Below are 144,179 nucleotides of genomic sequence, written 5' to 3'. Positions count from 1 at the left end.
AGAGAAGGAAACAGTTCACTCTGATATGCATCACAAGTCTGTTCTAACTGACACCGGGGACGGAAACCCTTCCTGAGCCCATCGAGACTGGGGAGATTAATGCTTTGCCTTCAAGTTTTTCTTCAGATCTTTCTGCATCGTTGAGCAATCTTGATTCTACTTCACCACTTCCATCAGGAAGCGACGACACTCTGTTCTCAGATCACACTGTGCCTGGCGTCTTGAGGTACGATCTGCGTCCGGAGCGCCATTATAGCACAGCAGCGGCTGTGCCCACAAGGAATCATCATTGAGCCAGTCCCTCGTCACTCTTTTAGTTGAAACATAAATAAGAGGCAGGGACCAGTTTAAATTACCTTAAAACAAGCTAGGCCACGTGGTCAGGAGCCACCGACGGATGAACTAAAAGAGCCTTACGGAGAGGCTTCTAAACGGACTCTGAGAAACAATGTCCGTTCCTAAATCTACTCATATGAAACAAGCTATTGATCTTGTTGCTGACAAAGAATTTGTTCATCAAAGATCATGGTCCCTGAGGACCCATAGTTTTCTAATCACAGTACTAGCTTGTTTAGTGATTGTATTCTCGCTTGGGTTCTGGTATATGGAAGGGGTGCGTCCACTTGAGACTTTGTTACCAACTGAAATAATCTCCACTGTGTCTCCATCTTTTGTGCATCTGCACACTCTTCCTCCTCGAGACTCCCAACACAGACAGGGTTATCACAATAAAACTCTCCTACTGATCATGAATGCGACCCATGCGATTCTAAACAGAACAAATTGCTGGGTGTGTTAACATTTGCCACAACACGGGTAAAATGGATTGGGCTGGTATATCCATCCTCTTCCTTTAACTACTGCATGCTATGCCTCACTGAGGGCATTATTATTTGGCATTGGAACAATAGTATTTCTGGGAACTTCGATGGGACTAATCTGAATGAATTTGAAATGAAAAAGGAGTCCTAATGCCTTTGGGATGTTCTCTCTTTGCAAATAGAAGCAAACTCAATGTTGCTTCTATTTGGCCTTCTGATAGACTCTCTAGACCTTTCCAATTGTTGATTTCTTTCAAGATGGCTCCCATAGGCAACCGGGATGCCATACCTCCTTCCTATACTATTAATCATAGCCTCAACTCTGTTTCCTTCTTTATACCAAGGGATGGTTCTCAGCCAATCGGTACATTCGAGGGTTACCAATATCGCAAATCTAACCAGCAAGGACAGACCTTTGTATGTAGGAGACCCTGTTTACTTTGTGGCAATGAAGCTTATCCTTGGTTACCTAGAGATTAACAGGTTACTTGTTACTTGGGTATTGTGTTACCAGGGGTATATGTGGCTACCACTTCTGAAGTCTCTAGAGCTCATCCAAAGCAGGATAAAAATGGTGATACTCCTTCACAAGTCATGGTGTCAGGTCCTTGGTCCTCTTGACTGGCGCAGAGGCAGCACAAATGCCTACATCCCCGTCGGGTCTTGGCATCTGGGAATTTTCTACCGCAGGCCACCACAACCCTCCAGGGAAAGAGGGTTAGGGTCTATTGAGTGGATAGGTAGGGGTAGTTCAGGTAACCGGAAAGAGGTTCAGAGAGATGAATTGGATGGGTAGGGGTTCTTAGGGAAACATGTGCCTCGGCTCCTAATGACTCCGCCCTTGTACACTCACTCCGCAATCATTCTGTGTACCCTTCACAATTTGGGACCTTTGTGCTGGAGTCCCTAACCAGGAAACACTATGACAGTTTTGTGCTGTTTGCACTAGTAACCCACATTACATCATGCAGGCTAGCCCGGCAATTGCAGAGTTAACAGCTCCCTCCCCACATTGCATCATGTAGGCAAGTTCCCACAGTTGCAGAGTTAACAGATCCCCCACATTACTCCATGCAAGATTAGAACAATATGCACTCAGAAAGCAAAATACACTCAGCTTCATTTTTTGTGTGGGTCAAGGTCCCTCTGGCCTTTTCATGTTGGTGGGCCGATGTCAGAGTTATACTTGTGCGGTTGCTTCCACCACCGTTTACACAGCAGAACCCAAAAAGCAGTTAGGCATGCGTATCATGCAGGGGGAACATGCATTGTTCGAGCATGTCTCCCGGCGGCGTTCGCGGGTCTGGCCGGTGAGAAATTAGGGTTCCCCCAAGGTGCGTCTCCCTCAGTGCGGCCAGGAAATCAGGTGTTCAAGATTAGAATAGGGCTGCTACTTATCTGTAGTTTGTACGCGAGGCCTGGGGTTAGAACGTAGGCGGGCTAGTGCAAGCGTAGTTGTGCCTCCTGGAGCTCACAAAATGCACGTCTTCTCCCTCCGGTAGTCTGGATTACGAGTGGCACTCCCTGTGCGTGGCTCATGCATGCGCGGTCATGCGGGCGTGGCTTTCTCTTTTCCAGCAGGTTCGTGTATCACACAGCCTGCTGGGAAGTGTAGTCTCCGGGTGGTTCTCCATGCCTGGGGCGTGGTTCTGCAGAAGGGGTGGAGAACACACCTAGAAAAGCTGGTTGGCTGTCTCAAAACATTACCCATTCCCCAATAGCCCTTACAGGGACAATTACTTGCCCTACTGCCCCTTCCACTACCCCAACTACCCCAGCTCTGACACATGGGTGATGTAGCAAAATCCTTTGTGCCATTTTTGGGACAGATAATGAACTCTGAGGATATCAGGAGGCTAGAAAGAGTACTGGAGAGAACCATCAATAGAATAACCAATATTCTGTACACCATGACGTTAGAGCAAAGGGCCATTAGATTAGTGGCCCTCCAAAATAGGATGGTGTTAGACGTCATCCTAGCCAAGCATGGTGGGGTATGTAAATTGGTGGGATCTGCATGCTGTGTTTTTGTACCTGACTCCTCCCCTGCCATATTCAATGAAATACAAATTCTGCATACCTTGAGTACTGAAGTACATGTCCCCAAGGGAAACTGGAATCTTAGTGCTTGGTTCTGGGACTTGCTACATTCATGGGGTTGGAAGCTCTTTTCAGTCCTAATGATAGTTCTTGGTGTTCAATTGTTTTGTTGTTGTAGTGTACAATGTTTTCCTGCCATATGTTCGATGTTAGGAGGATGTTGTGCACAAACTATAGGTACATTAGGACCAAAGGTACATGCACCCAAGAAAACTGCTAACGCTTTTGTAATGAAGGATATTACTATCAAGGAACTTATGGCGATCGATATTTCTGAAGAATGTGATTCAATATGTACGAACATTGAGACGTGGGGTTTTGAGTAAAGCGAATGTTTCAGTAATGCTCTTGGCTTAGGCCAAAAGGAAGGTTTGTTAAACTGTATTCGTATAATAGCGCCTTGTTATGAGTATTGGCCTAAACCAATTCGCATTGCACGGAAAACCCTATCTGAAATGTTTCGATTTTTTGATCATCATCGCCTCAATTTTAAGAATCATCCGCCATTTTGATTTTAACTCTTGGTTGCGTCCTAAAATGGTGGACTGTGTTTTGAGCTGCAGCCGAGCCAAAAGACCTTTGATTTGTGTCAACATTTAGGTAGGACGACCGAGAGCAAACTGTTTGTTCTATGCAAAGAAACATTGTGCCTCGTATGAACTGTAATCCAAGCGTTGTCTGCGCTCACAAGCCTCATCCTCTTATAAACAACGAGACAACGCAGAACAAACTCAGATCGTGTGTTTTTGCTGAACTGCATTGTGATTCTTGAAACAAGTCTTGCCATGGTTCAGAGAACCAATGTCACCATTGTAACTTCATGGACATGCAAACTTGTTAAATCCGTTGAACCATATTGTAATATTTGTCATATGAACTGGGCACAAACCCGAGCATGTACATTATTAATTTAGAGAGGGGCTGGACAATGTTTTGCAAATTGTATAAAAACCTCTGTGTTAAGATGTCCAGCACTCTCACCCCTCATTGTGTCTGGTGGTACACACTGCGAGGTGTTGGAAGCCAGATAGCTATCTGTTTTGCTTTGAATACTGTACAGTAATAAAGATACTTGTATATTTTGACCCGTGATTGGCGTATTTCAATTTGTGGTAATAAGCCTTGATATTTCTTTGGTCTTTCATTCACGGTAGGAGGAGTGGGCAGGGAATACTTCACACTGAAAGGCAACAATGTTGGCATGAGTGTTCCAAATAACAGCACTGAAGGTTCCCTCAGCCCTGAAGAGCCACAAATGGCCAGTTTAATAGTAGGCACAAGTGGGTGACCCTAAAAACAGGAAAAGATTAGGATATTTTTCAGTATACAGGTTACATTCTAAGGAATTAGCCATGTGGCTTCTGCCCAAGAAACCATTTTTCTATATATGCCAGCAATGTCTTGAGGATTCCTGATTTATTGAGGAGATTAGGCCCTCTTCTGGGAATAATTTGGATACAAACCACCCATACTCCTTCTATCAGCTTTTGTATTTCCACTTGCTCATTTTTTGTCAGCCTTAGCATTGGATACTGTTATTGAACTGAAGATGTCAGTTGTATAGACTTGCCTCAGTGTTAACTCTGCATGAATTGACCCTGTTTAATGTGCATTAATCTTGAACTGTGATACACAGCTTGTGATGTTCTAAATGACATTTGGGAGCATTGAAACCGGTACTACTAATTCAGCAGAAAGTATTGTTTTTTATTATAGGACAAGAACAGGCTGTGTTATAGAAAAGATCATTCAAAATTATATTGTTTGTTTTTTCTTCTCTTGTTCTTTTATTCAGCACCATGATTTAATATGTCTTGCAGGTTTCTAATGTATCATTTATTGGTCCTCATCGCCAACTGAATGTTATTTTCATATTGTCATTTTAATTACTTTATCTTAATTGTATTGAAAAGTTGATTAATTTCAGCTAAATCAATACAAATACAAAAAATTAAAAAACACCAATTTTTCAACCACCTGTGCTGCAAATGCAGACATGGTTTAACTGTTGGCAGTAGCAAAAACCCCAGATAGTTTTGGAAAAATAGCTACTTTTGCTCACCAAACTGTACAGGAATAAACAGTCTTCAGGTCCCAAGTTGCAGGACAGTCCTCAGGCCCATGATGGGGACAATTGTTTTGAAAAATAAATTTATTTGCTACAAAACAGACTCTGGGGCAATGGAAATAGTAGTCTGTGGAGTATATACACGTGGAAACATTTAAAAGCAAGATACAGGTTTGAATTATGATATTTCACAACACAAATGAATTTGCTGCAAAGATTACTCCAATATGCATCCCCTTTGCCAAAAGCATTATAAATGGGGATTTGGACAGTAGGTACACTGCAAAATCCCTCAAAAGCCTGATTTAAACCCTGACGGGATTACAGCTGTGGACACAAACTTTAATTTGAACCAACACTGTCACAGCCCCAAATACTTTGTTTGTTTTACAAGGTTTCCTGTGGAAGACAGGGAAAAGTGGTTGGAGCAGATTCAGTCCAATGTTTATAAGGCAGAAGTGGGAGAACATGAGATTGCATTTACTGAGCTGGGTGAATCAAGACACAGTGTAAAAGATCAGGATATGAGAAATCTTTGTCTCCACAACCTCCTCCAACCTGCGAGTCTGAGAATTATGATATGATATGATAGGTTACTTATAACGCGCTTAATACCCAAAGGTTTCTAAACCCGGGGATCGAAACTGTGTTACCACGTGTCATCTTGCTTCCAAGGCGAGCACGTTGCCGCTAAGCTATCCACCTGAGACATGATGATGATTAAGATTAATATTATACCCCATTCGATTCCAGACTACTACACATGCTCCTGGAAACCTCTGTTCAGTGGGAAGAGGCGAAGAAGGGACCATTTCACAATGACACAAAGGGGAGAGAAGAGGAAACAAGGCTACTTCTGTGTTTCTGTACAATGCATTTGAAATACTGCATCAAAGGACTCAAAATGCAAATTCTCAGTGTGTGACATCCAGCATACCACCACCACTTTCAGCAGCATGACTGCCAGATGTTCTTTTTTAGGAAACATAACACCAGGAACATCCAGGAAAATCGGAAGTGTGGAATAATTTCATCCTGGATAAAAAAACAACTATGTGTCAAATGCTACCTATGTACAATATTGTTGTGACATTGGAAGCACAAGGACTATTAGGATAGCACATCTGTGTTTTGTGTTGTCCCATAATATGTGCCAACATGCATAGGAATTGAATGAAGGTACAACTCTCTTAGTACTGACCTCCATCAGTACATAATCACCATTCCCCTCTCCTCCATCTGATCATCCCAGAAAACATTGCTGCTGTGCCATCAGTGTTTCGGATGCCGAGTCCCACCTTTGCTTCCTGCACTGGTCCCTCTTTGCACCTAGTACATATGAGGCATGTGAGCATGTACACCAAAATGGCACCAGTCTCATGAGTGTTTTCAATACTTTTTTGTTGTTTATGTTTTATATGAGTTCTTTGCCTCATTATTTTGTAAGCAAGAAACAGTTATGTCAGCAAAATCATACAGTGATATGAAATACACAGTACATTTTACTTTTTATGCAAGGCTGTACCTGATTTATATGGCAAGGTTTTCTCTGCAGTAGGAAATTCACTATATTAGTCTGAGAGCTGGAAGATCCACTTTACCAAGGGCATTGACATGTGTTTACTCAGGGTGCCAAGAGGAGTCTGAATCCTAAAGTGTTGCCTCGGACATCAGGGTCAATTAGTTTGGCACCAGCCTCTGTATGCATGCAAGGTTTGATGAGAGAGTGCAAAATGGAAGTGATATATGGGAGAAGGTTGATGAGATGGCTTTATTGTGCTGGCAGCAAATCTAATATCCTTGCTGTCCTATGAATAGATAGAAACATTCATGTGTGTTGCTTTGGTTGAAATCATTGCTGGTTCCCTGAAAATCAGCTTATATTTCAGTTGATTCAAGAAATGCAATGAGTAATTGGAGGTGTGCTTTAAGTTTCCACAGCAGAATGATACTGCCATCTGTCAAACCTCCTCTTTTCATTTGTTGGTCTGGCTAAGTGAGCAATGGAATGCCATTGCCAATTATTGCAACAATGACAATGGAGCAATAAATGGGGTATTCTTTACACAAAGTCAGTGGGATCTTTCTTTAGTGCTACATCCTTTAGGAGTGGCTGCCACTTGTGTTTTCCGTCATCGTGCATAACTCAGTTATGTACTTTCACTGCACTGGTATATTTTAGAACTGAGCTGATCCAGCATGATAATGGGAGATTATTTGTCTGGGGAGTGTTGTGAATTAAGTGCAGTGTCCCTAACACGGGAAAAGGTTCAGGTGTTATAAAATATATTAGTAGGCCCTTATTGTTAGTATTTTACCGTTACACATGTTATTCGTAGTTAGATTTGACATAGGAAACAAGACATTTACATTTATGGTCCATACAGGAGCCACAAAGTCCTGTATAAGGGAAGGAAAGGTTCCCTTGGCAGGCAAAAGTTATGGACATGCAAGGATTCTCTGGGGAAATTATGACGGTTCCTTTTACTGAAAGTAGTAACCTACGAATTGGCTGCCCCCTTATTGAATTTCCAAAACACCACAGTAAACCTTTTAGGTAGAGGCCTCCTGAGTAAATTAAACATGACCATTTCATTCACTGAGAAAGGTGGCATTTGCGCAACACCAGGTATATACCATGCTAGGGTTGCCACGATAACATGGTCACTGTATAGCGACAGTGCCACAAGAGGTGTACCCCTATATCCAGATGTGTTTCTAGTTGGGGTGAGAGTTTTGCTAGGATGGGTGCCAGGAATAAAGGACAAACTGTTGAGAGTGCCAAAGGAGTTTTTGTTTAGGCGAGAAGTCCTCCAGGAACATGCCCCAGACGCCATCCTTATACTAGCAGTGATCACAAGAAAAGGATCCAGCAATTATGTTAAGTGTAGATAATTAAGGAGAGGAATGGCATACAGTTCTGTGCATTGACCCGACATTGCCACTAAGAGAGGTATTTAATGAACAATGGGTCAAAGCCACCAGGGGCATAGACACAATGATTTTTTAAATGTATATACCATGTCAGATAACAGTTCAACAGAGTGGGGCACCCCACAAAACACTAATTGCCAAGACAGTTCCCTCACACTTACAGGAGGACATGGCCAAGGTATCAGTACCTTCCCAACAGGACTCCTTGTCACGACAGATGGATGAGAGAATGCACACCAACATTGTAGCTGTATGGCAGCAAGGCATAATTAATCAGAATCCACATGCAACACGGCTATATATCCAGTGAAAAAAGCAAAAGGGACTAGCTGAAGGATGATACAGGATCTCTGCCGACTGAATAATATTGTAGAAACAGAATTCCATGTGGTACCCAATATTGCCATTATTCTTTACAATATGCCCAATGAGGCAACACATTTTATGGTCATTGATTTCAAAAATGCATTCTTCTCCATTCAATTAGATCCAAACTGTAAATATCTCACAGCATTTACTTACCGCAGGCAGAGATTCCAACACACAAGATTACCTCAATGGTACTCTGGGTCCCATGTATTTTCAACAGGGTGCTACAAATGGATTTAGGAAATGTCAAAGTACCGAGCATAATCCTTCAGTGTATAGATGATATGTTGGTATGAAGCTTCACAGTAGAGCAGTGTAGGAGCGATTTGTTGACACTTTTAATACAAATTGCAGAAAAAGGATATACAGTAGATAAGAATAAGATGCAATGTTGTCAGACGTAGGTGATTGTCAGGAGACAACCGTTGTCTACTTGGTCCTTATGGTAGCAATGAAAGGGACACAATATTTGTAATATACTTGCACTTTCAAGATGATGCTGCCAACAAACAATATGCACTGCAGTGGTCCAGTCCACAGGGAGAATAAGACTCTGATGACGGACTCCGGAAGGCAGTGAGAGATTATCAGGAGTAGGGAGACGGTAAGCAGATGCGTTGCTTCATTCTAGTAAGCCTTGATGTTTTTCTAATTTGATCTTTCTTTTCTTGTTCTCTGTTTTCTTCTCCTTTCCCTGAGTCCCAGTTGAAGCATAGGTGCCACATTTGTCCTACATCTCTTGAAACCCTTCGTCTCTGAAGCATATCTCTCTCTCCTGCCACCTTCAGCTTGATTCAAATTGTGCTTCTCTCAGCTTCTCAATGTACTAATTCCTGGAGCTCCTAGTCCTTTGTGTCCTTGACACGTATGTTCGTGAAATCCCTGTCCTTTTTTATTCCAATTCAATGTTCCTGGATTCTCTCTCTCTTACCTGAATCACCCAATCCTGACTTCTTGCCTTTTTGGAGCATCTTCCCAGACATCAACGCTAGTGCCACTCTGCATGTTCACTTAATCTCGGACCACTTACCAACATTCTCTGCTGCTACGTTTCCATCAGCAAGGGCTTTTTCATCCCTGCAGGGATTTTTCCCGGACAGCACTCAAGTCTCCTGTATCTTTCCAGGGTCTTGAATGCTGTTTTGGGCAGATCAGCAAATTTTACAAGCTGAAAGCCGAAGTACAGGTCAGTGCATGCTTACATCTGATAGCAAGTGACGGCCTATAACTGGACATGGAGCAAGTCTAGCAGCTCACGGCAGCCGTACAGGCTTTGACTTTGGAAGTTCAACAACAATTTACATTAGCTGGTGTTACAAGGATCAGCTAACACCGACCTACCTCCTGGACCTGTACTGGCAGGTAATTTGATGGGCACGCTAAAAAAGTTTAAGAGTTCATTTATGCGTGGGTGGTTCAATTTACATTAAAACAAACCTATTTTCCCACAGATCATGCAAAGCTCAGTTACATGATTTCTACCATGTCTGCTAGTGCCTTGGCTTGGGCCAGACCACCTATGCCTACTAATAACACTATTGTAGATTTTGTACAAGGATTCATGCACAGCATCCATGCCATGTTTGCTCACATGGAACTAGTGGTATCGGTTTAAGAAAACTTGCTGTAATTCAAAGGATCTATGGACACCTTCAGTGCAGTGACACAGGGTTGTCTTTTAGACTTCCCAACTCAGACTCCATTTTCTGGGACTGACTACTGTCTCCCAGAACATATAGAGTTGCCATTGACTTTATTAGTCTCTTTAAAATCCACAGACCCAGTGCAATCTATCTATCATAGAGTACTGCAAAGGGCAAATACTTATCCCGTTTTGTCTGTTTCTCTTGGAGCCTTGTTTCACCATCTTTTCATAAAGACTTGGCTGGTGGCAGTGGTAACTACCATATTTTTCCTATCGCGGTTATCTTAAATAACGTTGGTATTGTTTAAGGCTTTCTTGGTAGCCTCAAACGTAAACCTGCTGGACCATATTCATTTTAATATGGTTCCGGTTGGATTTATTCGCCATTTCTTTTTGAAAATGTCTTTCTTGTGTTTTACTCCACGCGCCACACCAGGTTTGGTTCCTTTGTTCACCATCTTTTCACGGGCTTCTCCGCAGAAGCCCTCCTTAGGCGCCTTAAAGTCTGTGTAGGCAGGATGGGAGGGAGGGGTTTTAGGACCCCTGCCATGGGTTCCCTTGGTAACCCAAGTCACACTCCTTTTTGATTGGCTAGTTGACTGTCCCGCCAGGACAGCAACCCTTCTGTGTGATTGACTGCCAGGCTGTCTGAATGGTGGAAAACTGCATAAAAAGCAGGTCTCTGTGATTGGAAAGGCAGAGTCGCCACTGGAACGAAAGAACTGATGGGGAGCTGACAGAAGAGGACCCCTACAACGACTGAACTGCCTGGTGAAACCCTGCTGCAGGTCCGAATCTTCAGACTCCAACGACAGAGAAGATCTACTAGGAATCTTCTTCCCCTGAGCTGGTGGGACCAACCAGTTCACCCAAACTGCAAGCCAGGACTCCCTCCTCTGGTCGAATTTGCTGTATAGAGCTACAGTGAACCGGATAGCCAGGACGTTCGGACCCTGCTTGGGTTTTAAGGAGCACACATTTTATTCATTGCTTTGCTCTGCTGCTGGTTTCTTCCCTGGGCAGTGCATGACCCTCCAGTCTTCCTACTTCATGTCAGTCCAACAGTCACTTCAGGAACCGTGAGCCCGCAGGACCTGCCAGGAACGTCTGCCTCAGCTACAGCTTCTTCTCCATTTAAAGGTACTATGCAAATCCGGTTGTTCATTTCGTCCAGCTGCGGTGAAGGTGTGTGAAACCTTTTGCCAATCCCAGGGCTTCTCCTTCTCTACTCTTTAAACTAACTTTTCTACCGACCAACTTCGTCTGGAACTCTTGGCAAAGACTTAACCGCAAACTACCCTGAACTGTGCGATTTTGAGCAAAAAACTTTTGTCCTATTGACTTTGGCCCTAAGCCTTTTTGATTTGATTCCATGACTGTAGTTCCTCTTTCTAGATTGCCCCGCTTACTTACTTGTTGTTGCTGCTCAATTTGTATGTAACTTTGTCTTTCTCTCCCTTTTTAAATTGCTGGAGTGCCATTTTGCTCACAATTCAATTTTTAGCTTAACTTGTCCAGAATATATTGGGAGTGGTGTGGTCTATTAAGAGTGTGATTTTTCAACTGCTTTACTTTAGTGAGATGTTATACAACTGATGTGTAAATAAATATATATTATTTTACTCAGAAACCTTGAGTCAGTGTTTGTTTGAATCATAGTAATTGATTTCCTTTGTGTAACTATTGATTCTGCTTACTTGCTCTTGAGATAAGTCTGGCTGCTAAGCCATCGCTACCACTTTACTGTGTAGTACATGCATGTACCAAAGGTGAATTTGTACTGTCACTTGTAGTCTTAATTGTGCGTGGTGGTCCCAAAAGGTACTGCATATAATTCTGCCTAACATGCCCACCCACCAACAAAACAAATGTACATGCAGACCAATATGGGGAAGAGTGAGATAGAGCATAAAATGGTATTAATAGATACAAAAAAGGTAGCAGGCGCCCCTCTCTCGAAAGAACAAGGCATGATAACCTGTTCAGTGGTTATTAACCACATTGAGAGTTCGCAGCCATTGCTTTTTGCTCACTGTACCTTCACAGATGGGAAATATCCATTTGCATATCAGTCTTTGTCCCACCCACAAGGGCAGTCTAGCACCGAAATGTTATGGCAATTCCTCTCTGAACAAGAGTACCATCAGCAACCCCATACACGTGTTTCAGCCTTGTTGGGCATCATCAGTGAGGTGAAGCTGAGCCTCTCTAAGCACAGTGAGCAGGGAGTCCACGTCTGGTTGCCCCCCCAGGTAACCTAGGGTGACCAACCCCAAGTTCCTTTCATAAATACAAAAAAAGGTAGCAGGCGCCCCTCTCTCGAAAGAACAAGGCATGATAACCTGTTCAGTGGTTATTAACCACATTGAGAGTTCGCAGCCATTGCTTTTTGCTGACTGTACCTTCACAGATGGGAAATATCCCTTTGCATATCAGTCTTTGTCCCACCCACAAGGGCAGTCCAGCACCGAAATGCTATGGCAATTCCTCTCTGAACAAGAGTACCATCAGCAACCCCATACACGTGTTTCAGCCTTGTTGGGCATCATCAGTGAGGTGAAGCTGAGCCTCTCTAAGCACAGTGAGCAGGGAGTCCACGTCTGGTTGCCCTCCAGGTAACCTAGGGTGACCAACCCCAAGTTCCTTTCATAAATACAAAAAAGGTAGCAGGCGCCCCTCTCTCGAAAGAACAAGGCATGATAACCTGTTCAGTGGTTATTAACCACATTGAGAGTTCGCAGCCATTGCTTTTTGCTGACTGTACCTTCACAGATGGGAAATATCCATTTGCATATCAGTCTTTGTCCCACCCACAAGGGCAGTCCAGCACCGAAATGCTATGGCAATTCCTCTCTGAACAAGAGTACCATCAGCAACCCCATACACGTGTTTCAGCCTTGTTGGGCATCATCAGTGAGGTGAAGCTGAGCCTCTCTAAGCACAGTGAGCAGGGAGTCCACGTCTGGTTGCCCCCCAGGTAACCTAGGGTGACCAACCCCAAGTTCCTTTCATTGGGCAGGACAAAGACTGATATGCAAATGGATATTTCCCATCTGTGAAAGGCACAGTGGATAAAAGCAGTGGCTGCAAACTCTCAAGTGGTTAATAACCACTGAACAGGTTATCATGTCTGTTCTTGCGAGAGAGGGGCGCCCGCTACCTTTGTTAAACTATTTTTTAAGGAACCTGGGATTGGTAACCCTAGGTCTCCTGGGGGCAACCAGACGTGGTCTTCCTCTCACTGTGCTTAGAGAGGCATCAGCTTCACCTCACTGATGATCCCCAACAAGGGTGAAACACGTGTATGGGGTTGCTGGTGGTACTCTCGTTCAGATTGGAATTGCCATTGTATTTCGGTGCTGGACTGCCCCTGGGCAGGACAAAGACTGATATGCAAATGGATATTTCCCATCTGTGAAAGGCACAGTGGGTAAAAGCAGTGGCTGCGAACTCTCAAGTGGTTAATAACCACTGAACAGGTTATCATGTCTGTTCTTGCGAGAGAGGGGCGCCCGCTACCTTTGTTAAACTATTTTTTAAGGAACCTGGGATTGGTAACCCTACGTCTCCTGGGGGCAACTAGACGTGGTCTCCCTCTCACTGTGCTTAGAGAGGCATCAGCTTCACCTCACTGATGATCCCCAACAAGGGTGAAACACGTGTATGGGGTTGCTGGTGGTACTCTCGTTCAGATTGGAATTGCCATTGTATTTCGGTGCTGGACTGCCCCTGGGCAGGACAAAGACTGATATGCAAATGGATATTTCCCATCTGTGAAAGGCACAGTGGGTAAAAGCAGTGGCTGCGAACTCTCAAGTGGTTAATAACCACTGAACAGGTTATCATGTCTGTTCTTGCGAGAGAAGGGCGCCCGCTACCTTTGTTAAACTATGGTATTAATAGAACACCAAGTTGGTCCCCCAGGGACACTGTCAAACCCTCCTCCTGACTCTGAGAATGTTCTTTTGCATTGGGTATATCTTGCAGGGGATAAGGGGTGTTGTTTTATGATGTGTACTCTTGAAGAATATGCCTGGCTGGGGGAAAGCTTAAGTCACGTGTGGCAAGTGTGGATGCCCAAGGACGATGTGATTAGAAAGAAGAAGCAGGGTTAGTTAATGATTTAACTAAAGGGGGGAGTGTTTGGATACAAGTGCAGTGTTCCAATCGTGGGAAAATGTTCAGGTTGGGCAAAATCTATTAGTAGAACTTTAGTGTTAGTATTTTACTATTTGTCACTGCAGGTGTACATGTATTATTCATTGTTAGCTGTGACATAATTACAAGCAACATGAAGCCTTACAGAAATAGCAACAATGTAATGATGTTGTGGATATTCAGGATAGATCCTAGGGTGATGTGTAGCTGTTTGCGTATTTATCAATATGTACTTCTGTAGTACTTTGAGGAGTATGCAAACAGGTAGTTGAAATAGGGTAAAAGCAAGACCGTGAGAGAGGTATTGTGCTGAACACAAGTGCTATGTGCCAAGTTAACAAGAGTCCCACCATATTGAATCTAGGGCCCAGTTGTAATCCGTGCCCTTTTTGGTGGTAGTACAAGCTGCCCTAATTTGAAGCTGAGGCACTGTCCAATTTTAATTAAAGGAAATCAATGTTCTCCCCGTGAATGTCCAGACATCCGGGGCCGCAGGAAGACACACTGTGCAAAAAGTGGCTAATTGTATCAAGCCGTGCAGCTCGCAGAAACTCAGTATGGAATGTTGGGTCCAGGCCTGAAGATTAGGGCTGCAGAGGCCAAATCTATGAGAATTAAGCAGGGTTTCCAGGGCACCAAGAGGTACAACTAGAATCCAGAGCAATACTGCCCCCCACAAAAAGTGGCCCACCAATTTGAATTGCAGGCGATGGCACAATATGGATAAATAAATAAGAGAAATGCAAGCCCGAGGAGTGGTGCCCCAATCATGTAATTCATGGGCACCTGGGTTCCCAGGGAGATAAGAGAGGAGACATGCTGGATGTGTACCATGTTCTGAGACAGGAGGAGCAAGAAGTGATGCAAACACATTTAACTACAAGGTCGAGAGAGCTATTTGTGCGTGCCACAGTGTCTGGTATAATGGGAAGACCGTTGTATTACTGAGCAGCAGTGACCTTGTCATTCACACTCCTCCCTGATTGGGTCTTGTTGGGAAATGCACATCATGAGATGGTCCACACTACCTTAACCAATAAGGAAAGTTTATTAGGGCAACAAAATACCCGAGAATAATGCACTGATCAAATTACAATGGTGTTCAATGATTACACATTTCGTCATTTCTGAGGGGTTGTCTTTAGATAAAGTGTGACCAATAGGGTAATGAACTATAGGGGATGTTTAAATGATCCATGTTCTTAGTTTCGTTTTCAGTTCCACAGAACCAACGGAAACTCCTGGCCATATTTGCATATAATAATCTTGTTGGTTATGTTTGTGGTGGAAGGAGAAAAGGTAAGGGGAAGTGTTTATAATGGAAAACAAATGGTTTTACAAAGGGAGCCTCAAAGGGGAGTACAGACTGGAGGAAATTCAAAAAACCTCAAGCAATAAGAAAACACAAGCAGGGTAATCAAATGCAACTTACAATGTTCTGAATGGAAAAATAAAATGGTCTTCTCTTCCCTCCTAATGTGAATTAGCACTTTATGTCCACCGAACAGCCAGGCACAAGAAATTAGATATGTCTCTTATATAACCTGTCTAGAGATTCTATTGCTCCAACTGGAATACAGAATATTTCAAAGACGATTTGTGATTCTGATTGTCCGGCCAACGTGCAGTTGGGCCACCAAATTTGCGCATAAGGTTGAACATCAATGCTGGGCAACTTGCAAGTCTACACAATGCTCTGTTATTAGTTTAAGCCTGTCACTTGCACGTAAAGTGTTTAGCACATTTTTCTCTATGCTAAATAAGAACCACATTCACAAAACAAGTACAAAAATCTTAATTCCCTTGATATGTGCTGCGGATTACTTTCATTACTATGCCTATTTAGGACTGTGCACTACCAATACTGATCCTGTTTGTTTCCCATGTTGTTAGATTCAACTCCATTCTGATTCCTTCCCAGCTATTTCTTTTCACTTTTTGGTGAGACTCCTTTGTAGTTATTTGTGATTCGCAGTGTTCAACAGTTCAGTGAACGTACAACATATTGCCCTTTCTTCCTATTTAGCCTTTTCATATTTCCTACGTTTGCTGATTTTTCATCCTTTTGTACCCCGTATCTCCTCCCTCCCTCGCTCCCTTCCCACCTCTTGTTCCCCCTCCCTAACTTCCAGCCTTTTTTTTCATAATACGCTATTGTGTGTGATTATTGTGATGTACACCATATGTACCACTTTTGTGGCAGAATTTTGATACAAATACGCTCATGTATCTTGGCAACTGTAAAAAAAGAAAAAAAAGAAAAATTATCGTTTAAACGATTCATCCCCGCTGTATCTGACGGCGTAATTAATATTTCCTCTGGACATTTCATTGAGATCGTGAAAAGGACAAATCTTATTCGTTTTAGAACATTGCTTTGAAGTTGGCTACTGCTGTGAAATCCATGCTTACTGGCACGGAAGAATTATTAGCGGTCTGTGTGAAATTGCATCTAAAAGTGCCCCATGGTCATTCATTTTAAATGTACTTTGAAAAAGACATCCTTGCAAATAACTCTCCCTCCTTCTGTGTAAAGTGCATTACAAAGACAGGCCTAAGAAAATCCAATCCACGATAATTGTATGACTGTCTGTTTTACCTTTTGGTCAGCATGTTGTTCTGCCAACACAAGCACATTTCTGACAGCATGTCTTCCTGCTTCTAATGGATCAAGCTATACAAGAAAGAAATAATTGGTATGGTGCCAGTATCATTCTGTGCACATTAATGCTGTTTTAAAAGGTGAACATTTCAATATATGGTCAGTAAAATTGGTCTTACAATATATGGCATCACGACCCAACCAAAGGTTTTTTAAGTGTCTGTTTATGAACTAGCGGGAATACTTTTCATAGTCTATAAAAATGTTTTTCTCCAGCGAAAAAGTCAAATCGTTCTGTTGCATACATGCAGAGGATTCCATCCAATCCTATTACAATTGAGGACTCTGGATGCAGGTTCTGTGGTCTGAAGGGCACTTTCGAATCCACCAGACATTTGCTCTCTTTCCTTAAAGAGCTAAGCGAAAAAAGGACTATATATCTGGGCAAAATTGTTCACACTCATCAGTGGGGCCAAGCGATGCATATCTGGCACAGATCCCTAAGTGGCAGTGTCACCTCTGACACTTTAGTCATTGCAGTTTTTTTTCAAATCTCTAGAACTCACTGAACTCAACTTCTTCTGATTTGACGGCTTCAGCTGTCAAGTAGTTTATAATTCGCTTTTCTTTTTTACCATTATGAATGAGAACGATTTTCTAGGATGTTATGCTAATCGAATACTCTAGTAGTATTCCTGACAGAAATGTAATTTGAGCGGGTGTTTTTGTAATGTCTTGACATTTTAATACCTTGGATTGTCCTGAGTTTTATGTTATGTGAATTCTCTTCATGACTTGAGTCTTTATGAATTTTTTATTGAATTTGTATCATTTTATGAGCCTGGTTTGTTATATTTACTTAAGTATTTCCTATGTGAATGTGTTTGTAAAGGTTTTTCTGAACCATATACAAAAAAAAAAGAAAATAAAATGTAGTCGTTTATAGAGCATAATGCCATGAATGGTGTCTGGTGATATTTTAAAATGATGAGGGCATGTTACATTAGACCATCCTTTGTGTATTTTATATATTGCATGATTAAACAAGCACTGGCAAAGCCAAAAGTTGTAGATGTTATTTAGACATGGAAAGGCATTTCCAGGAAGTGCCATAAAGGTACGATCTGGCCATAAGAAAGCAGCAGCTGCCCAATGGGGTTAGCACCTTGGTATATCATGACCATTCCTGGTAAGATTATCTAATGCCTATATGGGAGCCAAAACGATTGGTTTGTGCCAATATTGTTATTAACAGGAATTCAATTCATGGAACAGATGCAAGGACACCCATGTTGTTTATGTAGTCTCCAGCTACAACAGCAGTGTGTGCATCCGAGAACTTCCTGCAGCGCCTTGTGAGCACAAGGAGGCTGAGGTTGCCAGCCACGCTGATCACTTGGAACAGAAGCTCCATTCTAAGATGTCCACCACTGCTGGTCTCTCATCACCAAGTCTTGCCATCCCGATCAGCCCACAATGCTTTAGCATCCGAGGCCTGCTTCTTGTCCCTTTGATTGGACCAACAATGCTATAATCATTTTTCAGCAACAGCCAGCAGGCTGTGCCGGGTCCCTCATTCAAGGCTCTCATGTAAGGTCGTTGCCTGTCTGGGCACTTTGATCTCCAGCTACAACAGGAGTGTGTGCATCCAAGCCCCTCCTTCAGTATCTTGTGAGCAGGAGGAGGCCAATGCCGTCAGCTTGCCACTCTGATTACTTGGAGCAGAAGCTCAATTCTAAGATGGCCACGCTGCAGGTCTCTCATCACTGAGACTTGCCACCCTGATCAGCCTGCAATACGCATTAGCAACCCGAGCCTGCATCTGTGACTGCGTCCTGTCCCTTTGATTGGACCAATGATGCTATAATCATTTTTCAGCAACAGCCAGCAGGCTGTGCCGGCGTCCCTCATGCAAGGCTGTTTGCTGTCGGGGCATGAACGGCGTGTCGGCTGAAGTACTTTCTCCCAGATAGATTTTGCTCTCCCCTCTCGCAACGGTGTGCCCGGTTGCCCTACGAATAACACACAAACTGTGGGCTTCCGCTCACCTTCCCCTGCTTTCCCCCCTCTCCCATACTGACTATGTGCCACTCATCAGATCCCTCAAATCCATCAAACTCTCACTTGTACCGCAACGCAGGTAGGATGTTGCCCCCCGGAACACGTGATGTGCTAGTCTGTGACTTTAATCAAAATCCACTATTGCTTCTGACTACCGGAATAACATAAGCGTTGCAGCGTCCATTACTTGTGGCGTGGCAATCGCTACGTTTTTGCCTAACAACAAAAAACCGCTCCCAGCTGTACCCATATTCCACCATGGTGAATGTCTAATTGCATAACTCTTGCTCCATAGCCCCCATACTTGTGGCATGACACTTACCAAGCTTTGCTTTACTACCAAATGTCTGTATATAATTCGTTCCTAGCTGTACCCATATTCCACCACAGTGAATGTCTAATTGCATAACTCTTGCTCCGTAGCCCCCATCACTTGTGGTGTGGCACTTGCCAAGCTTTGCTTCAATGCCAAATGACTGAAAATCATTCCTAGCTGCACCCATATTCTACCACGGTGAATGTCTAATTCCATAATTCTTGCTCCGTCGTAGCCCCCCTTACTTGTGGCATGGCACTTGCCAAGCTTTGTTTTTACTGCCAAATGACTGAAAATCATTCCTAGCTGTACCCATATTCCACTACAGTGAATGTCTAATTGCATAACATTGCCTTGTAGCCCCCAGTAACACATGACGGGCCTTAGCCAAGTCATGCATTTCTCTGAATGAACTTTTGACTTACTGCACACTTTTCCAGCCCTCCGTATCATGTGGTGTGGCTCTGCCAAGTTGTACACATACCTACTATGTCTGTAACCAAATCCTTATTCATGCACTCTCTGTATATACTTCCTTGCACTTTCTGTAACTAGCGCCTAGATACCTCTGGGTTTGTGCGCTGACAAAAATACCAAATTAATAAATAAATCAAGTGCCTTAAGGGACACTTTGTTGAGACATTGTATTACTGCAGGAGCTGGTTTATAGTTGCAAATATGCCATTACCTTACATAAGAATGTTTTGAAAAAAATAATATAGGTGTCTGATTAAAAGCACAGCGCAATATCATAGAGATCCTGGGGGAAGGGTGTTTTAGATGTGGAGTAAAAGGTAGTGGTTAAGAATAGACATGGGCGGTCAATGGTTGGATACAATTCTAAACAGTACCCACAGCATGTGCGTCTCCTTCTCACATCCCCTCTCTCTTCTAGCTTCACTTCGTATGCCAATAGTTGAGGCTCATAGGCAGTACTTAAAGCACCACCTAATCGTCCAAACCTAAAAACATTTAGATAATAATACCCTAAGTTCTTTATCTCATAAATGTACTACTTTTTAAACTTGTGATAGAGGAGTTCTCAAATTTGAAGTGGCTATGTGTGAAAAGTCCATGCAGTCATGATGTTTCCCTTTGTGATTCCTGCCTTTCTACCACATCAGGAGAGTTACAAATTTGAGCTTGGATTGCAATGTTATCTGTGAGCTAAAATGTACTTAAGGATGTAAAAGATCTCTACATGGCCATCCTCACTGAGTCACTTGTGGTCCTCGGGAATAAATGATCATATCCGCAAACATGGTACGAAGCTGGACTAGAGAGGGTGGGACAACTACAGAAAGAAGATTCCTTTGTCACACTCCCGGAATTGACTGACGCCCTGGGGATAGGCACACTGTCCACCTTTCAATACATACAAATTAAAGGCATTTTTAACGAAACCAGCATGGAAAGACTAGCTGATGCGAGACCTTACCCCCTTTGAGAAGCTATTAGACTCTAGGACAGAGATGAAGGGCCTGATATCAGCGATGTACAAGGAATTAGTTGAAGCTGGGGATGGGACCACAGACCCACTGAGATGTAGACGGGATAGAGACCTGGGTGACCATATTAGCCCAGACATGTGGGGAAGGATGTGCAAGGCAGCGTCACAAACGTCCATATCAAGTCAATATAAATTACATGCTATTAAACTGCTAAATCGATGGCAATATGACCCCCTCAGGCTCTCTAAAATGTTCCATATGATGAACCCAAGATGCTGGCGAGAATGTGGGGAGGTCGCTGACTATTGACACATGTGGTGGGGCTTCTCCAGAGTATTTTGGGAGGAGGTCTTGGGTTGGATCAAAGAGATAGATGATATCCAAAGAACTCCTGACCCCATCTTATACTATTTGACCTGGAGAAAAGTGAGGACAAATGGAGTAGGATTAAAGGTTTGGCCCCTCAGCTTCTCCTAGCCGCTCGTGCCATACTTGTAACTAATTGGAAGTCCAGGATGGTCCCGAGCAAGAACAAATGGATCAATGTAGCATGAAAGATATGCATAATGGAGAAGATAACAGCATCTCTCCACAGGAGATATTCACAATGTGAGGCTCTATGGATGGACTTTGTGAATAAATACTTGTCAGGGAACTCAAAATGTCATGATGTTTGATGCATTGGGTTGAAATGTAAAGGAATTGATTGAAGGGGTTGTGAGCGAAAGAAAACAGAAAAAGACTCATCCAATAAGTAATTCCCTCATTAATAAATGGTGACCATGTAAAGACACGTAAAGATACATTCCTTGAGATGTCTGCTCGACCGACGGGAGTTCGGGGGAGGGAGAAGGGAAAGTCATGTTGAATCGTTGCAGCTCAAAGACGAATGTACGTATAAGATGAATGACGAAATAGTTTTGAAACTTTCTGACACTGTTCTGTAACCTTAAGTTTGTATTGTTTTCAAATATTGTGACTGGCAATGAACAAAACTTAATAAAGTTAAATTAAAAAAAAACATGTTGATTTGCCTCTGCGAACCAATGGTTAGGTTGATATCCTACTTACTCTTCCCATCCAGCCCCCCACTCCAGTCTAAAACAGGGCAAATTGAAAATATGCTGTAAATATTTCAGGATATGTTATGGGAAATGCTATGATATGCTATGATATGGCATGTGGTCACTCAAAAAGCAGTCACAGAGAAAGGGGTGTGTATACGTACACATACCAGGAATGGAGCACAAAAAACACAGAAAATGCATTTGCGTTAAGGTATGAAATAATCAAGGCCGTGGAAGTATTTATCTTTTGAAAGTTGCCACTGAGCAAACTTCCCAGTTAGCAAAGTAACAAATCCTGATTACAAATGAATAATTGTCCTTTGAAAATAACTATTGTGGCTTTTCATACCCATCATCGACAAAAGGTCTCGACCATTAATTGCCAAAGTTATTCATGTAACGAAGGTCATGCGTGAATATGACATTTTGATATTTCACTGTATGCAGCTTATTTATTGAGAAACAGAGTGATGGCCTCTTCACTTAATGAATGGCTAGATGAAAAGAACACATTCACTCAATAAAATGTAATGATGGTGTGCATTGGGCACAGCCGGTTTACAGCTGCTCATAAGCAATCACAAATCAGATCATGTGCGTGTACACAGAAGAAATGTTGGCATCAGTAAATTTTCAGGTGGCACGCCTTATATAATATGTTATGTTATGGTTTGTTGATTTATACTGCGCACCAAAAGCACCCATGGGTAGTCCCCAGGCGCTCACATGGCTCTGCAAGAAAGAGGATGGAGTTGTTAGTGAGGGAAGAATGATAGGCTAGGTTCAGAACCAGGAGAAACTGGCATTTCTGTGTGTTGTCTTGCAGATGGTAGGTTGGGTTCACTGTCTTTTTGTGTCCATACGGGTAAGTTCCAATTCCTCGGATGTTTTATGTGGGTGTTTGTTGCGTTGGGGTGCGTCTGTGTGTTTTATGTGTAGATTGGCAGGTGTTTATAGTCAAATGAAATCAGATTACTTTACAGCTCTCATACGGACGTATGTCAGAATTGAGTAGTCTGAGAAAGTCAGATAAAGCTGTTCGCTTTATCAATGCTGGTTTTTAACAGGACTCCAGAATAAGGAACAGATATAAATCAAGGGGTTGAATACACACTTGGTAAAGCCATCTTTATTACGCTAGTGGCAATAATTTGCAATGGCACTTAAGCCATTAACTCTCTGTAGACAGATTAGACATCAAACTGTCAGCCCATCAGTTTGATGTTAATGCTTGACAAGGATAGCTCAGGGAGATCCTTGGAGGAAGTTTTGTGTGCAGACAGGCAGATATTAAGCAGCAATGGACATAGGACTTAATAGGGCCAAGGGCAGTGAATTGGTGGGTAAATAACCAAACAACACCTGCACATTGTGTGTTCTTCCTCATACTATTGTCCTCCTAGCTGTAATTCAATGCAATAGTTTTGGCTTTTAGGTAGCGCTGAAGTGCCATCTAGTAGCCAAAAGTAGGAACTGCTATAGATTGCACTAACAAATCTGAATGAATATATCATGTTCTGATGTTTGCATCCACTGTTCTAACATTCAGCCACACTCCCAATAGGCCATGAGTTGGGTGGGTTCAAAAACACTTTTTTTCTGCTACTGAAATAATCCGAGCCGGTTTATATGTGTAAATCAAAGTGCTCCAAAGTTCTTTTAAGCCTCACAAAAGATAAAATGTAAAATACATTGATTTTTCTGCTCCTCCAAGAGTCAGACCTGTAGGGGTTTACAGTTTTTAGACTCTAAGCTTGGCTTCTAGGCTTTATCTACCCATGAGTCTATGGTTCTAAGGCAGTCTGGTGCTTTTGTGATACTCCTGTGCATTGTTTCCTAGACGCTTTCTGTGGTGCACTAGGTTTTTAGGCAGCCGAAGTCTTCCTGCTGGCATGGGCCCAAGATTGATGCTCAGTGAACATTCAGTGTGCCCTGGTAGGGTTAGGTAAAATGGAGTGTCCCTACTTTCACTTTTCTACCCGTGTGCCTCTTGCTATTCACCCAAGGGGTCTGCTCCTGCCCTGTCTAGTCCTACACTTTCCTACACCAACATTTATAATTTCCCCTGGTTTAATGTGGCTATACAGCAATCTTCTATCTATGTAGTGTGTTACCCCTTCTTAAACTTCTCTCTGTGGGTCTAGATTACCCCCCTCTCTAGGCTTTCAACCCTCCCTGATAGCTATAGATGTTGCCTGTTTTCCAAAGACCAACTCTCTTCCAACTTCCTGTTATCCCTAACCTTCACCTTAAAAGACTTCTCTGCTCTTCTGCTGCATTGGTTCTCCTACTGTATCTTCCCTGTTATTCTTTTCAGTAATCCCTTTGGTATATTTCTCTTCTTCTATTGTTCTCTGCCCCTTCCTTGTTAGTACTTCTCCCACCGCTCTTCTTTCTCTTCACAACAACTGGACACACTTCTAATGTCTTATCTTCCTTTGCCCCAGAGTATACCCTGACCTCTGTTCTCTTTTGTACTCGTTTGCACATGTTTCACTCAGCTAGTTTCTATCTATGTTCCTCCAATAATATCTATCTTAAAGCTCTCCCTTCTACCTTTTCTGCCAAAAATATCCAAGTTTATTTCTTTTCTAATATTGCCTCCTTTGTGTATTACTGTCTCCGCTTCTCCCCGAGGGTATTCTTCATCTCTCTTTTCCAGATGGCATGCTCTGTTGCTGCTTCACCTTACACTCTCCCTCTTTCCTTAAATCAAACTCCCTCTCCTGTTTCAACGCTGTTTCTTTTTTCCAAATTGGGTCTCTTTCTCTGTCTTTAAACCATCACCCTTCCTCATCCTTCAATGAACCTCTCTTTAAACAGTCCAATTCCATATTTTTCTTTACAACCTACTCTGTCGCTAATTCATTTCTCTCTTGCCCCTAACAAAAATATGTCTTTCCAACTTCACTTCAGGCTCTGTTTCAGTATCTTTCTTCCAAGGCAAACCTGCTACTTTCTTAATGGAACATTCCCCCTCCTTATCCTTCAATACATTCCTATAACTGTCCCTATGTTTCACCCACCTGCAATGCACCTGCACCTGGTCATTAGGATCCTGTCCTGTATTCTTTCCATATCAAACCTCATATCATTGTGTCTTCCAGCAACTCTAGTCTTCTTGATGACAGCTCTAACACAGACGAGACTGTCTATGCTGACCTCTCCTTGCATGTTGTCTGCCATTATTGGGTGCATAGGGGCGGAAGAGTTTGGTCTATTTCCTTATTCAGCCATATGCTCAGGGTTATGTAATCATAAGTGGCAAATGCAGCCGGCACGCGCACCAAATGGGAAATGCACACATCCAGGAACAGAGAGCATATTTTTAAGGGTGTTTTATAATATTACATTTGACTGGTTTGTACTGCATCTAAATACTAATTTTTATTTTATTTTAATTTTTATTTTTTATTAGTGTTAGCTTCAAAAGAAGCTTTTTACCATTTACAGTTCAAATTCAGCATACAAAAAGAAAAATGAGAAAAAAAATATGTAAACAATAATTCCATAACTCTGAAAACATTCCATAGCTATGAAAACATATAATACAATTATTTCAGTCAATTGCTGTAAAAAGGAAGAAGGAAAAGGGGAGAAAAATAAAAGGAAGGAGAAAAAAACGGGTAAAAAGGCGAAGAGGGAAGGACCAGTTCAGCCACAGTTGGCAGCTTCTTTCAGTCTTGTTATGCAGAAATAAACTTTCTTTCTCACTTTTCTCCATCAAGTTTTTTAAAACTGATTGATACCATCTCTAGCAGGGCAAAAGTTATAGATAACCTTGAGCCCTGTAGCAGCTGTAACCAAACGTCTTTCTTTGTTGAAGTTCGATTGTTTACAAAAAATCTCCTCAGTAGATTGCGACGAATGTCCATGATGCCCTGACAACTCATGATGAGATGGCAAAGTGTTTCCATTGGATGACCACAGAGTCGACATTTATAGTCTCTCGTACTTTTCTGTTTTCTTGCTTCAAGAATTTCTTTGGTCGGAAAGATGTTGAAGCGAAGTCTGAGAAATTGCTGTCGCAACTCGGCCGAAGGAAACTTACTCAGATACAGCGGAGTTAGGCCTTGCTTGTTCAAAGCAATGCAGTATTTGCCATAGAGTTTAGATGACTGCGCCAGCACTGAAGAATCGATCCAATCATGCTCATACAGCCGTTTCGTTACAAGATCTGGATTTTCAATAAGTAGTTTCACAGTAGAGTCTATTGAGTCCAACAGGCTCAAACATTTGATGCTCCATTCAACAAGTAAAGGCTCTCTTTCTGACTTCAGTGCTTGGCCCAACAGTCCAAAACCGCTATCTGGTGGAGGCAGTAACCATTTGCGATAGAAAGATAGAGTTTTCCAGCTGACATAAGTAATGAAAGAAATCAGTCCAAACTCTTTTCTTATTACAGCCACAGGTATACAGTTAGGGAGGTCAAGTACAGCTCTCCAAAATAGGCCCTCTAAGATTTGCCATATCTTCCAGCTCATCTGAAGAGATCACTCAGCCCCATAGGTCACAATGAGGACTACCTTCATGGTGTAAAAACGGAGCAAAGGTGTCAATGTAAATTTACAATATCTGCGTTTGATCAGTCTTGCCTGGGCTGTCAGCATCTTCAATTTGCGCCTTAGCGCTATTTCTCTTGGAGCTTCACTATAGCTTGCGTTGATTGGGATGCCTAAATAAAGCAATTCTTATGTCTCTCGGATCTGGTCACCATTTATGTATCAACCCTTAAACTTCATGATGTTGCGTCTTGTCTTCCCCAAGGTAAGCACCATTGATTTGGTGGCGTTTACTCTTAGATCATTGGAAGATAAAAAAGAGAGCTAGGGCATTCAATTGGCGCTGGAGCCCGATTGGAGTTTCATCTAGAAGAATTACATCATCTGCGTACAATAAACGATTCATTGGGGAGCACGCAATACAAGGGGGGAAGCATCTAATTTCCGTAAAGGCGTCACCTATGTCTGAGGTGTATAATTTAAAGATGGCTGGTGCTAGTCGACACCCTTGCTTGAGGCCCACTCCTGTTTTGATGGAGTTTGACAGATCTCCGTTTTGGTTCAGCTTGATTTGAATGCTTGTGTTGTTATGAAGGGCCTCCATAGCCTCACGTATATCAGTGGGGCACCCCCGGACTTTTAGCTTCTGCCAAAATTTCTCTCGATTTCCTGAATCAAAGGCTTGAGACAAGTCCACTGATGCGAGATATACGTTTTTACTGTTCTTTTTTACCGTTCTCAGTTTCAGGTAATTTATCAGAAAGAGGTTCAACGATGTTCTGATTCCCTTTTCAAACCCTGCTTGCCAGCCATCCCGATGTTTTGATACCTAGCTCCAGGCCGTAAGGTGATTCAAGATCAGGGCCGCAAAAAGTTTGCCGATAACATCCAAGAGGGCGATAGGTCTGAAATTAGAGGCCACAGACCTATCACCCTTCTTGAAGATCGGTACAATGATGGATTTCGTCCAGGTGGCCGGGATACAGCGTTTTATTTTCACCAGTAGAAAAAGTTGGTGTAAGAAAGTTGCCCATTCCTCAGGATATTGTTTTAGTGACAGATTTGTGAGGCCATCTGGACCCGCCGCTCTGGAATTATTGGATGATTTAATTAGGGCGAGGATATCTTCCCTTTCAGTTTTAAACTCCCAGTTTGAGCAAGAGTTTTCTACAGCCTTTGAGGCTTGCAGGGTAGGCTTTGAGAAGAGCTTGGAGAAATGGTCCATCCAGTCCTTCGCTGGAATAGGGAATGAGACTCTGTTGAGGTGCGTCTAGCATGTTAAAGATTTGCCACATTTCACTAGAGTTTTTAGATGCAACTAATTCCAGCAAATGTTCGGCATTCGATTGCAATAGAGATTGCCTATGCTGTCTTAACCAATTATTGTATGCAGTCCTCATTTTCTTGACGGCCACAAGTGATGCCGGGGAAGGATATTTCATCAGCGCTCTTTGCAACATTTTTAGCTTCCTTTTTCTTGTGGCAACCTCATGGTTGAAAGTATATTTGTGGCAAAAGCCCTTTGATCTTCCTGGGCCAGATTTTTCGCTAAAGATGGCCAAGGACAGCGTATAATATATGTCTTCCGGCCTGCCATTGTCTCTTAGATTTTTCCTCAGTAATCTTACTCTGTTTCTTCCAGGCTGTACTTCCAAGGCATCCCCATCTGGCGAAGACTTTGATGTCCTGCCCAGTTCAAGTGTTAATTTCAACATATTGTGGTCACTCTGTGGAGTTTCCATGATCGTCAAGGCCACTACTCTACATTGAAGGCTGTCGGAGACAAGAAAGTAGTCTAAGATGTGAGAAACGGGCCCTCTCATCCAGGTTGGATTTGGTGGGATGTCCCCCGATGTAATGCCATTTAGTAATGAGATATTTCTCAGCTGGAACTCCTTCCTAAATGACAGGCCTCGTTTTTCAGCTTCTTGTAGATTGCTCACATAGAGATTTATGAGAGCCCCACAATTATTGAAACAGTGAATATTTAGGTCCCCACATAAGATCACATTCAAGTTGGAGTAGTCAATCATTGCAGCGTCAACCTCCTCCAGTAACTGGTCCATGAAGTTTTTGGCTGTAAAGTTGTTGCAGTTCCAATACAAGTTACACAAAAGGATCTGCCTCATAGCCTCCTCTTCACCAATTTGGTATACCAGTAGGGTGATCTGAATAAATGGTGAAATGTTCTTTGACCAGGCCACCCGCAGGCCACAGCTTTCGTTGATGGCGGTCAATAGGCCTGCCATTGGTCTACCCTTCGTGCCTTTTATTGCTGGGTTCATAAGGACGACGAAGTCCTTGATGATAGGTTGAACATACAGCCACGTCTCCTGCAAACAAATGACCTCAAAATCTTCCAGTTGAATACTACCATCACCAAGTAGATGTTTAAAACCATGCGTGTTCCAACAACCCAAGTGGATGTAGGGCGGGGGATAATTGTAGCCGAGGCACTGGCATTATGATCTTGTGGCCAATGAGCTGGCCAGCCAGTCCCAGTTGTCCCCATCCCTATCACCCCTGGTCCCTCGTGGTACACCGGAAGTGTTCTTTGAGGCAGTATGGTTATTGATCGTTATTCTGAATTTGCCCTTATTTTTTTTACTCGATCCTTCATCACATCTAAATTGGTTTGTGTTCAAGGAGCAGTCGCTGTCCATGTTGTCTGTCTTCCCGCTCCCCGCATCAGGATTGTAGCTGTTAGGATGATGAGATTTAGTGGGCATCTGGTCATAGAATTTGGCCTCATCTCTTCTTCCTAGGTTCGAGGTTGATCTAGCGGTTAGGGAAAACCCCATGTTCTTCAGTGGTTCAGAGTTTTGCTATAGTAGAGTTTTCACATCCATGAAAGCGAGATGTATTATGACTTTATCATAATTTGATTTATCCGGAAACTCTACTAATGATAAATCCTTTGTGTTGAGTCCAGAGAGTGCATCAATACTGCGGAAGAGCCTCAAGATGTTAGCTCTATTTAGAACTAGATTGTCTTTAATACAAAGGATTCTGCGTAGTTCCATGCAGTAGGAATCTGAAGTAGTCGCCTTTCCAGGGCTGTTCTCACGTTGTCTGGTGTCCACGTTATAATTCTTTGTCAGCCCCTTTGGTTGCTTAGCTTTGGCCCTACTGTTTTGATCCTGCGTCATAAATCTCCTGCCCAACGGAAGCAGTGAATCCTCGCTGGAGGATCTATTTATGTGAACTCTGGATACAATTCTAGTTCTGGATTGAGGTTTTATAGTCAAGGGCTGGGGCATTTTGTTTTAAATCCTCGCAGTCAGAGTCACTAACAGACTGATCATCAATGCTTTCGAAGTTGATCGCCTCCAATAGGATGCTGGGTGAAGATGCCCAAGCATTGTTTGTTTTTAATGCCTTAAGGCGATCTTCCAAGGAGGCATCAATCTCAAGGACCTCGTCCCAATCAGCGGAATACACCGAAAGGTTAATTAGATCTTCCAAATCCTCTGAGTTTAGGATATTTTTAGGCTTATTTATGGAATTTGGGGCAAAAGAGGACTTTCTGATTTCATCTATGTCTTCATCCGATTCCATGCTCGTAAAAGAGTCTTAATTTTCTATCAATTGTTGGTGTATTTGTTTTTGATCTTGGATGATGGCCTGTTTAAGCGCCAAGTTTTATATTGCAACAGGTGGACGTGATTGTTTGCTTTTAGCAGGTTTATTTGCAAAGTTCACATGTTTAGTTTGTTTCTTGGACTGTATAGGTTTCTTTCCAGAATTGGAACCAATCTTAGTGGCAAAACTGGGTCCCATATCACAATTTGTGAAGATGTCATATGTTTTAGGAAAAAGTGAAGGCGCAGATGCAGGAAGCCCAGGTGCCATAGTAGATCCAAGTGGCAAGGGATTGGACGAGGTGGACCTAATCTCCTTTGGTTTTTTGGCGTTTCTCCCCACGGTGTTACTACAGTCATGGAATGTCTTAGGGGGAGACTGCTTCGAGGTCCCCGGGATCTGATTGTCTTCAACTCCCACAAACTTCCATTCCCCTGGATGGAGCATTGGGTCATCTGGGTATGACTCCTTGTATGATCCATTGATGGGTTGTATTGAGGGCTCTTGGTTACATCCAGAGAAGATGCAGCAGGGCCGCCAGTGTTGACCGTGCTGGTAGTCGATAAAATTGGTGTAACACCCAAGTTCATAGCATTTCCCCCAGAATTTGTCAGTGTAGTGTTTAGATCAACATCGAAGATGGGACCATTTTGGTTAGTGCTTGACAAGGATTGCCTTCTTTTTTCCTTGTCTCTAATTAGAGGTTCCAGGATAGTTTTCAAAAAGCTTGTAATGTGCTCCTCTTGCTTGTGTTTATTTTCGGGTAAAGCCAATATGATTCCTTCCACGAAGATCATTTTGGTGTGTAGCATTGCGATCAGGGTGGATTGGTCTTTTAGTTGGTCTGCGATGCTCTCGTACAATTTCATGAAGGGACTCATGGTGACAGAAAATGCTGCAATTATATTGGCATCTAAGAGTGCGCTCGATGAAGACTTTTCCTCCACCTGAGCCGCAATCATGTCCAATAATAAATCTTTTAATTTTTACTTAGGCGGAGAGTCTCAGCATTAGGCGGCAGGATGGATGGGGGTCTTGAAGTGGAATCGCTCTGTGAATAGCATAGGTTCCCAAAATTGGAGCCAAAGCTTAGGCCACTAGGTTTCCATGCCTGTCGCCTAGGAGCCCCTCTATTTGAGGTCTTATGGGGTTTGGGCTCCAAGGATTTGGGTGGACCGGTTGGTGTAGCCGTATCACAGGATATAGCAGCTATAGGTAGGTAGACCTCATCATCTATACTGACCACGGTCTCCTTATGAGGTTCAATTGCCCCTGTGGCGATGTCCTTGTCGGTCGTTGGACAATTTTCCTTAATCTCCTGTGGCTCTGTTGCAGTCGCCTCTAGGTCAGGTTCCACATAGACGCAGGAATCATTTAGCTGGTTTTGTAATGTTGCCGAATTAGCCCCATCACAGAGAGTGTTTTAAAGATCCATGGTATTTTTGGTATTTTTGGCAGACTCTGTTTTCCGCCCCACTGCAACTAGAGCCTCTACCGGATGATTTGTGGTAGGCTCTAAGTCAAAGCTAGCGACTAACCCTCCGCCCGTGGTTTTGTCTGAACTAAGTGGGCCTACAGCTGTCATTGCACAAATGATTTGGTCAGGCAATCAAAATTCGCAGCCACTCATGCTAGGCTGGGGGATAGCAATAGTGTGTCAGTTGTCAGCTGCAGCTATGTCAACTGAAGCTATAGGCTATGGAAAGAGCACTGTAAAAAGTGCAGGGATCTTTCCTAGCTTCTTTATCCTGTTCTTTTTTGACAATAGACAGTCAAAGGCGGGAACAAGAGTAACTTTTTTTTAGGGCGTAATGGAGTAGCCACAATGTGTGTGAACAAGTAGGTGGAGGTGGAGGTGGAGGGAGCACTCTATGTGACTAGGGGAGCTCAAGGACATATAGTCCACAGTCACTCCTCCTCGAACAACACTGTGAGGCAGGGGGAGCTCAAGGATGTATAATTTACAATCACTCTGTAATCACTCTACAATCACTCCTCCTCAGACATGTGTCTATGCTCTGTCCTTAACAATAGTGCAGTATAGTGTTAATGCTGATATTGGTGCGAGGAGCTTTTATAAAGCTGTAGTAAAATCAGCGCGAATACAGCATCTATGGCGGCATCTAGGGCTTCTTACCATGGTCCTCGTTTTGTTTGTCTCCGCAGCTGCCCACAGCCCACAGCTGCCCGCCCGCCTGCTCAATGCGGCTCTCTTCCACACCAGGTCCAGCTCTACTCCAGAGCTCCATTACTGGGAGGGGCGGGTGGGGGTGGGAGTGGGTAACCACAGCCGTGGTCGTGGTACTCCCAGGCTCCCAGGGATGGCAAAGTTGAAAAGTGCGGGACACAGACTTTGGGACTCGACACTCGAGTCTTGAGACTCTGTAGTTTTCGAGGAAAGGACCTGAAAACGTTCAGTGAATGCACGCAGAACTCAAGCCGCACCTCTCAGCTTGTCAACAACAGCAAACAGCAACAGAGTCGCCTCCAAGTTCCCTTATTCTAATATAAATACTACTAATATAAACTAAAAGGCTAACCCCTTCCCAGTAACCTGTAACATTTCATTAACAAATAAGTGCAAATTGGTCTGGATGAAATAAATTGAAAACAATTTTGGAAATGCTCTTCTGCAATGAAGTTTCAGTTAGAGCTATGTGGCTTCATTAAATGAGATGTATGAAACGTGCAGCATAGCAGTAGATTGTGGCAAGCTGCGAAATATGAAGCTATGCTGCTAAAGAACAAAACCAATGTTAAATCAGGAAGCCAAAGGAGGAGAAATGTATGTTATTGCTGTCCAACAGTATTACCACTTGGGGTCATCCATTTGATTTGGAAAACCTCAGAAATGACTTAATAAATTGTGTTGCTTAATGCCAACAATTGGGGGCTCAGTTATACCTGCACAGTCGGCAGCACCAGTATAGACTTTCTTGATTTAAGAATTACTGCGACTCCAAGTGGGTTCATGACTTGTAACTTCAGGAAAGAAACAGCGATTCATTCAATTTGATATGCTACTAGTTGCCATAGGAAATCATACCAACAGGGGAATTGAACAGGGCCAAAAGGAACTGTAGTCGTAACAGCGACTACACAGCTCAATGTGAAAATATTTGTAATAGGTTCTTGGCTATAGGTTACAGTCCAACAGTATTGAAACCAGCTCAAACTCAAGTGAATAAGATGGCGAGAGCTAAATTGTTGAAAACTAAACCTAATAAATCAGGATTTTAACTCTCAACCACTTATATGTATTGCACGTTGCAATGCATAGAGCCAGTGTATTCATAATATATTACAAAAGCATTGGCACATGTTACAATTAGACAAATACCTCATCAAGCATATGGAAATGGATGTTAGTATTACATATAGCAAGGCGCCAACACTGAGGGAATTATTGTGTCCCTCATTTATGAGAGACATTCCCAAAACAGCAAACTGGCTGTCCAAACTGGAGAAAGGCGGATTCAACAAATGTGGAGCTTGCTCAATGTGTCCATATGTATTTGAAGCCAGTGAGGTACAATTTGGCAACCTAGGTTCACATCGGATTAACACATTTATTTTTTTGTAATACTAAATATTTGATTTACTGTATTGCATGTGATTGTGGTATAACTACATTGGCAGTAAAATATGTGCCTTGAAGGTCCGGATACGGAAACACCTGAGCACCATCTCTAGCCAAAAGGCAAAATACCTGCTTGCAATTCATTGGCAGTGCTATCACCAACTAGATTATACTAAAGATGTGCGATTTGTAGGATTAATGCAGGTTACACTGCCAAGAGAAGGTAACGCTGTTTTGAAATTAAGGCAATTGGAATCACGGAGGTATCCAGTCATTGCATCGAATACAAAGCATTGAATGCCAAAAGCATCGAAAAAAATGCATCGAAAAAAAACATTGAATGCATTTTTTTCAAAGGTAAAGGTTTTATTTTAATTATAATGGGTTGTAAGGGGTAAAGAATGTGGGTTTGGGGGACCCCACAATTAAAAAAAAACAAAAAAAAAACAAGTGTTGCTTTGGCATTCGATGCAACCACTATAAACCAATCACGGATGATATGTAAGTACAGAACTGTACATCAAGGTCTAAACACAGGCAGGAATTTTCAGTATTTTTGCAATTATTAAATGTTATTGAATCATGGTTAGTCAAATGTAATTGTTACGGACCAATGCTGACCCACCATTGCAATTTAATCTACAATTAGTTGAGCTAAACAGCATAAGGTTATTTTTACTTTAATATGTGCATCTTAGCACTAATGAGTGCACAGGAATAGGAGGTCTAGTCTCTTTGTAACAATATTTAACATGGGTTTTGTGTCAACTAGCATATTGACTACATGTAGCATTATGTCATTATGTTCCCAACTTCCAGTGCTATGCGGATGGCACCCAGCTCATTTTCAGGCTACCCTCAGCCACCTCTTCTCCCTCACTCATCTCTCACTGTCTGTCTGCTATCCAGGAGTGGTGTGCCGCCAATGATCTCTGCCTTAATACGAGTAAGACTGAGATTCTCCTCATTGGCACACCCGCTCCCTCCTTTCCTGTCACTCTCTGGCCAGCCTCTCTTGGCCCCCTCCTACTCCCACCTGCAAGGCTAAAAACCTTGGGGTCATCTTCGACTCCACACTCTCCTTCTCTCCACACATCTCTGACGTCTCTAAGAAGTCACTCTACCAGCTGCACCTCCTCAGAGGTATTCTTCTTTTCCTCTCCTTCCCTCAGAAGCTCACTGTCTCCAGAGCTCTGGTTCTCTCTAGGTTGGACTATTGCAACAGCCTCTTTCCAAATCTGCCTGCTTCTACTCTCCGCCCTCTGCAACTCATCCAGAACAGGACTGAAAGACTTGTCCTTGGCCTCGAGCCCAGGGATCATATCTCTCCAGGACTGAAATCTCTGCACTGGCCCCCAGTGACTGCAAGGATTAAGTTCAAAACCCTCTGCATTGTCCACAAGGCCTTCTGGGGCCAGATGCCTCTATACCTTCAAATGTCTCTTCCTAAATATCTTCCTCCTCAAACTCTTCGCTCATCCACCTCCAACTCCCTCAGGGTGAGCTGCTTCTCCAAGCAAAGAGTTGGTGGTAGAGCTCTCTCTTTGGCAGGTGCCTCCCTCTGGAACAGCCTCCCTGCCTCCCTGAAACTTGAGGAGAACCATCTCCTGTTCCGGAAGCACCTTAAAACCTTCCTCTTTGCTTCTGATTTCTCTCCCCCTCTCCCCTGCTGAAGTTCCTGATTGAAACTGAGATTGGACTGGTTACCTGGCAACCCTTCTGATCTCGGGCCCTGGCCCCACCAGTTGCACACCTGCATTGCCTCCCGGAAACCACCGCTCTTGGTGACTGTTTCTGTTTCCCAACAGTCCCCCTACCAGCACTTATGTCTGCACTTACCTTGCCCTTGCCCCAGTTGTCCGTAGTTGTATTTCTCTATGTATACTTTTATCCCATGTACTGCACTGTCCCCTCCCGCTTCCCCATCGCTCTTTTCCCCTTCCCCTTTCCTATGCACTTGCATGATCTGAATGACACTGGGCCTAGTAAGATTGTTGTCTGTCTTCCCTCTGTTCCCCCTCCCTTGCTCCGTCACCCCTTGAAACAGTTGTGCATAGGTGCGTTATAAATGCCATATCATATCATATCAACAAATGTAGTATAATGTGGTCCTATTGGAAAGAGATTATTGTACAAACCATGTTTTATTGTCTATACGCCAAACTTGGCAATTATATATGTATATATATTCAGTGAAAAAACTTTGTTAAAGGGACGTTATGAATAAGTTGCGCTACTAAAAACCTATGAAATTCAGTGAAAAAACATTGTTAAAGGGACGTTATGGTTCAAAGTAAAACCGAAAAACCCCTGAAATTCGGCAGTTATGGTAAGATAAGCAACCATAACTCGCGCCACCGTGCAATGCTAACACTAACACCCTGGACATCAAAGGTGACATCACATGTGCATTTACTTTCCATGAAAACTCTGTACAAGGGATTCTTATAATGCTGACCAAAACCTGTCAAGGATCATTGGGATAAATATCATGAGCTAATTAGTGCATTAAGCAATGCATTGATAGAAATAGCATTCTATTATGAAGTTCTATGCAGTATACTAAGCTACTCATGCAGAAACATAGGCGTGTGTGCAGCATACATGATGAAGGTGCAATATTCATAATCTTGCCATGTTGAATAGTGAAATGATAACTGCTTTCTTATTAGAGTTTTGCGTGCTGTGAAACATGTAATAAGTAGATAATAAAACCCACTTAATACATAATTGCATTATTACAGACAAAACACAAAGAGACAACAACACATACAAATATGAGTATATACAGGGACAGTGAAGTAAACAAAAAAACAGAAGTAGTAGCAGAAAGAGTTCATAACCTAACTGATTGTCTTTATGCAGAGAAATAATTGCTCTGTTTGAAAGCTGCTACTTACCATATATATGTGTATCACATGATGTGACTGCACCCTAAGGAAAGGAGTGTGAGTACAATGTATACAAATATGAGCATATACAGGGAAGGTAGAGTAATAAAAATAAAACTATGAGAAAGTGCTGATAACCCTAATGATTATCTTCATGCACAGAAAGGATTGCTCTCTTTCAAGCCTGTGTCTTCCGCTATGTATATGTTTCATATGATGTGACTTGACTCTAAGTCTACAAATATAGTACCTTTTCAATTTTTACTTCCTGACTGTTACTAAATAAAACTATGTGGCCTAGATATGTCAGTAAAGGGAAATAAGGGAGAGCCAGACATGTGATGTCATCAGTGATGTCATCAATGACATTTGTGATGTCATCTTTGATGTCCTGGGTGTTAGTGTTAGCATTGCACGGTGGCGCGAGTTATGGTTGCTTATCTTACCATAACTGCCGAATTTCAGGGGGTTTTCGGTTTTACTTTGAACCATAACGTCCCTTTAACAAAGTTTTTTCACTGAATTTCATAGGTTTTTAGTAGAGCAACTTATCCATAACGTCCCTTTAACAAAGTTTTTTCACTGAATTTCATAGGTTTTTAGTACCACAACTTAACCATAACGTCCCTTTAACAAAGTTTTTTCACTGAATTTCATAGGTTTTTAGTAGCGCAACTTAACCATAACGTCCCTTTAACAAAGTTTTTTCATTGAATTTCATAGGTTTTTATTAATGCAACTTAACCATAACGTCCCTTTAACAAAGTTTTTTCATTGAATTTGCTAGGTTTTTATTAGTGCAACTTAACCATAACGTCCCTTTAACAACGTTTTTTTACTGAATTTTATAGGTTTTTAGTAACGCAACTTAACCTTCTCTTTCATAAATTATTAATATATGTTAAATAAAATTACATTTTTATATTATATTGTACTTAATTTCTGTTTTTATTTTTTAAAAAAACAATGTAGATGTCCGCAGACAGTGCGGGTGTTCTGAAATGTTCGTAAATAAACACTATACCTGTCCGTGGTGTTCGCTAGCAAGTTGAATCTGTTCTAAGAACACAATTGGTGTCCTGAAATGTTCGTAAATAAACAAAAATGGAGGTGTCCTAAAGAACACTTTACCTGTCCGTACTGTTCGCTAGCAAGTTGAATGTGTTCTAAGAACACAAGCAGTGTCCTGAAATGTTCGTTTGCCGTGTGACGCACTTTTAATTACTTCAGGACCCGAACAGTGTTCGTAGAACATCAACGCGCATGCGCAAACCAATGTCTGTTCTGGGGACGCTGTCCGTATTGTTCTGTGGCAAGTTGAATGTGTTCTAAGAACACTCAGGGTGTCCTGAAATGTTCGTAGGGGGTGTCCTGAGGACGCTGTCCGTATTGTTCGTTGTCGAGTTCAAAGTGTTCTAAGAACTCTCGCGGTGTCCTAAAATGTTCGCAAATAAAAAAATGGGGGTGTGTTCTAAGAACACACGCATTGTTCAGAAATGTTCGTTTGGTCATGCACCCAACACTCTATGCCCTGGCCACAACCACCGCAGCATATCACACTTATAGTTGCTTATAACTTTGGGTCAAAACATTTTTTATAAGGAACAAAGTTATAAGATATTATGGGTGTGATATGCTGCAATGGTTGTGGCCATGGCATAGAGTGTATAATATACTTACTGTTTGGTTTGGTATCTGGAGTACATGTATTTCTTGCTAATTTATGTGATAAAAGAAAATAGCATGTTAGTATTAGTATTTTGTAATGACTTATTACAATATATAATCAACATTTTTTTTTTTACCCTAATATTTAGTAGATTATAAACCAGAGTACTGTGCAATTTGCTCAGTTTCTGTGTTCATTGCTAAAATCATTGGGTCTGTGGGAGAAAAAAAAATCCATGTTGGATTAAAAAAAACCTTTTTCTGTTATGCTACAGTTTATTTGTATGTTTGTTTTCAGTGTTTAATAGTTGTTTCTGGCTAATGCTTTATATATTGGATTGTTCCCGTTTTTGAGAGCAGTAAGATATTAGGTATTTGTTTGGATATTGTACAATTGTGAAGCAGTTAGATACCAGTAGGCGTATTCTAACTGTTTATTTTTTTGATATAATGTTGTGATATTGATTTATCTGTTTCGATATTTCTAAATTTTGGGACAGTTAGATACCAATTGGCGTATTCTAACTGTCTATTTTTTGCTCGACTTGAGTGGTATTAATTTATCCGATTACTTGTTGTAGAATCTTTGGCCAGTTAGATAGCTTTTCGAATATTGTGCCAGTTTATATTTTTTTTACTACAAGTGTACTTGAGGTTTAAGTACAGTTTAGTTATCAAATTTTGGTTTTAAGAACATTAAATAAGCGTTTGTAAGATTTGCTGGTAATCTGCTTAAGAGTAATGGTACTATCATTACATTCAAACCATCCACAATTCTTTTTTATATATGCAGTGTAGTGCCCTGAGTTGGTTGTGGCTCCTGCGTGGTAGATTATACCTATTGGGCAAGCTCCTGGAGAAACTGGCCATCTCCCAGCTTAACCTCCATGCTGAATCTGTTGGCAGTCTTCATGACCATCAATCTGGCTTCAGAGCTGCCAGAAGCACGGAAACTGCTCTCCTGAACATCCGTGAGGACCTGCTTTTGAACCTCGACTCATACACTCCGTGTGTTCTCATTCTGCTCGATCTCTCTTCTGCCTTTGACACTGTCAACCATGCCATCCTGCTCAACCGTCTCCGTGATAACCTGGGTATCACTGGTCAGGCTCTGGCATGGCTGACCTCTTTCCTTTCCAATCGACCCTCCCAGGTCCAACTCGGGTCCTTCCTCTCTGACATCTTTTTCTCCACCTGTGGTGTCCCCCAGGGATCTAATCTCTCCCCCTGGCTGTTCAACCAGTATCTGGCACTCCTTGCCCACCGCATCGCCGCTCTCTGCCCCAACTTTCAGTGCTATGCGGACGATGCCCAGCTCATTTTCAGGCTACCCTCGGCCTCCTCCTCTCCCTCCCTCATCTCTGACTGTCTGTCTGCTATCCAGGAATGGTGTGCCGCCAATGACCTCTGCCTTAATGCCAGTAAGACTGAGATTCTGCTCATCGGCACACCCACTCCCAACTTCCCTGCAGCTCTCTGGCCGGCCTCTCTTGGCCCTCTTCCTGCTCCTACCTGCAAGGCAAAAAACCTCGGGGTTATCTTCGACTCCTCACTCTCCTTCTCTCCTCATATATCTGGCGTCTCTAAGAAGTCACACTACCAGCTGCACCTCCTCAGAGGTATTCTTCCCTTCCTCTCCTTCCCCCAGAAGCTCGCTGTCTCCCGAGCCCTGGTTCTCTCAGAACTGGACTACTGTAACAGCCTCTATCTTAATCTGCCTGCCTCCACACTCCGCCTTCTGCAACTCATCCAGAACAGAACTGCGAGACTTGTCCTTGGCCACAAGCCCAGGGACCGTATCTCTCCAGGACTGAAATCTCTACACTGGCTCCCAGTGGCTGTGAGGACAAAGTTCAAAACCCTCTGCATTGTCCACAAGGCCTTCTGGGGTCTGGGGCCTAAATACCTTCAACTCTCTCTTCCTAAATATCTTCCTTCCCGAGCCCTTCGCTCATCCGTCTCCAACTCCCTCAGGGTCAGCCGCTTCTCGAAGCAAAGAGCTGGGGGTAGATCTCTCTCCGCGGCAGGGGCCTCCCTCTGGAACAGCCTTCCTGCCCCCCTGAAACTTGAGGAGAACCATCTCCGGTTCCGGAAGCACCTCAAAACCTTCCTCTTTGCTTCTGCTTTCTCTCTCCCTCTCCCCTGCTAATTCTTCTCTGAAACTGCACTGAATCTGCAACTGGGCCACTCTCACCGACCTCGGTCCTGGGCCCAGCCACTCTCCACTTGCACTGCCTCCCTGGCAACCCCTGCACTGCGGGACTGTCTCTGTATCCCTACAGCCCCCCCTTCCCAGCACTTGTTCTGCACTTACCTTGCACTTGCCACCAGCTGGCCCTTTTATTTATTTATTCTACTTACCTTGTACTGCACTTTCCCCCTCCCCTTCCCCATGCACCTCTCCCCTACCCCTGCACTTGCGCGATCTGAATGACACCTGGCCTAGTAGGATCGTTGTCTGTCTTCCCCTTGTTCCCCCCTCCCTGCCTTGTCGCGCCTTGAAACACTTGTGTATAGGCGCGTTACAAATGCCTTATCATATCATTATCATATCATATTGTTGTGAAGGTTTTCCTACCAAGTGATATTTGACCATGTGTGAATCCAGTCAGCTTGCAGTTGTTTTTGGTACCATCTTCATTGTAACATAGAAGCATTAGTATTACGTATTTAATATGTTTTTGTATTAGTAATGTGGAGCGATTATCTGAATTGCAGGTAGAACATAATCTACCGTGGTTTGCATTTTGTACAAGTTGCTGAAATGGAACGGATTCACAATTAGGTATTGATGTATACACAAAGCGCTCATTGGGGATTTGTTCTTGTGTCACATTGTTGCAGAGAGTGCATGTATGTTTCCACATGTATGAAATCGGGAAGATTTCATTTATAGGTATGTTTTTGTTTTCCAGTACTAATAGTAAGTACATTAAAAATTCTTGTGGATCGTCCTGTGAGTGTATAGTGAATTTCACCATTCCAGCACAGTAGTCCAATTCTTGTCTTTTTCCATGAACAGTATACGAGGTGTCAGGATTGTTTTTTGCGTTTCTATGAAGTACTAACATTTGCATACACAATGGGTCTCTAAAGTGTAAGTAAATGTTGTCAACAATTGCTGGTATTTGAAATAGAATATTGATTGCTACATTTGCATAGCAACTTACACCTATTCCATTTATAAGTTTAAATGGACCAGGTAGTTCTGTATCTGAGTGATTTTCTTTTAGTTTGTCTTCCTTCTTTGACGAAGTACTTGGTTTACTTTCCCTAATTGGTTCTTTTTTGATTGTGGTACTTGATGAAATTTTAGTTTCTATGACTCTCTTTGGAGGATTTGCAGTGACATCCTGTTGCATTTCTGTTTGATTTACTTTTCTTTTAGAACATTTTCCTTTTTGTGGAACAGGATATGTTTCTAGATGGGGAGTGTATAGTGAACGAAGTCTATTGTATTCTAAAATGCAAGGAATATCAGCGTTTATTTTACTTGCATCAAAGTTAATTAGAAATAGACCGTCAATTGTATGTAGGCGTGATAGTGCTACATAGCTCATGCCTTCTTTAAAGACTGTGTTACCAATGTCTATCATTGCTTTGTCTAGGGTAAGACCTTGTGATTTATGAATGGTGACTGCGTATGCAAGAGTTAGAGAAAATTGTTCTCTGCGTACATACATGTCTTTGAAGAGAAGGAATCGAGATGCTGAGCGTCCCATTCTTTTTACTTCTGAAAGTTTGTCAAAGAGAATATTGACAAACTAACTTTTGTTGTCACGTGGGTATGTTTGAAAGCCAACAACTGTACCCAGTGCTCCATTAACTAGACCTTGGTTCACGTCAACTTTACGTTTAAGCATTACTCTGCAATTTAAGGATAATTTTAATATCTTTTCTAAGCCTGCTGTGTTTGAGATTGATTTTTCTAAACTATTTAGTCTTGTTGTGGCTTGGTTACACATAGGTAGTGTCATACCATGTACATCTAGTTTGTCTGTGGCGCTAATTTCCATTATTGATTGCATTTCTTTACTTAACATTACTTCATTGAATTTGAAACAGCTTGCAAGAGTTGGCATTAAGGCCATACAATTGACATTTTTGTGGGCTAATTGTTCCATAACATCTGTAGCAGATGCATTATCGCCATAAAGTGCATTCATTTGCCGTTTTTTTAATATTGCTTCTGCTTCTTTAGAGAGTATACCAACTCTGATACTTTTTAAAATGTTGGCATAAGTGAGATCTGCAGATTGCTGCATGTTTTCTGTTAATTCTCTGTATTGGAAATGTTGCCAAAGGTTGACATTTCCTATGCTGCCAACAGTTTTACGGCAGAGTTTGTGTCCTAATGTTTTAAAAATAGGCTCACGTTTTACTGGTGTCAATTGAAGAAGAAAACAATAATGTGTTTTACTGCAAAGAGCTCTTCATAGTTTGTTTTCAGTACTTCTTGTAATCTGAGGTGAATCAAAGCCAACATTAGGTTGGAGACCATGCTCACTTCATCTATTAGTAGCATTTTCATTTGTTTCAATACTCTGCGTAGTTCCATTGCAGCTTCTGCAGAAAGTTTGTAATAGTCTAATTTGTTCTGGTGTTCTACTGGTAATAGTAGTAATCGGTATAAAGTGACACCACCTATGTTGTAGGCAGCTAGACCTGTGGGGGCAGTGACAACAGCTGACAGTTTGTTGTTTGTCAATTGTTGAAGGAACTTACTGATGATTTTGATTAGGAATGTTTTGCCAGAACCAGCTTCACCACTGACGTACAGTAGTATAGGTTTATAATTATGGCAGGAACATTCTTTATTTTCATGTTGTACACCATGTGTAATTTGTTTTGTTACTTCTTTAAAAATGCTACATTGTTCGTTGTTTAGTTTTGATTGTAGTATAGTTAAGTCTTCTTTATCTTTATACTGACACATGGTATTTTCTACTTCTATCATAGCTCATTCTGCCTCATTTATTATTAGTGGTTCTCCCAGTGGTTCTTGGCTTCCTGTTACAGAAGGTTGACTACTGTCAGGAGTGTCTTTATCTAGTTGGGCCTGGACTTCTTCTTCGTGTTGCTGTTCATTGTGCAACATTGTTTTGTATTGTGTAAAATTTACATCAGTTATAGTGCTTTCATTTGCTTTGAAAGCATCTTCATATGGGTCATAGTTTTCTAGTATTTCTTCTTCTTTTCTCCATGGTTTAAAGAGTTGTAGCAGGGACATGTAATATAGTTCTTTATGTTGAGGAGTCTTTAATGACAATTTGATATGATTAATTAAATTTGGTTTGGTGAGTTTTACTAAGCTGCCTTCACAGTTTGTCACTTTGTATTTACGGTTTTGTTCATCAGGTTTTATATCATTTTTGTATGTGTAGTTTTGGGCTGGTGATATAGACTCATGGTTTCCAAAGTGGTACTCCTGTTTGGGTAGTATGTGTCCAATAAATTGTTTTTTAAAATGTCTTGGCTGTTTGGATCATGTTTGGCTATTGTTTCTATATCTTCGTATGATTTTAGAACTCTTTTTCTAGATTTAGCTGGACCAAGATTTAGCCATACTATATTTGCAGATTTACCATACAATGCAGTACTAGTTAATCGATCAGCTGCTTCATAGGATCCACATTCTCTATAGGACAGCATTTTTATGCCCAAGCTGTATAATTTCTGAGACACTGTTTTATCTGATGACAGGTCATTCCAGAGGTCTTGGAGTTCTGTTTTTTCTGCTTTGGTTAAATATGCTGTGACATATTATGCAACTGCAGTAGAATTGTCTGCAATGTACTGCAAATCTATGTTTGCATTCCATAAGTGGGCAATGATTGCATTATAATCATTGATATATTTTTCTTCTTCTTTTTTTTATGTAATATGTAGTTTTAGGTGACTTACCTTTAACACTATGTCTAACTGAAGAATGAGGTTGTTCACTTGACCTGTATTACTAACTGGTCTAGGGAAACCAAATCGGCATTTGGTGTAGTATTTCCCTTTGTTTTTGTTTTTGCGAGGACAATATTTGCCACATTTATGTCTTTGAAATTGTAAAATTTGTGTATGAAGATCACTATTTGTGGATTCTGATGGAATTTCACAAGTGACATATTTTTCAATAAACTGTAAAACAGTGGCATCACTGTCTTGACCAAATTTAGGAGCATCTTTAATCCATAAAAGCATGTGGATATGTGGTGCTCCTCTGGCTTGGTATTCTTTTCTCCAAAAGAAGTGTTGTACTTCTCCAAGAGGAGGAACATTTTTATTACAAATAAAATGTAGCATAGCAATGAAGCGATGGTGAAAATATCTTGAAACATTAACCGGATCCTGAGAACAAAGTTCTCCAGGTGTTAGTATATCTATGTTTGCTTTGTTTTTGTTTGATATGCGTAGGAAATCATGTAAATCTTCCCATGCATATTCTGCATAACTTAATGTAACAAACCAAGTGGGTGGGCCAAGGTTTCTGATCATACAACGTACATCTCCATGACGTCAAAACCAGTACTCTTTAGTACCACGCATGTTTGCTAATAGATTTGTAATATTTGATTCTAAAACCTCATCTGTTTGTTGAACTTTTTGTAATACTTGTGTAGCTGTCATATTTTGAAAGTGTGATCCTGATTTTAATATGTGTGCAACTCCGTAACATAAAGTTGCTGGTTCACTTTCAAAGAGTAGGTGGAATATGTATTCCACATTTTGTCTAAATCTGGGATCTTCAGAATACATCCGTAATGACCGGTATTCTGATGCTGATATTTGAATAGGTCTATCATCGTACCTTCCTCCTTTGCCAGTAGGAAAGAGTACAGGAAAAGCACGTGCTTCTATACTTTTTTCCCATATGCTGATTGGTGATCCTTTTGTTTGACGCATTTGGTACGTTTCCAGTGCATCTTCTATGGTGTCATTAGAGTGCAATGGATGAATTGTACAATGGCTAAAGTGTTTGATATTGTAGCACGATCTAGGAGCTCAAATTGACCAGCTTCTTGTGTCTCTTGAATTATTTCAGTTGTATCTGTTTTCTTCAATATTAATTTCTCTGTAATATTCATTATTCTCTTTAAGATATTGCAAGGCTTCTCTAACTTTATGTAAATCTACCAGCTGTTGCCAAATTTTTTTATCTTTTGTAGGTACTCCATTTACCAAGATAATTAAAGATTGTTGCATTGGACGTTGCACTCCTAGAGTGTGCACATTTTCTTTTAGATCTTGTGGTAAATACACTACTTTTCCACGAATACCATTCAGAGGGCGGTAATTTTGCAGTTTTTGGTTGAAGGCGTATTATTGCTTGAAATGCGTGCACTGTTTGAATTATGATGCTCTCATATAAATTAAGTTGTTGAAGGGGTTTTGGTAGTGGATATAATTCCAAATTATTTGTGATATCACGTGGAGGAGTTTGGTTGTTGTCAAGTTTTGTAGTGCAGTAACTGCAAAGTATTATGGGGTCAGTTATTTCGTATTTGTTTTCTGCTATAAGGTATAGAGCTAATTCAAACCATTTAGAATCTTCATTGTCTTCTATTTTGTATGATAGGTCTACAGTTTTTGTGTTACTTTTATAAAAAGTTCTGCGGCAACATACACACACATGATTTGGTACTTCAGCTGAAGTACTTTCAAATTTTAGTATTTCTTTTTTGTATGTGTGTAGTGAAAGGCTGCCATGTGTAGAATTGTTACTAATTTGGTTTACAACTAATTCATTCTGTAACTGGGTTTCACTTCCAAAATATTTTGTCTGGATATAGTCGATTTCTTCTAGTAGGTCTTTTGCTGTACCATGTAGAAGAATGTTATTTAAATTGGCTAGTGCTAAAGCAGGACTTTTAGCATAGTACAGTTTATAAACTAGATTTGTTATAGTTGCATGATGTGTTGATATCCTTTTGATATCATGGAAGGTTGTTTTGCAAGTAGGTCCTGTAATGCGGCCAATGAATGCCCTTGTAGTCCTGTGTACTTGCGTACTGGACAAGTATCCATATTTCAGACGTTCTGATTCAGTTGAATGGAGGGGTAATTCTAAGTTTTCAGGGCATATTTTTGTAACGAGTACTTCTTGTTCCATTATGGTATTATTAATTTTTTCATAACCTCGACCACTGCTATGTATGGCTATTGTATTTGTTTGGTTTTGTTTGTACGCTTCTTCATTAAAGTATGGTTCTGTGCTCGTAGTGTGATTCCATTGACCTGCACAGATACTTAAGAAGTTCTTTCTGTTGACATTTCGTTTATTGCGAAGTCTTTTTTGTAATTTAGTTATTAGTTTTGTTAGTGGTTTCATTTTGTTAAACACTAAAATAAATAACTTTGTTTTGAGAAGAAGTGGACTGTCTATCAACGCTTCTAAAATTACTTTCCTACGATAGGTTTGAAGTGTTGAACCTGGTTTCTCTCCAGTTTTTATAAGATTTTGAAGGACTTTGTGACGCAACATTTTGGCAAAAATACTTTTCTTGGTATGCTTACTTTGTACTATATCAAGATTTATAGAAGCAGTTTTATCTGTAGTGGTAGTTGATTTTTTGTTAATTGTTTTCTGGTTCGTTTTACATTTTGATAGAGGAGGCAAAGTTTTTGTACTTGAAACTTCTTGTGTTTCACTAAATGACTGTGTTAGCTTTTTTTGTTTGAACTTTTTTTTACAAATTCTGTTAGAGATGGATGCTTATGTTGGCCACTTCTATTTTCGTTTCCTCTACTTCTATGTTGCTTTCTACGTACTTGATTTTTGGTAGGCATTCTTTAGGGTCTGTTGAAAAAAATAAAGAAGGAATGGGTTGGGGTGTTCTGCAATGTATGTGTGCTGTGTGCATGAGTGTTTGAGTAAGATGATGTATGTAATGATGTCTGATTGTACATTGGGAACTACAACTAGTAGGGATGTGTATTCTTCAATTAATATGTTACTAAACTCAGGTTCAGATGACAGAATAAAATTAGCTAGTGGTGTGGAGAAGTACAAATAGTAAATCTAATGTATACAATTAAAACAGTTGTTTGTTCCATAAAATGAAAATTCTAGCGATTGAGTTGGGTAATTTGTGTGTCCAAAAGTACACATTTGTGCATCATTCTGACTGTAAATCGCGGTTTAAGACATGGGGATTTTTGGACAGAATGGTTCACAATCTCTATTTTTAGGCACAGAAATAGCATGAATTACCTTTACATTATGTTTCAGTAATAATACAAATATTATGGTGATATTCTACTTATTTTTTTTTTTTAAATGAACAGGGTAATTCTTAGTTCTTCTTTGTTCTTCAAATTCGTCTGTTTCTTTTCAGGAGAATGGTCTTCACTGCAATTGTAAAAGAAACAAATTAGTAATTTTGTTTGTATATAGCATTGTTTTTAATTTAGATATTATTTTTTTTAATTAAAATCCTCAGCGCCTTCCTCAAAACCATTAAAACTATCTTATTCACATAAGATGCGTCGCACCAGTTCAATACATATGATATGTTCTTAATGAACACATTGTATTGCAATGAGTAGCTGTAACAAACAAAATATCTTTAGTATGTCTTATGAAATTCATAATTTACCACTGAATACCACTATTTCTGTAACTAAGCTGTTCTAGGTAATAGTGCCTTAATGTCATGCTTAAATTAATGTAATCAAATAAATAAACAAATAAAAATATGTGATTGTATAAGTATTATTTTTTGAGATTTGAACATAGAGTGTGCATGCATGCAATTTGTTTGAATATATGTAGTTTATAAATCTCATTTCAAAAATGTTAGTTTACCATGATTTCATAGTGTGTATATAAAGAAAGTAAATAGTATACAGGTTTATAAGTGATAGTTGATTTTAGGAAACTGGAAAAAAATACAGTACATTCATTTTACAGATTACACAAGCTAAAAGTCAGTTTAAAAATGTGTTCATGTACTGTATAGAAAATATGCATACCTGTAGTTTGTGTTCATGCATATGGATATGCATGGAGCTGCAAGTAGAAATCTTGGAGACTTGTACAGTATTTCTTGTAGATGGTGCTTGGCAATGATATGACACTTGTACTCAGAGAGATTCACAGTACATTTGCAATGCTCATCTATGATGATGCAGTTAGATGTAGAGGTCTTTAATGTGATTGGTGCATGGTCATGTGATTTCTTAGCTACATCCAATGAGGGAATGGCACAGAGAGTGAAGTGGAAATGGTAGAAGGGCTGTTCATGTTACGATATGTCCGCGGACATGGCGGTAGTTCGGGGACATCGGGAGTTACATCTGGGGATTTTTGGGTTCAGAAGTCATGCAAATGAGAATGAGCACTGAAAGGGATTGGTCAAGAAAGTTTAGTGGGTGTGTTGTGCCAGGAGAGAGTTTCTCAGATACTGAGAGAACAACAGATAGCTATGGCTGTGTGTTTCAGAAAACAGATTGTTTGGATTTTGGGAGATTTGTGGATACATTGGTTGAAGGTGCATGCAGAAAGCTGTGCAGTAGCTATAGATCTTGGATTTCCACATGTGGAAGTACACTGGCATGGAATACGTGGAATGAAGTGGTTGGACTTGCTACCTCTCTGTGCTACTTTGGAAACAGAGCAACATCCAGACATAATTGTAATTCATTGTGGAGGGAACAGTTTAGGACATGTGTCTGGAATTTCTTTGCAATTTGCTATGAAAGAAGTACTTGGGAAAGTCATGGACATGTTTCCTAATTCTCAAGTAATATTTTCACGGATTGCGCAGAGACAAATGTGGCTTCGTTCTTCTTCATGTGGTCCACAAATGGAAAAAGCAAGGCGCAATGTTAATAAGGCTGTTTGTGCATTTCTAAGAGATTTTGGCATGTCCTCTTTTCACAATGAAAATATTATGTTTCGTACTACATACATTTTTCGCAGAGATGGAGTCCATCTTACTTATGCTGGCAATCAGATTTTTCTGAGAAATGTACAAAATGCATTGCGACCTTTTTTAGAAATACAGCATACATCTTGAAGTAGGTGTTAAGTATTTATAATTTTTGTCATACAAACACCTCCCAAAGGCTCTTTTCAGAGCCACCACTTCCTCCCAGAGAAAAATGCAATGGCTACAATAGGGCAGCACCCCAATTTTTTTTATGTTCGCGAACTGTCCACGGACTTTCAAGAAATATGAACGATCAGCGTGGGCGCGGTCACATGATCCCTTCGCGAACATGTCAGCGAAGGAAGCGCCTGTTCGCAGGACACCAAATGCACAGACATTGGTTTGCGCATGCGCATTGATGTTCTACGGACACTGTTCGGGTTCTGAAGTAATTAAAAGTGCGTCACACAGCGAACAAACATTTCAGAACAGCAATTGTGTTCTTAGAACAGATTCAACTTGCTAGCGAACAGTACGGACAGGTGGAGTGTTCTTTAGGACACCTCCATTTTCGTTTATTTACGAACATTTCAGGACACCAATTGTGTTCTTAGAACAGTTTTAACTTGCCACCGAACAATACGGACAGCGTCTTCAGGACACCCCGTGTGAACATTTCAGGACAACGCGAGAGTTCTTAGAACACTTTCAACTCGACAACGAACAATACGGACAGCGTCCTCAGGACACCCCCTAAGAACATTTCAGGACAACGCCTATGTTCTTAGAACACCCCCCCATTTTGTTTATTTGCGAACATTTGAGGACACCTCGAGTGTTCTTAGAACACATTCAACTTGCCACATACCAATACGGACAGCGTCTCCAGAACAGACATTGGGTTGCGCATGCGCGTTGATGTTCTACGGACACTGTTCGGGTCCCGAAATAATTAAATGTGCGTCACATGGCAAACAAACATTTCAGGACACTGCTTGTGTTCTTAGAACACATTCAACTTGCTAGCGAACAGTACGGACAGGTAGAGAGTTCTTTAGGACACCTCCATTTTTGTTTATTTATGAACATTTCAGGACAGCAATTGTGTTCTTAGAACAGTTTCAGCTTGCTTGCGAACAAAACGGACACATATTGAGTCCTCAGAACACCCCCCATTCACTTTATTTAGAACATTTCAGAACACCCGTGATGTCCGCAGACAAATCAAACACAAAAAGGCGTCTACCACATAAAAAGCACACCATTTAACCTTTCTCATACCCTCCCATCCTCCCCAAACACTTCTACACACCAACACACTCTACTAAATACACATTTTGAACAAACTTTCACCGCGCTGTCCGCGTACGTCCGCGAATCCAAGATGGCGGGCGCTACCGAAAATCTGATGCGCTTCACGCTTCACACCGTCCAATCAGCGAACACGCCGCATGTCCACGGACATGACGTAGGCCGCTCGGCCAATCAGGACACCGTCCGCGGAGCGAACAGGGAAGTCCATCCGCGGACCAAACACAGATATCACTAATTTTTTTTACCTACTTTTTGGTCATTTAAAAAAAAATACTGGACGTATTTTCACCAAATTTGCAAAAGCACGCTTTCGGGACCAAGCCGCTGCTCCTGGTCCGAATTTGGTGAAAATCCGTCCAGCGGTTTGGGCTGTAGGCGCGAGCAAAAATGTTTTCCCATTCATTCTATGGGAAAAAACAAAAGTTTTGGTACCCCCCCTATAACTTTTCCCCCCTGTACGAATCCTCACCAAACTTTGCAAAGTTTGGTGAGGATTCGTCCAGGGGGAGCGAAGTTATGAGCCGCCCAAAAAGTGCTCTTCCTATGGAAACACCAACTTATCCATAACTACATGGCCACTAACGTGGCCATGTAATATATATTTTTCATTATAATGTCATACTTGTTGTTTTGATTAACATCAGAGCCAAGCAGGTTTGCAGGTCAGTAGGGAACAGCATTCAGCCAACATGCCTTAAGATGGCTGATGCAGTTGCAGAAGATGGAATTCTGCCTAAACACAATGCTTCACTTCATAAAACATGGTTATAAATATTGACCTTTTCAATAATTAGCAGTAACACTATAGCCACATCAGTCTGCTTGTTGCAGGTAGGTTAGTACCTGGCCGTCATATTATTTTAGGAGGCAGACGAAAATGTAATTTAAATATCAGATTGTGTAAGTAACATGTTACAACTTAATGGATAATACCATTAAGGTCGACCCAAAGTAGAAATTGGCGAATCATTGTTGGTAATGATGCAACCCCTCTGAACCACCTTTGCCAATCAGGCTGGAGAAGAATAGCAAGTTAATGTCAAATAACTATGTCTGAAGATGGCGGTTCTGTTTTTAATACAAGACACTTCTGGCTAAACAGAGCATTTGGAAAAGTAACATGCATCCACGCCGCCCAGTTCATGAAGGAATGGTCACGTCAACAGGCATGAGAAGGCAGGAAAGCTGACGTCGCACAACAGAGTGTACAACTCAGTTGCTACCTTTATATATATCTATATCACATGTTACCTGTTGTTCAATTATTCATACATTTTTGTCAGATACCACATACTGCTATGTCAGCTACGTGGGATTAATCACATAGGCTTCTGACTCATGTGGGCTTGGGCATGCTAGTCAGCATGACAAATGGAGACTAACCGCAGCATATATCATTCCTTCATAGTCCCCCTTGTTGACCCAACTGGGTTAGTTAATTGTGACAAAGTACAGTTGTAGAAAAGCACACCATAATGCGGATGGGATGGTACTTGGGTGATTGGGGGTTGATTGCCAATTGGTGTCACTGTCACATTTTGAATTAAGAAGTGGGCACAGTGGCGGTTTCAGATGATGCCAGATAACCAGATAAGAAGGTGACACAGGCACAATTGGTGCTGCATGCGGTTAAGACCAGTTGGTTCTTTTCAGTTTTTTTTTATTATTAAACATTCAGTTTTACACAAAAACCTTTGTTTTTCCAACCAATATCCATGGAAAAAAACAGACTGCTCATTCGTAAAAAGTGGATACAATTAGAAGAGGGTCTGGGAGAAAAAAGCATGATTAAAATGCAATCAAAACAGAAAAAGGGAAAATCATCCAGTGAAACGAGGAAGGTGGAACCACCTCCCAGATTGGCCCTATGGATTAGGATGAGGGATTTAGGCCTAAGGGATCACCTCCGCATCGACCCTTTTAGGTTTCTTCGTTCTCCTGCATTCAAAGCCTCCTCCTCTCACTCCACTCCCGTTTAGGGTCTATTCTAGCTCAGACTCCAGTTTCCACACTTCAAGACGGCGTCCATTGGTGGCTATTTGTTGCAGGCTCAATTTATTGATAGGTTCAGCTCCTCAGAGGGGTCCTTAGAATTGATCGTAAATACCCTCTCTACCACCAGGCACCTGGTTACTGCCGGACTAGCACCTCCATAAAGTCTCTCCCACCAGGCATTGGCATTTGTGCCTGCAACGTTCTTCATCTTCTCATATAGAAGTAAAGTTCTCTCCGTTCTTAATGCAGTACAAAAGAGGACTATGTGCTGCAGTGATCCCTCCCGAAAGTTGCATAGTCGGCAGTTTTTTACTTTTACCTTACCTCCATACCGACATAATGTAGATCCTGTGTGTAATACAAGTAAACAAATTCTTAGGAAGAGGTCTCGAGATCTTGGATTGAGGTATTTTCTTGGGCACTCTGGAGTGAAGTTAGGAAGATTGGTCAAGGTTCTTGATAAAGTGTGAATCCTGGAGGCCAATCTCCTAGCTTCTGTTTGGGCCCAATCTGCCGGCAACAATGCGCTTTAATCCAAGAGGGGATTCTGGCACAGTGTTTCCATAGAGAGACCAAATTGTGCCAGAATTTCTAGTTATTTGTATCTCCATTGGTTCAGGACCCAGTCATTCATACCTTCCTGTTTCATCTTGATGATATGGTATTGAGGAGGGCAGTACAAGGAGTTAAGTTTACCGAAGACGGTGAGAGTTTTCCAAACAATTCTTGCATATAAAGATGAAAGGCCCAGTTCATGCGTTATTATTGCCATAGGGATCGCATTTGGGAGTCTTAAGATGCGCTTCTGAAATGTGCTCTCCAGCTTCTTTTAGGTTTCCTAGGGTAACCCCAAGCCTGCTTATCCTGCGTAAGACAGCGCTGGAACTACCTTCTGGTTGTAAAAATGGATGACCGTCAAGAGAGAAAATGTGCCATATTTTCTCCCAATGACTAGTCCTTGTGCTGTCAATTGCTTCGTTTTCAAAACCAGATTGGAGATCTAGGCCGTCTCGCCCTCACTAGTACTGATCACGATTCCTAGATATTTTATTGCGTGCCGTGGGTCTAATTTGGTTGTTTCTCAGCCTCCATCACGGGTGTCTTCTACTCCTTCCTCCTGGTTTTTGGATCAGCAGAATCTTTGTTTTATCTGTGTTAATAGTTTGGTTGTTTATGTCAATGTAATCCTGCCGGGCATATAATTTTATTTGAAGACCTATGGGCATTCTGCCCAAGAGGACCAGGTCATCCGCATACAGGAGTCAAACGGCCGAGGTACCATTGATCTTCGGTGGGCAATATCTAGGAGGATCCAGAATGTATTTCATATCGTTAATGAATAGATTGTAGAGGATAGAGGACAGAGGACAACTCTGCTTGCGTCCCCTGGTGGTGAGGATTTCCTTTGTAAGGTTCCCCTCTTTATCCAGCCTGATCTGTAGCGATGTTCCGGTGTAGAGATCTGTGATGGCAACTACAAGGTCTTTAGGACAGCCCCTTTCAGTCACTTTCGACCTGAGAAGGTCTCTATCAATAGAGTTGAAAGCAGCCTCCATATCTACATATGCTACATAGAGACTTTATTTTTCTTTTACGGTCTTGGCCTTCAGTGGTCAAAGAGGTGACAATCCACTCCTTCAAACACTTCAACAGGACTCCTGCAAAGAATTTACCTAGAACATCCAGGGGAGCGATGGGCCTATAATTCTTGGGGTTAAGTCTATCCCCCTTTTTAAATATAGAAACCACTATCGCTCTTTTCCACGAGGATGGTATTCTTCCTTGTTGAGAAATTCTTTCGAATAGGGTCATGCCAAAGTCGGTCTATAAATCAGGTGCTTCTTTCAGCATGGCATTTGTCATGCCGTCTGTGCCAGGAGCACGAGAGGTGCTGGCTTTTGAGATGATGCTTCTAATTTCAGTTCTGTCAAACTTGATGTGCCACAAGACAGGATCTTTCAATGGACCGGGGGGCTCGGGTTCTTCTTTTGGCCAAATAGGCTTTCAAAGGGAGCAACCCATCCCAACTCATGTATTGGATGGAGTTGCAATGAGCCATTTTTTTATTCCTTGCCAGTAAGTAATGACCACAATCCTTTGCGTTGTTGATCATTATCACGTGCAACATACTTTTAGCGTCTTTTTGAAAAAGGATGGCTCTGTGTGACATGGCTCAGTTTTGAGATTGTTGCTTTAGTTTCTTTCTCTCCTAACATCTTATTGGTCCTGGAAGGCAACGTTTTAAGCTCTTGAGGTCTCGGTTTGGCTGACTTTTTTTGTTGCTGTGGGGCTGTCAAAAACATGTTTATTCTTGAAGGATGTTTTACCCCTTTATTAGAGCCTTCCTTAAAAATAGCCGGGCAGGATTCATAGTCAACCCCCTCTGCCCTGGTCTCTTGCCACCCCTTCAAGTTCTTTGCCAGAGTGGTAACTGACTTTGCGTTAATTTGCAACCTATGGCTGCCAGACTCCAATGATACGCTGTGGTTCCAGGTTGACCAATTTTTTTTTCCACACTCACAAGAGGTCTTAAGCAAGTTAGGATCATTGGATTATGATCACTTTGGTCAGAATGGAAGATCTTCAGAGATATTATTCTTGGAAAGGTACAGCCAGATACAAATAAATTGCCAAATGTCAGACTGGGGGGTGGGGGGCAGAGTGCCAGTGTATGGCACCTTCTAAGTCTCCCTTTACTTGGCCTTTTAGCATGTGCAGGTCCCTGATCTGGGATTCCTCCAACCATTGCAGTCCTCTTGACGCTTTCAGCGTTTGGCCGGATTCCCAACCCTCCGGCTTCTTTTCAAGACACTGAGAGGCAATCAATGTTCAGGTCCCCACAGAGAACTATCCATGGGTCTGTAAATTGGGATTTTATCTTGTAGATCCATTTCATTATTACTGCAATGAAGGACTTTGAGTCCTTATCAATCGGGTTCCAATACAAGTTGAAAAGAACCAATATTACTTCATTGGGGTGGTAGATTGCACTAGTTTTATTAGAAGGATTTTGATCAGCGGATTTTGGTGTATAAATCTTAATACCCTTCCCATAGAATTATTTTTCACCAAAGTTATCAACCCTGAACTTGGTCTCCCTTTCAGGCCCTTAGTTGCACAGTTCAGGTATCCTGTGTATCCATCCAGTAATGGAGTCTTTCTCATCCATGATTCATGCAAACAAAATATATCGACCATACACAGTCTAGGATCTATAGCTTTCATCAAATTGGCGTAACCCCTGGTGGCCCATGATCCGATCTGAAAGGGTTCTGCTGCAAATCCCTTCTCGTTCTAGTCACAAGGGGGTTCAGCTAATGCTCTCGCTAGACAGTGTGTGGGAGTGAGAGGACAGTAGGCCCCCATCCCGCCTTTCCTTAGTACAAACTTGGACCACGTGCCTCCAATGGTGGGTAGTGCCCCCGTTGCCCTTATGTGATGCCACTTGCGTAGATGGGACCGTTGCGCAGGACACGGGGCATCCATTTTGTGCCCCCTTGACTTCATCTTGGTAACTAGGCCTCACTGCGATAATACGAAAAAGCTTCTCTCCCTTTTGCAGCACCACGTACACAGCGCACATGGTCCCCACCTTTTCTCTCACTGAGTCTGGAAAACTCCACAGCCCCATTCTCACGCTGAGGCCGGAGGTAATTGCAACAAAGAACAAATGTAACATCTCACTCTTCCTCTGAGATAACTGCCCTGCGTGTTTACCAGCTTGAGCCCAGCACTAAGGCTCATCTGTCTCCACAAATCTGTCCATGCCCCCTCACCCTAGATATTGGAAAATTGCTGCCAAAGTAACCTTGTGTCCCCGCAAGGTATTCTCTTGATGTGCCAGATATGTGATCCCGCCATGATGACCACCTAGTGGGCCCTCAACTAACATTTAGACCTCTGTAACAGTATATTGTCTTTCACACTAACAAACGCCAACGTGCTTGGATTCTTTACGAGTCCAGACCCTCGTTTCAATCAATGTTATCATGATGGTCAAAACCCTTAACCTGATGCCCTGTACAAGCCACAGTTATTAATGATGTAAATGCATAAATGAAGTTTATAGGTTTACAATGATTTGTTCAAAAGAGTTGCAATGATCATTATTTAGTGCATGCTTCACAAAGATGTATTATATTAGCTTAGTCCGTAGCCACCCGGCTTCACGGCAACGTGACCTTCACCCCTCTTGGACACTGACAACTGGACCATGTGATATTCACCTCCCGCTAGAGGAGCAACCAATCCGGATGAAACGATGCCGCCACGGCTATATAGTGCTATAATGACTGCCCAATCCTGAGCTGACTTAATACCCTATGTTAATTGCTTCAACTATGATGATTTTTCTCTTTATAATATGATGTAAGTGTGATATTTGTCAGAGCGCTCTCGGGCAGCAGAGTTCTTTGGATGCCATTTAGATAAAGATATTTTTGAACTTTGCAACTGGTTCTCTTAGCCTTATTCCCCGTCAGAGGTTGTCTCATTTATTATTTTTTACACGTCTAAAGACGGGAGGGCTCTTACACCAGCTCCATAATTCCCTATTTGGTATCTTTGTGATCAGGTTGTCTCTTCTGGGTGGGGGTTCCTGCGATCTCATTTTCGTTGTTCCTTTAATAGTGCTCCGCAGGGCCTTCAGACCTTGGAGGGTAGAGGGGATGTCTCTAGTAGGTTTTGGCGATTGGTCATTGTCTGCTGACAAGTGTCTCTTAGGGTCCCGGTGGCTTAGTTTGTGAGCCTTCAGGTCATGTTCTCTTTCATGACATGCCAAGAAGTCAATCTCTTTCATATCGAAGCCAAATGCCCTCAGTTTGTTGTTTTCTTTCAGCATAAGAGCTAGCCGGGCAGGGGAGGCCATGTTCAAGAGGACTCTATCGTTCTCTTCTTCACACAATAAGGCAACTATCTTAATGTCTTCTGATGAACTCACCCTTAGTTGTGGCATGTTGTGTGGGAGACTCATAATGTTGGCTCGATTTAATATGAGCCCATCGTTGGCCTTCAGAACTCTCTCCAAAAAAATCTTGTAAGGGGCCTTGGCTCCCCATTGCAGTGTTGAGTAATGGGAGCCCTCCAAGCTCTTTGGGGGGCTCCCTCACCTCTGATTTTAGGTGATGATCTCGGGTTCCGTGAATGGGGTAAAACCACCCTCTTCAAATCTGCGATAATTTTCTCCATCACCCGGGAATGGCTCTCAAATGGGACACTCTTCCTGTTTGTTTTTTCTCTCTTTTCTTCAAAGGTTTCAAATGATTTGGTTTCCTTTAGGGAAGCCGCTCCTCTTTCGTCCGGTGATCCCCCTCCTAATATCGAGGATGACGCTAGTTCAGGTTCCAGCTCTTCATGGTTGTGGTCCTCGTAAGTGGACAGCTGCATTAGACTGTCATCCTCAAGTTCTGAAACCAGACACTCCCCATCAGCCGAACTGCCAATACTTACTGCACCTCGGATTCCCTTAGGGGAGGGCAATTCCATAGGGATTGCCTTGTGTTGTGCAGGAATAGTCTGTGAGGTCAGAGAGGCAACTGCCACTGTTCTTAAGTTTCTGATGACATTTTTGGAGCCTCCTCCACATTGCCCCCTAACGTTTTTAGATTTCTTTATTAGTGCTTTACCTCTTTTTTCATTGAACTTCATTGAGGGTTTTGATTGCTTGCAGCTATTCTTTGCAAAGATCGGAAAAGGCTCAGAGTTCAGGGGTTTGTTCACTGGCCCATCAGCAAGGATAACATATTTAGTCCAGTTACTACACTCCTGGTGTTTTTTCCAGGTTACCTGGGAACTAGTAGGAGGCATTCAGGATTCCACTTGAATCTGGGCAGGTGCTGAATCTCGGTCTAAGTTCAGTCCGCTGCAAGATGGCAGTGGGATGTTTTCCCCTTGTTCTGTCAGCTTCTGCACCTCTGGACCCTTCTCCACAGGGCCGGTCTGGAGGCCTATGGAATTTTGTGGTGAGGGTGAGGTTAGATCTACCTCAGCTCTTGCGGTATGGCTTTTACTGCTACTCGATTCTTCTTGGCTCTTCATTAGGGTAATAGTGTCTCTAAAGCATGCCAGGAAGGACCTTTTATCTTCTCTGGCATCTTCAATCAAATCTATGAGTGTTTTCAAGATAGCTCCCCCTGACTCCGTTTCTCTGGATCTTTTTTCCCATGATGCTTCGATGTAAGATTCGATGAATACTAGCTGTGAGTGCATCAGTGCCAGTAGAATTGATTGGTCCTTGTAATTCAAGTTTTCATAGATTTTTAAGAAGGGAGACAAGGTGATGGAAACAATAGAACCTATTGAAGCCTGCAATTGAGCACCCTGATCCTCCCATTTTTGTTGGTTGTCCTGTTGTTCCAGGTCCCAGGGGGCCTGCACTCTTTGCGACACTGGAGGCCTGACAGGGCCCCTAGTCCACTGAATAGGTAATTCCCTTTCGGGATGGTCAGTCTCTGAGTCCTTTGATTCCTCACTTGAAGTTGATTGACATAGCTCTAGCTCCTTAGGGACACCTTGTGGTCTTTAGTCTTTGTTCTTGCTATGGGCCTCATCCATCTGTTTCTGAGGTGATTGCACTTTGTGCGTGTCTTGGTCAATAGCCACACTGATTATTATTTTTTTAAGTGGGCTCTGGGACCCACGGGACCATCATCTTCCGTTTCCATCAAACACCTTTTGTCGCCCCTGGCCAGATTATTCTTATTCATCTGAGATGTTCGCCCTAGGGTTTATTTAGCCGGACAAGGCACCTCTGACGGGTGCGCTCTCCCAGTTCAAACACTGCTGTCTGGGTCCATCTAGACTGAAATCCTTGGCTGGGCTACAACAGAATTAAGTTGGAATGTCGACAAGGCCCCCTGGTCTTCTGGGCCTGTAGCAACCAAAACATCAGCATCAATTCGAAGAGTGGCCCCAGCGGGACCAGTATACCTTGGTTCACAGGAGGTTTGGTGGAGATCTCATGTCCTTAATTTTCCTCTGTCAATATAGGCAGTATAGCATTCCCCAAGGATTCTTCTCTAGTTGCACTAATTGCATTTTGTGGAAAGTCTTTCTGTGGAGATATGCACTGCACTGAGCAACTGTGCAGGTCTAAATCTGATACATTACGCCAATTATCCCCTTTTAGGGGAACAACCACCTTGCTGTTCGGCAATGGCGCCGGAGCCTTCACTTTAAAGTGCTGCTTGAATGATTTACTATCTGAAAGTGACTTGTTTCTAGATGTAGGTGGCACAACACCCTCTTTCTTGCCAGTGGGTAGACCTAACGTACTCTCTTAGGTGACTGGAAACCAAAATGTTCTTCAGATGTCGGTGATCTTGCAGTAGGGCCATCTGCAAGAACTTCAAAGTAGCCGGCACAACCCTAACCTTCTCTATTGACTCCCACCAGTATGTCCCCACCCAAGCTGTTTTCCTCATCTGGGTTAGCTGCAGTCAAAATTTGAAGATTGGCCACACCCGAGCCAGAGACCTCAGGTGGGCCAATGCAGCAGAGAGGTGAGGCTACTCGGGATTCCAGTAGAGGTCCTCCGTTCTAAAGTTTTGTCTGATGACGGTGGTAGCTGGTTGTGAGGAGCTGGGGGGGACAGGACAGGCAGTTGAGAGAGGTTTCCCTACCCCCCCACGTTCTCTGGGTCCAATTTCAGAGCCTCTGTGCCATGGTCCAAGACGGTGGTGGTTGGGGGGATGGCAGGGGTCTCCCTAGTGGGTTCAAAGGAGGAGCTTTCGCAGCTCACAGTGAGCCCACACAGCTGACCGCCCCCCCACCCCCTTTACCTCTGTGTAGTTGTAACCTAGCCTGGCTACGGGTCCTCAGGAGGGCTCCTAGATTCACATTTGGAGGGTGCGCCATATCCATCGCTGCACGTAAGAAAGCTTAACTGAGGGCCCACTCCTTCACAGTAACAATCATAGTAGAAAGACTGAATGAGCAGTGTGAGACCTGTGTAGCCGGATCAAACACGCAGAAGACAGACAGCAGACCAGCAGTGCTTCCTAGCAGGCCAACATTCAGCCAACTTAACACTTCTGTTGTTATTCAAGTATCAGTTTGATGGGTATTTATACCGATGTTGACTATGCTGCGTTATTATAGGATAAACAACCTTGATAATAAGCTTATCCATTGCTATATTGCATTACATCTCTGTTTTCATTACAATGTTCCTTACATGCAACTGGATGGGACTCATTGGTATCCTTTTCAGAAATGTATTGGTATTATATAGTTTACTTGTTGCAATTGACGGTTAATTGATTTGGTTACAGGTTATTCTACCCTTTTGCCCCTGTGGATTTGTGCATGGGCTTATGTATTGAATGGCCATATGTAAATGCTGCAACCTAAATGGATGTTTTCCAAAATATGTATATATGTGGATTATGGTTGTTTTCAAAAGGTTGTATATGTTATTTTACTAACAGCCTAGAGGAAGACCCATTGTTGAAACACATGTCGGCTGTTTGAAGCTCATTAAAGTACAAGAATTGCAATCAAAATATAAATCAGCACAGTTTTGGTTATGTGTAAAATGATTTGTTTTGTCTAACACCTTCGCATTCTAGCCGCATCTTCCTTTACTTCTCCTACCTTCACACAGTCACTGTAATCACGACTATCATCATCACTCATCTAGACTATACCAACTCCATATACCTTGGCACCCTGCTTGCCAACTCCCAGAACTCCAAAGTGTCAAAAACACTGCAGCTAAGCTCCTCCTAGCCCTTGGCCCCAGAAAGCACATCATGCTGCCTGTTGGGTGACAGTCCACTTTCTAAGCTATCTACATCAACCACTGTGCTCTGCACAATTTATTTATTTATTTATTTGTATGTTTAAAGCGCACATCAGCCCGAGGGCATCGTGGCACTGTTACAGACATCAATACTGGTTACAAGGGAATGCAGAGTGAATACATTAAAACGTTACATTACAGATTCATCTTAAGGTTACACATGTTGGAATTTTTACAGAACATTAGAGTTACGCAGTGCCTGGACAGTGGTAAGTAAAGCGGGAATATTCGAAAGGCCAAGTGAAGAGGTGTGAAGGTTAAATGAATAGTGTGGTTTTGAGAGATTTTCGAAAGGTGAGCAGAGAGGGTTCTGCTCTAAGTGTTCACTAGAGCATTCCAAAGTTTGGGTGCTTTGTAGGGGAATCCAATGCTGCCGGCATTGGCTCTCTTTATGTAAGGTACACAGAGTTGGTTTGCAAGGTGGCTTGTAGTGGGGCGGGCAGAGGTGTTTTTGGAAATGGTTTCTGATAAGTAGGATGGGGCGGCAAGGTTGATGCATAGAGCATGTTATTTTGTATTGTTTGAAGCCTGTTGATGTTTTTAGTGGAGGTGCTTGCCAGGAGAGTGTGGCAGTAGTCGAGTCTGGCTCCTATTGTAGCCCTGGCAATGGATAGGCAGTTTTGAGTGGTTAGGAATGATTTTATGGTGGTTATAAGTTTGGTGGTATGAGCAGAGGCGGAGGAGATGTCACTAAACTGTTTTGTCATAGATAGTGTGGAATCTAAGTAGACTCCAAGGGTCTTTACCGATGTTGAGACTGGTATGTTAGTCTTTTCTATGGTGAAGTCAGTGTATTTGATGTCGAGTTTGGATAGAGTTTCCTTGGGGCCCAGGATGATGATCTCCGTTTTATCCCCCAGAGACCGTTGGTTGCCATCCAGGTTTGGATGGTGGCGTAAAGGCAGGTCCAGAATAACTGCAACACAAGCTCACCCCGTACATACCCAACAGAAACCTGGCATCAGACAGTCTATTCCTCCTTGTCACCCCACCCTTCAAATGGATCAGATTAGTGGGGTAATCCTTTTTTATCTAGGCTTCCACAATATGGAACATGATTCCCCTCAGCGTTGTGGCTTAGAGGATCACCTTGCCTTTCGGAAGACCCTCAAGACCTGGCTCTTCCTCCCAGCATCCTGACAAACCCATTCATTCCACCTCTCATGCTAAATTAACCCATGTCTGTTAGCATGGGGCAGCATTTAGACCCTCAAATAAAACACTGAGCAAAGGAGAGAAAGGACTCCAGAAAAAAGCATGACAGGAACAAACAAATCAAGAAACCTTCCAGGAAACTCAGGTACGTATCACACTCCATATTTATAGAAGACAGCCATAGGCATGGTCACTACCTGAACTCATCTACAGTCACACGCTACTTGAAGACACATTCACAACACCGTTGCCATTAGAATGCAGCTAACTCTAGGTATGGTCTAACTGAACACATAATCAGTCTCCCGGAATCGCATACTCTCCCAATAACCTCACAGCACCAACCCAAAATCCAGCTGAATATGGGTTGCTAGCAGGGACTTGGCCACCCCTCCCTACCTTCATATTGGCTAAAATATACACATGCATTCTATTCTCCTCTGACAAATCTCCCATTCCTTGCTCTTCAGTTCCCACAGGGCATTCACCTGCTGCGTTTTTTATGCCATATCAGTGGGAATGGGCACTATACAAATGCCATATTAGATTACATTACAATATGCAATGTATACAAAATGCAAAATTCAGTAATAACAATTCAATAATCATAGTACAATAAATATATGTATTTATTTATTTGCAGTGCAAGGAATACATTGCAATACAACTAGAAATAAGTTAAAATGAGGGGTAAGCTTCGAAGGCCAAGAGCATAGACATAATTCAGGAAAAGAAAAGGTGGGGGTCTTGAGATGTGTTTGAACAGGAAGACAGAGTGATAAGAGAACATTTCAAAGGGGTGAGAATTCCAGATTTTAGGGGCACAAATCTGAAACAAGCAGAAGCGAGAACCCTGGCAAGGTGGATGGGGAACAGAAAGAAGAAATTGAGAAGAAGACTGAAAAGATTCTGAGAGAGTTGTTAAAGAGAACTCAAGGAACAGAGTTAAGCAGGGGCAAGTGCATGAGTACATTTAAAAAAAAAGACAAAGAAAATGTAATTTGCAGCAATGTTGTACTGGTAGCCATTTGAGGCGGGCAAGATAAGGTCAAACATGAACAGAAGGAGGACAACCAAACAGAATCCTGACCACTGATAGCAAGACAGAACATAGAGTAAAGTAGATGTAGTTATGTATTCCAACATAGAGTGATGAACAGTAATAAAGGTGGGATAGGCCCAACGACTGAAGAAGAATTTTAGTGAAAGAGAAAGAGAGCAAGTGGTGAATCTTCTTGATGTTAAACAGATGAAAGTAGCAGGATTGGGCTAAAGATTAGATATGTGTTTGAAAGGAGGAAGTGTGGTCTAAAATGACCGTCAAGTTCCATGCAAGAGTGGACAATGTAATTTGCAAATGAGGATAATAGATAGATAAAGGAAGGAGAATCTTGGGGGAGACAGAAAAAAAAGTATTTCTGTTTTCTTTGAGTTAAGGCACAGAAAATGCGAAGAAGTCTGGGCAGGAATGGCAGATAGAAAAGAGGGAAGCCGATGAATAGAAAAAGAAAAGAATCTGTGTGCCATTGCCATAAAGATGTGCTTGAAACCCAAAAATCTTGATTGGAGCCAAAGAAGTGTAAAGGGAGAATAAGAAGACCAAGGATAGACCCTTGTGGGACACCATGAGAAAGAGGAACAGAACAAGAAGAAGAAACCTTCGAAGAAACAGGAGCAATTAGAAAGGCAAAAGGTAAATAAGTTAAACAGAGTGTCAGAGAGACCAAGAGAAGAAAAAGTTGTATGGAGAGTGGGTAGTCAACAGTATCGAAGGTTGCACTAACATAAATAAGAATCAGTAAAGAGGAAAGTTTGAGATGGAGTGCATGGCAAATAGAATCAAATGCACACTAGAGACTGGTTTCCATGGACAATCCAGAGTGAAAACCAGATTGTTGAGGGGAGCCAGATTATTTAGGTTAAGATCGGAAGAACCTTGTCAGGGCACTAGGCATTCCATAACTTTTGAAAGGTACATGAGAAGTGAAATAGGGTGAAACATAGAAGGAATTGGAAGAGTGAAGAGAAGGAATTTTGAGAAGCAGTAGGATGGTTGCATTTTTAAAAGAGAAAGATTGAAGAAGCGAGACCAGGGTTGACAAATTTAACCAGAGAAGTTGGGAGGAGATCTGGAGTAGCAGCCTTAGGATCAATCTGTAGGATCATGGATATAACATCATCTTCAGAAATAGGTGAGAAGAAGGAGAGACATGAAGTAGCCGAAGAGAGGGGGATGCAACACAAAGAGTGAGAGTAGGCAGGTAATAGCAGAATATAAAGAGGTGAGATGGTGTTCTGCATTGGAAGAAGAGCAGGGACTGCAATTAGCAAGCTGTGCCAGGATAGAGGTAGAAAAGGAATCAGAGTCCAAGTTTCATAGATCACGGCGTAGAACGGTTACTGTTGAGGGTGGGCAAGGCAGGGGTGTGTGGTCAAAAAGATAAAATGATGTGCGAACCAGGACATTATCGACAGGAGAGATGGGGTGAGAGGAAATAGACTCAATAAGGTCAAGATCAGAAGATATAAAGATTAAATCAGGACACCACCTTTTGCATGTGTAGGAGTGGTAGGCAATAACGTAAGAGTATACAGAGATATAAGAATAGCAAAGGGTAATCAGATAAGTCTGACTGAAGAAGATGAATGTTAAAATCTCCAGCTATGACATGTGAAGAATCAGATCGGAAAATAGAAAATAACAGTGTCAAGTTCATCATAAAAGGATGCAACAGGGCCGGGTGTTTGTTAAATAGTAAAGCTAGAAAGAGAAACAGGTGAAGAAAAGGATATAAATGCAATTCAAAGGAATAGAAGGAAGGATGAGGAAGGGGAGAGGGGACAGGGATCCAGAGGTGATGGACCAGTGTTGCTCGGTGAACATGAAGAACAGCAAGAGGTTAAAGTGGGTGCAGTGGCAATGTTATGGGGATGAACCCAAGTCTCTGCGATACAAAGAAAATCAAATTTAAAAGAAAGGACGAGATCAAGAAGAAGATCAGTTTTAGAGGCAATATAACAGACATTCCATAAGCTTGTAGGATATAATGACCCACTCAATGCATTGCCCCACATCACTGAGCTGCATGTGCGCAAGAAACAGAAACCTGGCTGCGCTGGCTCCTGTGCGCACCAGGACCTCAACACTGCGTTTTGGCAGCAACAGAAAAATGGCTGCACCATCTTGCCTCACACACTTCAGGCAAAATGGAACAAGGGGACACTCTGAAAAAGTGTGCTAGTGTGTTCTGAGAGTATCTCTGGAATCAGCACTGCATTGCTGCAAAAGCCAAAAATTCCCCTTCAAGATGAAACATGTTCACCCTTTCAAAATGCTGCTTTGGTGCCAATTCCACCTGTCATTCTGATACCACTGTGAGTAAAAAGGCCCAGTCAAACCAACTGTCAGAGAAATCAAAAGCAACTTCATTTTTCCCTCGCACGGGAACACGCGTTTTTTTCTTGACAAAATGTATCCAGGCGCAGCAGTTCAAAGAGACTTTTTATTCTCTGAGCCAGGTCAAGGATAAATGTATCTATACTTTAGATAAGAGCCCTGCTGCAAGGAAAATGACTACAGCTGCCAATGCAGTGGCAATCTGAGGAGCTGCAAACCAAATTAACCCTTTAAGTGCCAAGGACGAGGTATCTCGTCCTTGACAGTGCACACGGTGCATAGGGGGGGTCCCACCTCTTGGATCCCTCCCTGGGGTCAGATTCCCCTTCCTAGGAGCAGATATCAACCCCCAGGGAGGGTTGCATGAGGTGGGGCCCTCCATTTGGGGTGGGGGGCGGCTGAGGGCCACCCCCCATTGCAGTACATCATTCGCTGCCAATTTAGGGTGCACCTCAGCCCCCCCCTAAAAAGCAGCCTATGAATTTGTATTATTTGTTTTGTTTACCCAACTTCGCTTGGTGCAGATGGCCACATTAGTGTGGCAATCTGCCCCCAGGGTGCCCAAACCCTACTGCCCCATCTATTGGGGGTCCTGCCCCACCTTTTGTGGTGGCCCTCTCCCCCCCACCCCAAATGGAGGTGGGGTGTACCTCACGCAGCTGTTTGTAGGAGGCCCAGGGAGGCCTGCATGAGGTGTCCCTGCCACCCATTTGGGGTCGGGGGGGAGAGGGCCACCACAAAAGGTGGGGCAGGACCCCCAATAGATGCGGCAGTAGGGTTTGGGAACCCTGGGGGCAGATTGCCACACTAATGTGGCTATCTGCACCAAGCGAAGTTTGGTAAAGAAAAAAAATAATACAAATTCATAGTCTGCTTTTTAGGGGGGGCTAAGGGGCACCCTAAATTGGCAGCGAATGATGTACTGCAACGGGGGGTGGCCCTCAGCCCTCCCCGACCCCAAATGTAGGGCCCCACCTCATGCAACCCTCCCTGGCGGAAGATAGGGGGGCCCCACCTCTTGCATCCCTCCCTGGGGTCAGATGCCCCTTCCTAGGAGCAGATATCAGCCCCCAGGGAGGGTTGCATGAGGTGGGGCCCTCCATTTGGGGTGGGGGGGTTTGAGGGCCACCCCCCGTTGCGGTACATCATTCGCTGCCAATTTAGGGTGGCCCTCAGCCCCCCTAAAAAGCAGCCTATGAATTTGTATTTTGTTTTTCGTTTACCCAATTTTGCTTGGTGCAGATGGCCACATTAGTGTGGCTATCTGCCCCCAGGGTGCCCAAACTTTACTGCCCCATCTATTGGGGGTCCTGCCCCACCTTTTGGGATGGCCCTCTCCCCCCTCACACCAAATGGAGGTGGGGTGTACCTCACGCAGCCGTTAGGAGGAGGCCCAGGGAGGCCTGCATGAGGTGTGTCCCCCAGCCATTGGGGGTGGGGGGGTACCCCAAAAGGTGGGGCAGGACCCCCAATAGATGGGGAAGTAGGGTTTGGGCACCCTGGGGCAGATAGCCACACTAATGTGGCCATCTACACCAAGCGAAGTTGGGTAAACAAAAAAAAATATACAAAATCACAGGCTGCTTTTTAGGGGGGGCTGAGGGCCACCCTAAATTGGCAGCGAATGATGTACCGCAAAGGGGGGGTGGCCCTCAACCCCCCCACCCCAAATGGAGGGCCCCACCTCATGCAACCCTCCCTGGGGGCAGATATCTGCTCCTAGGAAGGGGCATCTGACCCCAGGGAGGGATGCATGAGGTGGGGCCCCCCCTATCTGCCCCCAGGGAGGGTTGCATGAGGTGGGGCCCTCCATTTGGGGTGGGGGGGGTTGAGGGCCACCCCCCGTTGTGGTACATCATTTGCTGCCAATTTAGGGTGGCCCTCAGCCCCCCCTAAAAAGCAGCCTATGAATTTGTATTTTGTTTTTTGTTTACCCAACTTTGCTTGGTGCAGATGGCCACATTAGTGTGGCTATCTGCCCCCAGGGTGCCCAAAACCTACTGCCCCATCTATTGGGGGTCCTGCCCCACCTTTTGGGGTGGCCCTCTCCCCCTCACACCAAATGGAGGTGGGGTGTACCTCACGCAGCCGTTAGGAGGAGGCCCAGGGAGGCCTGCATGAGGTGTCTCCCCCAGCCATTGGGGGTGGAGGGGGAACCCCAAAAGGTGGGGCAGGACCCCCAATAGATGGGGCAGTAGGGTTTGGGCACCCTGGGGGCAGATAGCCACACTAATGTGGCCATCTGCACCAAGCAAAGTTGGGTAAACAAAAAAAATAATACAAATTCATAGGCTGCTTTTTAGGGGGGGCTGAGGGGCACCCTAAATTGGCAGCGAATGATCTACTGCAACGGGGGGTGGCCCTCAGCCCCCCCACCCCAAATGGAGGGCCCCACCTCATGCAACCCTTCCTGGCGGCAGATAGGGGGGGCCCCACCTCTTGGATCCCTCCCTGGGGTCAGATGCCCCTTCCGAGGAGCAGATATCAGCCCCCAGGGAGGGTTGCATGAGGTGGGGCCCTCCATTTGGGGTGGGGGGTGGCTGAAGGCCACCCCCCGTTGCAGTACGTCATTCGCTGCCAATTTAGGGTGCCCCTCAGCCCCCCCTAAAAAGCAGCCTATGAATTTGTAATTATTTTTTTTTGTTTACCCAACTTCGCTTGGTGCAGATGGCCACATTAGTGTGGCAATCTGCCCCCAGGGTGCCCAAACCCTACTGCCCCATCTATTGGGGGTCCTGCCCCACCATTTGTTGTGGCCCTCTCCCCCCCACCCCAAATGGAGGTGGGGTGTACCTCACGCAGCCGTTTGTAGGAGGCCCAGGGAGGCCTGCATGAGGTGTCCCTGCCACCCATTTGGAGTGGGAGGGGAGAGGGCCACCACAAAAGGTGGGGCAGGACCCCAATAGATGGGGCAGTAGGGTTTGGGCACCCTGGGGGCAGATTGTCACACTAATGTGGCTATCTGCACCAAGCGAAGTTGGGTAAACAAAAAAAATAATACAAATTCATAGGCTGCTTTTTAGGGGGGGCTGAGGGGCACCCTAAATTGGCAGCGAATGATGTACTGCAAACGGGGGGTGGCCCTCAGCCCTACCCGACCCCAAATGGAGGGCCCCACCTCATGCAACCCTCCCTGGCGGAAGATAGGGGGGGCCCACCTCTTGCATCCCTCCCTGGGGTCAGATGCCCCTTCCTAGGAGCAGATATCAGCCCCCAGGGAGGGTTGCATGAGGTTGGGCCCTCCATTTGGGGTGGGGGGGGTTGAGGGCCACCCCCCGTTGCGGTACATCATTTGCTGCCAATTTAGGGTGGCCCTCAGCCTCCCCTAAAAAGCAGCCTATGAATTTGTATTTTGTTTTTTGGTTACCCAACTTTGCTTGGTGCAGATGGCCACATTAGTGTGGCTATCTGCCCCCAGGGTGCCCAAACCCTACTGCCCCATCTTTTGGGGGTCCTGCCCCACCTTTTGGGGTGGCCCTCTCCCCCCTCACACCAAATGGAGGTGGGGTGTACCTCACGCAGCCGTTAGGAGGAGGCCCAGGGAGGCCTGCATGAGGTGTGTCCCCCAGCCATTGGGGGTGGGGGGGGCACCCCAAAAGGTGGGGCAGGACCCCCAATAGATGGTGCAGTAGGGTTTGGGCACCCTGGGGGCAGATAGCCACACTAATGTAGCCATCTGCACCAAGCGAAGTTGGGTAAACAAAAAAAATAATACAAATTCATAGGCTGCTGTTTAGGGGGGGCTGAGGGGCACCCTAAATTGGCAGCGAATGATCTACTGCAACGGGGTTGGCCCTCAGCCCCCCCCATCCCCAATGGAGGCCCCACCTCATGCAACCCTTCCTGGCGGCAGATAGGGGGGGCCCCACCTCTTGGATCCCTCCCTGGGGTCAGATGCCCCTTCCTAGGAGCAGATATCAGCCCCCAGGGAGGGTTGCATGAGGTCGGGCCCTCCATTTGGGGTGGGGGGCAGTTCAGGGCCACCCCCCGTTGCAGTACATCATTCGCTGCCAATTTAAGGTGCCCCTCAGACCCCCCTAAAAAGCAGCCTATGAATTTGTTCTATTTTTTTTGTTTACCCAACTTTGCTTGGTGCAGATGGCCACATTAGTGTGGCAATCTGCCCCCAGGGTGCCCAAACCCTACTGCCCCATCTATTGGGGGTTCTGCCCCACCTTTTGTGGTGGCCCTCCCCCCCCCACCCCAAATGGAGGTAGGGTGTACCTCACGCAGCCGTTAGGAGGAGGCCCAGGGAGGCCTGCATGAGGTGTGTCCCCCAGCCATTGGGGGTGGGGGGCACCCCAAAAGGTGGGGCAGGACCCCCAATAGATGGGGCAGTAAGGTTTGGGCACCCCAGCGCCAGATTGGCACACCAATGTGCCCCTCTGCACCAAGGGGAGTTGGGTTACCAAAGGAAACAAATGAAAATGGTGGAACGCTTTTTAGGGGGGGGCGGTGGGGCACCCCAAAGGGTCAGGGAATTTTCTAATGGGATGGGGCGTTGACCCCCTCCCCCCCCACCCGCAATGGAGTGGGTGCCAAGTCATGCAGCCCTCCCTGGGACCAGATATCTGCTCCTAGGAACGGACGCCTGAGCCCAGGGAGGAGTGCAGGACAGCCCCCCTCCTTATCTGCCCACGGGGAAGGCTACATTTTGCTGGTGTGACCGTAGGTAACACATGTTCTTTGTTTTGTTTACAGCTTTTTCTACCCGAGCAGCTGCAACGTTATGTGAGTACTGTTTTTTATTATTCTATGGTTAGGGCCCACTGTCAGAGGGGTGGGTGAGACTGGGGCTGGATTGTTGGTGGTGTGGGTGGGAATGGCCCGTCTGGGCAGATCACCTCCAACTGTCCTGGAGTTGCGGCTGGGCTGCATTACAGCTTTTCCCTTCGGGGAGGTATTGGCACACTGCCGAGACTCCTTGGCGGGGAGAAGCTGTAACGCAGGGCAGCCAGGGCTCCAGCAAAGTCGGCGGTAATATCCCTGGCCTTGGGCAGCCTTCTCCCATGTGGGTCTTTGCTGGTGGTTCTGGGTATTACATTCTAGGCCGATTTGCGTAAGTCAGACCTCTGTGGATTCCCACGGGTGTCCTCTTTTGGGAAATGCATGGGGTTCCCTGTTTTCCTTGCTGGCTTCGACACCCTAGGCCCAAATCTGTAGGTTGCCCACATGAACAAAATGGGCAGTGGCGAATGGCTTGGGGTTCCCAGTGGGTTAACCTTTTCCTTTTGTGCCCCCGGTAGGTGCACCCACACATGTGAGGTACCGTTTTCATTGAGACACATGTGGGGACGCGGGAAGGTAAGCCACGTGTTGTTGGCGGTGTGTTTCGGTGGGTGGCCAGACGAAATGTCTGAGAATTGTCTTCATTTCCGGCTAATTTCAGAGACATTTCCCTGTGTCCACTCACCGAAACACATCGCCAACAGCAGATGTCATACCTTCTCGTGTTCCCACAGGTGTCCCGACGAAAAAGGTACCTCGCATGTGTGGGTGCACCTACCGGGGCGCAAAAGGAAAAGGGTAACCCGCTGGTAACCCCAAGCCTTTCGCCACTGCCCATTTTGTTCATGTGGGCAACCTACAGATTTGGGCCTAGGGTGTCGAAGCCAGCAAGGAAAACAGGGAACCCCATGCATTTCCCAAAAGAGGACACCCGTGGGAATGCACAGAGGTCTGACTTGCGCGAAGCGGCCCAGAATTTATTACCCAGAACCCCAGACAAAGTGAACATTGTGTTTTTTCCCCACCAAATATCACACTTTGTCGGGGATTGTGGCTAATAAAAACTGGGCAATTTGCGCAAGGCAGACCTCTGTGGATTCCCACGGGTGTCCTCTTTTGGGAAATGCATGGGGTTCCCCGTTTCCCTTGCTGGCTTCGACACCCTAGGCCCAAATCTGTAGGTTGCCCACATGAACAAAATGGGCAGTGGCGAATGGCTTGGGGTTCCCAGTGGGTTACCCTTTTCCTTTTGCGCCCCCAGTAGGTGCACCCACACATGTGAGGTACCGTTTTCATCGGGACACGTGTGGGGACGTGGGACGGTAGGCCATGTGTTGTTGGCGGTGTGTTTCGATGGGTGGCCAGAGCGAAATGTCTGAGAATAGTCTTCATTTCCGGCCAATTTCAGAGACATTTCCCTGTGTCCACTCACCGAAACACGTCGCCAACAGCAGATGTCATACCTTCTCGTGTTCCCACTGGTGTCCCGACGAAAAAGGTACCTCGCATGTGTGGGTGCACCTACCGGGGCGCAAAAGGAAAAGGGTAACCCGCTGGTAACCCCAAGCCTTTCGCCACTGCCCATTTTGTTCATGTGGGCAACCTACAGATTTGGGCCTAGGGTGTCAAAGACAGCAAGGAAAACAGGGAACCCGATGCATTTCCCAAAAGAGGACACCCGTGGGAATGCACAGAGGTCTGACTTGCGCGAAGCGGACCTGAATTTATTAACATGAACCACAGACAAAGTGAACATTGTGTTTTTTCCCCACCAAATATCACACTCTGTCGGGGATTGTGGCTAATAAAAACTGGGGCAATTTGCGCAAGGCAGACCTCTGTGGATTCCCACGGGTGTCCTCTTTTGGGAAATGCATGGGGTTCCCCGTTTCCCTTGCTGGCTTCGGCACCCTAGGCCCAAATCTGTAGGTTGCCCACATGAACAAAATGGGCAGGGGCGAATGGCTTGGGGTTCCCAGTCGGTTACCCTTTTCCTTTTGCGCCCCCGGTAGGTGCACCCACACATGTGAGGTACCGTTTTCATCGGGACACATGTGGGGATGTGGGAAGGTAGGCCACGTGTTGTTGGCGGTGTGTTTCGGTGGGTGACCAGAGCGAAATGTCTGAGAATTGTCTTCATTTCCAGCCAATTTCAGAGACATTTCCCTGTGTCCACTCACCGAAACACGTCGCCAACAGCAGATGTCATACCTTCTCGTGTTCCCACAGGTGTCCCGACGAAAAAGGTACCTCACATGTGTGGGTGCACCTACCGGGGGCGCAAAAGGAAAAGGGTAACCCGCTGGTAACCCCAAGCCTTTCGCCACTGCCCATTTTGTTCATGTGGGCAACCTACAGATTTGGGCCTAGGGTGTCGAAGCCAGCAAGGAAAACAGGGAACCCCATGCATTTCCCAAAAGAGGACAACCGTGGGAATCGGCAGAGGTATGATTTGCGCACATCGCTCCAGAATTTATTACCCAGACACCCCAGCAAAGTCCGAAATGTGGGGAATAAAACGCATTTTCTGCACATTTCGCTCGACGCACCCATCGAAACACGCCCCCAACAACACATGGCCTACCGTCCCGCGTTCCCACAGGTGTCCCGATGAAAATGGTACCTCACATGCGTGGGTGCACCTACCTGGCTAGCAAGGGGCAAGCCAAAAACGCAAGCAACCCCCAGTCTGTTTGCAGAGGGGAAACTCAGCCATTCTGCCGACCGGCACAACATACAGATATGGGCCTCGGGTGTCCAAGCCACCAGGGAAAACAGGGAACCCCATGCATTTCCGAAAAGAGGACACCCGTGGGAATCCGCAGAGGTATGATTTGCGCACATCGCCCCAGAATTTATTACCCAGACACCCCCGCAAAGTCCGAAATGTGGGGGGAAAAACACATTTTCCGCACATTTAGCTTGGCGCACCCATCGAAACACGCCCCCAATAACACATGGCCTACCGTCCCACGTTCCCACAGGTGTCCCGATGAAAACGGTACCTCACATGCGTGGGTGCACCTATCTGGCTGGCAAGGGGCAAGCCGAAAACGCAAGCAACCCCCAGTCTGTTTGCAGAGGGGAATCTCAGCCATTCTGCCGACCGGCACAACATACAGATATGGGCCTCGGGTGTCCAAGCCACCAAGGAAAACAGGGAGCCCCATGCATTTCCGAAAAGAGGACACCCGTGGGAATCTGCAGAGGTATGATTTGCGCACATCGTCCCAGAATTTATTACCCAGACACCCCCGCAAAGTCCGGGGCGCATTTCGGACTTTGCAGGGGTGTTTGGGTAATAAAATCTGGGGCGATGTGCGCAAATCATACCTCTGCAGATTCCCACGGGTGTCCTCTTTTCGGAAATGAATGGGGTTCCCTGTTTTCCTCGGTGGCTTGGACACCCGAAGCCCATATCTGTACGTTGTGCCGGTCGGCAGAATGTCTGAGATTTCGCTCTGAAAACAGACTTTGGTTACTTGTGTTTGGGCTTTCCCCTTGGCGGCCAGGTACGTGCACCCACACATGTGAGGTACCGTTTTCATCGGGACACCTGTGGGAACGCGTGACGGTAGGCCATGTGTTGTTGGGGGCGTGTTTCGATGGGTGCGTCGAGCAAAATGTGCGGAAAAAGCATTTTTTTCCCCACATTTCGGACTTTGCGGGGCTGTCTGGGTAATAAAATCTGGGGCGATGTGCGCAAATCATACCTCTGCGGATTCCCACGGGTGTCCTCTTTTCGGAAATGCATGGGGTTCCCTGTTTTCCTCGGTGGCTTGGACACCCGAAGCCCATATCTGTTAGTTGTGCCGGTCGGCAGAATGTCTGAGATTTCGCTCTGAAAATAGACTTGGGGTTACTTGTGTTTTAGGCTTTCCCCTTGGCAGCCAGGTAGGTGCACCCACACATGTGAGGTACCGTTTTCATTGGGCCACCTGTGGGAACGCGTGACGGTAGGCCATGTGTTGTTGGGGGCGTGTTTTGATGGGTGCGTCGAGTGAAATGTGTGGAAAAAGCATTTTTTTCCCCACATTTCGGACTTTGCAGGGCTGTCTGGGTAATAAATTCTGGGGCGATGTGCGCAAATCATACCTCTGCAGATTCCCACGGGTGTCCTCTTTTCGGAAATGCATGGGGTTCCCTGTTTTCCTCGGTGGCTTGGACACCCGAGGCCCATATCTGTACGTTGTGCCGGTCGTCAGAATGTCTGAGATTTCCCTCTGAAAACAGACTTGGGGTTACTTGTGTTTTAGGCTTTCCCCTTGGCGGCCAGGTAGGTGCACCCACACATGTGAGGTACCGTTTTCATCGCGACACCTGTGGGAACGTGTGACGGTAGGCCATGTGTTGTTGGGGGCGTGTTTCGATGGGTGCGTCGAGCGAAATGTGCGGAAAAAGCGTTTTTTTCCCCATATTTCGGACTTTGCGGGGCTGTCTGGGTAATAAAATCTGGGGCAATGTGCACAAATCATACCTCTGCGGATTCCCACGGGTGTCCTCTTTTTGGAAATGCATGGGGTTCCCTGTTTTCCTCGGTGGCTTGGACACCCGAGGCCCATATCTGTACGTTGTGCCAGTCGGCAGAATGTCTGAGATTTCCCTCTGAAAACAGACTTGGGGTTACTTGTGTTTTAGGCTTTCCCCTTGGCGGCCAGGTAGGTGCACCCACACATGTGAGGTACCGTTTTCATCGGGGCACCTGCGGGAACGTGTGACAATAGGCCATGTGTTGTTGGGGGCGTGTTTCGATGGGTGCGTCGAGCGAAATGTGCGGAAAAAGCGTTTTTTTCCCCACATTTCGGACTTTGCAGGGCTGTCTGGGTAATAAATTCTGGGGCGATGTGCGCAAATCATACCTCCGTGGATTCCCACGGGTGTCCTCTTTTCGGAAATGCATGGGGTTCCCCGTTTTCATTGGTGGCTTGGACACCCGAGGCCCATATCTGTACGTTGTGCCGGTCGGCAGAATGTCTGAGATTTCGCTCTGAAAACAGACTTGGGGTTACTTGTGTTTTAGGCTTTTCCCTTGGCGGCCAGGTAGGTGCACCCACACATGTGGGGTACCGTTTTCATCGGGACACCTGTGGGAACATGGGACGGTAGGCCATGTGTTGTTGGGGGCGTGTTTCGATGGGTGCGTCGAGCGAAATGTGCGGAAAAAGCGTTTTTTTCCCCACATTTCGGACTTTGCAGGGCTGTCTGGGTAATAAATTCTGGGGCGATGTGCGCAAATCATACCTCTGTGGATTCCCACGGGTGTCCTCTTTTCGGAAATGCATGGGTTTCCCCGTTTTCCTCGGTGGCTTGGACACCCGAGGCCTAGATCTGTAAGTTGTGCCGGTCGGCAGAATGTCTGAGATTTCGCTCTGAAAACAGACTTGGGGTTACTTGTGTTTTAGGCTTTCCCCTTGGCGGCCAGGTAGGTGTACCCACACATGTGAGGTACCGTTTTCATCTGGACACCTGTGGAAACGCCTGACGGTAGGCCATCGTTGTTGGGGGCATGTTTAGATGGGTGCGTCGAGCGAAATGTGCGTAAAAAGCGTTTTTTTTCCCAACATTTCGGACTTTGCAGGGCTGCCTGGGTAATACATTCTGGGGCGATGTGCCCAAATCATACCTCTGCGTATTCCCACGGGTGTCCTCTTTTCAGAAATGCATGGGGTTCCCTGTTTTCCTTGGTGGCTTGGACACCCGAGGCCCATATCTGTACGTTGTGCTGGTCGGCAGAATGTCTGAGATTTCACTCTGAAAACAGACTTGGGGGTACTTGTGTTTTAGGCTTTCCCCTTGGAGGCCAGGTAGGTGCACCCACACATGTGAGGTACCGTTTTCATCGGGAAACCTGTGGGAACGTGTGACAGTAGGCCATGTGTTGTTGGGGGCGTGTTTCGATGGGTGCGTCGAGCGAAATGTGCGGAAAAAGCGTATTTTTCCCCACATTTCGGACTTTGCGGGGCTGTCTGGGTAATAAAATCTGGGGCGATGTGCGCAAATCATACCTCTGCGGATTCCCACGGGTGTCCTCTTTTCGGAAATGCATGGGGTTCCCTGTTTTCCTCGGTGGCTTGGACACCCGAGGCCCATATCTGTACGTTGTGCCGGTCGGCAGAATGTCTGAGATTTCGCTCTGAAAACAGACTTGGGGTTACTTGTGTTTTAGGCTTTCCCCTTGGCGGCCAGGTAGGTGCACCCACACATGTGAGGTACCGTTTTCATCAGGACACCTGTGGGAACGCGTGACGGTAGGCCATGTGTTGTTGGGGGCGTGTTTCGATGGGTGCGTCGAGCAAAATGTGCGTAAAAAGCATTTTTTTCCTGACATTTCGGACTTTGCAGGGCTGCCTGGGTAAAAAATTCTGGGGCGATGTGCGCAAATCATACCTCTGCGTATTTCCACGGGTATCCTCTTTTCGGAAATGCATGGGGTTCCCTGTTTTACTCGGTGGCTTGGACACCCGAGGCCCATATCTGTACGTTGTGCCGGTCGGCAGAATGTCTGAGATTTCCCTCTGAAAACAGACTTGGGGGTACTTGTGTTTTAGGCTTTCCCCTTGGAGGCCAGGTAGGTGCACCCACACATGTGAGGTACCGTTTTCATCGGGAAACCTGTGGGAACGTGTGACGGTAGGCCATGTGTTTTTGGGGGCGTGTTTCGATGGGTGTGTCGAGCGAAATGTGCGGAAAAAGCGTTTTTTTCCCCACATTTCGGACTTTGCGGGGCTGTCTGGGTAATAAAATCTGGGGCGATGTGCGCAAATCATACTTCTGCGGATTCCCACGGGTGTCCTCTTTTCGGAAATGCATGGGGTTCCCTGTTTTCCTCGGTGGCTTGGACACCCGAGGCCCATATCTGTACGTTGTGCCGGTCGGCAGAATGTCTGAGATTTCGCTCTGAAAACAGACTTGGGGTTACTTGTGTTTTAGGCTTTCCCCTTGGCGGCCAGGTAGGTGCACCCACACATGTGAGGTACCGTTTTCATCAGGACACCTGTGGGAACGCGTGACGGTAGGCCATGTGTTGTTGGGGGCGTGTTTCGATGGGTTCGTCGAGCGAAATGTGCGTAAAAATCATTTTTTTCCTGACATTTCGGACTTTGCAGGGCTGTCTGGGTAAAAAATTCTGGGGCGATGTGCGCAAATCCTACCTCTGCGTATTCCCACGGGTATCCTCTTTTCGGAAATGCATGGGGTTCCCTGTTTTCCTCGGTGGCTTGGACACCCGAGGCCCATATCTGTACGTTGTGCCGGTCGGCAGAATGTCTGAGATTTCCCTCTGAAAACAGACTTGGGGTTACTTGTGTTTTAGGCTTTCCCCTTGGCGGCCAGGTAGGTGCACCCACACATGTGAGGTAATGTTTTCATCGGGACACGTGTGGGAACGCGTGACGGTAGGCCATGTGTTGTTGGGGGCGTGTTTCGATGAGTGCGTCAAGCGAAATGTGCGGAAAAAGTTTGTTTCCTCAGATTTCGGATTTGCGGGGCTGTCTGGGTAATAAAATCTGGAGCGATGTGCGCAAATCATACCTCTGCGGATTCCCTCGGGTGTCCTCTTTTCGGAAATGCATGGGTTCCCTGTTTTCCTTGGTGGCTTGGACACCCGAGGCCCATATCTGTACGTTGTGCCGGTCGGCAGAATGTCTGAGATTTCGCTCTGAAAACAGACTTGGGGTTACTTGTGTTTTAGGCTTTCCCCTTGGCGGCCAGGTAGGTGCACCCACACATGTGAGGTACCGTTTTCATTGGAACACCTGTGGGAAGGCGTGACAGTAGGCCATGTGTTGTTGGGGGCGTTTTTCGATGGGTGCGTCGAGCGAAATGTGCGGAAAAAGCGTTTGTTTCCCCAGATTTCGGACTTTGCGGGGCTGTCTGGGTAATACAATCTGGGGCGATGTGCGCAAATCATACCTCTGCGGATTCCCACGGGTGTCCTCTTTTCAGAAATGCATGGGGTTCCCTGTTTTCCTCGGTGGCTTGGAAACCCGAGACCCATATCTGTACGTTGTGCCGGTCGGCAGAATGTCTGAGATTTCGCTCTGAAAACAGACTTGGGGTTACTTGTGTTTTAGGCTTTCCCCTTGGCGGCCAGGTAGGTGCACCCACACATGTGAGGTACCGTTTTCATCGGAACACCTGTGGGAACGCGTGACGGTAGGCCATGTGTTTTTGGGGGCGTGTTTCGATGGGTGTGTCGAGCGAAATGTGCGGAAAAAGCGTTTTTTTCCCCACATTTCGGACTTTGCGGGGCTGTCTGGGTAATAAAATCTGGGGCGATGTGCGCAAATCATACCTCTGCGGATTCCCACGGGTGTCCTCTTTTCGGAAATGCATGGGGTTCCCTGTTTTCCTCGGTGGCTTGGACACCCGAGGCCCATATCTGTACTTTGTGCCGGTCGGCAGAATGTCTGAGATTTCGCTCTGAAAACAGACTTGGGGTTACTTGTGTTTTAGGCTTTACCCTTGGCGGCCAGGTAGGTGCACCCACACATGTGAGGTACCGTTTTCATCAGGACACCTGTGGGAACGCGTGACGGTAGGCCATGTGTTGTTGGGGGCGTGTTTCGATGGGTTCGTCGAGCGAAATGTGCGTAAAAATCATTTTTTTCCTGACATTTCGGACTTTGCAGGGCTGCCTGGGTAAAAAATTCTGGGGCGATGTGCGCAAATCCTACCTCTGCGGATTCCCACGGGTGTCCTCTTTTCGGAAATGCATGGGGTTCCCTGTTTTCCTTGGTGGCTTGGACACCCGAGGCCCATATCTGTACGTTGTGCCGGTCGGCAGAATGTCTGAGATTTCGCTCTGAAAACAGACTTGGGGTTACTTGTGTTTTAGGCTTTCCCCTTGGCGGCCAGGTAGGTGCACCCACACATGTGAGGTACCGTTTTCATTGGGACACCTGTGGGAACGCGTGACAGTAGGCCATGTGTTGTTGGGGGCGTTTTTCGATGGGTGCGTCGAGCGAAATGTGCGGAAAAAGCGTTTGTTTCCCCAGATTTCGGACTTTGCGGGGCTGTCTGGGTAATACAATCTGGGGCGATGTGCGCAAATCATACCTCTGCGGATTCCCACGGGTGTCCTCTTTTCAGAAATGCATGGGGTTCCCTGTTTTCCTCGGTGGCTTGGAAACCCGAGACCCATATCTGTACGTTGTGCCGGTCGGCAGAATGTCTGAGATTTCGCTCTGAAAACAGACTTGGGGTTACTTGTGTTTTAGGCTTTCCCCTTGGCGGCCAGGTAGGTGCACCCACACATGTGAGGTACCGTTTTCATCGGAACACCTGTGGGAACGCGTGACGGTAGGCCATGTGTTGTTGGGGGCGTTTTTCGATGGGTGCGTCGAGCGAAATGTGCGGCAAAAGCATTTTTTTCCCCACATTTCGGACTTTGCAGGGCTGTCTGGGTAATAAATTCTGGGGCGATGTGCGCAAATCATACCTCTGCGGATTCCCACGGGTGTCCTCTTTTCAGAAATGCATGGGGTTCCCTGTTTTCCTCGGTGGCTTGGACACCCGAGGCCCATATCTGTACGTTGTGCCGGTCGGCAGAATGTCTGAGATTTCCCTCTGAAAACAGACTTGGGGTTACTTGTGTTTTAGGCTTTCCCCTTGGCGGCCAGGTAGGTGCACCCACACATGTGAGGTACCATTTTCATTGGGACACCTGTGGGAACGTGTGGCGGTAGGCCATGTGTTGTTGGGGGCGTGTTTGGATGGGTGCGTCGAGCAAAATGCGCGGAAAAAGCGTTTTTTCCCCCACATTTCGGACTTTGCAGGGCTGTCTGGGTAATAAAATCTGGGGTGATGTGCGCAAATCATACCTCTGCGGATTCCCACGGGTGTCCTCTTTTCGGAAATGCATGGGGTTCCCTGTTTTCCTCGGTGGCTTGGACACCCGAGGCCCATATCTGTACGTTGTGCCGGTCGGCAGAATGTCTGAGATTTCGCTCTGAAAACAGACTTGGGGTTACTTGTGTTTTAGGCTTTCCCCTTGACGGCCAGGTAGGTGCACCCACACATGTGAGGTACTGTTTTCATCGGAACACCAGTGGGAACGCAAGACGGTAGGCCATGTGTTGTTGGGGGCGTGTTTCGATGGGTGCGTCGAGCGAAATGTGTGGAAAAAGCATTTTTTTCCCCACATTTCGGACTTTGCAGGGCTGTCTGGGTAATAAATTCTGGGGCGATGTGCGCAAATGATACCTCTGCAGATTCCCACGGGTGTCCTCTTTTCGGAAATGCATGGGGTTCCCTGTTTTCCTCGGTGGCTTGGACACCCGAGGCCCATATCTGTACATTGTGCCGGTCGGCAGAATGTCTGAGATTTCCCTCTGAAAACAGACTTGGGGTTACTTGTGTTTTAGGCTTTCCCCTTGGCGGCCAGGTAGGTGCACCCACACATGTGAAGTACCGTTTTCATTGGGACACCTGTGGGAACGCGTGACGGTAGGCCATGTGTTGTTGGGGGCGTGTTTCGATGGCTGCGTCGAGCGAAATGTGCGGAAAAAGCATTTTTTTCCTCACATTTCGGACTTTGCGGACTGTCAGGGTAATAAAATCTGGGGCGATGTGCACAAATCATACCTCTGCGGATTCCCACGGGTGTCCTCTTTTCGGAAATGCATGGGGTTCCCTGTTTTCCTCGGTGGCTTGGACACCCGAGGCCCATATCTGTACGTTGTGCCGGTCGGCAGAATGTCTGAGATTTCCCTCTGAAAACAGACTTGGGGTTACTTGTGTTTTAGGCTTTCCCCTTGGCGGCCAGGTAGGTTCACCCACACATGTGAGGTAATGTTTTCATCGGGACACCTGTGGGAACGCGTGACGGTAGGCCATGTGTTGTTGGGGGCGTGTTTCGATGGGTGCGTCAAGCGAAATGTGCGGAAAAAGTTTGTTTCCTCAGATTTCAGACTTTGCGGGGCTGTCTGGGGAATAAAATCTGGAGCGATGTGCGCAAATCATACCTCTGCGGATTCCCTCGGGTGTCCTCTTTTCGGAAATGCATGTGGTTCCCTGTTTTCCTTGGTGGCTTGGACACCCGAGGCCCATATCTGTACGTTGTGCCGGTCGGCAGAATGTCTGAGATTTCGCTCTGAAAACAGACTTGGGGTTACTTGTGTTTTAGGCTTTCCCCTTGGCGGCCAGGTAGGTGCACCCACACATGTGAGGTACCGTTTTCATTGGGACACCTGTGGGAACGCGTGACAGTAGGCCATGTGTTGTTGGGGGCGTTTTTCGATGATTGCGTCGAGCGAAATGTGCGGAAAAAGCGTTTGTTTCCCCAGATTTCGGACTTTGCGGGGCTGTCTGGGTAATAAAATCTGGGGCGATGTGCGCAAATCATACCTCTGCGGATTCCCACGGGTGTCCTCTTTTCGGAAATGCATGGGGTTCCCTGTTTTCCTCGGTGGCTTGGAAACCCGAGACCCATATCTGTACGTTGTGCCGGTCGGCAGAATGTCTGAGATTTCCCTCTGAAAACAGACTTGGGGTTACTTGTGTTTTAGACTTTCCCCTTGGCGGCCAGGTAGGTGCACCCACACATGTGAGGTACCGTTTTCATCGGGACACCTGTGGGAACGCGTGACGGTAGGACATGTGTTGTTGGGGGCGTTTTTCGATGGGTGCGTCGGGCGAAATGTTCGGAAAAAGCGTTTTTTTCCCCACATTTCGGACTTTGCGGGGCTGTCTGGGTAATAAAATCTAGGGCGATGTGCGCAAATCATACCTCTGCGGATTCCCACAGGTGTCCTCTTTTCGGAAATGCATGGGGTTCCCTGTTTTCCTCGGTGGCTTGGACACCCGAGGCCCATATCTGTACGTTGTTCCAGTCGGCAGAATGTCTGAGATTTCGCTCTGAAAACCGACTTGGGGTTACTTGTGTTTTAGGCTTTCCCCTTGACGGCCAGGTAGGTGCACCCACACATGCGAGGTACCGTTTTTATCGGGACACCAGTGGGAATGCGTGACAGTAGGCCATGTGTTGTTGGGGGCGTGTTTCGATGGGTGCATCGAGCGAAATGTGTGGAAAAAGCATTTTTTCCCCAAATTTCGGAATTTGCACGGCTGTCTGGGTAATACATTCTGGGGCGATGTGCACAAATCATACCTCTGCAGATTCCCACGGGTGTCCTCTTTTCGGAAATGCATGGGGTTCCCTGTTTTCCTCGGTGGCTTGGACACCCGAGGCCCATATCTATACATTGTGCCGGTCGGCAGAATGTCTGAGATTTCCCTCTGAAAACAGACTTGGGGTTACTTGTGTTTTAGGCTTTCCCCTTGGCGGCCAGGTAGGTGCACCCACACATGTGAGGTACCGTTTTCATTGGGACACCTGTGGGAATGCGTGACGGTAGGCCATGTGTTCTTGGGGGCGTGTTTCGATGGGTGCGTCGAGCAAAATGTGCGGAAAAAGTGTTTTTTTCCCCACATTTCGGACTTTGCAGGGCTGTCTGGGTAATAAAATCAGGGCGATGTGCGCAAATCATACCTCTGCGGATTCCCACGGGTGTCCTCTTTTCGGAAATGCATGGGGTTCCCTGTTTTTCTCAGTGGCTTGGACACCCGACGCCCATATCTGTACGTTGTGCCGGTCTGCAGAATGTCTGAGATTTCGCTCTGAAAACAGACTTGGGGTTACTTGTGTTTTAGGCTTTCCCCTTGGCGGCCAGGTAGGTGCACCCACACATGTGAGGTACCGTTTTCATCGGGACACCTGTGGGAACGTGTGACGGTAGGCCATGTGTTGTTGGGGGCGTGTTTCGATGGGTGCGTCGAGCGAAATGTGCGGAAAAAGTATTTTTTTCCCCACATTTCGGACTTTGCGGGGCTGTCTGGGTAAAAAATTCTGGGGCGATGTGCGCAAATCATACCTCTGCGGATTCCCACGTGTGTCCTCTTTTCGGAAATGCATGGGGTTCCCTGTTTTCCTCAGTGGCTTGGACACCCGAGGCCCATGTCTGTACGTTGTGCCGGTCGGCAGAATGTCTGAGATTTTGACATGAAAACAGACTTGGGGTTACTTGTGTTTTAGGCTTTCCCCTTGGCGGCCAGGTAGGTGCACCCACACATGTGAGGTACCGCTTTCATCGGGACACCTGTGGGAACGCGTGACGGTATGCCATGTGTTGTTGGGGGCGTGTTTTGATGGGTGCTTCGAGCAAAATGTGCAGAAAAAGTGTTTTTTTCCCGACATTTCGGACTTTGCGGGGCTGTCTGGGTAAAAAATTCTGGGGCGATGTGCGCAAATCATACCTCTGCGGATTCCCACGTGTGTCCTCTTTTCGGAAATGCATGGGGTTCCCTGTTTTCCTCGGTGGCTTGGACACCCGAGGCCCATGTCTGTACGTTGTGCCGGTCGGCAGAATGTCTTAGATTTCGTCATGAAAACAGACTTGGGGTTACTTGTGTTTTAGGCTTTCCCCTTGGCGGCCAGGTAGGTGCACCCACACATGTGAGGTACCGTTTTCATCGGGACACCTGTGGGAATGCGTGACGGTAGGCCATGTGTTGTTGGTGGCGTGTTTCGATGGGTGCGTCGAGCAAAATGTGCGGAAAAAGCGTTTTTTTCCCCACATTTCGGACTTTGCAGGGCTGTCTGGGTAATAAATTCTGGGGCGATGTGCGCAAATCATACCTCTGCGGATTCCCACGGGTGTCCTCTTTTCGGAAATGCATGGGGTTCCCTGTTTTCCTCGGTGGCTTGGACACCCGAGGCCCATATCTGTACGTTGTGCCGGTCAGCAGAATGTCTGAGATTTCCCTCTGAAAACAGACATGGGGTTACTTGTGTTTTAGGCTTTCCCCTTGGCGGCCAGGTAGGTGCACCCACACATGTGAGGTACCGTTTTCATCGGAACACCTGTGGGAACGCGTGACGGTAGGCCATGTGTTGTTGCGGGCGTTTTTCGATGGGTGCGTCGAGCGAAATGTGCGGAAAAAGCATTTTTTTCCCCACATTTCGGACTTTGCAGGGCTGTCTGGGTAATAAATTCTGGGGCGATGTGCGCAAATCATACCTCTGCGGATTCCCACGGGTGTCCTCTTTTCAGAAATGCATGGGGTTCCCTGTTTTCCTCAGTGGCTTGGACACCCGAGGCCCATATCTGTACGTTGTGCTGGTCGGCAGAATGTCTGAGATTTCGCTCTGAAAACAGACTTGGGGTTACTTGTGTTTTAGGCTTTCCCCTTGGTGGCCAGGTAGGTGCACCCACACATGTGAGGTACCGTTTTCATCGGGACACCTGTGGGAACACGTGACGGTAGGCCATGTGTTGTTGGGTGCGTGTTCCGATGGGTGCGTCGAGTGAAATGTGCGGAAAAAGCGTTTGTTTCCCCAGATTTCGGACTTTGCGGGGCTAACTGGGTAATAAAATCTGGGGCGATGTGCGCAAATCATACCTCTGCGGATTCCCACGGGTGTCCTCTTTTTGGAAATGCATGGGGTTCCCTGTTTTCCTCGGTGGCTTGGAAACCCGAGACCCATATCTGTACGTTGTGCCGGTCGGCAGAATGTCTGAGATTTCGCTCTGAAAACAGACTTGGGGTTACTTGTGTTTTAGGCTTTCCCCTTGGCGGCCAGGTAGGTGCACCCACACATGTGAGGTATCGTTTTCATCGGGACACCTGTGGGAACGCGTGACGGTAGGCCATGTGTTGTTGGGGGTGTGTTTCGATGGGTGCGTCTAGCGAAATGTGCGGAAAAAGCATTTTTTTCCGTTTTTTCAGTTGGTTTGTGGCATCTGCCGGCAGCATCAGGGGAGGAAGAAGCAGGGAAGGACGAGCGCTGGAGCCGCAGATGGCAGGGTCCTCAGGGTGACCACTCCACTCCTGCAGCCAGGTAGGCTTTGCCAACACTAAGGTGTCAGCGCCAGCTGAGATGAGTTGTCCTGAAGGGCAGTCATGTGATTCCTCAAGTGACCACACCAGATGGTGTGTGGCATCGGCAGATGGCCTCAGCGGAGGACAAGCAGTGGAGCCGCAGATGGCAACTACCTCAGGACAAGTAACAAAAGGGAAAACGCTGAGCACCACTATATTTATGGTTCAATTTAAATTGTAGTCAATGGGCACTGGCAAGCTATGTAGTCCAATTTAATAGGAGTAGACTGTAAAGTGTCCAGAGACACCTTGACCAAAAACTGTTGCACGAAAAAAACTGAGTGGAGAATACAGTTAGACAGTTGCTCACTTACTCTACCCCAAGAGGTTATCTGTTATGCTCTATAAGAATATAATCATTGAAAAAATCTTCTTTGCTCTGTTGGGGCTGATATTGTCCTTCAAAATAAGCAACACGTTGTTGATAGTAAGCAATCAAATTTGTTTTTTAACCTTAGTAGAAGAGGAGGCTCAAACAGGCCTCTGCGTATTTCAGGCACATGTGCCAATGCATTTTGGAGCCTATGGCTCCTTCATCAGGGCTGAGCTTTATTTGTAAATCGTGTAACATAACAATAATATATGTCATTCCATAGAAACAAATCAAGGCAGTGGGCCTCATTACAAGTTTGGAGGTAGCCATGCAAAAATCTGGCATCCGCAAATGGGCAATTACCGTGTCATGCCAAGTTTGGCGGACCCGGTAATTGCCCATTCGCGGGTGCCGGTAATTGTTATTGTTATTGTTATTTTGCATTTATATAGCGCCTTATATACCATTGGTATGGTCTGAAGGCGCTGGTAGGTTGAACGCCCTTGGGAACCGAGGTTCGGGTCAGTGGAGCGATTCGAGAGAGTCAAAGGTGCGTGTGCGCACCAGGTATGTGTGCAGCTGGTGCGGAATTTCTGTGGTAGCTGCTTCCTAGCAATAGGTGTGGTGGTTGAGGAATCAGGGGTATGTGTTCGGTCTGGCAGGAGTTATCCAGTCCGGGTGAGGCAGCGTTAGGCCTGACGAGAACGCCTGGCTGGGGGTGAGAAACCAGCAATGTTTACTTAGAGTGATGGGGAGTGAGCGGCGGATGTTGATATGAGAACAGTTATACCGAATGGTGTCATAGTATCTCTGTGTTCTACTTGAGTGGTGGTGTAAGGAGAGAGTAAGCGTGGGGTGTGAAGTGAAGTATGCTCTTACCACAGTTCCCTGTGTTCCACATCAAAGTCTGCACATCACGCAATTCAGAGGGGTCCGGCCCGTGCGATGTGTTTTGTTTCTCATCTGCTCTTATGCACTTTTCATCAGCTCTGCGAATTCATCCGTATAGCATACTCTTCCATCTAGCATAGTCATGCGCTCTGGTCCATTCATTCATTTGTTTCGTGTGTTCACCCGCTCCCCAGGCTCATCTGTTACGCCCTCATTCGTTTCAGAGGCTCATCTGCCAATCATTCGTCAGTTCTGCATTCATCAGGTCCATTCACTCTTCGTACAATGTACTTATCTGTTTTGAGTACACTCGTTCTCTCGCTCTTATTCTCGTTCGTTCCACGCATACCCGTTCTCTCGCCCTACTCAGCTGCTTACCACACTCGGTCACTTGACATGGGCTGAATGGGAATGGGGAGCTTGGATGCACTAGCACCGCTCATAATGGTGCCGTTGCATCCACAAGTTGCGCTGGTGGGTGCCGCACTGCCCGCCAGGTCCGACCTGGCGGGCAGAGCGAAACCAGCAAGCACAACTCGTAGTATGGCGGTACGGTAGCAACGGCGCCGGTAGCACTACCGGTGACGTTGTTGCCTTACCGCCATACTTATAATGAGGCCCAATGTGTGTTACCAACAAATGCAATCAAAGATATATAAGATAATGTCAACATCATGTACATACCCCCATTTCAATTGAAAGTGATATCAAGTTTAAGGAAACAAAAACAAAACATTCTATCACTGATGTCATTGCGTGCAACAAAAAGATATATAAATTAATGTAATGTAAATTAATGTAAAATAAAGGTCCATATGCTTAAAGTCTGGAGGGGTACCTTAATATCTGGTCACTGAATGAATTCTACTGTAACGGTAGAATGATCCTGTTCCCACTATCTGTAACAAATGATAGGATATGTGAACATCAATGTCCAAAATATGGAAATAAAGTAGGAATCAGCATAGTTCCTGTAGCGAACAAACACTGCTTACCCGTGTAATCAATGCAAGCAATTCAACTCACACACGCGGCTGCGTGCATCGTCTCTCTTCACAGTCTTAAACCAAAACACAGAAGATTGTGCTCTGAAACAATAATTACATGAATGTGTGGACTCTAAGAGCTGAAAAATATCTCATAGCCTTGCCAAAGACTAGTGGAATTCACATCTGTGGCTCACCACGCTTCTGTGTGTGTGTGAGAATTCGAAAAGCTGGAACGCCAGCGTGGGCGTGTTCATGTAAAGTTAAGTAGGGTTGCCATTGGAGTTGGACACACCTACGGATGTTTCTCTGCTCCAGTCGCCTTGCGTCCCATCCTCTCCATGGTAAGAAAGGTTGGGATGTACAGAGCACCTGGCGCCTGTGACAAATATGAGTGTAAAGTCTGGAAAGTGAAGACAACTACTATTCATGTTCCAATGTAGGGAAACCCCTTTCTGTAAAACAGCATGCTGTGTACTGAAGCGAAAGTCTTTCTACAGTGTTCCTGTGCTGCCTCGTAATGTGCTATACCCGCTCCTTTCTGCAGAGAATGGTAGTTTTTTGAGAAAAATATAAGTAGCATGGAAACGTGTTGCATCCATACATGAAAACACGTTGCTAATGTTGCAATATATGTCTGTAACTGCCGAATGGGGCTAGTCCCCCAATTGTGCTCGAAGTGCAACATTGCTAAATTTGAAGACAAAAATACTTTTGCAAGCATTGTTTTAATAATTTTTGCATTTTTTGGTAGGGAAGTTTTATTTTTATTTTTTTATTTTATTTAATGTGTCATACAGTACAAATTGGACTTTTAACATAAAAACAACATTGACAATTGAACACAAAACAACAGAATCAATTAGACAAAAACTAAAAACACATCCTACACATTATACTCATCATTCTAAAACCAATCCATTAAGAGACCACTGCACAAGCCTTTAAAAACTCCAATATACGTATAGATAAAGACAATTAATTACAATTTATGATCCTCCACCACAGATATTGCTCTATGGGAATAAAGTTCAAAGAAAGAATTTGTGTCTGTAGAGTCCACAGGCTAGAGCACTGTACACACAAGTGCTTTAAAGTCTCTATTTGCTTATGACAATAGCGACAAAGTCTCTGTTTCTGGGGACATTATTTAGGTGACCCAGAATTTCTTGTGTTGGCACCAAATTTAGTCTAAGGGCCTCATTACACGGACGGCGGTAAGGGTTAACGGTCACCGTTAATGGTACCGGTGACCGTTAACCCTTACCGCCTTACTACGAGGTCCCTTTGCGGGCAGGAGTATTTAACGCCTGCTTTCTGCAGGCATTAAAAACCAACCCGCAAAGGGACCAGGGAGCTAATTACGGTACCGCAATTTGCGGTGCCGTAATTAGCACCTTCCCCATTCCCATTATGCCCTATGGGGCAAAAATGGGAATGGGGAAGGGCAATGGGGGAAGGGGGAATTACCGCCCCACCAACCTTGGAATAGGGCGGTAATTCCCCTTTCCACCAAGGCGGTGACAGTATTTTACCGGCATGGACCAAGGTGCTAGTAGCACCTTGGTCCACCGCCGTCCGTGTAATGAAGCCCTAAGTCTTAGGGTTTGCAGCCTAAAATGTCTTCATGGATATTTTTTCAAATAAGATGAAACAGTATTAAAACCTTTGATTGTATACACAAGATGGTCACCAAAACATTGGTATAGCAACAAAGATTTACGTAGATTAGCCCACACATGTCTAAAAAGTTGTATCTTTGTAGCTTTAGGTGTGATACCCAATTCTTCCTTGGATGCTCCTATTAATTGTAATGTTTTTAAACAACCTGCAGACCAATCTACTAATACCTGGCATGAGCCTTTGCTCCACATAACGTTTAAACCTACGTAAATTGAGGCGGGCGGAGGAGCAAAGATACCTGCAAACATCTGCAACTTAGCCCAGTCAATCACAGTATCAATAGGCAACTGCCCCAATTCAAACAGTATCCCCACTAATGGGACCGACTGGGGTAAACGCAATAGCCCTCTCCAAAGTAGATCTTCCAGTTTGGACCATTCCACTCGTAGCTTCCGTGCTTGTGCCCCATATATAAGTTTCGGGACCATTTGTTGTTTATAAAGCTTTAAGGCTGGCAGAATCGAAAACCTTCCAAATTTCTCATCAAAGAGGCGCAACTTAACAAGTGCTCCCAAAAAGTTAGCCTTCAGGTCCACCAACAGGTCAGAGCCACACAAGCTGTCATAGACAGGTATCCCTAAGTATGTACATTTATTAACCACCTCAAGACTGCCAGTTTTTAGTTTCCAGGGTATCATTTAAAAACATTTTTCCTCCTTTTAGTACCGAAATCTTTGATTTCACTGTATTTAACGACAATGCCAGACTATCCAAGAACCCTTCAACTTCAGTCAAAGCTCTTTGGAGACCAATGGCGGCTAGATCACAGATCACAATATCATCCGCATACAATAGATGTTGAATGACCAGCTCTCCCAACCTTGGCAGATGTGTTCTTGCTTTCCCCAAGTGGATCAATATACCCCATATATAAAAAGAGAATAGGAATGGGGCCAGCACACAACCTTGACGTAAGCCCCTTTGGTCTTAATCCATTGTGTGTACCCTCCATACGCATCAAGCTTCACCCTAATTCTAGTGCCTGTATGCTCTGCCTCTAATATACCCAACAACGGAAGTGGACAGCCTTGGTCATGCTTCTTTCTCCAGAGCAAGGCCCTATTTACATGGTCAAAGGCCTTGCTCATGTCCAGAAAAGCCAGGAACATTGGTCTGGCTTGGGTTTGCGCTTGATGGGCAAGCAAATCTAACACAAAACTATTTAGGGCTGTCCCCATACCTTGTCGGAAACCCATCTGGTAAATATCCACGGAATTAGACTAATATGCCCATTTAAGGAGCTCTTTCAGCAACATTTTTGTAAACATTTTATTTGAGGCATCCAAAAGTGATATCGGCCTATAGAACTGCGGACATGACCTATCGCCTCCTTTAAAGATCAATATTATGGTAGCAGCAGACCAAGTTTCTGGGAAGACATTTTTATCAAGAATACTTGAGAACAAATCTGACAACAATTTAGACCAATAATTAGGATTTTCTTTAAATGTTACATTTGAAAGGCTGTCAGGGTCTGGAGCATTAGATTGCTTGCTCCTTTTAATCAACATATTAATGTCCTCAAGATCCCACTTAAGTGTCCCCTTCCACCCGGCCTGCGACCATACAGGAGAACTACTTTCCCCCAACTTCATGTATAGTTCCGTAAAATGTTTAACCTAGGTTTCCTCCAGGATCGAATGGGACTGCAAGAAAGGCTCAATGCCTTGCGGCTTAATTAATTGCCAGAATCTGCGTGAATTGTTACCTAACATACAGGCCAACATCCTTTCTGCGTCATCAATATAGAGCAACCATTTCCTCCCCTTTAACCAATTTCTATAGGCTTGTCTTATCCTGCCAACCCCATATTTACACCCCACTGCAAGGGACTTTTTTAGCCCCTTAATCTCTTTATGCATTTGTTTCTTACAGGACTGAATCTCTAAATCAAAAACATGGGTCCCACCTATTTTGTGTACCCCTTATTGAAAAGTCCATTCGTAGTTTGGCTACCCAAAACCTCCTGTATTGATGCGGAGAAGCCTTCAGGGAAGCATAAGTACTCCAACCTCTCTAGTGACATGTTAGTGATCACCTCTTCAAAGGCCTTTGCAAGTTTTGGAGCCCATCTCACCTCACAGTTTCTTGGGTTAATTTCTTCTACCATATGCATATCACTCTCTTCCTTTTATGAAGGAAGAGTAGTCCTATACACCAATAGTGCATGACCACTCAGGTCCAGTGGATTTATTACCGTTGAGCCTCCCCTTAGTGCCAGCATGATCACTCAGGTCCAGTGGATTTATTACCAGTGAGCCTCCCCTTAGTGCCAATTCAACGGAGACAAAGGGTTTCATTACAATTTTGGAGGTAGCCATGCCTGTAATACAGGCAGGCTACCTCCAAACTTTTGAAAAAATCTGGCACCCGTGAATGGGCAATTACCGGGTCATGCCAAGTTTGGCGGACCCGGTAATTAATTGCCCATTTGCGGGTGCCGGTAATAAGGAACGCCCCATCCCCATTCGGCCCCATAGGGCTCAATGGGAATGGGGAGGGTGGTAGCACTGGTACCATTAATAATGGTACTGGTACTACCATCCTGTTCTGCTCTCGGGTGCCGGTACGGCCACCAGGTCAGACCTGGTGGCTGCAAGGGCAACCTCAAGCAGAACTCATAATGTGGCAGTATGGTAACAACGGTGCTGGTAGTACTACCAGCCCCGCTGTTGCCTTACCGACACATTCGTAATGAGGCCGAAAGACATAATCTAGAGTTGTTCTCCAAGGTCCTGTCATCCATGAAAAATTGGGAGGGATGTCACCTTGCACATTCCCATTCACAATTGACAAGTCCCAGGCTTTCAGTGTGCTTGGATAACTCTTTTGCCCCTAAGGTGAGACCCCTTGGCCGTACCACTTTTTATTTGGTGCCAAGTTGGTGCCAAGTACCAATTATCATCCAGGCATTCCGCGTTAAAGTCGCCTAGGACTATAACTGACGCACCATATTCTGGAAGTTCCCCCAGTAGCGTAAACGAGAGTGCCGTCAGGGCCTCCTCTAATTGTTCTTTGTCTGGACTAAAATAAACATTTACCAAAATGCACCTAGTATATAGACCATCTGCCGCCTCCTGCCAAGTCAACAGTGCCACCAACATATCAGCTCTGTCGACTTCAATTTTTTGAATGGACACCCCATGGGATCGCTTAATAGCAGTCAAAAGTCTGCCAAACAGCCTTCCTTAATGCCTCATAAGGCCTTAGTGTAAATAACTTAAAATCCCTCAATAATAGGGGTATCATGGAGCAGTGTTTCTTGTAAGTACACTATATCAAATGACACAAAAAGATCTTTGTTGTTTAAAATATTTCTAAAATTTTGTGAGTTACAAGAGGCAATTGTCCAATTGGAACATCATGTATAGTGTGCTTGGTTACCATCTTGTGTCCACATGTTACTTCCCCTTTGGGATCAGGCTCCAGTAAACCCTGTGTAGGACAAATCCTGTGTGCAAGCATTATCAAACCCAGTGGTCATCAGAACTCCATACCAGAGAGTATGATATGTGTGCTCTGAGGTGCTTTTTATTTTGATCTTTTTCAACCTGAATTGGTGGTAACGATACTTACATATACATTACCATGCACAATATTCGCCGTAATTCCATAATTGCCGGAAAATTAAGTGGTCTACTATATCCGACTTCACTGAGCATGCACAATTGTAATCTATCTAACTTCCCTATATGCATGCATTATGCTATTTCACATTCTGTCATTCTGCATACTGGAAAAATTCAATGAGTTAAGAATAGAGCATATATGTATTAAGTCACATTTCCTCAACTGATTGCCTACACCTGCATACACAATACTTTTAAATCCTGCTTGTATACTCAAAAGCACCACTCAGTCACTCCAATTAGTCATACTTGAGTCAAGAGATGTATCCCTAGTTACCAGTAAAGATTTATATGTAACACTGAAAGTTTATTTCTTCATTCATGCCGTGGCGGGTGAGTGTCCCGAGGCGATCAATCCAAAATGTTTCTCTCCTGTCTAATTTGAGGTCACTGTCTTCATGTGGATTGTTGATGCTAACCACCTCCAGAATCTGAAACCTTATTTGGGACACGGGGTGACTGGAGTAGAGAGGCACACCCGTAGGTGTGTCCAACTCCAGGCATCTCCATAGGCGCCATGGCAACACTACTTAACTTTACATTAACGTGCCAGCGCGGATGTTCCAGCATTTCAAATTCTCACACACAGAAGCAAGGTGAGCCACAGATGCCAATTTCACTATTCTTTGGCAAGGCTATGAGATCTCTTTGAGCGCTTACATTCGAGTCTACAAATTCATATTATTATTGTTTCAGAGCACAATCTTCTGTATTCTGGTTTAAGACTGTGAAGAGAGAAGATGCACGCAGCTTCGTGTCTGAGTTGAATTGCTTGCATAGATTACACAGGTACGCAGCGTTTGTTTGCTACAGGAACTACGCTGATTCCTACTTTATTTCCATATTTTGGACACTGATGCTAACATATTCTATCATTTGTTACAGATAGTGGGAACAGGATGATTCTACCGTTACAGTAGAATTTACTCAGTGACCATTTTGTATTTATTAATTTTTATATAGCGCTTTACATACAACAATAAGAATACATTAGAAGCAATAAGTACAAATCATGAGTCAAATAACCAAAAACAATATGCAGAACAATTTGCTGAGATCATTAGATTAAAAACCAGGGAAGGGGAAAAGCAGGGGAGGAAGTAGTAAAGAGCTGTAAGGAGGGGAAATGAAGAAGGTGGGATTTTAAGGAGCAGCAGAAAGAGGAGTATGGGGAGATGGAGCGGATAGGGAGAGGTAAAGAGTTGCAAAGTTGAGAGGCAAGGAGGTGGAAGGATCAGAAGTGGGAAGGGGCACAAGGTGTGGGTGGGACAGTGAGTAGGAAGTGGTGAGCAGAACTGAGGGGGCGAGAGGGAGAGTAAAAAGAGAGGAGAGAGGAGAAGTAGGGAGGTGCAAGATCATGAAGAGATTTAAAGACTAGACAGAGGAAGTTGAATTTGAGTTGAGAGTGAAAGGAAAGCCAACCAAGAGAGGAAAGCCAAGAGAGATGGAGTCATGAGAAGAGAGGGAGCAGAGAGTGCGGATTGCAAGATTTCAAGATGAGAGGCAGGGAGTCAGGGAGTCCAAAGAGTAGGGCTGAACAGTAGAAGAGACGAGAAAAGAAAAGGGAAGAAATTAAGAGTTTGGTGGCGTGGAAGGTGAGGGAGGATTGGATTTTCCGAACCTTGTGGAGATGGTAGAGACAAGCACGGGAAGTAAGAGAGATATGGTGAGTAAAGGAAAGGTTGGAGTCAAAGTGTAGGCCGAGGTTGCGGGCAGAGGCAGAGATGGGGAGATGAGCAGGGGGAAAGAGTATCCAAGGAGGGGGGTATGTGGGAGAAGAGTGTAGTTGGGAAGGAATAAGACTTCAGTTCTGTCAGTGTTTAGGGTGAGAAAGTGAGAGGACATCCAGTTTTTGATAGCAATGAGACAGGAAGAGAGTTTGAGGGGAATGTCAGAAGTGAAGGAAGAGAAGGAGAGGAACAGCTGGGTGTCATCGGCATAGAAGTGGTGAGAGTTACCAAAGGAAGAGATGATTGGGGCTAGAAAGGAGGTGTAAAGTAAGAAGAGGAAAGGGCCAAGCACGGAGCATTGGGGAACATCAAAGTCGAGGGAGTGGGTTGAGGAGGAACGGCCACCCCAAGAGACGGCAAAGGAGCGGTTGGAAAAGTAGGAGGAAAACCAGTTGAGGACTGTGCCTTTGAGACCAAAGGAGGAAAGTGTGTCGAGGAGTAAGGGGCGATCAACCGTGTCAAAGGCTGCAGAGAGGTCAAGGAGAATGAGAACATAAGAGTGTTTGGAGTAGCGAGTAATGAGGAGGGAGTTGAGAACAGAGGTGAGGGCAGTTTCACCGGAGTGTGTGGGGCAAAATCCAGATTGAGTAGGGGGAGGAGAGGGAGGTTGGAGACAAATGCTGAGAGTTGGGAGTAGACTAGGCATTCCAGGAGCTTAGAGAGGAATGGTAAGAGAGAGATGGGACAAAAGTTGGAAGCCAGGAGGGGGTCAGCTTAGGGTTTTTTTCAAAATGGGGATGATAGAATGTTTGAAGGCTGATGGAAAGGTAGCGGTAGTGAGTCAGATGTTGAAGAAAGAGGTGAGGTAATGTATGAGGAGAGGGTAGATTTTGGGAATCAGAGGGGTGGGTAGTGGCTCAGAGGGGGTAGCAGTAGGGTGAGTTTTGGACAGGAGGAGGGAAATATCAGAGTGAGTGATAGGTCGAGATATTAAGGTACCCCTCCAGACTTTCACCATATGGACCTTTATTTGGCATTCATTTATATTTTATTTGTTGCACGCAATGACATCAGCGATAGAATGTTTTGATTTTGTTTTCTTCTCTTTCCTTTAACTTGATATCACTTTGAAATGAAAATGGGGTATGTACATGATGTTGATATTATCTTATATCTCTTTGATTGGATTTGTTGCTAACACATATTGCCTTGAATTTTTTCTATGGAATGACATATATTATTGTGATGGTACTCTATTTACTTAACACTTTAAGTATTTACAAATAAAGCTCAGCCCTGACGAAGGAGCTATAGGCTCCAAAATGCATTGGCATATGAGCCTGATATTTGCAGAGGCCTGTTTGCACCTCCTCTTCTACTAAGATTAAAACACAAATTTGTTTGTTTACTATCAACGACTCATTGCTTATTTTGAAGGACAATATCAGTCTCATCAGAGCAAAGAAAATTATTTAAATGATTATACTCTTGTAGAGCATAACAGTAACCCCTCTTGGGGTAGAGTAAGTGAGCGACTGTCTAACTGAGTTTTATCCACTCAGTTTTTTTCATGCAACTTCCTCAAGACAACCAGTCCCCTCCACTCCAGCAGCCAAGTAGGCTTTGTCATCCTCCATATTACGACAATCTTTTTAAAAATGTTTTAATTGTGCCCATTTTTTTTTTTATAAATGCTTTTCACATACCTATGCCCAACTCTCCAACAATACAAACAATTAAAATGTACACATATACTCAATTACATCACAACCAATAACGTAGGAAACTGTGTCTGCGACTAACTCATGGCCAGTTTCCCTCATGTTAACATTTCAAAAATGTTGACAATTTCCCTCCAAAACAGGGTAAAAAAATGATGGAACCATGGTTATTCCCTCACATAAACCCCATCCCACATCAGGTCCATAGGCTGACTCCTAACCAATTCTGAAGAGTGTAGAGCACCTGCCCATAACTCTGTAAGAGACACACAATTGCACAGAAGATGCCTCAGAGATTCCAATCCACCCACCCTACACAATCAGCATTCCTCGCCTGCTCTTGGTACCTGCACTGCTCTAACAGTGTTAAATGTCATTTTCAAGAAATCCCACACCAGGTAATTACCCACAAATTGTTGAATATGAGTAGGTATACTGTTCCTTTCCCGAATGTAGCCTACAAACTCTGCAGCGTGAATTTTTGTGCTCAGGTTAACGAGGGACTGGTATTCAATGGCATCACGCAAAATGGCTTTCATGGGTTTATTAAAACTCTGGAGAGAGACCCCCAGTGCATTCTCCAGAGCTAAATTTATCAATGTCTTTGCTATGACACTTAATTTAACCAAGTTGCTTGATGTAATCAAAGTAGCTCTAGATTTGTACACCCCAAAAATTATGCTTCGTAGAGAGCCTTCTGGGGCATTGACTAACTTACAATATGTAGTTAAACCGCCAAGATATATTTTACATTAAATGGGCATGATATCATACTCCTATAATATCATTTCAATTACAAACGTGGGGGGAGACATAATATATGCTTCAACAAAGATCTTTCAAATTTACCCATCTCCGCAAGATTTAGTAGGGCCCATGTTCCTGTACCATAAAGTAAGAGAGAGGCTTGTTTGGCTTGATACATTTGAACCAATGAACCGCATGTAAACCCCCCTCCCCTCTGGGCAAAGGATAAATGCCCCCTAAAGTGGCATTTGACCTCAGTCTGACTTGATCCAAGTGTATATCACCACTTAATTTACTATCCATGTGTATGCCCAAATACTTGTATGATGAGACCACTTCTAGCTTAGCCCCTTCTATGACCCAATTCAAATTTAGTTGTCTCTGTCCCAGGGTTGAAAACCATTATTTTTAATTTAGAGGTATTTATGACAAGTGCATTAGCATCAATATATGCTTTCACTTTTTACAGTGAGGCTTGCGACCCTCCAGGTGTGAGGTTCAGGATGGCGAGGTCACCCGCATAGCCTAGCCACTCCACTGTATCGGAAATGAGCTCAATTTAGGAGGAATGGCGGTAAGAGCTTCAAGTGCTGCACCCTAATTGGAAAGATAAAGTTTGAAGAGTTTGGGGGTAATATACACCCTTGTTTAAGACCTTTATAATTTGAAATCCAAGCCGTAGCCCCCATGCCGATCAAGTTTTATCTTAATCCTAGTCTGTGTGTATAACAGCATAATCATCCTTAATAGACCCAAAGGGATATTCAGATTGCCCAATTTCCCCCACAACCTATTCTGATCCACGGTGTCAAACGCAGCGCATAGATCAATATAGGCCACATAAACCGGAACATTCCTGATCAACCCTGCTTGCTTGATCACAGTGGACAGGGAAATAATGTATGATGGTACTAGATAATTTATGAAACCCTGTCTGATTATGGGGGATAACATTGGAAATTTTAGCCCAGTCTTCAAGTTCTTTAAGCAACACCATGGCGACATTTTTTGCAGAAACGTCCAGCATGGCAAGTAAACAATGATTTTATTGATAGTCGTGCTTGCCCTGTTTCAGGACAGGAACAATTACACTGTCCTGCCACTATGCTGGAATCTTCTGCAAGGTCTCAATAGTGCCAAAGAGCTTATGTAAAGCCTGTGACAAGACTGACAGATCCGACTTCATAATTGTACTACAGATCCTGTCAAGACCTGTAGAGGACTTACTGGTACTGATTATCCCAAAAATATAATCGGGCCAAGGGCATAAACCCAGTTATCCAAAAACTTCAGCCAACCAGGAGGATCTTTGTCCATGCCTCGAAGCTCCTGTTGTATATATTTATCCCAGCCGGAAGCTGAAATACCATTTATGTCCCTGGAAATCGAGTTTCTGCTATTGACAATCCTCCAAGATTCTATGATGTTATTAGACAGGGAAGCCTGTACTATAGCACGTCAGCAAAGGCAGTCAGAAATGTTTCTATGGTTCTTCAACCATTTGCAGTACTTGGTTTAACAGACTTTACCTCCAGACTTTGTGCTACCGACTGTAGTTCTAACTTGGCAATGGCCTTAGTAACCCCCTCATCATCCTCTTTCTGTTCCTGATTTCCCTATCGTATGGATGCCTATGAGAGTTCCTAGGTCCAAAGCTCACCCTACAAATGGAGGGTATAGTAATCAGGGAGCACTTTTGAATTTTGGTGGTCTGGTGTTTTTCAAACTGAGCAGTGACCAACTGTGCATTCCCTGAGCTAAGAAGCCCCATCACAATAAAGGAGCCCAAAGTGTCCTGTGCAACCCCCAGAGCTTTAACCAAATTCCGGTAATTCCAAGTTATGCAGTTTAGACTTACATTAGCATTTAAAAGTCCAGATGATTTCTGGATAGAGGCCAAGGTGTGCACCTTCAAATGCACCATTAAAGTAAAATGGTCACTCTCAGGAGACTGATAAACACACATGTCCACCACAATGGTAGGTGAGTTGGCTATGAACATGTAATCTAATATGCTGCTCACACCATTTCCGACCCGTGTGAAATTAGCTGGGTTGTCAGAGAGGCGAGTGCCATTATTCATGGAAAAACCATACCAAGACAACAAGCAAGCCCAGCTCATCCCCCATTGTTCCGCCTTGGTGGAGCCTCTGCTCCATGCTGGATCCCCAGAGTCAGGCAGTTCATCCTCAGTACCGCTAAATTGCATGGGGATCTTTGCATTAAAATCCCCACACAATAGAACCGGACTGCCATACTTTAGGTCCCCTAATATGTTATCCATCTCACTGAGGAGAGCGGACACACTCACTTCATAGGGGGGAAAATAGATTTTTATGAGTAAAAACTCACAGAGTGTGTGCTATCGACTTGATGGGCGAGAGACACATTATCCATTAAAATATTGGCAGAAGATGAGGGCACTTCCACAAGCCCCTAAGGGGCTCCTAAACCCCATTGCAAGGCCACACTTGGGACATGCTCTAGGGCCCTGAAAAGCTTCATGCATTATAAAACTCCAGCCGTCCACCACAAGGGAGTCTGTTAACCAGGTATCATGGAGTATGATGACACTAGCAGAAAGGGTAAAGAGGACCCCCAGTTAGGAGTGGAAAGCCCCCTTTGTTTCCACCAAGGTTGCAAGCCAAGCCCAATGTGAATCTTCCCCCTGAGACCCTTGATCATCTGTGTCTACCGGATGTCTGCAGATCATTTGGACCAGGGATAAAATGGAGCTGAGGGGTTCACCATGCTGTACCCTACTGAGAGACACTCTTTTGGCACTCTTGACGCCTCCATCAATAAACAGATATGTATGCCTGTGGGAATCCAGCACTTCAATAATTGAACATTCATGCCAAATCTTATAAATTGCTGCACAATGTTCCAAAATGTAGAAAAGAGTGTCTTCAGTAAATAAATGCACAAGGGAGGTGGCAAAGTCGGAATTCTCGCACATATCCAACACACATATCCAACATCCTAATATCACTGCTGTTAATATATCACCTGAGTCATCGCATTCTTCATGGATCAAGTAACTACACCACAATCCACTGCTTGTTTGGGGGAGAAGAGGACTTTGAGATTATAAACTGGGTCCTCAACCATCCCCTTAGGACCTCCAGAAATATGGGAGAACTATGGCCGGCTGCCCTTATTGGAATTCTTTTGAAATGTAACCTATTGGGCACTTCTGGGCCTTACATAGCCCGTTTGACTTGCTATGAGCAGGTGGTCCACTGGGAACTGTATCCCCATCTCTCTCAACCTCCCAAACAATTTCCGTCACACATCTTGACAAGTGCAGGGCCTTACTTGAACCTGTCGACTTCCTTAATACAGTTTGCCCACACTCCAGTGTGCCAATTATAGGAGGACTAGGCCCCACACTCCAGAAAATGTCTTCCTTTGCCATTCTGTTTCTTTTCCTTTTTTTGTCAGCCAAGTTCACGTACATAATGGCCTGTCTCACTGTTCTCGTTCTTTTCCGTTGATACCAAGATGTGTAATCAAGTGCAATATCTGCTGTAGCATATGATCTTATAGCACCAGCTTTGTGCAATCCAGCCTCCAAGATATCAGGTTGAAGTGAGACAAGGATTGTCTTTACTGTATTACTAATGGTGTCCATCCCTCTCGCCAGGGGATACAAGGCTTTCAATAACTAATTTAATGGATGCGCTAACTTATCAAAGTTGCAGCACAGAGCTTCAAGCTTAACAGCAGTGTAAAGTTACCAGAATCGAAACATGTAGCCTCCGAAGAACTGCTATCCACAAGACCTTGTTTACTATAATCTTAAAACATTCCATTTAAAATTGAAAGGAAAAGTACCCCAAGACCCAGACAAATAAATAATCTAAAAAGTTAAATAAGCACTGCAACTATTTGCAATGGAAAACACGTTTTTTTATACATGCAAAATGGTCTCAGATGGTTCTGTAGAACCAAACTGACATAGAGATCCCTGATTTTTCAAAGGGGTGCATCTTTTATAGGATGATAAGCCATAATTAACAATACTAATATAATAGTGGGTTACAGCATAATCCCTCCACCCTCATTGGCTACCACCTTTATAGCATGCTAATGTTCCCCTATAGTCCCTGGACCGACTGGCCACATCTAATCTAAACCCACTCCCTAATACTCTGTGTTTACTATATTGTCACTATTAATTTCAGGACCAGATTGGGAGTTTTACCCTATTGACACATTAATACATTGCAACCGTCACGTGATGTGCAACCCTGTGGCTCAGACACGATCAAAGTAAACTGTCAAGGCAAACTCTGCATTAATGGACAATTGGCCTTCTCATTAAACCAGACACTGCGGAATACACAAGTTCTTCCCAAACCTTATACTTAATGTATTAGCACCACATCTGCTCCTCCTATACCAAATCACAGAATGTTCCAGACACAGCTCTCCTCTTATCCCCTTTGGACCCCCAATGACCAGCAATCACCTCTTTGGGGCACCACTCTTGAGTCTGAATTTTCGAAGATTAATTTGCTGTTGGTTGTGTGTCCACATGTAATTCCAATAGAATGACCATCTTGGGGATGTCAGTAGCACTCTAAATATTCACCTTGCCCACTGGTATCACAAAACCTTATGCCCTCCTTCTGTGAATTGTGGGATGTATTGACCCACTCTGCTATACTATGCTGCCTCACTCTATCTATGGTGCGAGAAACAGTTAAATGCCGGTAAAACGCTTGTGGGCGCCAAAACCTTCAAAACCGTGTTTTTCAACACACAAAAAGATGGCTGCATAACCTGCCACCCTAGTGCATGTGTGGTGGAACAAAGCACATGCTGCAGAAAAAGTGCCAGTGGGCTCCATGACAAGTAAACAAGGAGAACAGAGGGAGAAACAGCGCTTTGCAAATGAAACTCCAAAAAGTTGCCTCTAAATTACATATAATTTGCTGCTGAAACTTCAAAATGCATGTACATAACACTTTCCAACAGTCAAAATCTTGCTTGGTGCTAAATTTATTTTAATCTAATGAAGCACTGTGAATTTCCAAAGTCCTGAAATGTTAAGAGCAAAACATTTTCTCAGCAAAACTGGATTGCCTGTGAATGACAGCCCGTGTCAAAAATCAGTGTGCAGCCACACTGGGCTACCTGTGAGTGACAGCCCCTGTCAAATGGGCTCTCCTGATTAAACTGTAAAGTTGTCTAAAACTAAAGATCTGCCGGATTAGCAAATATAAAAGGACTGTTGCTGAAAGGAACACGGATCTCAGTTGTTTTGATCCCACAGGTTTAAATCTAAGAAAGTAATTTATCTATGTCATCTGATGCAACACGTTTGTTTTAGGCTGGCTGGTCCTGCAACAGGTTGAAAAACAGGTTTCCACCCAAGGGGAGGGCATTCCTCTCAGCAGATGCTCACTGACACATGATCATTGTGGGGTAGGCCAGACTTGTGTCTGTAGCCAAGGACTGAACAATGGCAGATTCTCCAGGCCAGGAAATGACATGTGAAAAGATCGTAACCTAGGCTTGCAGAAGGAAATCCCAAAGGTGGGGCTGCTCCTTGCCTCCAGAGACAGACAAAAAGTGGACCATTTGCTGACAAGAGACTTATAACTCACTATCAGAAGTGGTGAAAAATATGAAACGGGTAAATTTGTTACTCTAATTTTTGGCCCTACATTTCAAAACGTGGTGGAACGTTGGAACATATTCTGAACAGGAATGGCAGTATATGTGGTTTTATGGGAACTGTATTTATGCTAGAATTGTTAAACTTTGCACACACATTCCTATGGTAAACACGCATATTTGGGGAAATTTGGAGAAAGTTTGGAAATTGTTTTCAGGGCGAAATGGATAAAATGCTGCAGAAAGGCAAAACAAGGTCTCACAGCTGTGGGATTTTGATGAACGGATACTCCATAAAATATGTAATCCTTGTATGTGATTTTCGTAAAATTTACAAATGTATAATTATGTATTTAGGACAAAATTCGATTTTGATACTAGTGGCTAGGGGAGGTTTCTAAGGATTGTAAAAACCAAACCAGAAACTTGACATCATCTGTCTTTGATCCAATCACTCGGATGCAAGGCGGAGATGAGGCTTTGATCCAATCCCAGTTCACAGGGGCAAGTTTAGTTAAGCCGGCCCATACACCCATTTTTTGTGATGTCATTTGAAAGGATAAATAGAGACATCTGACAACGCATAGGACTCTCTCTTCTGATTTCAGCGAAGCACTTTGTTCCAGCATTCAACATACAGCCTTTAACATCCTTCCAGATCCAGATGCCAATGACCAGGCCAAGAAGTAGCTGAACCATTTTCAGCTAAGCCTCATCCTTAACTAAACCTTACAACCCAGTGAAGCACTGTGGTGTAGGGAAGCATCCTGAAACTATCTGGCTTTCTACCATAACGTGTGCCTGATGAACTTGCTATCCCGCTGATCTGAAATATCCAGAAACAAGAAGGACAGATCACATGAAGTTCCAGTGACCGGCCTAGCTGATTCTAGCTGATGTGCGATCCTTCCTTGATAGACCTGATCCATTGACCAGAATCTTGACGGGCCAAAAATCTTAAAACCCAGTGGATTGTGAGTATTAACAGGATGCTAGAGAACTATTGTATACCTTGCCTTATCCTGTTCCACACTAATCTCTGAACTATCCTTACTTCCATAACCAGTAACAGTGTCAAAATCTTTAGTGCTATCCTACCCTGTCAGTTTGCTAAAGCGTCATTTTCATAGTCATATTTATTTGTGTAACTCTCATCCTCAAATCCCACTTCGAGTGTTTGTACTGGTTCTGCCGGGGAAGGCGCTGGGGATCTGTTCCTAAAGTCATGTATCAGTTTTAGAGCTTATTTCGTCCCAACCTGGTTGTCTAGTCTGCATGCTCTAGTCTTGAGTAAAAGCATAATCCATATTTTCTGGTTTTAAACTGAAGTTCTTGTCCAAATTCATGTCTATATTTTCAAAAAACACCTCTCAGTAAAATCCATATAATAATAATAATAATTCTTTAATGTGATATAGTATGAAAATAAATTAAAACTTTACACATATATCAAAAATCAAAAAGTTATACATATAAAATCATACATAAAAATAAAAACTCATAAGATCATCAAGCATTAGTCACTAAAATAGCATCTAATACAAAATACACAATCTAAGTTCGAAGAAACTAACTTCCTTCTTTACTGATATTTACAACTGCTTTCACAAGTTAGCAAATGAACCTACGCCACTTTATGCTAATTAATAATGGGGTGAGCTAAAATTCCCAATCCAAGTTCTATCTGTTGCCAGACGTTATAGAGGGCTATGAATAGGTGCATATTGGATGTATTAGTACAATACAGCCAAAATGAAAATTTAGATATAGTACAAGGATCATGCACGAATTCAGCCAAAAACTTAACAATAATCTTCTTAAGTGCAGTGCATTGAGTTAGAACGTGTCTGGCTGTTTCAGGGCACAAGGGAGATTTACACATGCGGCAGGTTCGCTCTGCAGTAGGAATGTTTTCCCTAGCTCCTGTGATCGACAAGGTAGGTAGTTGACCTAGTCGGAACAGAATAATGAATCGGCGGAGTCTTCTGGTGGGACAGAGAAAAAGGTAGTCCTGCGGTTTCATGAACTTGAATATTCTATAGTTCACAAAACGATAAAATTTAAGAGTATCCAGATGGGCGAAGTTCTCCAGCCAATCCCATAGGTCCACCTTTTTCCCTAGGGAATTTAACATTTCCTTGGTCACCGTAGACCCTTTGTGCATCCAACCAATTTATTTGAGGAATTTTCCCATGTCTTTATACAGAGATGAGGAAGTAAGTTTTTTACTAAATTCCTGATGTAAGACTGCTAAGAGGGGATTGGCCGATCCACTTGTCATTTTCAGATAGAGCCCAGTTCTTCTTTTCAATTCCATGGCCTTCAATGATGGCAGGCCCAATTCTAATCTTATCAGGGCCATCGGCACCCCCGGGGGAAGCCCCAAAATGCGTCGCCAGAACTTTCCCTCTAGCACTTGGAGCCAAGCCAGGTTCACCGTCAGCAGAGATTCTAGTCCATAGATGACCATTGGTGCAAAGACTTGCATGTAGAGGTGACGTGTTCCCCACAGAGTGAAACCCCCTTGTTTGCTAGTGAAAGATGCAATAAGTGAGATCACTTGGAGGGCCCTGGTGGTACGGCCCTGTTTACATAGTGCATAATCACCTAGGGGCTCTATTTCCACTCCTAGGTAGTGATAGGACGGAACATACATAATTATGTGTTTGAGTACTGTTAGATTCACACGGGTCACCCTTTTCCTGGTGAATCGCAGGACATTAGTTTTCTCTAGGTTAATGGTCAGGCCATTGGTCTTTGCATATTCCCAGAGGGCATGGGCAGAACGCCTGAGGCCACCGATGGTGTTATCGAGGACTACTAGGTCGTCTGCATACGCCAGGACCGCACATAACATATCCCCTATTTTTGGTGGACAGTTGTTAACCTCCGCTAGAGTCGCCGGGATGTCGTGTACATACAGGTTATAGATGAGAGGCGCTGTAACGCAGCCCTGCTTTACCCCTCTATTTTGTAGTACATTTTGAGTCGATTGGCCCTCCTGATTAAGACGAAGGCGCACTGAGGTATCACAGTGCAAAAGTCTGAGGTAATACAGCAAACCAGGGGGGCACCCCAATGCTTCAAGCTTGTTCCAAAGCCTTGCTCTTGGGATCGAGTCAAATGCGGCCTTAAAGTCAATAAATAGTGCATATAGAGGGGGCTGATCCCTACTAAGTGCCCTCGTACGCAGTACGTCCATTACAAGGAGATTATGCGTTGTTGAGAAATCCCGCCTAAAACCGCACTGGAATGTACTGAGTATTTGCTTATCATTCACCCATTTTTGCATTTCACTTAGCAGAAGTGAGGCAAAGAGTTTCCCAGTGACATCCAACATGGATAGGAGTCTGTAATTATTTGGATCTATGCGATTGCCTTTTTTAAACACCGGGATCAAAATAGCAGTTTGCCAAGTTCGAGGAATTTCCCCCGATGCAAAGACCTTATTGAACAGTATGGAAAGTAACTCTGCCCAGAAGGGCGGGTTGCTTTTTATCACCACATTAGCTAGCCCATTGGGGCCTGGGGCTCTCGACGACTTAAGGATAACAATTTTATTGAGAATAGCCCCCGGGGAAACATCAAAAGGTTGTAAAATAGGGGGCTTCCCCATGGGACAGCTTGTAGATCCATCCTCTTCCATATTGCGATTTAGGAGGAATAGTTCCCAGATTTTCTCATTGATAGGATTGACAATAGTGCCTTTGCCCTTGGTTCTATTCTCATTTAAGAGTACCCAAATGCTACGCGAGTTTTTAGAGCAGATAGTTTTGACAAGTCGCTGGTAACAATTGTTCTTCTCAGTTCTCCTGATACTCTTCACCTCTGCTCTATAACGACTTTTAATCGTTCTTAATTTCTCAAGATATAAAGCTCCTGTGAAATTCTGGCATTTTAGGCTGCGTATCCCTTTTCTAAGTCCTCTCTTGGCATCCCGGATTTGCCCGTTATATCGAGGAGGGGCGGTTCCTTCTTTTATGAGATATCCCTTTTTGATAGCTGCATGGTGACCTGAGAATCCCAGTATCCACTCTTCTATTTCATTAGCAGTCATAGCCAGAAAATCATTCCCGCCCTCTTCTGTGTCCAGTTTAAGAGCTTCTGCGGCAGCTCTAACATTCTTCTCCGACCAAACTATTCTAGTTCCTGGGCAATTAGTTGAAATATTTCCAATATTCAACTTCGGAATGTCAGGAATTAAGGTCAGGAGTGAGCATATTACTGCCGCATGGTCACTCCAACTGTTAGGCTTAACCCACAGGTCCTCCACTCTAGTTCGCATCAGGGGGGACATGAATATATAGTCCAATGTGCTCCGAGACGATCCGTTGGACCAGGTATGCTTCCCCGGCCTATCACCCAGGGTGCGGCCGTTGATCATTGCCAAGTCCCAAGATTCAAACAGTTGCAGCCACCCCAGCCCTTCCTTCTCTCTCTTTTTATGTGTCATCGTACAACTGGTACTGAGGCCCGGATTGGAGGAAATAGAAGTTTCGTCGGTCATGTGACAGTTAAAATCTCCAACAACCACAGCTGCAGTATTACTAGATCCCAATGACCAGGAAGACAATAAATTCTGTAAAGCCTCTTGGAGAGAGTCTCTTGCAATTGCTCCGGGGGGGTTATATAGGTTAATAAGAAGAAACTTAGTACTTCCCTGATCTTGGGGGTAAGCAACTTCTACTGCCAGTAGTAGGTCCTCAGCTCCACATTGAATTTTACGCGACATCAAGGAATTGACGATCCCCGTAAGAAGGCCGCCAAATGGGCGTCCTTTGGGTCCACGTCGTGCCGGAGACTGGTGTACAACATAGCCATCCATAAAAAGAGGGTCCAATGCCCAAGTCTCTTGTAGACAGATACAGTTCTGCTGAAATAAAAGATCAGCCGAGCCCTCCTCTCTCAAAAGATGGGAGAAGCCTCTGCAATTCCAGGATAATAATGATAAGCTTCAATGCTTCTGTATCAACTGGGGAAGAGACTCCAGTAGGGATTTGATTGCCTGTTGCACTTCACACAGTAGGGGATTCTCCCCTAAAACTGACTTGTTTTCAATTTCCAAGTTCGGTGTAATCTCTGGGGCCTCGGGGATTGTTGAGAGGTCAATTTCTTGCAAATCCACATCAATGGCGATATCCACTGCTCTCAGCTCTTCTTTATGGTCTCTTAGTAATTGTGCTGTGTTCAAAAACACACAGTGGAACGCAGATACATTCGGGTTAGGCCCCGATAGTGGCTCAAGAAACAGAAAGTCATCTGATTTTAGCACTCGGAGTTGCGGGATATGATAGAGCCTGGTCAATAGCTCTGAGCGTACCAGCCAGGAATGGTTATCCCTAGTATATAGGTTCTTTATGAAGCAGATGCGGTTAGTATGATTTTCCTGTGCATCCATCGTTTTCTCTGGTAATAGCGGCTCCGAAAGTTCACTCAATGAGTGTCCCTCATATACAGGCTCTGCCGGGATAAGCAGGCTTAATTCACCCTCTGATTCCGAAACCTCCCCCTTAATGGAGTCCAGGTCCACCTCGCTTTCCTTTTCTTTGGGCATCAGCCATCCTGTAAGAGGGCCTTTTTTTCCTGCCGCCCGGGCTGCTGCTCTCATCATCCTTTTCCGGGCTTTTTTTTAACGGGTTTCAATAGCGGGGCCACTTCCTATAGAGGACGGTAGGGGGCCCGTTTTTGGAGGCATATTTTTAAGAGCCTTTTTCGCCCGTCTCCTCTGCTTCCGTGTGCAGGGGCTCCGAGGGCTGAGATTCAACTCAAGGTCTACTTCCTTGATGGGAGCCTCTAGAATCGAGATGTTAGTCTCCCGTGCCTCTTGGGCCCCGCTCTCCTCCCTCTCGGCTGCCTTATCTTCCATCTCTTTGGCAATTAGGAGGGCATCTGATAAGTTTTCTTCCGTCTCCTCTTGCAGTGTGTTCTTCATATCCAGTGCTAGTGCAATGGCATTGGAATTTGCCAGAATACGCCCTGTCATCTGTAGCAATATTTTTAAAGCAAATTGTAGAGCTCCGACAGATGTTTGTAACTCTGCCAATTGAGTGGAGCTAGCTACTGATCCCGTGCCCCCGTTTATCTCATGTTCCGGCTCGTCCTCCATCGAAACCATTACCAGATTTGGAGATGCAGAGAGACGATCGCGGTATCCTGCCGCAATGTGCTCCTCCACTACATCATTCAGGTTGTTGTCTTTCTGGATCGGTAGGCCACTTACAGTGGGCTGTAAGGTATACGGCTGCATTCCTCTCTTTATTGACAGACACAGGTCCAGAAGGGAGTTGTTATCGATGTCCTCATAGTTGGAAGAAATGATGGATTGACAATCCCTGGGCACTTGTACTGACCCTTCTGACCCTTCATCGATTATGGTGGAGTTAATCTCGGGAGGAGGGTTCACCGGAAAAAACTTAGAAATGGCACCTTGTATTACGGGAAGATCGTGTTTGGCGTTTTTCCTACGTTTAATCCCCTTTCTGTTGGACTCCTTTTGCTCTTTCGAAGCTTGCGGCTTGTTGTTCCTCAGGTTGTATATAGAGTGCGGGTCTCTCTTCCCCCGCTGCATCTCTACACTGCTGCCGCCTTACTAAGCTAGGTAGGGTTTAAAGGCTCCTTCAAATCACTTAACCTACTCCGTTGAGCCCACAGTCTGTGAGCAGACAAGGTACCCCGGGCCACACAGACACAGAAAGTCAACAGGCACCCTGGGCAAGTCAGACACTGGAATTAATCCCAGGCCAACCTTGGCGAGACCCTAGGGCACAGCCAGAACCCGTGGCCCCCTTGGCCCCTCCACTTACTTGTCCACAGTCGAGGAGCCGCCTTGGAGCCGCCGTCCTAGCCCCTCCGGCTTCTCTGGTGCACACGGAGGCGGTCGCAGCACAGACACGCACGCCACAGATGTAATAAAAATTGGGGGGAAGCACAGCTTTCCGTGCACTGCTGTCTCGCCTTCCCAGGGCACCTCTGTGTCACACCAGGGGGGGATCCGGTATCCGGTTAACACCGGACAGCACCTCGCACTCGCGGGCCCTGCTGCCGCTAGCTCGGCTCGCCTCTAGCTCTTTCGGGTCCCGTGCTAGAGGAAAGGACCTGCCGGCGCTTACTGATCACGCACTGTCGGCTCGTACCGTGTCAAGCCGCACTTCAAACTCGTCTCGTCACGTCTCTCCTGAGGCCGCTTCCGACACATGTAAATCGACTCCTTTAGTTTTGAAGATAGAAATGAAATTTCAATTCCCTCTGATACCTAACATCCTCAGCTATCCCCACAACCCAAAATTGTGAAACAGTGCAGTTGACCCGTTTCTATCAGAAATCGCATGGTAAAAATTTGCTGCGAATTTACATTTTGCAAAGGTTTTACACGTGTGAATTGTCTTTAAATTATTTCCCACTTTGCGACTGAGATTCAAATTGTTTTGTTTTGATTAAATCATTGCTTGTGATTGCTTGCATCTGTTCAAAGTGGCTCCCATAGAAATGTATAATAATTTAAGCATTTGAACTCATTTAGTGTTTTTGCTCAGCCAATTTCAAAGCCACCCTGACAGTTGAAAAGTCAAATCTGTTTTTCTCTTGTGTTTAAGGGGGGAAGGTGGGAGTGATATTCTGTTTGGTCTGTATTATTCCTGAGTACCTGCTCTCTCCTCACATCTATTTAAATTATCTATTGGTGGGTTGAGGGGTGTTGCAGGGGGAACCACTAACCCTATTGCTATCTGTTCCAAACCAACCCAAAAGTATCCTTTTCTGTGCTGCATTCTTTTTGTGTTCATTACCTGATTCCCAGTGCATTAAAGATATTATTCAGTGTTCTGTCATCCCATTGGTGATTGTTGTTACCTATTAAAATATATTGTGATTTAAATTATAAATAAATACATATTTACCATTCCAAGCTAGCCTGATTTCTGGTTCAGTGTTATGGGGGCAGGGGGGGGGTATTTTGAGAAGGGTGTGATATGAGTGGTATATCATTCAGAATTTTGAACTTATAGACAAAAATATTTAAGGGTTTCATTTGCGCACTACATGCGGGCGAAACTTGGGTGAATGTGTCCTCCCAAAGGCACATCCCTACTAGCTTGTCCCGCAGTTCACATTCCATTCCCACCCCATTCATGCTCTGCAGTTGACTACAATTAAAGTGTATCTGTGAACTGTGGGTGCCTCTGACCTCGGCTTCTCTCCTGGGGAATTGAAAGGTGAAACCACAAGAGTAATACATTAGTTGCTCCCTCTGAGTTGCTATATTTAATCATCTAATATGTGTCAAACTTAACTAAAAACAAGACACATGCCATTTGCTGCTCAAACCTTGGCCTAGTGCCACAATATTGTGTGCTAGTAGGTTTTTCTCAGCCTGAACCTTTTTGCCTGGCGGGGGCGCTGTATGTGCATCCCAACATCCCTCCTTTAGTTAATACTCCATTAACTAACCCTGCTGCATCCTTCTTCCTATACTCATCATCCTTGGTTACCAATGCCTTACACCCTTGATGCAACTCCCCCTCTATTGCATTCTCTGCTCGGGTACCAGTCATAAAACAGCACCTCCCACCTCCTGCTAAATCAACCCAGCACTCAACATAGTTATCTGGGTCTGGCGGGGGTGTGGTCAAATTTCCCAGGGGTTCCAAAGCCCACCCTATTTTCACCATTCTTGGTCTTACAACCCCACCCCATCTATCAGTCTGGGTATACTTGTGTTTTGTGAGGGGAGAAGCTCTCTCTCATAGCACTCTTTGACAATGCCTTCATGCAGCACCTCAGGATCATCTGACACAACAGGAGAGCAAAAGCTGGAAAACAATGATGGAAACCATTTTTGGCAGCTATTTCAAACCAATAAGGGTCCCCTGAGAACATTGAATCAAACCAATCTTCGGCTTCACACCCGCTTCTTACTCCATCGCAATCCTCAAATTTACAATGGCCCCTATTGCATGGGACAAGGAACCATTGTCTGATTCATTTGGAGAGATTTATGTGCAGCAAGACAGACCTATTTTCTTGCAAACGCCCCTTCCATAGCCTTGAACAAATCCAGAACACATCTGTTATGGAGGGTCATTAGCCTTATGCCTTATCCCTACTCTGTCTGGTTCGCCATCAGACTTGGCATTTTCTGCAGTCTGGATACCTGGTACCAGAAGGGAGGTCAAAAAAGTCATTGTTTTTGTAATGTAGTTAATTTGATCTCTTCTGACGATGTTTACTTGGTGAGCGATGGGTACACCTGTCGGATGGGGGCTTAGTTGGTTCTGCCACCAGCACATTTATTTCTGACAGATGAGAGTCAGGAACTACCAAAATCATTGGGTCCTGAGTGGACAGCAAGCATGGTGGTTGTAGGTGTAACTATGCATATTGTACACACACCCAGTACACATCCACCAACACGGTTGTACCTTCGCTTAGATCAGGGATGAACAATGTCGTATTACAAAGGCTGTTGTTCCTATGGGTATAATGCCATTTCCTTGGAAGCAAAAAGAACATTCAGCTATCCTCTGCACTTTGGCTGGTGTTTCAATAAGCTTGATCCATGCTTGTTTCAGCACATAGTTAACCCATGTTCTGCCACAGTTCTGGTGCACACCACCACATCTTCTGGAAAAAAACAGTAAGTACCCTGCTGCACAGCTCACTACTCCTGCCACCCATCTATTGTTGGAAAACAATGCTCCTTCCATCTTCGCCAAAGTTTTACTTTACATCAGCCTTGTGCTTTCTTCTTGGCACATTGTTTATTGTCTCTGTCCATTATTACTGCTTGGACAGTGTGCCCATTGAAAAGACTTTGCACTGCCAAGTCTACCAAACACTGGGATATAAGAGGCAGTATTTATTGTGTTATGAACAACGTGGGTGCGCCTGTCACATGAGGTATCAAAGTGCATACATAGGAGCTCTTGTTAGATCTTTCCTTCCCCACTTTGCGCATGTGATTGTACCACGTGATGTCCGATCTGGGTGGTGCACATCAGTCACAGTGTCATATACTTTCCCCTTTTATGTTTATACTCTATCTCATCCTTAGTTTGCTACCTAATTCATGTTATCCCCAAAGATACATCTGTTTCGTTCTCATACCTCCCTTTATATGGACCCACCATATAAAATAACTAAACAAAAACCCTAAAGCTACTCCACAAAGAAATCAACACATACAAAATAACATGTATTCTACACAACACTTGTAGTGTTGAGCCTGTAGAGGGAGAGAACAAAACATACATCCATGCAAACAAATACAAATCATTCAGCATGGTTAGGGAATCAGCGGCAATATCAAAAAAGAAACGTGCTGCAACATATACCTATATTTTAGTCAGTTAATGTGTCATTCTCGTGAGAAGGTGGAGCAGTGCCGGGTGCCTTTTGAACGTCAGAAACGTGGACCCAGTAGATCCGATGCTCCTGATTTTTTGATAAGAGACCCGGATGTCCACCGCAAGTTTGATGCTGGTAAAAGTGTTGGCAAGGAAATTACTGTCACTTTTACTACACAGCGAAATTACAAGCAAAATACACAATGTCTATATGAGAAATTATTTCTGGAGGACTTACTCCCAAAAACAGTGGTAATTCCTCCAGTGCTTATTCCCCCAAAGGAGGGGCTCATTACAAGTTTGGTAGTAACATAGTGGTAATGCCGCAATTGCAGAATTACCATTACTGACCTGGTGTCTGACGGAATCACCACTGTATTATAACTTGGCGGGAGCATGCACCCATCATTGTACCAGTAAGTCTGCTGAAAACCAAATACAAAACAGTCAATACGCCCATATTTGGCAGAGTTACTGCTGAGTCAATCAGCATGAAATCCACTAGCAGAACTACCAACAGTGGAATTACCACTGGTGGAAATAACGTCATTGCAGAAAAAGGAAGTACTGTGGTGACATCTTTAAAAACACAATCCATTGAAAATCAATCTGTAGTTGTGCTATCCATCCCAGAGACAAGCACAATCATGACTGCAGGGAAGGCCAAGTCTAAGTTTCCTGATATGCGGGTTTGAAATCTCAAGGTGCTGACAGTCCTAGCAGAGCAGTTGGTGGCCCATTCTGAGGAATTATATGGGTCACAACAATAAAAGACCACCCGGCAGCACAGAAAAGCCACCTGGGTAGACATTAGGGACAATATGGTGGCTCTAGGCCATATCCCATTCGACACAGTTGACATGAACAAGAGGTGGCATGACCTCAAGGCCTGAGGCTGCAGCCTACTTTCCAAACACCACAATGAGACCTCTGCCACAGGTGGAGGAACAGTAGTTCCTGTACAACTGACCCAATGGGAGGAGATGGCCAGTAGCATCTTCCACATGGTGTGCCTGGAGGGTGTGGGTTCAACTGAGATTGGAGCCAACAGCCACAGAGAACATGGTGAGTACGTGAGTGAATGATGGGCCCATTGCAGAACAACTCTAATAGCATGTTGACAAACTGCCATGCATCCAGGCAACCTCAACCCCGACAATGCATGAACCATGCATGTGACACTGCAGGCCATTACATCATGAGCCATTGAAGCAATGATCCCCCTTACATTCCAACAAAGTAGGATGATGAGGGCATGACGTACACAGCAACAACCACTATTGAACTGCAAGTAGCAAGGACTGACACACATCTGTATTACACATAAGAGCCAACCGCTGCATGCACACCAGTCAAGCATGCACAAACACCACAGCAAGCATGGCACCAAATATGTAGCATGTCAAGCAAAGAACACCACTGGACGTGTGTCTCAAACTAACAACCACTACAACTGACCAGTATCTGCAAGGCCGGTGTCTAGTCAAATGGTCGACACCATTTGGTCGACAGGACAAATGATCGTTTTTTTTTTTAGTTATATATATTTTTTTAGGTTTTCGTTTAGGGAAAAAAGGGGGTTTTAGCAAAAAAAGGGGGTGGGGGACCCCCCCCCAAAAAAAAAAAACGTGAAAAAACTAAAAAGAAATTTGATCAATTGACCTGTCGACCTTTTGGTGTCGACCATTTGTCCTGTCGACCATTTAAATTCAACCATTTGACCAACAACCTGCAAGGCCCCCATGGAGACAATTTCCAATCTTATGTCATTGTGACTCCACCACAACTGGCAGGGCACCTCTCATCTGATAGTGCTACAGGATACAAAAGCATCATCTGTCCTGCCCTACATGCGCACACGTCACCATGTGTTTCAGTGATGCACATCACTGCACGGTCCAAGCAAGGCACAGCACCCACACTGACCATATGAAGGCACATCAATCAATGCTGTAAACTGCCGTACTGCCCTGTGGAGGCCTAGCACCCTGTGACCCCATAGTACAAGCAACACTACATGACAACACACCTAACACATTTCCATGAAGGCATTGACGCACACTTTCATGTCTCCCAACAGGTACACAAGACACCCAGGAACCTTCTGAAGGTGCCAATACCTCAGGCAAACTAACACCAGCAAGAGCTACAAAGGCCACAGGCCATGGCTTGAACGGGAGTCACTCCCCCCCAAAAAAATCGAAGGTGATAGTACCATCTATCTCCATGGCCACTTGCTCACCAGCCACAATTCAATCACCTACTCACGCCATTACTGAGGCTGCAGCTCCACCCACAACATGGTCACCAACCACCACTGCTGGGTGTAAAGACTGGAGGGGGGTTATCTGTGCTCCGGCCCTCTATATGGCAGAGTAGAAGCACAGAGCACCCCAGCCAAGATTCTTTATTCGGTAGCCATGGGTGAGCAATCAAGGCTTAAGCTCTCAGGAGGTGATGTGGGATGGTTCTTAAGTACAGTGTAGTCCCTGAGCCCCCACAAAGGAATGTCCACACACTATGTTAGTGATAACACAGTTCTTCTTATCTGACATTGTGTGCCTTGGAAGGCTCTTCGTACCTGGTGCGCCGCAGGAGCAGAGCACCTCGACCATCACAAACACCAATCGCCATAAGGTTAGCCCATCAGGACTTTTTCAATACGTGCACAGCGTCCACAGCAACATGTTGTTCCAGGGTGCATCCCCATACACTTTTCCTGACACTGCAAACTTGCATCCAGCCTCCGCTGATCTTTCCGAATTTCATGAACTATTCCTAATACCCAAGTGGTGCGGTAAGACTCACAAAACTTTATATCTATCCCTCCTGTTTCCTACTGCAACGTTTACATGTCTTAGTTAACTGTATCCATTCTACCACATTGTGACATTATCTGTTTAATGATTCGTGCCGATTCCGCCCTTGGCACTGGCTCTGATCCTGTGTAAATTACTTGCAGAACTGCATTGACCTTGTTATATAATATTAAGTGACCCAAACGCGTCCACCGCTTTGCCTCCTACTGCATACCTTGCCCTAGATTCCTCCCCAATGCGAATACATGCCAATATTAGTGCCTTTGCACTTCTACCTCATACCAAGGAGCCTGTTAGTAATAGGCCAGGGCAAACTTACCCTAGAGGCCCTAGTCTAATATACACAGTACTAATCATACTTGCAACTACTCTCCTACTGCAGAGTTACCCGCAACACATGCCAAGAATACTGGCACACACAAAATAATGCCCTCCACCAAGATACAAACACCTCCCACACTTCAATATGCTCCTAGGGAACGTTCATCAACATAGGTGCTGGCCTTGCCTGATTACACTGCCCTAGACATCAGCCTCTATCATACCCCAATCTATTCCTTCCCAACATACCAGCTTTTCCAACCACGCCGCACAACCCTATCCAAACCACTCCCCAGTTAGGCAGAGCATGCCGCGCACACCTCTGATCCAGAACATTTAACTCCACCACTCCTTCTAGAACCACCCTAGTGGCCACAAGAATTGCAAGACTTTCAGCTCGCACACTTCACTTGCGCCCAACCACCAAGAATCAGAGCACCCCCTCACACACCAATACCTCAGTAACGCATAAACCCCTGTGACACAGGACAGTCCTACCACCACTGCCCCACTTCCTGTCAATCTCACCAACACTTCACAAGAACACCTTGTACCACCTCAGTCCTCCCACAGGCCTGTTCAACCCAAATCCCCTGTTCTCTCACAACTAAAGAGTCACTAAAAGGGGCCTTACTGAATGTAAGATCCCTTGGCGATCATGCCATAGACGTACATGACCTCATTCTAGAATACCAATTAGATTTTCTAGTACTAACTGAAACATGGCTACACCCAGTCTCAGGTCCACTGCTCACAATAGCCATCCCTCCAGAATATACCCTACTTAGAGCAGACCGACATGATGCCACTGGTGGAGGTGTGGACATCATCTCTAAAACCATCCACCAATTCAGAGAATGCAGCATGGAAACTTTACCAAGATATGAACTCCTATCCCTTAAATTAGCCATTGACCCCAAATCAACCATCAACTTTCTAATAGTATATAGAGCTCTACAAACAACCCTGACATAGACTTACCACTACTAATTACCCCTCACCTCAAACCCAAAACAAAATTCATCCTCTTAGGAGACATCAATCTAGACTATGATGACTTAACAGACCACAAAGCCACGGCCTTCCATAATGCATTCCTAGAAATGCAATTCAAGCAAATTGTAAATGCCCCTACCCATTCAAAAGGCAGAATCCTTGATTGGATGCTCTCTTTGAATACTGCAGGCACCAAATAAGGCATCCTCAAGATACCGTGGACCGACCATTGTTTAATTAAATTCAATATAATCACAGTCTCCGACCCAATAGTAAACAAAAGCACACGCTCACCAATTCTGGTGAGAAATACATGGAAACTCACTTCTGAAAACCTGACTCCCATACTCACTAGATTACTCAACTCTAAACCTTTAGACAAAGCCAATCCAGACAGCATCTCTCTACACTACCACCACTGCTTGAAAACAGATATAAACGAAGTAGCTCCACACAAATCTAGGCTTCTCAAGACTAAATGCAACACTCCCTGGTTCAACAATGAACTCATTGAATTTAGAAGTAAAAAAAAGACCCTTAGCACACCTATCTAGAAGAATTCCCACCATAGAAATCAAAAAAGAAGTCCAACAATTCTCCAAAACCTACAAACTCAGAGTAATCACCCAGAAAGCTAACTCCCTAAACCTACGCATCACCAATGCTGCCTCAAGCATCAAATAATTATTTTCTATCATCAAAGAACTTGAATCTACCATCCCACCACCCAGCATAGTCACTGCTAGCAAAGCATGGTGCACCACCATTCAGGATGCATTGACCACCAAAGTGAATACTCTTCAAAGCTAAATCGCCTTTCAAAGAAAGATCCTAGCACATACCGCCAAACCTCCCCTCCCACCAGTTATAGATACAATAACAAACGTACCCAATTTCCACTTTACCCTAGTTACTAATGACCAGGTACTCAAAACCATAGCCTTGTTTAAACCTTCCAATTACAAAGGAGACAGCTTTCCTGCCAAAATATTTAACGACTGTGTCCCCACTCTAGCTCCCATCATCACTAAGTTTGTAAATTCCTCTTTTAGCACCAACGGAATCCCAGCCATCATAAAAATAGCTTGGGTCACACCCATACTCAAAAAACCAACACTAGACCCCACCACCCCTGCCAATTATAGACCAATCACAACAGTCCTATTCCTCCTTAAAATCATAGACAAAATCGCATACACCCAAGTTTAAACCCACCTTGAGAAAAACCATCTACTACGGGACAGACAATCAGGCTTCCACCCTAGACACAGCACTGAGACAGCTCTTTTGGACTTAAAAAACCAGATGGATGCCATCAGGGACTCAGGGAAGCTTTGTATCTTACTACTACTCGACGTATCCGCAGCCTTTGAGTTAGTGGACCATGACAAACTATGCCTAACACTAGCAAACAACTTCCACTTTTCAAAGGAAGCCACCACTTGGATCAAGTCATTTCTCTCTGATCGCACCTCGACAGTAGCCATAGGTGATGAAGTAGCAGACCCCATTTCAGTCCCATTGGCTGTCCCTCAAGGATCTTGTCTCTCCCCCACACTTTATAACGCATACACTAAATGATTAATTGCAGCACTTGACGCAATGGGAGTAATTTATACCAATTTTGCAGACGACAGACAAATCCTCATTCCAATCCCAGGCAACCTCGAACAGGATTCCAATATGTATCAACAAAATGTACTCTCTTATTCAATACTGGATGGCAAACAACAGCTTCTGCCTCAATGGAGAAAAAACAGAGATCCTCATAGTAGGTGTGACTAAGCAAGCTCGACCCACAATATACTTCCATCATCATAGATGGGATCCCAATCACCATTTCATACCTAGTCAAAACCCTAGGGGTATTCCTTGATTCCACCCTCACCATGGGAAAACATATCAGCTCACTTGCCTCCTCCACAGCATATACAGCTAAATTGATTGCATTAAGCAGACCCCTACTCACTCCAGAAAACTGCCTCACGCTTCCCAGAGCCCTCATCTTAACCTAGATTGACTATTGCAACATCCTCCTATTAGGCACCTGGAAGAAAAACATAAATAAAATGCAATTACTACAGAACAAAGCCCATAGAGCAGCACTAGACATTAACAGAAGGGAACACACATCACAACACAGGAGAGAAGCACACTGGTTAGCCGTACAAGCAATAATACTTCACATCAAACAAAAATGCATCTCTGACAATGCCCCTATCTATCTCTGCCAAAGCCTATCACGCAAACCCACAGCCAGAACACCCAGACCCAGTGCCAACACACACCTTACCATCCCCCGCTTCACTAATGCCAGAACAGGTAGTTCTAGCTTCCCCATAGGAGCCCCTAGAATCTGTAATTCACTACCAACTAATATTTGTGACGAGACCTCTTACCCAAAATTCAAGAAACTACAAAAAACTTGGCTCTTTAACAAAGACTAACACCCGCTGCACACCTCACCCAGACCACCCACCCTATCAAGTTGTGTCTATTATGTGCGTAACCATCCCTAAGCCTATCAACCACTGTGTAAACTTCCATTTTTGTATTCTATGTGTAACAAAAAACTGTAACTACTGTATGTAACTGCTAAGATGTCAAACATGCTTGTAAACTACGTTGTGATACCCCAGGGTTTGGGCGTAAAATCAAATGCAATAAAAACATTTATATAAATAAAGTTCAAGTTATATACACACACAATAACACACTCTGTGCTCAGGCAATAATATAATGATAAATGTACAATTTCTATGTGGTACCACAATTACTCTTTGACCCCATTCAAATGCACCAACTGCTGAATTTCAAATGGCATACAAATCTATAGCAAAAGGTATCAACTATAGACTTGGGAGGAAAACAAGTGGTTAAACAATTGGCAGAATATGTTGTCCCGTTACCCAGACACCGTTCTGTGTGAGGATCCCCCCACCTGGCCAACCAGTAAATAAAGTATATTGGCAAGCCCAGCCCATATATTGTTTAGCAGAGTCTTGTTCCCTTCTAAAAATGTTCTGTGACCCGAATGTACCTGGTTTAGCAGATTTCTACGACAGGTCATCGATGGATCCTTTTTGCGTGAACTCCCTTTAAGCCAGGAGCCACGGATCGTCGGGATTTCTCGAAGAAAAAGGTGAACAATATTGTCGAGGCAGCAGCATCGGTCCTTGAGGTGCTCGTCAACAATCAGTCTTGGACGTCCGGCGAAGAGGAGGCATGCGGTGCACCTCGGCGATGATAGTTTGTGCCACAAAGAGTCAATGAAGAACGCAGGCCCAGCAAGGGTGCTGGGTCATCAGCATTTGGCGTTGGCGATCGTGACTCGAACACGGCTGGTGTTCGGAACTTTGCCTGAGTCTTTGAGGACTTTGGGTGGCAGGAAACCCACCGGCGGATTCTCCTCGGTGTGGCGGCGACGTTCACTTTCTCCGGCAGGACAAAGTGTTCGGTGGTGATGAGCAAGGAAGTCCTTGATTCATTGTCTCAGGCAATGGAGCTTTGCGGCTCCGGTCGACGATGATGGACATCAACGGCGATGAACTTCAATGTGGGGGTACTTCGCTTCAGATACCTCGGCGGTCCCTGTCTCCGGTCGGCAGCCTTTTGATGACTTACTTCCAGGGAGACTTGGTGAAGGTTAGCTGGTGCACAATGTTACCTCGTAGCTCAGGAAGAGGTATCCTAGCCAGGCTGTCTCTTGGATCAGTTTCTTTAAGGCACAGCAGCTTTCAGATTACTTTGAAGGGAAACAACAGTTAACCTTCTTCTTCCGGCTCAGCTTCGAGATCAAGCACCATGTTTCGACTTCGGTTTATGAACAATTTCCATCGGTGAGAGGTCCCCAGATATATTGTGTGGTCTCTCATTCTCTCTGCTGGGTCACACTCAGGCAACCAATTGTTCAGAAAGGCATTCATGCAGCCAGGCAGCCAATCAGGCTCACAGTGCATTCCAGCCATTCTTCTCCATCCAGACACTCACAACAAGGAATGTGGATTTGGACAAGTACCCAGTCATTCAGCACTCCACACTGCATTCATACCAGGTTTGGGCAGGGCTGTCTCAGTTTTTGTGTCACATAACAGAAACCAGACACCCAGAACATGAAATGCATATTGGTCACACACTCCATTCACTAAGGTCCCACGCCAAGGGTGTACCCACAACATACAATCATTGGGAAGGCTCCAGCCAGTCTGGCCTGGACTTCCCCACAATACCATATATGGAACTTCACCCAACAGCCAGTCAGGGGAAGGAACAGAGTCAGGGCTTTCCATGACTTTGGGAAATCAAGGTAACAGGCAATAGAAAGCAAGAGGCCACAGGGGCCATCTTGTCTCCTATCAGGAATCAACTGATTCCAATCGCAGAGCATGGGTATCCCAACATGGGGAATACTCATAGCACCTGTCAAATTCAGAATGGAGCTGCCACCTGCCCATACCCTGCTCTGTGGGCCACAAACAGGTGCTCAAAAACATACAGTAGGGGTACAAGGTTGTACCCCCACCCATGAGTGCCATAAGGGTATCACAAGTGTCTGTTCACCATGACAAAAAAGAGGAAGAGCTTCTCTGCCAGGGGTCCTGCATGGACTCCTGTGCAGAAAATAACAGAGAACACACATGATAAAATGAGTACAGAACAAGGAAATGGAGGCCCTGTCCCTCCAATGCATTTCCAACATCACACTGCAAACTCAGGAGTACTACACACCGGCCTGAGTGCTGACAATATCCAGGCATGTACCCAGCCCACTGCACCTGCTGCCACCATGAAATCAAAGTCTTCCTCATCCAACTCGAATCTTCCTTGTTCACCTGAGAGACACTTCTCACCAGAATCCTCCCGCCTGTGCAGCCTCTCAACAATATGGTCCTCCCCCTTGTCATCTCCCCATGCTCTACACTTTGAGCAGTATGAGGACATGGGTGACCATGCAGAGCAGGCAGGCCAGCATCCCGCAATGAGAGTGGGGGCACACAGCCATCTCCTCAGCCAATGTAGGGCCCCACATTGCAGTCCATTTGGGAGTGGCTAGAAAGAATCAAGGAAAGGCAGGCTGAAATGCTTGCCATCACACAGGAGCAACTGTGTCATTGTTCGGCTATACACAACATGATTAAGGGGCCTCCAGGTGGTTGGCCACATCCATTGTCCAGCTGTGGCAGAATACAGTACAAACAAATGCAAGTAACATCCTCATCAGCCGAGGGTGAGGGAGTTTGCTGAACAGATCTCAGCCTCACATGAGACCATGGTCAGAGGAATCAATCTAACCATGCAACACCTCTGGGGCAGTCAGCCAGTCAGTCCATGTCAATTTCCCCTACTGAGGGGTTGGTGACCAACACACTGCCCAGGCGCTCCCAGTGCTGCACATCTTGTGCTCCCCTGCCTGTGCAAAAAGGGGACAAAAGGAAGCACTAGTGGTTCAGCACATGAGACAGACTGATAGTGTGGAGTGGGTGATGGAGTTGGGGTGTGGGGTAGGTGATGTAGTTGGGGATCAGGGTTTGTTGTTATGAAATAAATCACTGTTGAGTCTACACTTTGTACAGTGTTTATTCTATGGTGGTTATACATGTGCATTCAGTGAATCATCAGTGATGTCAGAAATGAATAAGTAAAGAAAAACTGTCCATAAGGTCCTGGCGGACCATTTGTCCTTCCCTCAACTGCCCAAGTATGTCCTGACGTGCCCTGTATTCACTTGCAATGTCTTCCTTGTCAGAGCCGGGGGGGATGTTCTTAACTGGAGGCATTTGTATGTTCCTTTGTATGTACATATTGCACAGAATCGCGTATATGATATGACTACAATTTTACCCACTTTCTCAAGGCTCTACATGAGTGCACCATCTGTGTGGTGGAGGCACCTGAATCTAGCCTTCAGCAGTCCGAAGGTGCACTCAATGCTTGTCCTGGTCCTCCTGTGACCCTCATTATAGGTAGCCTCCTGTGGTGTACCAGGGTTCCAAACAGGTGTCAGCAGCTATGGTCACTGCGGAGAGCCTTAATCACCTACAAGAAATTGAATGTAAAGTGTTAGACAGGGCCGTTTGCGTGTTGTGGTACATGCATATGGGCCTATTGTGCCGTTGGCCTATGTGCGGTGATCTGTGCATGTGGATGACGAACTTTGCATCAATTGTGATGGAGGGGCATTGGCCTACAGAGTGCACTTTCAGTCATTCACAGTGTATGCAGCATCATTCATCATGTGCTTGTCTATGTGCTGACATCACCCATGAAGTTGACACTATGGAGATGGCACTAGGCCATGTACATCCCCATGACCATGAATTGGCAAGGAATGGCTCTGACAGGTGCCCTGCTTGGTGTTACTGATTGTGTCCTACTACCTTGCATGCCAGGATGTCCTGTCGAGTTGCCTGAGATGAGTATGCATCCTGGGGTAAGTCAGTCATGGCTCCTCTCCTATTCATTGTTTTCTTGGTGATGCATTATGGGAGTTGTAGTTTGCTCACATTACTTCACATTCCATTCTCCATGTGTGTCACAGTACTATGTCTTTATCAGCTGGACTACTACTAGAACCCAGAATCCAGGTACAGTGTCCTCTTTGTGTTTCCATGTACGCTGGTATGGTGCTGTTCTCAGTGTCATGGCATCATGTGTGGCACCAGATATTGGGCACAGCAGTCGCTGAAAGTGAGGTCAGCATCACATTTCATTTGGGCATTCATGGAATGGAACAGTTTCCTGTTCCGGTATGCCTGCTCCATTGCTTGGGGGAGGCCACTAATGCCACATGTGTGCAATCAATTGCCACATGTCCGGCACCTATCATCAAAGAGGCAGCCAGGGATCTAGCGCCTTATATTGCTACTCTAATTAACGCATCCTTTGAAACTTGCACCATCCCTACCAACTTAAAAGATGCATGGGTCTTCCCTTTTTTAATAAAAACCTAACCTTGACCCAAGTATCCCGACCAACTACAGGCCAATAACCACTGTACCTTCCCTTCTGAACATCTTAGATAGGGCAGCATATTTACAAATTCAGACTCACCTCAAATCCAACAATCTCCTGGGTCTGTGACAATCAGGTTTCAGACCTAAACATGGTACTGAATAAGCATTAATAGACCTGAAAAATCACATGGATGACCTAAAGGACAAGGGCAAACTAGCGCTCCGTCTTCTTCTAGACCTATCTGCCGCCTTTGATTTAGTTAATCACAAGGTGCTCTGTAATCACCTCATGAAAGCGGGCCACTTCTCCGCCAAAGCCACCGCATGGATACAATCCTTCCTGGACAACAGAAGAATGCGGTTATTCGCACCAACCGCATCGGCCGAGCCTGCGCCGGTCACATGCAGAGTACCTCAGGGGTCTTGTGTCTCTCCTACCCTTTATAATATGTTTACCAATTCCCTATTCGATGATCTTGACAGTCTGGGTGTCACCTATACTAACTCTGCAGATGACACTCAGATCCTCATCCCCATCACAGGTGACTACAACACAGACTTGACTTTGCTCAATAAAATCTATCACGCCACCCACGCATGTATGGCCATGCACTGTCTCTGTTTTAGTGATGATAAAACAGAGCTACTACTCACTGGTTTATCGGAAAGACTGAATAAACTGGACAATAAGTTCAAATCCTTCCAAATAGATGGCATTAACATAAAAGTCTCCAAGGAGATGAAAACCTTGGGAATCTGTCTTGACTAAGCTTTAACCTTGACCAGACAAGTTAATGCTACAGCTTCTGTCACAGCATACACATAAAAACTAATTAATGTCTGTAAACCATTTCTGTCTACAAGTTGCATTACACTGGCAAGAGCACTTATCCGGTCCAAACTAGATTATTGTAATGCCTTGTACCTAGGGACTAGCAAGAATAATATCAACAAACTTCAAATAATACAAAATAACGCAATAAGAACGGCACTCAACATCCCCAGAGCCCAGCATATTTCAGCTACAAAATGCAATGCCCAATGGCTCTCAGTTAAAGAGAAAATTGCATTAAAAACTCTAACCCTTATGCACAAATGCTACTCAAATTCTACACCTAAATACCAGGCATGCAAATTTACCAGAAACACATCAGACCTCCCTACCAGATCCCCACAGTTACACTGCCTCAAAGTCCCGAGATTCAAAATCAAGAAAGCAGGTGGTAGCAGTTTCCCCATGGCTAAACTCTGGAACCCCATGCCTGTTTGCCTTAGATCTGAACTATCCTTCTATGGCTTTAAGAAAAATACAAAAATGTGGCTCTTTTCGCAGGAAGCTTAATCAACGAACCAACTAGTTAACCCTGCACATACCAGCAATTCACATGTAAATAACTCTGTGCATACCTATCACAATTTGTAATGTAATGTATTGCTCATTCAACAACTGCCTGTTTATGTTCAGACTTTTTTTATAACCAATATGTAACAATATAATGCGCCCAGATACATGAGGGTTTGGTGCGGTATATGAATAAAGAAACAAGCAAACACATTATGGTGTTGGGGAACTAGGCAAAATCATTGAAATGTGCCTTTGCTGTGTGTGTGCACCTGCACGTGTTTGGTGGGCATGGCGATGTGCTGATGGGCATGCCTCATGATCATATCCAGGACTTGTTCCAGCACCTTTGAAAAAGTTGGCTGGGACATCCCATGCAGTATTCCAGCAGTGTGCTGGAATCCACCCGTAGCACAGAAGTGTTGGACTGACAGCTTTACCAGCGGTGGGATGGCATTTCTGATTATGATGGTGCTCTGAAGATCAGCATTGATCAGGGTGAGCAGGTCTATGATGGTGGAATGGTCCAAGCGATATAGTGTCTCTAATTGGTTTTCCATCAGTGTCCAAGCGGAGGGGCGGACTAGTGGTAAGGTGGTCCTCTGAAGCACATGTCTCCTGCGCCTTTGTAATGTCTGTGTCCTTCCCTGCATGCTGCTGTAGCTGGATGAATAGTAGCCAATTGTGGATACCATAATCAACGCCTGCTCATGGATTTATGTTGCTTGGATTATAATTATAATTGTTCTTTTTTAATATGCTTAATACCAGCGAGTGGTTTCTAAGCATGGGATCGGAATTCAAACCTGAGTTGCTCTGCGTCGCCTTGCTTCCAATACAAAAGTATTGCCCCTGGGCATTATATACTCCTACTGAGTGGATTGGGGTGCACCTGTGACTTGATTTCCAGCACCTGTGTGCATTTACCTCCACCTTTTGGGTAGAGGTAACTGCACTGTGTTATGTAGCATAGAGTCTGTAATTCATCATTGTGGTACATGTCGTAATTCCGTTACTACTTTTTTGTAAAAAAAGTTCCATCTTTGAGCCCCGCTGGGCCCGGCTCACCCACTTGCTCCCCCAACCCCTCTTCAGCATCCAATCTCCCTTCCCCTCCCTCCTCCCTCCTCCCAAACAGCCCTCCTCCCCTGATAGGCTATAGCACTGGTCTTAACAGCCCCTGCGGCTAAGGGCTCCAAGGCAAAGGGCGGCTCCTACAGAGGTGGCTCCAGCTAGTGTCTGCAGGTGTCAGCAGGGGAAGCCAGTGGGCATCCATCAACCAGCAGTGACTAGTAAGGTAGGAGTGGCCCCGGTGGGGAATAAGAGCCTCTCTCTACACCGATAACCCATCACAAAGCAACCTTACCTACACTAGATTGTGGGTTTTAGCCTGTTCCACGCTTGAATAGCTCTGTGACATTTGTGAAAGTATTTAAATTGCATTTGAAACCTAGTTCTTTCTTCCCACTATACAGGTCTCTCAGACTTAGGTGTGTTCTTCTCCGGTATTAAATTGCACTGTGAAAGTATTTAAATTGCACTGTGAAAGTATTTAAATTGCATTGTGAAAACTAGGCCTTTTGTCCCACTATACAGGGCTCTCAGGCCCTCATTACAACCCAGGCGTTAAGGGGTTAAAGGAGCCGTAAAAGGTGGCGGCACCGTTAAACCCTTAACGCCTGATTACGAGGTCCCTTTGCGGGTTGGAGACTTTAACGCCTGCTTTTTGCAGGCGTTAAAAACCAACCCGCAAAGGAACCTTGGAGCTAAGTACGGTGCCGCAATTTGTGGCACCGTACTTAGCGCCTTCCCCATTCCCATTGAGCCCTATGGGGCAAAAATGGGAATGGGGAAGGCCATGGCGGCATGGGGAATTACCGCCCCACCAACCTCGGAATGGGGCGGTAATTCCCCATTCCGCCATGGCGGAGTCGGTAAGTTACCGCCATGGACCATGGTGCTATTAGCACCATGGTCCAACGCCAGGGTCGTAATGAGGGCCTCAGACTCAGGTTTGTTTTTCTCCGGTATTTAAACCACTTTGTGAAAGAAGTGCTGCTCTTGGTTTTTGCCTTCTTAAGTAAATCATTCTTCTAGCATACTGTTCTACTATTGTCTGAGCTCCTGTCGTCTTGTCAATTGACTACTATTGTCTTGTTTCTCTTTGTCTCATCTCCTTGTGCACCTCCCTGTGTCCTTCATGAGTGTTCTCCCCTCCCCCACCCCCTCTCTCTCCGCCTTCATCTACTCTCCTCTTCCTACCTACTCTATGGTGCTCTATGTCTCTCCTATCTTTTCTAACGGCTTGTCTATTATCTATCCTGCTCTACTCACTAAATCTGGTAGCAATAAGTTTAAAAAGGACACCCTGGTCTCCAACCCAGGCCTCCCTATTGCTAATACCTATACCAGTGGCTCCTCCAGGCAAACTTCACCGACATCCTCTTTCTCGTTCCCTCGCCTGACCTATGGACTCTCCATATGGTATCTGTGCTCTATCCTTTATCTTCTTCTCCCATTAATGGTGGCAACCAGTGGGCGGCCCTCCTGGCATCCTTTCACTCCTCTAAGGTCATCATTAATGTTTACCTGAATCGTACCATCTTGGTCCAAGGCCCTCAAGCCAACCTTCTCCTCTTTTATAGATGCTTCCCACGCCTAATCAATATCTCCGTCTACCTTGCCCTCTCCACCCTCCTCTTCTGCTCCCCCTGTGCTCCTTCTATACCTCCACTGGGCGTACTTCTGATTTGTACCCCTCCCCGGAAGTCTTTCAAGGATGGCAACCTGCTCCATATTGCCACTCTCAACTCTCGCTCTGCTGTCAAACACTCCTCTGATATCGGCCACCTCCTGAAAGAACTTGACCTCGATGTCCTCGATGTCCTCGGTCTCACTGAGACATGGTTCACAGCCAGCTCTGTCACAAGCTTTGGCACTCTCCTCCCTGATGGCTACAAGATCCTCTCTGCAACCAGGTCCAATTGTTCCAGAGTGGGTCTAACCCTGACCTGTGGATTCTTGCCTCTGTCATTACTGCACAGGCCTACTCCTCTTTTGAATGCCTCATCTGCAGGCTCTCTCTTTGTCCTAGCCATTCCCTTACTGTGGCTACATCTATTGGCCATCTGGTCAGATCTCTTCCTTCCTCTCTGCGTGGGCAGACCTCTCTGCTTCCATCCTGGTCTCGGCCACCCTTCTTGGAGGTTTTAACATATATCTGGATACTTCCTGTCCTTCCTCTAGACTCTTTTGCAAGTCTCTGCGACTCTCTCTCCCTCTCTATACTCCCCTCTGGCCCGACTCACTCTGCAGGGCACACTCTGGATGTTCTGATCTCTACAGACCACCCCTTTCTATCCCACTCTCACCACTACTCTCTCATGGAGTGATCACTTTCTCCTTTCCTCCCAGCTCACTCTCTCCACCCACCAGGCCAAGCCAACTCCAGCACTGCCACCTACCTTCCCGGTTATCCGACCCATGAAGCATGTGTGAGTTGAGGCTTTCCCCACCACATTCTCACCCTACCCTCCCCCTTTAGCTGGCTTACACCCTGACATAGCCCTTTCTACGTTCCACTCTGCTATATCTGATACTCTTGATGTTCTTGCCCCTATCATGAGGATCCGCTTCACGCCCAAAGCTAAGTGCAACTCCTGGTATAACTCAGACCTCATCACCCTGAAACGTGAGTGCAGCGTTGCTGAGAGGAAATTGCATGCTTCCTGAATACACTCTGAAAAACTGGCCTGCCGCCTGCTCCAAAGGCAATACTGCTCTCTGTGCGCACCAAGAAGTGAGACCTCATCCAAGATCGCGTCTCTGCTTGAATCCAACAACTCAGATGAACTCTTTAAAATCTGCAAGGAGCTGGACAATCCTGCTGCTGTCTCTACCTTTCTTGTCCTCTCCCAGGCCCTCTGCACAGCCCTGGCTTCCAGTTTCATTTCTGAAACCCAGGACATCCTGTCCTCTCTCTCTTCCTCACCTCCTCCTCCCTCTACTTCCCTCTCTTCCTCTGGCTCTTCTGTGTCCACCTCTCTTCCCTCCTTCTCTGACGTTCCCCTGTTCTCCCCAGACAAGGTTTCTAGAAAAGTCTGATCTATGAAAGTCTTATCAAAACAGGTTCTCACCTGTTCTTCTAAAACCATAAAGGACTACATTGACACCCTGGCCCCTGCTTTGGCTGACTTCTGCAATCACTCCTTCGCCACTGCAGTCTTCCCTTCTCCCCAGAAGCACTCCCTTGTGCAACCTCTTCTTAAGAAACGCTCAGCCGAACCCTCCTGCCCTGCTAACTACAGCCCAATCTCCATCACTCCTTTCCTGGGCAAACTCCTGGAAAAGCTACCCATCTCCCAGTTTAATCTTCACACTGAATTGGTTGGTTGACTCCATGACCATCAATCTGGCTTCAGAGCTGCCAGAAGCATGGAAACTGCTCTCCTGAACATCCGTGAAGACCTGCTCTCCAACCTTGACTCCAATACCCCTTGTGTCCTCATCTTACTTGATCTCTCTTCTGCCTTTGACACAGTCAACCATGCCATCCTGCTCAACCTTCTCTGTGATAACCTGATATCACTGATCAGTCCCTGGCTTGGCTGAACATTTTCCTCTCTGATCGACCCTCCCAAGTCCAACTTGGGTCCTTCCTCTCCTCTATCTCTATCTCTACCTGTGGTGTTCCCCAGGGGTCTAACCTCTATCCCTCGCTATTCAACCAATACCTGGCACTTCTTGCCCACTGCATTGCCGCTCTCTCCCCCAACTTTCAGTGCTATGCAGATGACAATCAGCTCATTTTCAGGCTCCCTTCTGCCACCTCTTCTCCTTCTCTCATCTCTGACTCTATGTCCGCTATCCAGGATTGGTGTGCCGCCAACAATCTCTGCCTTAATGCCGTTAAAACTGAGATTCTCCTCATCGGCACACTTTCTGCCTCCTTTCCCCTCATTCTCTGGCTGGCCTCTCTTGGCCCTCTTCAATCTCCCACTTGTGGGGCGAAAAAACCTCAGGGGCACCTTCAACTCCAATCCCTCCTTCTCTCCTCACATCTCTGACGTCTCTAAGAAGTCATACTACCAGCTGCACTTCCTCAGAGGTATTCTTCCTTTCCTCTCCTTCCCCCAGAAGGTTACTATCTCCAGAGCTCTGCTTCTCTCTAGGCTGCACTACTGCAACAGCCTCTTTCTAAATCTGCCTGCTTCTACTATCTGCCCTCTGCAACTCATCAAGACGAGATTTGTCCTTGGCCTCAAGCCAAGGGATCGTATCTCTCCAGGACTGAAATCTCTCCACTGGCTCCCAGTGGCTGCGAGCATTAAGTTAAAAACCATCTGCATTGTCCAAAAGGCCTTCTGGGGCCTGGGGCCTCAATACCTCCAACTCTCTTCCTAACTAGCTTCCGTCTCAAGCTCTTCGCCCATCCGCCTTCAACTCCCTCAGGGTCAGCCGCTTCTCCAATCAACTAGTTGGTGGTCGATCTCTTTCTTCAGCTGGGGACTCCCTGTGGAACAGCCTCCCTGCCTCCCTGAAACTTAAGGAGAACCATCTCCGGTTCCGGAAGTACCTCAAGACCTTCCTCTTTGTGTCTGCTTTCTCTCCTTCTCTCCCCTGCTGAACTCCTGACTGAAACTGCACTGGTCACCTGGCTACCCTCTGATCTCGGACCAGGTCCCCTCCCCTGCCAGCTGCACTCCTGCACTGCCTCCCAGGCAACCCCTGCACTTGGGGTCTGTTTCTGTATCCCTACAGTCCCCTCCAGCTCTTGACACCCGCAGCCTGCACTTACTCCTGCATTTGCCACTAGCTGGCCACACTTTTACCTTTGTGTTATTTATTTTATTTATTCTTTATTGTTGATTCTATGTATTGCACTGCCCCCGTCCCTTCCCCCCGCACTTACCCTCTCCCCCCTCGCCTGCACTTGTGCGATCAAAATATCACCTGGCCTAGTAAGATCATTGTCTTTGTCTTCTCTCTGCCACCCCCCCTTGTCTCAGTGCGCCTTGAAATACTTGTGAATAGGAGCGTTATAAATGCCATATCATATCATTTCATCATTTTCACCACGTATTGGTAAACTTGTAATGAGCCCCTTAGTGCCAAAAGAGAACACATTAATTTTACAGAATTACAAGTTGAAATACTTTGAACACACCACAAAAACTGGTGGAAATTTCTACAAACACATTAATGCAGTTACCTCCACCTCAGAGGTAAAGGGACATATATGCAGGTGATTACAATGAAGCATCACGTGCATCCAAATGGGGGCACAAAAGAAGCATGCAGCCTCTTAAAATGTTTGGAATCCCAACATTGCATTTCACAAGATACACACCCATGCCTAGCAACAAACCTCATCCCCAAAACACATGCCCGTCTACTATCCTCATCCCCAACACGCATGCCAAACCACCACTTACATCCCATAATACATTTCTGTGCCTTGTCATTCCCTATTTTCATAAGGTTGTGCCACATTCCTCCATAGCTGGTGGTTAGGTTTGCAGTCTATGGTGAAATTGCTTCACTGGGCTGCTGTGGATGGATTGTTCTGGTGGTGTGGCCTAGAAGGAGCTGGCACCCACACCCGGTTGCTGTAGAGTGAGTGTAATGGCCCTGAAAATGGTCTCTTTACTTGGTGAGATTGACCGCCATGCTTTCTACCGAACTACAGTGATGTCAGCAGTGCTATCTGCTATTCCCTGGCTCTGCTTCTCCACAGTGTATGTCACTGTCCTCAATGCACCCTCTGTATCATCATGCATGTCCTGAGGGTGGTTCATTGGTTCCTGTGTTATAGCCTCTATATTCTCTTGTCACTGTTCCATCTGTTCACCATATCCTTCAAGCCATAGGAAATGTGCAAATTCAAGAACCTCTCCATCGTTCACTTCTGCCTCACCAACACAGCACCAGCCTGCCTATCTCCTATGTGCGCATTCATCAAATGCACGCCTCATAAAAGTGCCCACCTTCAAACGTATAATAGCCGGTGGTGCAAGCTTCCTAGTCATGGCCACCAAACTATGGAAAGACCTCCCTTTGACACACAGAACCGGGCATTCAGAAAGAACCTGAAAACCTGACTCTTCTCCTAATGCCTTCTAATCACACTGCCTTCATCTTCATTAACCATCACCTAATTGTCCTCATATGCCATGTAACCTGGCACCTAGATGCCCAAGAGATTACTGTGCTACTTATAAATGCATGAATACATTAATAAATATAAGATTATTTGTCCAGAATCACTGTATCAACTTCTGGCAAATCCAGGATATGAGAATTAATGCTTTGGTTCTACAGTCTGGAATTTGATTACCTAATCACATCTGCAGACTAACACTGTATGTTCATCATTAGGAGTGGCTGCTTAGGCTTTACAATCACCTGTCTGAAGAAACCAATTTATTTGACCTTCACCATACTGAAGCTATGTTGGTTTTTACATCAAGTGCTATCTGGTGCAGGCACATTGTGGTTAATAGCACCTGATGTTCTACTAAACAATGTATGCATACATGTAGGTTTATCAATTTCAGACATAGCAAAAGGTCGATTCGGCCTTGCTGGAATTTGGTTTTGTACTTTGCATATGAATACAGATCACTCCAATGAGTGTTTAACACACTTAGCTATCTTCTGAAACATCACAGCACTCATATTTGATCAATATGCATTTCAACTTTAGCTATTGTACATGATCAATGCAATCCCCACAGAAAGGTAATAATGCTACAGTAGTTGTGCCGCAGAGAATGCACAAATGCAGTGAACACAAAAAGCATTACAGGATTAATTAATCAGAGAAGAAAGTACTTGTCAACAACAGACCGACACTAGGGTTAGCCACAGCAGCATGCCATTATATATCCTGACATGCACTATTTATGTTTGGTGAACAATGAAAACAGACTTCTTTAGATCAAGCACTTGTGGTGCACCCTTCCCAGGTAAGGGCCCTGGGCAAATGCCCCTTTTGCCCTCCCATAAAGACGTCTCTGGCTCCCCAATCCACACCACCAGCCATGTGGCACAGCAGTTAGCCTAAGCTGATCCTTAGCACTGGTGTTAGCCAGAGTGAGGAATTGAGGACGCCGCCCACCTTGCACATAGGGTGGCACAGCTAGTAGCCATAGTGTCACTGATGCCTGAGTTGGGGACAGTGGAGGTGCTTGGAATGCTGAGCAGCTCTGTGGTCATAGAGGTGGTGGCATCTGGCAAGGATGTTGCTGTAGCTGCATTGTGACATTTGTCTTCTCTTTCTGATGATTACCAGAATGGTGCCCTGCATCCCTGGATGTTTGTCTGGGAGCTTCTGCAGTGCTGTGTAAAGTGGTCACAGAGGTTCCTGCTGTGATGGCAACTTCACCTTCATTCTCTCCCTAACTGTAATGAGAGATGTGACATGTGCCTGTACTGTCCACAAAGAGCTTTGTTGTTCAATTGAAGGTTAGACGTGCTTCAGAGTTTTGAAAAGTAACCTTTGCACTCTGCAGGGGTTAGTGTGTGTTAGTGAGGGATCCTGGTAGTTCTCCTGGGCTAGATTTGTATAAATCAGCCACAAGTTAATCAGAGCAGTGACGCGTTTTTGGCAATGCACAACTTCACCACAAAATGAAAGTTCATATTCCTTAAGTTTAAGGTATTTTAAATTGTGTGTGTATCGCTATTTCCAAAGGTTTTTCTTACTCCCAGGTATACAACACCCAGTGCATGCTAATGAACAAATGAAACGAAAAACAATTGGATTTTCCTCTTGAGAATTTATAAGCGAAAATCCAAGAGCTAAGCTATTCTTTGATGGAAAGGAGTTTAAAGAGGGGAGGTACATCTTTAGAAGTGGTATTTTTGACCAAGCACTTCTTAAAAGCCTTTGAAGCTCCTGTGTGTAAGTCTAGGCATTGCATTTTTTGCAATTATTATTCACGTTGAATGCAAAGGATGAGTGAGCTCTTTACTAAGTTCCAGATGATCAAGGCATATTCCAAATTCCAATGGCAAATGAAAGACATTGCAAGTTGGCAAAGATTAACATTAATAAATGGTAAGGAAAGATGTAGGATACAAATAGGGTCATCAATATATTCACGAGGAGGCACCACAACAGAATAAATGCTTTGCTCTGTTGTTTTATAGGAGAGATGATCCATGCATTAGAATTCACCTTTATATTAGAAATTAAATGAAACGTTGTGAAATTATGCATTTCTTGCATATTTCTCCTATGCCAATACCAGCAAAAAGTCGAAGCATTGACATAGTTTCGCTATTGATAGTAATTGCCTACAGTTTTTATATTGCAAGTGCTAAATTGAAAATTAACCATATGTTCGGTAATTTGATTCTAATAAGTGAAACGAGGTCTCATCTTTTCGGGGTGACATTTTACATCTCTGCATATTCTTTGTATTATGTATTTCAGTATGCCTGTGTATGGTGAGGGCATTCTTTTTTTTCTTTTTTACTTCTTAAAATGAGATGTAGTTGACAGATATATTATTGTTAGTAATAGGGGCTCCCACACCTCTGTACACATAACTTTGTGCAAACTTTGGCAGCGATTTGTTTGCATGCTTCTATGATCAATGTATTAACTCGGTTTCTAAAATTAGAATACGAATACGGAAAGCTCAGCATTTCAACGCTTTGAAGGATACCAAACGAGTGCTAATGAGCTGGAGAGCGATAAATAGCAGAAGCTATTTATGATTTGAAAGTTTAATGCACATCTGCCGCCATCCCTGTGCAACAGGTGGAGCTGACAGAGACTACTGTAAAATAAAGATAATTAATTTTACGATTAGTAGCACCTGTTCTTGTTGTTACACACTGTGAACTATGTAAATAGACAAGATATCATTTTTAAAAGCTCCAAGAGGCAATTGCGTTTTTGGTGTGTGAATTGTGAATGTCTAGTCAATCTCATTTCCTGCAACTATCTTTTCTTAGTAAGGAGGGGACATACTCAGGCTCCAGACGTCTCATCAATCTTGCACACACAGAATCCAATGTAGGCATAGGCATGCAAGCGTGTTATCATTCTACAGAGCATATAACTTACATTAAATAACCAATCATATCTGCCGGTACATCTGTTGGTATTATCCTTTGGGAAAACCACAGGGTGGGATTTTAGTTTCTCACAACGGAAAAATACAGATTCAATAATCATGCTTTTATGTTGTGTGGAATTTAGACATACATCAGGAAACCTTTGTATTCTGCAGATTGGTTGATGGATAGAAGTGAATCTTTCCATAAGTTTGTGCCTTGAAACACTTGTGTATAGTTGATTTATAAATGCCATATCATATCATATCATAAGTATGATTTAGGAAGTTGTTTCCAAACTTTCTTATGCTGAGCACCACTTGGTTAAAAATATGTTAAGTTACCGCGCAACCCAAGTCACATATCTGCTTATATGTCATACTAGCAGTTGTACCCGTACTTCACACAGCAATTCTGACCAAAAACAAAATAATTAGACAAAGGCATATTTTTTATACATGTGTTTTTAAATTTATTTAATTTCTATTTATTGGACATTTGCATGGCGCCTATAAACAAGTGCTTCACGGTGCCACACAACACAAAAGGGGGCGGGGAGACAGAAGAGAAACTACAACAATAAATGGCCCTACTAGGCCTTGTGACATTTAAACCATGCAAGTACAGTGACAATAAGTGAGGGGGGAGGGGCAGAACACACGGGCTGGGATAAGGGAAAAGGGGGAGGGGAAAAGTGCAGGGAGGTTGGGCCCCAGGGGCTGGGCAAGTGCTGAGGGGAACATAGGTGGGTCAGTGACAGGGGAAGTAGTGGTAAGGGCCAACTGGTGTGAGAACGGGATAGACCAGAGTCAAGCAAGTCAGGGAAGGAGGCATATGGGCAAGTGCTGGTTAAGGGATGTTGGAGTAGACTGGATGAGGATAACGACAATTGTTTGTTGCTAAAAATATTAATGACAATTGTTTGTTAATACAAATATTTTCTATGAATTGCTGCTCTCTTGTTATGGTTATTTCCACTTAGATAAATTGATATTAACAGGGACATATGTATATGATTCACTGTGATACCAGCCAAACAGATAGTGTAGAGTTGTTTGGGTTTCTTTTCTCATATTGTTCGTGTAGAACATTTCAAACATACACACACATGTACACAAATTCCCCCCTCCAAAAAATAGACAAAGGTATATACATATTTTATACTTTTTACACCATGGAACCTAACCACATGCCAAATTTCAGGTTTATTGCATGTTGGGAAGTATGCTGAACATTTCGAACAGACACACACACATATCAACAAATGTCCCCTTTATATATAGTATAGGGCAGCAATAGCCACCCTATAGTTAAGGTGAGTCAGAGACACATAGGAACCCCTCAAAATTCTATTGGTAATAAGTTTGTATTCGCGTTACGGATTTGACCAAAGTTTCGAAAAGTGATTAATAGTCTGCAGGACCCCCACAGACTGCAAAGTTTCATAAAGATTTGTTAAAAAATAAAAGTTATTAAATGTCAACGAATAGCAAAGAATAGTTTTCTCTCCAAAAGTGCAGCCTACTTCCCATTTATTTTCCCACAGACAAAAAAAGGTCAATGTTTGCCAAAGTGCACAGCCCAAACCGCTGGACAGATTAGGACCAGGTCCAAACATGGGCATGAAGTGTTGACTTGAACGCCATGCATGGTTTGGGGTTATTCTGTTCCGTAGTTATTTAAATATTTGACTGAGAAGGGGGTGTCCCCTTCACCCCAAAAAATAGAGATATCTCCCATGATGCATTGCAGGATCGTGGTTTTCGGAAATTAAACGACTGTCTTCTTTTTTTTCTCTCTATGCAAGAGATATTCGGGGCTATAACCCAGGATATGGGAAAATGAAATGCAGTGCAAACCTATAGGGAGGTAAACAAAATACAAATGCAATCAGGGTAGGGGGGGTGGCTAGAGTGCACTGAGTGAAATATGGGTGCTGCAGGGGGTCCAGGGACCGAGTTTGCAACGCAAGGATTACTGTAGCCTCAAATAGCTGACATCACAGAAGCAGCATGTGTTTTGAGGTGAAAGGGAGAGGGCAGGGGGGTCAGGAGGTCGTGAGGGCAATTTGGGGGAGCTGGCACAAATGAGTGGGGCACTTGGTGATGGCCATGGGGGGCAGGCAAGCATTTTTTTTTAAAGTAATTTTGCCAATATTTGCGGCTCTATCCGAGGCTTTGAAGAACTACAGATACCTGCGGGTAAGAGCAGTTGTGTATTTGCGGCTATATTTTTGGGGGTGTGTGTGTTTCATTTATTTTCAAAAGGTATCTTTATAGGTAAAGTGAGTTTGGAGGTGAAAATTCACTGGCCATGACCAAAGGCCATAACCAGTGGCCTGGTATCTATTTGAGAGTCTTTCTTTTTAATTTTGGATGTGTGTTTTCAGACTTTTGAGCATGCGAGACATTGGAGAAAAATAGAAGAAACAAGTTTAACAAAATTAATACAAAAAATAGCAATTGTAGTCTAGTTTTAGATGTGCCATATAATGCATTTTAGGTTGTGTATTATCAGTTATGGTATTATATTGTGTGTCTGTGAAATGGTTGTCTGTCTAGTTTATTGTAATGTATTTTTCTATGCTTTCTTATTTTTCAGTTACATTGTATAAGTACATGAGTAGTGTTGTACTGTATTGATCATTTAAGTTGGATTGTAGAATAAAACTTGAAGTCAGCCCCCTTTTAACTGACTTTTTGTAACTGTGGCTATGGTAAAGGTCAATGAACTATAGCCGTGGGTATAATAAAACATGTTGTTTTGTTATTATTTATTGTATTTGTGTATTTATGTATGATGAGTGGTCCTTACAAGGACTATTTTGTGGTGCTTTAAGTGAAGAACTATAGCAGATCAGGAGCACTGTTTTGTTGTTATGATGGAACACAGCATTTCCTCCATCGGTTTGGTGTAATCCGTCATGTCTATAGACATTGGCCATGTTGAACTGTATGTTGTTGTTCGAAATCCATAATTGGTTGTGGTCTATCATAAATTCTGAAACTGATTTATTAACATTCCTCCGGGATTTCTCAATTTTACCATTAAATCTGGTGGCCCCTCTCCATTTTTGCCTTTGATTGAGATTGGAAAAGTTCCCATGTCTCGTTGTATCACTAAAGTAAGGGACACACCTTTTACATTCCCCAAATCATTGCCTCCACAAATAATTAGTATGGCTTCTGGGTGCCCTCTTTTTCTCATACTTAACAATTTTGGAAAGACGTGGAACCAACACATTCCACACAATCCAAACCATTTAATTGTGAAATCTCTCAAATCTAGGTCCATGTTAATATTTAGTATCTCACAAAAAGCCAGCAACCAAAACACCCAACAGTCTCCTAGCAGCCACACAGTTTTTAAACCAGCCATGAAATCTGTATTACTTCTCTGTTTCCAGGAAAATGATTCCTAGTTTGAATTTGCAGTTGTTTGTATGAGCAACCGCAGCTATATTCAAGCAAATTACATGTCGTGTGTTTGTGGACATGTGGTAGCTGTGGCTTTCCAAAATATTGGGTGGGTGGGGGCCATGTTATATGATATGATATGGCATTTATAGCGTGCATATATACAAGTGTTTCAAGGCGCTATGAGGCAAGGGAGGGGGAACAGAGGGAAGACAGAGACAGCAATCTTACTAGTCCAGGTGACATTGAGATTGCACAAGTGCAGGGGAGGGGAAAGGGGAGAAGTGCGGGGGAAGGGGGAACGGCGAATGGGCAGTGCAGTACATAAGATAACTGTAAAAAATAATTAAAGATAAATAAAATAAACAAAGACAATAAGTAAGAAGTGCAGCCAGCTGGTGGCAAGTGCAAGGGTAAGGGCAGATGTCAGGTGTCACGTGCTGGTAAGGGGCTGTAGGGATACAGAAACAGTCCCTGAGTGCAGGGGATACCAGGGGGCAGTGCAGGTTTGCAACTGGAGGGGAGTGGACCTGGGCCAGAGATCAAAGGATAGCCAGGTAAAGCAGTGCAGTTTCAGTTTCAACTAGGAAATCAGCAGGGGAGAGGAAGAGACAAAGCAGAAGCAAAGTGGAAGGTCTTGAGGTGCTTCCAGAACTGGAGATGGTTCTCCTCAAGTTTCAGAGAGGCTGGGCGGCTGTTCCAGAGGGAGGCCCAAGCATATGAAAGAGAACTACCACCAACTCGACTGACCCTAAGGGAGTTGGAGGCGGATGAGCGAAGAGCTCAAGAAGGAAGATATTTAGGAAGAGAGAGTTGAAGGTAATGAGGCCCCAGGCCCCAGAAGGCCTTATGGACAATGCAGAGGGTTTTGAACTTAATCCTCACTGCCACTGGGAAGCCAGTGCAGATATTTCAGTCCTGGAGAGATACGATCCCTGTGCTTGAGGCCAAGGACAAGTCTTGAAGTCCTATTTTAGATGAGTTGCAGAGGGCAGAGAGTAGAGGCAGGCAGATTTAGAGAAAGGCTGTTGCAGTAGTTCAGCCTAGAGAGAACCAGAGCTCTGGAGACAGTGAGCTTCTGGGGGAAGGAGAGGAACAGAAGAATACCTCTGAGGAGGTGCAGCTGGTAGTGTGACTCCTTAGAGACGTCGGAAATGTGAGGAGAGAAGGAGAGTGTGGAGTCGAAGATGACCCCAAGGTTTTTAGCCTCAAAGGTGGGAGCAGGAAAAGGGCCAAGAGAGGCCGGCCAGAGAGTGACAGGAAAGAAGGGAGCAGGTGTGCCAATGAGGAGAATCTCTATCTTAATGGCATTTAGGCAGAGATCATTGGCGGTACACCACTCCTTGATAGCAGACAGACGGTCAGAGATGAGAGAAGGAGAAAAGGTGGCGGAAGGGAGCCTGAAAATGAGTTTAGTGTCATCTGCATAGCATTGAAAGTTGGGGCAGAGCGTGGCATGCAGTGGGCAATAAGTGCCAGGTATTGGTTGAACAGCCAGGGAGAGAGGTTAGACCCCTGGGGAACACCACTGCTAGAGATAGAGATAGAGATAGAGGAGAGGAAGGACCCAAGTTGGACCTGGGAGAGTCAATCAGAGAGGCCTGGGTTGGAGACCAGGACGTCCTTTTAAAACTTCTTCCTACTAGATTTAGTGAGGATAGCCGGATAGTCGATAGAGAAGCAGTTAGGAAAGATAGGAGTGACAGAGAGCACCATAGAGTAGGTAGGGAGCGGAGAGAAGAGGAAGGTGACAGGGGGTGAATTGAATAGGGGATTGTAAGAGACTAGGGGAATGGAGGAGGACTATGAGGAGTGGAGGGGGGCTGGTAGGCATGTTGGGGACAGTTTTTGGAGTTTGGTGGAGCGGAAGTGTATTTTTGAATCTGTAGTTTTTGTGATTAGCCTCGGTTATCAGCAAACATCCAGGAGGGGCTATTTGTGTAACAGCGTCTATGGAAAGCATGCGCGCAGGCGCACCAATATTATACTGAGCTTTATTTGTTGTGCTGGAACAGCGGGTATCTTTAAATATACATTTTCAGTGCAATAATGATATTTTGGTATGGATGATACAGTACATAACTTGAGGTGTGTGTTATGTTATGTACTTAGTTGTTCACTTATTTGATTTGAAGGTTTGAAGGTCACTTTAGTTTGATTTGGGGCTTGCAGAAAAATGTGCATGCATCCACGGATACAAACCAAGTTCAGTAGTTGCGTCGAATAGCCGCAGCTAAGAAAGATGCTAGGTGGGGAAAAACAGATTTCTGTCAGTTTCGTTGTTTTTTATTGTTTATTGTCACTTTTCTTTTTGTGTAGCTGACTGCAGAGGCGTTGCTAGGGGGGGCTTAGTGGGCTAAAGCCCCAGGTCTTTTGGTTGTAGCCCCAAATAGAAGCTCACGGGCTACATCCAAAAGGCTAGCTAGCCCCGGGTCCCAACAGTCCTGACATTAGGATAGCCCCTGATCTTTTTCAGACCTAGCAACACCCCTGGCTGACTGTGATAGGTTGTGGGTAAAATATGTCATTCTTTTTAGTAGTTTTATTAGTATATAGTCTTCTTTTTTGGGTATTCTATTTGGAAAGTATATAAACCACCATTTTCTGCAGTGTTATAATTTTTATTACAGAAATCTCAATCTCAATATATCACAACGTTTGATTGGCTCGTTTGTTGACACGCATAAAAGTCACAAATAGGCATGGAGCCATGGAGGAGAGGAAGGACCCAAGTTGGACCTGGGAGAGTCAATCAGAGAGGAAAGAAGTCAACCAAACCAGGGCCTGATCAGTGATACCTAGGTTATCAGAGAGACTGTTTAGCAGGATTGCATGGCTGACTGTGAAGGTGAAAAATCTGGGTGTAACACTTTCGACTGCTCTTTCTATGGAGAGTCAGATCACTGCTGTTTGTCAAGCAGGCCACTTTCAGCTTAGAGTCCTGACAAAAGTACTCCCTCTGATATCTGAGTCTATATGTCTGCCCGTGATAGCAGCTCTTATACTATCATGTTTGGATTATTGTAATTCCTTATATCTGGCTCAACCGAAGGGTCTTAATCAGAGACTGCAAAATGAGTATGGCTACTGGCTGCCCCTATCGAGCCAATATATATCCTGTTTTACTGTAACTTCATTGGCTGTCTGTAAATCAACGCGTCAGGTTTAAGGTCCTGTGTATTGTTCACCGGGCTGTACACAAATTGGGAGCAGAGTTTCTTCAAGTTAGGTTTGTGCGCTACGTTCCTACTCGCCAGCTGCGCCCTGCAACTGCGGACCTTCTTATTGTGCCACCTTATCCGCGAGCATGGATAGGAGGCAGTGCCTTTTCTGTAGCCGCAGCCATTCCATAAAATGTACTACCACCTTCCATAAAGAAACTACCAAATCATCTTGCCTTCAAGAAAGCAATAAAGACATTTATTTTCTGAAAAGGGTTTCCACTCCCTTTATTTTTCTTCATGGAGTGGCTCCCTTTCCAGCGCCAAGATGCCCTAGGGCGAACGCTCGTGGTCTAGAAATCTCACTAACATAACATAATTGTTTCAAAGGCAGAAGAGAGATCAAGTAAGATGAGGACACAGGGAGTGTTGGAATCAAGGTTTGAAAGCAGGTCTTCATGGATGTTCAGGATAGCAGTTTCCGTGCTTCTGGCAGATCTGAAGCCAGACTGATGGTCATGGAGACAACCAACAGATTCAGTGTTAAGATTAAGCTGGGAGATGGCCAGTTTTCCCAGGAGTTTGGCCAGGAAAGGAGTGATGGAGATTGGGAGATAGTTAGCTGGGCACGAAGGGTCGGTAGAGGGTTTCTTAAGAAGAGGGTGCACAAGGGAGTAGGGAAGGGAAGACTGCAGTGGTGAAGGAGTGGTTGCAGAAGTCAGATAGACCAGGAGCCAGGGTGTCAATGTGGTCCTTGATGGTTTTGGAGGAACAGGGGTGAACCTGTTTTGACAAGACTTTCATAGGTCGGATTTGTCTGGAAGCATTGTCTCAGGAGAACAGGGGAAAGGCAGAGAATGAGGGAGGAGAGGTGGCCCAAGAAAGGCCAGAGGAACAGCAGGGAGTAGGGGGAGGAGTGAGAGAGGAAGAGAGAGAGGACATGATACCATGAGTTTTACAGATGAAATGAGAAGCCAGGGCCGTGCGGAGGGTCTGGGAGGGGACAGGAGAAGTAGATACTGCAGCAGGATTAACCAGCTCCTTGCAGATTTTAAAGAGTTCAGCTGAGTTGTTAGATGCTGCAGAGATGTGGGCTTGGATGTGGGCTCTCTTCTTAGTGTGGACAGAGAGCCAGCATTGCCTTTGGAGCAGGCGGCAGGCCAGTTTGTCAGAGGATGAACTGGAAGTCTGCCATTTCCTCTCAGCCACCCTTAAGGGTGACAAGGTCAGAGTCATACCAAGAGTTGAACTTGGCTTTGGGCTTCAAGTGGATCCTCATGACAGGGGCAAGAACATCGAGAGTATCAGAAATAGCATAGTAGAGCTTGGAGAGGGATGTGTCAGGTTGTGAGTCAGCCAAGGGAGCACAAGGGGGGGGAGAAAGTGGCAGCAAAAGCCTCAAGTGACACACAATTCATGGGTCGGATAACCGAGAAGGTAGGTGGCAGTGCTGGAGTTGGCTTAGCCTGAGGGGTGGAGAGGGTGAGCTGGGAGGAAAGAAGAAAGTGATCACTCCAGAAGAGAGGAGTGGTGAGACGGATTGAAAGGGGAAGTTCTGAAGAGATCAGAACATCCAGGGTGTGCCCTGCAAAGTTAGTCGGGCCAGAGGGGAGAATAGGCAGTGAGAGAGTATCACAGAGGTCATGAAAGAGTCCAGAGGAAGGACAGGAAGCATCCAGGTGGATGTTAAAGTCTCCAAGAAGGAGACGTTGAGTGGAAGAGGAGAGGTCCGCCCACTCAGAGAGGAAGGAGGAGATCTCACCAGGTGGCTGATAGATGATAGCAACAGTAAGGGAATGGCTAGGATAGTGAGAGAGAGCCTGCAGATGAGGCATTCATAAGATAATTAGGCCTGCATAGGAATGACAGAGGCAGAAATCCAATCTGGGAAGATCAGGGCTACACCCATTCCGGAATGGTTGGATCTGGACATGGAGAGGATCATGTAGCCATCAGGGAGGAGAGTGTCAAAGCTTGTGACAGAGCTGGCCGTGAACCATGTCTCAGTGAGACCGAGGACATTGAGGTCAAGTTCATCCAGGAAGCGGAAGATGTCAGAGGAGTGTTTGACAGCTGAGCGAGAGTTAAGAGTTAAGAATGGCAATATGGAGAAGGTTGCCGTCCTTAAAAGACTTCCGGGGAGGGGTACAAATCAGAGGTACAACCTGCGGAGGTGTAGAAGGAGCCCAATGGTGGGCAGAAGTGGAAGGAGGGTAGGACAAGGTAGCCAATGAGGAGACAGCAGGGGGAGGCAAGGAAGCCAAGGAAGGGAGAGAAGGACAGCAGGAGAAGACAGGAAATTGAGGCACAGGAAGCGTCTATCAAAGGTTGGCCTGAGGGCCTTGGACCAAGACGGTGCCATTCAGGTAAACATTAATGATGAACTTAGAGGAGTGGACGGAGGCCAGGAGGGCCTCCCACCGAGTGCCACCATTAATAGAGGAAGAAGAGAAAGGAGAGAGCACAGAGACCATATGTAGAGTCCATATCTCTGGCTAGGGAACAACAAAGAGGATGTCGGTGAGGGTTTGCCTGGCAGAGACACTGGTATA

Source organism: Ambystoma mexicanum, chromosome 11 (assembly GCF_040938575.1).
Source record: "Ambystoma mexicanum isolate Mex_15411 chromosome 11, UKY_AmexF1_1, whole genome shotgun sequence".
NCBI lineage: Eukaryota > Metazoa > Chordata > Amphibia > Caudata > Ambystomatidae > Ambystoma > Ambystoma mexicanum.
This window is presented reverse-complemented; position numbering follows the sequence as displayed.